The 144,179-nt window shown below is 39.1% G+C and overlaps 1 protein-coding gene across 2 annotated transcripts; it reads left to right on the top strand.

The window, feature by feature from the left end:
* The first annotated feature begins 29,641 nt into the window (after positions 1-29,641).
* On the top strand, positions 29,642-124,676 carry Ercc6l2 (ERCC excision repair 6 like 2). 2 transcript variants are annotated; one of them, XM_021180506.3, is made up of 19 exons: positions 29,645-29,859; positions 34,359-34,783; positions 39,552-39,671; positions 49,884-50,077; positions 56,662-56,823; positions 57,209-57,416; positions 59,852-59,992; positions 62,633-62,746; positions 64,031-64,150; positions 68,237-68,308; positions 68,911-69,056; positions 73,544-73,639; positions 84,087-84,186; positions 87,165-87,317; positions 88,816-88,896; positions 89,957-91,088; positions 101,708-101,862; positions 119,041-119,222; positions 122,919-124,676. In XM_021180506.3, the coding sequence occupies exons 1-19, from the start codon at positions 29,817-29,819 to the stop codon at positions 123,871-123,873; spliced, it is 4,599 nt and encodes a 1,532-aa protein (XP_021036165.2). In that variant the 5' UTR covers positions 29,645-29,816; the 3' UTR covers positions 123,874-124,676. The 2 variants fall into 2 exon arrangements, with proteins under 2 accessions (XP_029324190.2, XP_021036165.2); XM_029468330.2 differs by lacking the exons at positions 34,359-34,783; positions 73,544-73,639; positions 84,087-84,186; ... (4 more) ...; positions 119,041-119,222; positions 122,919-124,676 and having other exon boundaries at positions 29,642-29,859; positions 68,911-69,060.
* The last annotated feature ends 19,503 nt before the right edge of the window (positions 124,677-144,179 follow it).

The raw sequence follows: 144,179 nt of genomic DNA, 5'->3' as shown, positions 1-144,179 counted from the left end.
ATGGCAGCTAAAGCTGTCACCAAGATTTAGTGGTTCCCATAAATGTGTATTCATCACAGGCCTAGAAGACAGAGTTATCCTAAAGCTGTCAAGTAGTACAAAATTCCAGGACAGACCGATTTCTCCCTGCTCTTAGAGACCCAGGCTTATTTAACTGACAAATTGGACTTGGTTTCTTAGTTAACTGTATCTTTCAATGGCCAGTCATCATCCAACTCTCAAGTAAATGTTAGCTGATTAAAGTAGGAAAGGTTAAAACGTTTAAACCATATGCTGTAGATCTCAACAATCAAGTCAATATGTTTAAAGGGAAGAATTATTAGAGGGTTTATAAAGCCTGGCCTGAACAAATTAATTCATCAGTTTGCCAAGGGTCTGCCAATGAATTCAAGAACCCATTCAAAAAGAGAAACATCTGCTACAATTTAAGTTCCCATTTCTAAGTGCATGCTGCAGATTGTTCTTTCTGTACAAGGATACACATTTGCACGAATGTATTTGAGAGTTGATTTGAAATCATTCCAGCGTTTCTGAAGATCAGGAGGCAAATCTCTGAGTGATGTCAAAGATGACTGGCCTGCCCTCTTGTTCTTGGTGCTAGAAAAGAACCTGAACTTGCCTGGGACTGAAAGGTGTGCTAACAAACCGGAATGCAAACCCTCTACCTACCCATGCTGGACTTTCTGAGATCACATCCCTAGCGGGACAGTCAAAGGCACTTCTAAGCATATACATGCGCGTTTACCAGAGACATACATGCCTGCCTTACACCTGCATTAACTCCAACTTGGATTCAATCCCACTGTATCTTGAGTAGAACTGATAGCTGAGGAGACGGAAGCTCAGACTCATTGAATTCATTCAGGGCTCATTCCGAGTCTTGTGGCCAGAGAACATCTGTCTTGGGCTATGAGGTCATTGTTCTTTTGTTGCTAAGCATTGCCTTCCTTGCCATTTTCAGCTGTGTTTTCATCAAAAAAATGAGGCTCACAAAGACTCATGAGGCCTTGGTACTTGTTATATGATCTCTAGGTTGATCACCATGGCATTTCTTTTTTTTTTTCTTTTTGTTTAAAATTCAATTTTATTTATAATTCATTTTTACACTCCGTATTCCATTCCCTGCCCCTCCCCTCCCATCATCCAACTGCTCCACATTCCACACCTCCTCCCCACCACACTCAGTCTCCACATGGATGCCCCCATCCTCTACCCCATCTGACCTCTAAACTCCCTGGGGCCTCCAGTCTCCTGAGGTTTAGGTGCATCATCTCTGAATGAACACAGACCTGGAAGTCCTCTACTGTATGGGTGTTGGGGGCCTCATATCAGCTTGTGTATGCTGTCTGTTTTGTGGTTCAGTGTTTGAGAGATATCAGGGGTCCAGATTAATTAAGACTGCTGGTCCTCCTACAGGATCACCCTTCTCCTCAAAATCTTTCAGCCTTCCCTAATTCAACAACAGGGGTCAGCTGCTTCTGTCCATTGATTGGGTGTAAATATCCACATCTGACTCTTTCAGCTTCTTGTTGGTCTTTCAGAGGGTAGTCATAATAGATCCCCTTTTGTGAGCGCTCCATAACCTCAGTAATAGTGTCAGGCCTTGGACCTCCCCTTGAGCTGGATCCAACTTTGGGCCTGTCACTGGACCTTCTTTTCCTCAGGCTCCTCTCCATTTCCATCCCTGTAATTCTTTCAGACAGAAACAATTATGGGTCAGAGGTATGACTGTGGGATGGCAACCCCTTCCCTCACTTGATGTCCTGTCTTCCTGCTGGATGTGGGCTCTATAGGTTTCTTCTCCCTACTGTCTGGCATTTTATCAAAGGTCCCTCCATGAGCCCTGGGAGTCTATCACCGCTCAGGTCTCTGGTCCACTCTGGGGGGGTCCCCCAACCTAATATTTCCTGATATTGCTTGTTTACATTCTTTCTGTAGGCCCTCAGGGATTCAGTCATTTTCTCTCACCCAGTACTAGATCAGGTTTCCCTCTCCATCCCCTCTCTCCCTACCCCATCCATTTTCCCTTCCAAGTCCCTCCCTCCCTCCCCATTTATGATTGCTTTCTTCTCTCTCCCAAGTGGGACTGAGGCGTCCTCACTTGAGCACTTCAGCTTTTGAGCCTTTTGAATTCCGTGGACTATATCTTGTGTATTCTGTCTGGTTTTTGTTGTTGTTATTTCTAATATCCAATTATTAGTGAGTACATACCATGCATGACCTTTTGGGTCTGAGCTACCTCACTCAGGATGACATTTTCTAGTTCCATCCATTTGCCTACAAAAGTCAGGATGTCCTCATTCTTCTTTTTTTTTTTTTAATATTTTTTTAATTAGGTATTTTCTTCATTTACATTTCAAATGCTATCCCTAAAGTCCCCCATACCCTCCCCCCCCAACTCCCCTACCTACCCACTCCCACTTCTTGGCACTGGTGTTCCCCTGTACTGAAGCATATAAAATTTGCAAGACCAAGGAGTCTCTCTTCCCAATGATGGCCAACTAGGCCATCTTCTGATACATATGCAGTTAGAGACACGAGTTCTGGGGGTACTGGTTAGTTCATATTGTTGTTCCACCTATAGAGTTGCAGATCCCTTTAGCTCCTTGGGTACTTTCTCTAGCTCCTCCATTGGGGGCCCTGTGTTCCATCCAATAGCTGACTGTGAGCATCCACTTCTGTGTTTGCCAGGCACCTGCATAGCCTCACAAGAGACAGCTATATCAGGGTCCTTTCAGCAAAATCTTGCTGGTGTATGTGATGGTGCCTGCGTTTGGAGGCTGATTATGGGATGGATCCCCAGGTGTGGCAGTCTCTAGATGGTCCATCCTTTCAGCTCAGCTCCAAACTTTGTCTCTGTAACTCCTTCCATGGGTATTTTGTTCCCAATTCTAAGAAGAGGCAAAGTGACCAAACTTTGGTCTTTGTTCTTCTTGAGTTTCATGTATTTTGCAACTTGTAACTTGGGTATTCTAAGTTTCTGGGCTAATATCCACTTATCAGTGAGTACATATCATGTGAGTTCTTTTGTGATTGGGTTACCTCACTCAGGATGATACCCTCCAGATCCATCCATTTGCCTAGGAATTTCATAAATTCGTTCTTTTTAATAGCTGAATCGTACTCCATTGGGTAAATGTACCACATTTTCTGTATCCATTCCTCTGTTGAGGGACATCTGGGTTCTTTCCACCTTCTGGCTATTGTAAATAAGGCTGCTATGAACATAGTGGAGCATATGTCCTTATTACCAGTTGGAACATCTTCTGGATATGTGCCTAGGAGAGGTATTGAGGGATCCTCCGGTAGTACTATGCCCAATTTTCTGAGGAACCGCCAGACTGATTTCCAGAGTGGTTGTACAAGCTTGCAATCCCACCAACAATGGAGGAGTGTTCCTCTTTCTCCACATCCTCGCCAGCATCTGCTGTCACCTGAATTTTTGATCTTAGCCATTCTGACTGGTGTGAGGTGGAATCTCAGGGTTGTTTTGATTTGCATTTCCCTGATGATTAAGGATGCTGAACATTTTTTCAGGTGCTTCACAGCCCTTCCGCATTCCTCGGGTGAGAATTCTTTGTTTAGCTCTGAGCCCCATTTTTTAATGCGGTTATTTGATTCTGGAGTCCACCTTGTTGAGTTCTTTATATATATTGGATACTAGTCCCCTATCTGATTTAGGATAGGTAAAGATCCTTTCCCAATCTGTTGGTGGCCTTTTTGTCTTATTGACAGTGTCTTTTGCCTTACAGAAGCTTTGCAATTTTATGAGGTCCCATTTGTCGATTCTTGATCTTACAGCAACAAGCCATTACTGTTCTATTCAGGAATTTTTCCCCTGTGCCCATATCTTCAAGACTTTTCCCCACTTTCTCCTCTATAAGTTTCAGTGTCTCTAGTTTTAGGTGGAGTTCCTTGATCCACTTAGATTTGACCTTAGTACAAGGAGATAAGAATGGATCTATTCGCATTCTTCTACATGGTAACTGCCAGTTGTGCCAGCAGAATTTGTTGAAAATGCTGTCTTTTTTCCACTGGATGGTTTTAGCTGCTTTGTCAAAGATCAAGTGACCATAGGTGTGTGGGTTCATTTCTGGGTCTTCAATTCTATTGAATTCTGTTGCTATACCAGTACCATGCAGTTTTATCACAATTGCTCTGTAGTACAGCTTTAGGTCAGGCATGGTGATTCCACCAGAGGTTCTTTTATCATTGAGAAGAGTTTTTGCTATGCTAGGCTTTTTGTTATTCCCACAGTAGCATTTCTTAAGAGCTTATTGAGATTCAGAGTCTTGGGCCCCACTCTGATCTAATGAATCAGTCTGCTGCTGCTGCTTCTTCTCCTTCCTCTTCCCATATTCTCTCTTTCTCTTCTTCTTCTTCTTCTTCTTCTTCTTCTTCTTCTTCTTCTTCTTCTTCTTCTTCTTCTTCTTCTTCTTCTTCTTCTTCTTCTTCGACTTCCTTCTCTTCTTTTTCCTCTTCTTCCTCCTCTTCTTCTTCAGATAAACTCTCATATAGCCCAGGCTACCCTCAAAATTGCCACAAGATGGCCCAGTAGTTAAAAGCATTGGCTGTTCCTGCAAAGGACTCAGGTTCATTTCTCAGCAACCACATGGCATTCTACAACCATTTGTAACTCCAATATCAGGAGATCCAGCACCCTCTTTTGGTCTCCATAGGCACCAGGTAAGTAGTACATAGACATACATGTGGGCAAAGCACCCATACTCATAACTTAAACTTAAAAATTTTTAAAACTGTCATGTAGCCAAAGTTGGCCTTGGACTACTGACCCTCTTGCTTCTACTTCCAAAGTGCTGAAGTTCTGGGATTATAAGTATCCACCACTGTGCCCAGTCCCAGAATCTGTATTTTGATAAGACCCTCAGGTACCTGCTACTGCTTGAGAACCTCTGTTTCAAACCCATTTGAAAAACCAATGGTGAAATTGTCCTCTCAAATAGACGTTTCAAACCATTACAGCTTAACTATCTTTCAAAAAATAATTTTCATAATGACTGATTTCTGTGTGTATGAGGATTTTTGTTCCAGACTTAGTAAAAGCCAACTATTATGAATCTGAAACCAATTTTTAAATTTTTATCTAAGGACTCGTTCAATGCTTCATGAAAGATATTTGAGTTATTAATTACTTACTCCTCAGTCTCCAAATCAAGAATCAACCTTTTAGGCTTAAGTTCATAACTCGTAGTGCCCTCTTGCTTTTAACTTATATTTGATATACACTACCTGTTCTTGGTATTGTTTATAGTTTTTAACATAAATAACTGTGGCTATGTGTAGATTGTAGTTTTGTCAGGGGTGGGGAATCGCAATTGAATGGAGTGGCTAAATGTGTCCCTGGGTATAGCAACTGGAAACAGCTTTCTTATAAATCAAGTCAGGTCTTAGTATAGTAAGTTTTATCAACTTTATAAGTTATATTTAGACAAGTTCACACATTAGCATGTTAACTTCTGTGATCCAATGGCCTATATAAATCCTGTGGATTCATAATAATTAAATTAGCACCTGGAGTGAGAGGTTATTGAGAGTCAATAGCTAAATTTTGCTCAAGGGTCTTTGTGAAGTGACAATTTGAATTATCTTTCAATACATTTAAATTTAAAAATTTTTAATTATGTGTATGTGTGTGGGTATGTGCATCTGAGTGCAGGTACCCTAGGAAGTCAAAGGAGGGTGTCAGATTCCTTGAAGCTGGGGTTACAGGCAGTTGAGTGTTACCTGATGAGAGTTGTGGGAGCTGAACTTGAGTCATCTGCAAGACAAGTACATATTCTTAGTCACCACTGAACTATCTCTCCAGCCCCTGGATTAGCACACAGAAAAAGATATCTATATGACAAAGAAGAGTCAATTCCATTCCTTATATTTTCTACTTAATAAAAATCCAGAAATCAAATCCAAAATTCTTTCATTGTGGCTGTGATCTACTTGATGGCACCAGAGACCCCGAATAAAATGTGCTGCATTCACCATGCAACTTGGACATAATAGATGTGTCAAGGATCTAGCAAGGTGCCTTAAGGCCTATCTCCATTTAAGGTCAAGAAGTTCAGGGTGATCAAATGCTGGTATTTGGTTGTTTTTAACTGCCCTCCAAGGCAGTTGAAGCAAATGGACAGTCTTGAATTGCCCAGAGCTAGGACTTACTGGGCAAATCAGGCCAACATGACAGGCAGGAGAAAAAGAGGGATATAAGACAAATACTATAGAAATAACTTCAGAAAGAAGAGTCTCAGACCATTCTACACAAAGGACCTTAACTGTGAAATAGAGTACGGAATAAAAATGTGCTCAGCACCAGTGGTCCCTGGCATGATGCATGGTCACGACACAGATCACAGGAAGGCTGAAATGAAAGTAGTAGTTCTCAAAACTTCGGAGGCAATGCAAACGGGTATAGTTGAAAGATCTCAAATACAGGTTCAAGGGGAAACTGAGAAGGATTGTTGGGAGTAAGGGGTTTATTAGTGAAGTCGTTAATGCCACAGAAAGACAGACAGATGGTGATGGGGCTCTGGAGAAAGGAAATCAGGCCCCTTGTGGCAGAAATGGAATCTTTCTGAGGATGAGGTGGTTTCACAGTACAAGTCTGCAGCCAGGCTCTCTAGTTCCCAGGCAGAAAGTGGGAAGGCAATAGGAAGAAAGATGCTCCAGTACCCACTTCAATGTAAACTCAGTCTCCCAGGTGAGAAACCCCAGTACCCAAAAGTCTGTTAGCTAAAGAGTCATAAACAGTGTCTCGTGCCTCAGTAGGGTGCTGTCATATCTGCAAAGGAAGAAGGGTGGCTGCATGCACTGTGGCCTGAGCAACTGCTGTATTCTAACCTTATACCTTTACAATATACATCTTGAAAAAAATTCAGTAATGTAATACACACACACACAAAGTATGTCCCTTTACTGAAAACAAAAAGGACATGTTTCTTGTTCCCTGTGTTGGGAAGCTTGGAAGCCATTTTTTTTTTTTTGCCATCACTCTTTAAATAAGGAGAAAATGATAAAGTAAAAATTGAACATCTCACTCTATGTATACCACAAGTAAACTTGCCTCCTCACTCTGTGTTCTGTTTTCTTTGTCAACTTGACACCAGCTAATGTCATCTGAGAAGAGGGAACCCCAATTGAGAAAATGTCTCCATCAGATTGCCTGTGGTAAACAAGTCTGTGAGGCATTTTCTTGTTTAATGATTGGTGTGGGAGGGCCTGGCACACAGTGAGTGGTCCCATACCTGGAGAGGTGGCCCTGTGTTGCATAAGAAAGCAGACTGAGTAGACCAGTAAGTACTACTCCACAGCCTCTGCTTTAGTTCCTGCTTCCAAGTTCCAGCTCTGAGTTCTTGCCTTGGCTTCTTTCAATGGTAAGACTGTGATTGGGATATATAAACACATATTTTGACTTAGAACTTCCAAGATTGCTGTTGGTAATGGATCACCATTACCATAATGGTATTCCCATTATCATAGCACAGAAACCAAACTAAGACATCTTAAACAAGAAGACTTATATAGAGAGAACACAACCTATTAGATATAAGCAAAACTGCAACCCCCAGGGCTGAAGTAGGAAACCAGGCTCATAAACATGATAAATCCATCAGTATAGATGAGTCTGGGAATTATGTGCTCCAAGGGGTCAAGCACACTTGTGTGTGTTTTATGTCTTTAAGTCTTTACCAGAGAACCTTGGTTCTCACAGTGAGGCTGAAGGAAGTTCCTGTGTGCTTCAACAGAAAGCCTAAAATGAGTCAGAGCACTCATAAGGCCTGTCTCAAGAGAGCTAGTTTGCTAGAGCCCAGATGCAGGCTTGGTAGAACCTAACTGTCTAGGAGAAGGCATACATCCATTATTATACCTCTGTAGACATTCTGACCATCTAAGCATGGGGCTTTTCTGAAAAGTACTGTATGGTCACAGCCTGGGGGTGCACTGGCTCACCAGAAGACAGCACAGCACAGTGGACCACAGATAGCTTTTCCAATACCTTCATTACAATAAATGGGGAACATAAGAAAAAGAGAAAGGGAAAGAGGTGATGTTGGAAGCCAAAGGGACTGTTCTTTGCTTGTACACTGAGCATCTGCACATATAGTGACATTCTTGGAAACAAGAGGAAAACATAACCATCCTTTCTCAGATGTATCTCTGAGGAAAAGATGCTCTGCTTTCCCTGCCTGACTTATCAATTTATCATCAGCCTCTGGGCAATGTATTGACCATGGAGGGAAAGCTCCCCTCCTTACTCTACTGATCAAGCTTTGCAACTTCTGGAAAGTCCACCTTAGATGCTCCCTGTATGACTCAGTGTCATGCTCACTGCTGATAAATAATCTCATTATGACTCTCCACATTGACTTTTAGTAGAAGAAATGAGTTGCTATGTAGATGTTTCCTTCAGGTGATTTCTCCTCAATTATAATTAGTAAGTCTACTCTGAGAAAGTTTCCTTCTGAAAATTACAATGTTTGTCCATCAATGTCAAGTGCTTGTTTTTGCCAGTCTCTGTCCCTCAGAAGAGCAGAAGACACCAGTGACTATGACTTTCTATCTTAACAGGAGTTTTAAAAAGATGTCCTTTTTTAGTGATCCAGAGTTTATGTGTGTTTCCAATTTTATGAGGAGAAGGAAACTGAAAAGCTGCCATGTGCCTGGTGTGTCTGAGTGCAGTCGAATGAAAGACAGACTTTGATGTGCGATGTGGAAAGCGGCTTCTGTTGAAGGTAACTTGAAAGCCAGTAGTAATATAAATTGGGTTGTCATATGTCATTTAGCTCATGTAAAACCTTTTGTTAAAATTGAATCCCATTGTGAGGTAGTAAGAGAGTAGAAACAATCTGATTCTGTTGTTGGAGGTGGAGCTTTGGTGAAGTGATTAGAGTCAGATGAAGCCATTAGGGTGGAGACTCTGACCTAATGCTGGCAGCTTTATAGAAAGAGGGAGAGACTAGTTCTCTCTCTCTCTCTCTCTCTCTCTCTCTCTCTCTCTCACACACACACACACACACACACACACATACACACACACTCACACACATGTTTCTCAACATGTGCTACTCTGCACCATCTAGATGCTGCCAGCAAGAAAGCTTTCACCTGATACAGCTCCTTGACCTTGGACCAGAACTGTGAGCCACAGTAAGCATTTCCCCCTCCATTCCTCTCTTCTACTGTCCATCTCCCTTTCCCACTTCTCTTTTCAGACCAGATTCAACTGTACAGTCCAGGCTGGCCTTGTGATCCCTATACTTCAGTCTCCCAAATAATTGGGGTGCATCTCTGCCTAGTTCTCAACTTCTTTTTATTACTAACTTAACTATGGTATTTTATTATTAGCAATAGAAGAAAGATTAAAACATAGGTTTTCTATTCTCAGTTGCCTGGGGAACCTTGTATTTAATTCTGGTACATTTGCAAGCAGATATAGATCATCTGAGCACTTGGGGGAGTGCCAGAGAGTACAAGTATAAGATGAAGCTATGAGGGACTAGGACTGAGCATTAGCAGATGATCCTAGGGCTTGTTGGAAATTACAGTGAACTATGAGAGATTTTCAAAGCACATATTAAAAGATAAACATGGTGGTGCACATCTGTAATCCCAGCACTTGGGAGGCTGAGATTACAGGTTCAGGGCCAGCCTTGCCACATAGTGAGATCTTGTCTTTAAAACAAGGGTTGAAAGTAAGGGGCAGAGGAAAAAGAAACATACAAGGGGTAGTAGAATAAAAGGAAACACAAAGGAAGATGAACATGACTAAAAACAAAATAAGTGAGTGCTGAGTGTGAAATTAATAATAGCATTTTAACACAAATTACTTAGTTTTTAACATTTTGTGTTAAATTTAGGCCATAGCAGATAACTCAGTTGATGCACAAACCTTATTATAAAGGCGTATGACTGCCTTTTGCCAAATCCTCCACATAGGCAGCTTCTCCTCCATCACTCTATTAACTCCTAGGTGAACCAATGCCAACTGCAGCTGTAGAGAGAGCAGCACTGCCACCACCGTGACTCAACAGACAGATTCTTCAGCCCAGTGTTTTACCCTCACATTGAACAGGTAGAACATGCTGCTTGGGAGTCTATCTCAGCCTGGGCTATAAAAATACAGCAGTGGGAAGCATTCTGCACTCACCACAGTACTACAGAAATGCCCAGACACAAGTTCAACGTGACCCTCAACTACTCCGGTAAGTTCATCTACTTCTTTGCTATGTTACTGAAGCAGTACAGTGGTTACTCAAGACATTCCACTCATGAAACCTCTTAGCTGTCACTAGCTCAGAACTTCAACGCAATCTTCTTCTAAGGTTTTGTAAAGGCTCAAAACCTTTAACATTGAAAATAATTAAAAACATACTGACCTTCATGAACATAAGGGTATATGGTCCTCTAGAGTATTTGCACCCTCTTCATCCTGAGAATACAAGATATTTAGACATGCAGATAACTGGTATTTTAAGGCTAACTGCCTAAGGTTTAGGGATTTAGTTACTTTCATGGGCTTCTATTTAGAAGTGACTAACTTGCTTGTACAGGGTACTGGCTCATTGTTTTTATTCTGTATTAATTGTACAGAATGGCAGGCTTCCTCCTAGTATCCGACTCATGGAGAGCATTTTATTCCTCTTAACCCTCTCACCTCCTGGTCGTTGGCTATTCACCTTAGCTGGAGATCTGAGCTTAGCTCTGTATCTTTCATAAAGAGAATTTCTTCAGAGCTTTTTTAGACATTCTGGAACTATCTTATAAGAAATGATTTTATATTTTCCCCAGATTTTGACTGTAAACATTTTTTAAATTTTTTTTACTGTAAACATTTTTACTATGTCAAAAAATGGAAAGACAAAACAACAAACCACACCCAAAGGCTCGCATCATCACATCTCTACCATCTAAATTCAAACATTATATACTAAAAAATAAATATTTTTTCATGTGTGCCTGTGTGTGAACATGGATTCTTAGTGATGTTATGTGAAAATGAATTGCAGACTTTCTGACACTCTACCCTAAATTTCAGGAGCAGCTTCTAAAAATTGGGTGTTCTGCTGTGTAATTACTAATAGTTTTGTAATGTTATCTACTCCCCAGCCACAGTCAACTTTCCTCCAGTGTCTGTAATGCACTTTATAAAGTAAACAGTGTGATATTCCTTAAAAAGTCAAGTTTTAGATACTGGCTTCTATCTTTTTGTCTCAGTCTCTTTTAATTTAAAACAATGCTCTCTCCAGTTCTGAAGCACACAATGCTCTCTCACATATATTTTGTTTATGATACTGAATTTGTAAATCACGGCTTTATTTTGTATGATTCACATTCCAATGATTTGATTATTTTGTCATCACGTCATTGGATTGGTTTGCCTCTTGGGTATGTTTTGTATGAATTCTAAGCTGAGTCTTCTAGATCTGTCTTAAATACTTGCTTTTACTGACAGCCATTTTGATCGACTTTTTCTAAAAAAAAATCATTGCATGTAAATAAGACCCTTATCCAGCAAAAATCTTTATGTTTCTTAACATACAAGTGCAACATTACACATGGCTTCTTCCATGACTCATGATTTATTAGCAAAATATGTAGCAATAAGTCAAGTAGTGAGTTGCATTGTTTATATGCAAACTCTTTGTATTATTTTAAGACATCCTTTTTTCCCTTTTTATTGAAAATTTGGTATTCTACATTAAAATGATTCTTTACATTTTAAAAAATTATTTGTGTATGTGGTGGTGGTGGTGGTGGTGGTGGTGGTGGTGTGTGGCAGATAGAGGGCAGAGGGTAGTTTATGGATATTGGTTTGCCCTGTCCACTATGTGGGTTGTAGGAATCTCCTCAGGTTGTCAGGCTTGGTGTCAAAAGACTTTAATTCAGTGGATCATCTCACCAGCCTTCAAAAATGAATGATTCTTTTCCAGTTAGGAGGTCATCTTTTTACCTTATTATGTTTCTCTCTTGGGTTATCTATACTTAAATATAGTCTTCTGTAGGATAAGTGAGTAAAGTCTGAATATATATGGAGATAAGACTTAGTAATATCTAAATCATGAGGAATCCTTCATTGTGAGGAAAATACAGGCTATAAGCAGTGAACAACATAAAGTAAAATAATCTCTAAACAAATGTGAGCATCTTAATCAAGCCATTAGCAAATGCAAAAGCAACATTTTAAGGTTTCCAAGTGACTTCAAGTCAAGTCCATTACAGATAGACAGCTTAGTTCTCTGAACTTCCCCTGAGATGGTAGGTACATACTTATGACTGAATTGATTATTTATGGATAATATTTTTCTTTAGGACAACTGTTTACACTTTTCAAACTTCAGCCCTTAGCTGGATGGGGGTGTCAGATATAGGTGAACTGGCAAGAGACAGCACATATGTTTCCAGCCCAGGACAAAAATTCAGTAGCAAAGAGAAGCAATAGAATGTACAGCCTGTTACTCTGTATCACCTTGTGACTCAGAATTGTCACACATATTATACAGAGAAAGCCAGAAATAAAAGACTTTCATCCATATAATCACTCATTTGGAGACTTATGAAGAAAGCTGGTTAGCCCTTGAGGTGAGTGCTTATTTGGTAGAGATCAATTTTTTGTAAATTACTCTTTTAGAAGTTAATTTAATGTGAACAACTTGATAAAAATGATTGTAGCTGATATACTTTTTGTTTTGTTTTGTTTTGTTTTGTTTGATTTTTTTGTTGTTGTTTGTTTTTTGAGACAGGGTTTCTCTTTGTAGCTCTGGCTGTCCTGGGACTTACTCTGTAGGTCAGGCTGGCCTCAAACTCAGAAATCCACCTGCCTTTGCCTCCCAAGTGATGGGATTAAAGGTGTGTGCCACCACACCCAGCTCTGATATACTTCTTAAGTGTTGTCTAGTTTCTAGTATCTATTATCATGGATAAGTTTTTCCTATATGCAATCAATTATAGCAATTCTTTGACATACATGTATAAATTTACCATTTATTAAAGGCAGAAACAAATGTGTTCACTAACAAGATGTATATGCTCATTTATTTTTACATAAAGAAGTGAATCTTAGCCAGCTATTTGATAGGATGTAGAACTTCTTCAGAATTGATTACTATTTTAATTTAATTTGTCAGTGCTGAAGATGCCGATCTATATAATTACATTGTACAAAATTGCAGAATGTTTAGGGCCATTTTGGAAATTTGGAAATTCTATCCAAATCTCAAGCCAGACCCATTTGATATGAAACTCAAGTCAGGACGTCAAGCAAGTGCGCCAGAAGCTCTGTGGACTCTTACACCTCTGATTTTGAGCAACTTTTTGGTCATTCTGTGTTCAGAAACCTCCTGCTGATGGGCTAAATTGTTCACAACTATAACACTCAGTTATATGACTTCATATGGGGTTGTGAAATGGTATTAAGAAACTGGGCACTGGGACAAGAGAGATGACCCAGCAGATAAGAGTGCTACTCAGACAGAAGTTTGGTCTCCAACATCCATTTCAAGAGGCTCACACCACAAAGAACTCTAGTTCCCAAGGATATGATACCCTTTTCTCGCCTCCATGGACACCTATACTCACATGCACCTACATACATATGCACACACACACACACACACACACACACACACGCACACACACATAAACCCTTTAAAAACTGAAGCTGGACACTAGACCCCTTACATTCTCACTTGCTACAAAGTACATATCCTCTACAATCTCTCCATGAACACATGCATTTACTATATTAAAGAAGTTTTTTTTCTTAAAATACACTTTGGTAAATATGGTAATTTAGCAAACGAGTTACTAGATTCATTCTTTGTTCTGGCTACTTGATTCAGATTGTTCCTTCTACAGAGGAGACATTTAATTAGTTTGTATTGACAGAAGCCCAGTTGGGAAAAATGTTCACATGTTAACATGTAAAACAAAGCGCCAAGGACAACATTTCATTTCTGAGTACTGTTACCTACTAGAACCTACTTTGGGTTATCATGAACCACAAGGCTCTGTTCCTATATCCAGGCTCGTTCTAATTGTGGTGAAGCTGAGCTTACGATTGGCAGTAAGAGTTCCAGAGTTTTAACTGCAATGAGAGCCAAACTACAGAAAATCTTTAAAACAAACAAACAAAACAATCACAAAAACAAAGTCATCAAGGAAGGCATATTTAAATACAAGAGGTCAATTTCTAGGTAATTAGACAGGTAAGATTAAGGATTTTAGAGCTGTTCATGATAGAAAAGCTTTGCACAGAAAAAAGAAAAAACACTATGACATTCACACCTGACACCCAGAGAAGTTGGGACAACTGAGATGAACTCTTGGCATTCTGTCACTTGTTAAATTTTACGGCTAAAGTTAAATGACAATGAGATCAAGTTTACAGGTCAGAGCTCTCCAGCTTCTTCAGATTAGTCCCCTGCCTTTTGAGTGGTGGCACTCATCTGCCTCCAGGTTGCTCTGACTTGGGGCTAAGTGGTCCAGGGAACCTAGTGCTCATGTTTCACTCTTTAACATCTTTGTCCATGCACTGGCCAGATATAGCAGCTGTTCTGCTGGCCTTTGACCAGGTTCAAAGCTAGGTCTTCATACCTACTGTACAAATGCATGGTGAACTTGTAAAACTAAAGCCTAGTCTGAAGGCTAGAACATCTTAGCATGGAAATAGAAACAGAAACTTAATGAAGTTGCCAGAACAAAAACTCAGAATACCCAGAGCTTAATTTTAGGTTGTAGGGATTTCCCAAGACCTGTTTTCACTGTTTCTTGGAGGCAGCTTCAATCTCCTAAGGCTTTCACTAGTAGGCCAAATGAAAGTTCAAGAAGACATCAAAGAGCTCTGTTTGATCCCTAAAGTCATTGCTAATAATCAAATGGCCTTGGCAGCTCAGCTTAGTAGGCACACTGGGAGCATCATATGGCTTCGTCTGTCCTTGAGATGCCATTGATTTGATAGCAAATCCACACTGGCACTCTACTGCTCTTTGGGTCACTGGACTTTCAGCCTTGACTTTTAGATCCCCTGATGCTAATCTCCTGCAGACTGTAGATACTTCAAGGGGACGTAAATTTTGGTTTTTTGGTTTTTTTCTCCTATAGTTCCTAAAATCCTTTTCTAATTTCTGATTTTTCTGTATATTTTTTAATGGATAAAATTTGACCATACTGTATCAAATGTTAACTATTCTTCATTGCCATTTAAAAACTCCATCTCTTCCAGAATGCCAGTTTTCTTCTAAGTTTCCTGGTGGCACTTGCCTGGTTTTGTTCGTTCATTCGTTCATTCAAGTTTTCCAGAGCCTAGCATATTTTTACTATGTGGTTAAGTATATCTTGTGTCATCTTCCTCTATCATACTGTACATTTAGAGGTGAAGAGATCACATCTTATCAATCTTTCCAATTGATCCCAGGGCAGAAAATAGGGGTAATAGTATTCCTTGGTTCATAGTACACAGTCTTTAGGGTTCCAGAAGCAAATACTTCAGGCATTTATTCCTAATTTTATTCTCCATTACCATCCCCAATGTATCTGTTCTAATAAGTTTGGTATATATCATAAATGCAAAGCCATATGGTACATGACATTTTGGCAAGCACATTGCACATACGATGCTGTTCTTATAAGACTGCATCACCATGCTTTTGTTGTTCATGTAAATGAAATTTGTGATGTTCACATTATGACAAAATTGCCTAGCAATACATTCCTCAGAGCATGCCCCTATTAAACAATGCCTGGCTGCATTTTTTTCAAAATGTTTGGTTGTACTATATCTTAATAGACACAATACTATTTATTTACAGCATGTTTTAAAGATCTGTTATTATTGCTCTGTGGACATCTGTTAGTTCAAATTTCCAAAGGACGCTCATTATATGCATGGCATTTTCCTCACGTGTTCCTTCAGCGTACACCAATATTTCCTTTAATGTAGGGGTATTACAGCGTGCCACTGACTACCAAAGACATGATCTCTGTGTGTCAACGTGTGACACAGACCTAGTAAGAATGAGCTGGTTATCTTAGATTACTAATGCTGTGATAAACACCATAATCAAAAGCAATTTGGGAATAAAAGTGTTTACTTCAGCTTACACTTCCCAGGTCACAGTCCAAGAAAAGTCAGAGCAAGAACCTGGAAGCAGGAATTGAAGCAGAAACCATGGAGGAGGAATGCCGGTTTCTACCTTGCTCCCCTTTGCTTGCTTAGTTTGCTTGGCATTCTGGAAGAGATGGAGTTTTTAAATGGCAATGAAGAATAGTCAACATTTGATACAGTATGGTCAAATTTTATCCATTAAAAATATACAAAAAAGATTCCCTCTTCCCAAATATGCCTAGGTTTGTGTCATGTTATGCATTTAAGTTGATGAGCACTGAATCTGACTGGCTGATAGTTAAATCCTGCTTTCTCTAGCAGTGTATATAGGGTACTGTTTTACCATATGGTCTCACTTTTTTTTTTCAAGTGTTTGATTATCTCATGGATGGCTGCTAAATGGTTTTGCATAAGTTTGAGCATCTGTTAACATATTCTTTGTCCACCTAGATTTACATTTGTCTAAATTTGCCTCTATATATTCTTTGTCCATTTTGGGAGGGGGAGAGAATTTCATACATGAGTACAGTTTATTTTGATCATATTAACCCCTCATCATTCTAATTCCTCTGTATCCTCCCACACAAATTCATACCTTCTAGAAGACACTATCTAGCAACAGGTGCTCTGACTTCTGTTACAATCTTTCCACCCCCTCCCTTCCATGATGTTACTATGAGCCTTAGGTCTAGTGGTGAGACTGCATTGTAGATGTACTAACTGGGGCTGGGTATCCCATGGTCACTTACTCTCTACATTTTGACCAGTTTATGGATCTCTGTAGTAGCCTCCATGTACTGTTAAAAAATAAGAATAAGAATAAAAATAATGAAGAGGAAGAGGGAGAAAGCAGAGAAAGAACAGGACCTTGCTTGATGAGGGGTGAACGCAACATTACCTGGTTGGGCTGGTCCTAGACTTTGGAGTGTGGGGACAGCTGGGGGTCTCTTGTTCTTAATCTTTAAAAAAACACTTTCAACCTTTTATAAATGATATTTATTTATTGATTGATATGAAGTAGAAGTTATGGGCTATTCGTGTTCATGTTTAACTTTTCTTCTAGCTTTAGTTTGTTGTTGTTTTATCGAAAGTATTAAAATGTACCAAATGCTCTCTCTGCATCAGTTTAGGGGACTATGTCTACTTCTTTCATTGTTAATGTGGTATAGTGCGTTGATTTTTGGATGTTGAACCATTCTTGAATTCCATGAATAACACCCACTAGGACTTGGTGTATAATCCTTTTAATATCCTGCTAAGTTTGTTTGGTAAGTATTCCGTAGAGGGATATTGAGAGAAGTTTTCTTTTCTGATAGATTCTTTCTTGCTGTGGTAAAAGGTTGATGCAGAAAATGAGTTATGAAGGCTTTTCCTTTCTTTTTTGGTTTCTCCAGACAAGGTTTCTCTGTGTACCCCTGACTATCCTGGAGCTCGCTCTGTGACCAGACTGGCCTTAAACTCAAGAGATCCACCTACCTCTGCTTCCCTAGTGCTGGGATTAAAGGCATTCACCACCATGCCCAGCTATGCAAGCTTTTTAAATTGACTTTGGGAATAATAAGTATTAATTAGTCTTTGAGCACCTGATAGAATTTATCAGTGACTCTAGGTTCTTCATTGCTGGAAAGTTTTTGATTACTTATTCAATATCCTTATCAATTCATGGGTCTATCCAAGCTATTTCTTTATTATTTAGTCCTGATACATTATGGATTTTCAGAGAATTTCTACATTTCGTTCATGTTATCCAATTTTTAGTAACTGCTTATAGTTTGTTTACACCTCTGCTCTAATCTTTGTTTTTTCTTTTCTGTATTGCATTTCTTTATACCAATGGATTTGTGTATGAAAACAATTCACAAAATGTAACCTACATTATTCAACTCTAAGAGTCTGTATACCTCTCTTCTAGCTAATGTCTGAGACATGGTACAGACTTTCAGTTTGATGAAGCCAGAATCGTGACTTTTCTGTTCATGGTTTTATCTCCAGTGCTTAGCAGAGTTTCCAGCATATGGTAGACTTGCTAAATAAACATTTGTTGAATAAATGAATGAATGAATAAATGAATGAATGTCTAAATACTCAGGGAATTGCTAACTTTTCAGGCAGTTCTCTAATATTATTAATTCTTTTTATAACCTTGTCATTTGCTTGAACATTTTTATAGCAGAAAATAAGAAATAATCATTTAGTAGACTATAATATCAAAACAATTTCCATTAAATGGGCTATAGAATATATAAAACTTAAGAAAATATACAAAAAAAAGGTATGCAAATTATGACTGGCTTATATCCACACCGGTAGTCTGAATAACATACTAGTCCTAGTTGAAAAATTCTGCCTTCCTTTGTTCATGCCACTGTGTAAATACTGCACTGCACTTAGTCACAGACCCCTCTGCTCCATTATAGTGTAACCAGCTATCGCATATTTTTTCTAGGAACACTGTAGGTGTACTGTACTCCATTTGACTTGGGCTATATACCACTACAAAAATTACTAAGATATCTAGAATTGAGATGATTTCTTTACTTCCCTCAAAAATATCTACACATGTTAATGAATGCTAAGTGAACAAACTGAAGTGGAAGGCTTTGCTTAAGCGATCAGCATGATAATTATGTTATGTGTTATAATTCTAGGTGCTTGCTTAGTACAGAGACTTTTCTCTAGTGACAGTTGAGTGTGACCTCTTTCACCACCACACTAAACCATTGTCTATTATTTTAGAACTGTCTATGCTCAACAAACATATAAATCTTTAGAGTGCTACAGACTTAGTGACTGAAGCAGCTATCTTGAGGCAAAGCAACAAAGAAGTTGTGAGAGGAAGAAGAAAAGCTGTTTTTCCTATGGTTGTAAATATCCTGGACAATAAGAAGAGAGTAAGGAAATGTATTTTGGGTGGCAGCATTCCTGCAGGCCTTCAGATACTGGAAACCTATTTGTAAAACTGAGCTATATAAATAATTAGAAGAAAGAAAAACAAAGCTCATGTTTTTCTACAGAAATTGAATGAATTATCGAAATTTGAGAAGGTGTTAACAATCCTGAAAATATGAATTCTTGGGTTTTGCATTTCCACTGTGTATAAGTGGTGTGGGATATTTCAGCCATCCTGTCAAATAATCTATGCCTAAGTTGGAGAGAGGGAACAGTCCCCTGAATGAGTTGCTTTATGTTGAAAAAATAGTTTCCAGTTTAAAAATAAACTCACTTGCCTTTTACATATTTTTTCATATTTCTCACATCTTAGTTAATTCCTTAACTTCTAATCAAATGCAGTTGAAACCTACATCTTATTCAAAAATATGAGTTTAGGACAATGTGATCAAATTGATCTTAATCTTTCTATTTAGAACAAGCCCTTGAGGTCTGCACATCTTATGGCCACCACAGCACTCCTTTTACCCTTGTTTCATGACAACCATGGTGGTGCTCACTGGGGAACATTTTTGAAAAGTAAAACCAGCAACAATCTTTTACAAAGTATATAAGCACATTTTAAATTTTGAATTGAAAACTTAGAACTACACCTCTCTTTTTTTTTCAGTTTTCTTTTCTTAAAGAATTTAAGTGATACAAACTCCAAAGACAATCTTCAAAGATCAAGTGATGCTCCCTAAAATAACTCAGAGAAAAGCTATCTTAAAAAGAAATTACATGGACCAGAGGGCCAGGAAAATGAATGGAAATATTTGGCTGACAGAGGTGGGAGATGGGAGTGGAGGGACCTATATAGAAAGTCCCAGAGACCTGGAATGTGAGAAGCTCCCAGGACTCAATGTGGGTGACCTCCACTGAAATGCCCAACAGGAGATGGAACCAAAAGATACTATTTCTAGTTGTTAGACAGGGTTCCCAGTGGGAGCCAACCCACTTAATGATGGGGACACCAACCCAACTTAAAAAATTTGATCCAGAATTGTTCCTGTCAAAAAGAAATGCAGGAACAAAAATGGAGCAGAGACCGAAAGAATGGCCAACCAGTGACCAGCACAACTTCGGATCCATCCAATGGGTGGGCATCAAACCCTGACACTATTCCTGATGCTATGTTGTACTTACAGACAGGAGCCCAGCATGGCTGTCCTCTGAGGGACACTACCAGCAGCTCACTGAGACAGATGCATATACTCACAGCCAACCATTAGACTGAGGTTGGGTACCCCTTTGGAAGAGTTAGGGGAATGGTTGAAGGAACTGAAGGGGGTGGCAACCCCATAGGAAGACCAACAGTGTCAACTAACCTGGACCCCTGGGAGCTACTAAGTTACCAACCAAAGAGCATACATGGGCAGGTCTGAGGGCCTCAGCAGAGAACAGCCTTGTCTGGCCTCAGTGGGAGAGGATGCACCTAATCCTGTAGAGACCTGATGCCCCAGGGAAGGGAGATGGAAGGGGGGACCCTCTCAGAGGTGAAGGGGAGAGGAGGTAGGGGATGAAAAACTCTGGGAGAGGGCACTGGGAGGACATTTGGGATGTAATTTACCCATTTTTCTCTTATCTTGATGCCACTCAAATGTAATTCAAACTAATTTTTTTTCTGGTTTTTCAAGATAGGGTTTCACTGTGTAGATAGCCTATCTTGAAACTTGCTCTATAGACCAGGCTGGCCTCAAACTCATAGAAATCTGCTTGTCTCTGAATGCTAAGATTAAAGAGCCATCACCACCCAGAATGCTAAGATTAAAGAGCCATCACCACCCAGCATTAATTGAAAAATTCCAGGAAAAATTCTACTGTAAATATGCAGTGGATTTTTTAAAATTTAATTCCTTAAAAATACACATTGTTTAGGCTGAATGGACAGATGAGTGAGTAAAGTCACTTGCCATGCAACCTTGACGACCTGAGTTCAGTCTTCAGAAAGATATAAACGTGCAGAAAACCAACTCTTAAGTTGTCTTCTGACCTCCACATAGTCACACATATCATACACACATATATCATACAATAATAATAATAATTTAAAAATTAACAATAAGATGGCCTGCATGTTTAGTACAGGTCAAAACCACATTTTAATTCGTTTTTTCCTATTTGGGGAGGTTTTTCCACAGAACTTGTATTAGCTAACTTCCCATGCTACAATGCTTTTGATATACATGAGGGAAGACAAATAAAAACAAAGTTTAAATATTATTTATCAATCATATACAATACATTAAATTGTATTCAGTTTTCAAGTTAGCTTTCAAAATTTAGTTCTGGCATTTTAAAATAGTGTAATTAAGCCTACACTTATTTATGTATTTTGTGTATATGCATATATGTGAGGGCCCATGCATGCATGTGCATGCAGAGGCCAGAGGATACCTTAGGTGTCACTCTTAGAGGGCATCAGTTATTTGAAAATTTGACAGGGTGTGTTACAGCTTAGATGGAAAGGTATCCTAGCAGTTGGGTGCCAGGAAATTCTACAAAGTCACACTGTACAACAAACCTCACACAAGAGATTTATCGGGAGGGAAGAACCCTGGAGAGTGGCTGCCTCTGCTCAGGTGAGAAGTAGCAGAGGCCTGAGCAGAAACAGGGTTTATGCAGGATTTCTTGGGTGGAAGTAGCTTTCCAGGGTGCAGCTTTCCAGGGTGGAGATTTTCAGGGTGGGGATTGGTAGGATTCCAAGTCCAGAGGTTAAGGTTTTTACTCTGTAAAGGCCATTAGGGCAGTTAAAGAGTGTTCTGTGTGTGGGGCCTTGCTGTTGGAGGCCCTCAGGGGGGTTGCCTGGGTACTCATGTGCTTTGAGGGTCTTACACAGAGTCTCTTATTATCCTGGAATTCATCAAGTAAACTAGGCTGGCTGGCTGAGATCTACGTGTTTCTGCCATCTCAGTGCTGGATTACAGCTGCACATGATCATACCTGGATCCCTCCAAGCCCTCTCACATACCCCTCCTTGCTCTTCTTCAAATAACCACCGAGAAGGTGCCTAATCTCAACTGGCATTTTTTTACGTTGGTTCTGCAGACCCAACTCATGCTTGCAAAGCAAGAGCTTTACTGTCTAAGCTATCTGATGAGCCAGCATTTATTAGGCTTATTTAAATCTTTTTAATATATTGATTTACATTTTCATTTTAAACAATCTACCAGCAAAACTAGGCAGCATGTCCTTATATGGATATACAAGTGTTTTATTTTGATCATACTTGTAAGTTAATTACATATGATATTGAGCTTTTATAAATGTATCCCATTTATACATTTTTTTATTTTGTTGTTAAATTCTTACATTAAATAAAATGTAAGTATGCCAGAAGGAATGCTTTGAATATAACCACACAGGCTTCAACAACATGCAGATTTTGACATGAAAACAATAAAACACAGTCCTGCTCAAAGATCTAGAACAGGTGTAACCACACAAGGCCACGGCTTTGCATACATCCTTCCCATGCTTCCTTTGAGGCTTCAGTCATTGCTCTAGCACTTTGTCACTCATTTGGTATTTGATGGTTTACTGGGCTGACAAGAAAATCTGACCTAAAATTTTTTTGTTTCGCAAAATTTAAACTATAAATTTTTTTTTTTGCACTTCATACTTAGTTTCACAGTCAGTTCCAGTGCTATTTATTCAATGCCCCTTTGAAGTCTTTGAAGTCGTGTCAATGGTGCTCTTGCCATTCTTCACTTATGCTTTCACGTGAATCCTTACAATCTCATTGTTAAGGTGTGAGGGAAACTTAGTAATTTGGCAAATAACTGTTCTATAGATTTATCTTTAACATATTGGCTTTCTTCCCATGACAGGTCTCTCTTTATTGGAGATTTTCAAGTTTTAGTATTATCTTACAAACATCTTCCATACATTTAAACCTATTTACTATAAGTTTTGTTAATATGTGTAAAAATTATTTAAAGTTATATTATTAAATGTTTTGCTGCTGAGTAGGAATATAGTTGACTTGTGCTCCTCAATAATCCTCTTATTCTAAACATTTATCAACATCTTCTCATTTTATACATGGCTGAAAATCTTGTTTATGAACAACAATTTGTTTCTGGTATCTTATAACTTACATCCAACATTGGTTTATTAGAATGATTAGTACAACATTGACTAGAAGTAGCAGCAGACATCAGAGTCCTGGTTTTAAATGGAAACTACATCCTTTTAAGGATATAGACATCTAATAAACTCTGGCATAAAATCCTTTCTGGTAATCACTTGTATCTTCAGTATCTCTGAATACTCCTTGGTGCTTATCCTACTTTTTATTTCTAATATGTGTCTTTTTTTTCTTAGTGCACCTTATCAGTATTTTGTTTACATTATTAATCTTTTAAAAGAATTAATTTTAGGATTTGTGGATCATCTCAGTTAATTTAAAAAATATTCTTCCACTAATTTTGTTATTTTTGCTTTGATTCTATTCTTAGTTTCTTTTTTTGTTTCTTTTTCAATGTAAGCATTCCTTATCTTCCATGAATTATTACATACAAATTTTGATATGTAGTATTTTAATTAATCAGCCTTCATTGATTTTAAAACAGCAGGACTCGGGGGATGAACATGAATGAGTTCATTTACTCACATGATGCTCAATCAAACCCCACTTTGAGAGCCAATTTTTCTCCATACCCTTGAAAGGAAAGTAGAAAATTCCTTGATTCTTTTGGCCAGTATTCTTCACCACCACCACCACCACCACCACCACCTGTGGTCACTTCTAGCCACTAAGAAAGAGACAAATGGCCAAAAAGTTCAGTTTGGTAATTGCTAAGTATAAAAAATAAAGACCTCAATATTCATTTAGCCTTTTAGAGTCCAGACTTGCCCTAAGTTGTTTACAGTGAGTATGTGGGGGGTTATTGCTTCATTATATGACTTATGCTTTGTCTGTGCTCCTACTTCCCAGGCTGTTTCTAACTTCCTTAGGATTGGTTTGGGAGATAAAGGAGTAGCAATGATCTTCCATGAGGTTGTATAAATCTAACACATTCTTCATCCTGGACACTCTTTTATATTCTTCAGATTCACTACTTCCTCCCCAAGAAGCCAGTTGTCCAAGTTCTCACTGGGGTCATCTTGAAATGTCTGGCTTTCTTTTACCTATGACTCACATCTCTTCCAAAGGAAATGTGCATCTTGTCACTATAAACGCTGGGAGTGAGCCTGCCTCAAACACATGAATATACTAAACCTTACAACAAAACCTTTTCTTACTTAAATTGTTTTCATCTCTTTAAGGCTTTCTGCATTAAAGTTTACTTTGTCAGGTCTACTATCATTATGAGGTACTCAGCATTTCTTTATTCCCCTTGATTTTACTCTCAATCTTGCTTTTATTTTATTTACACCTGTCTTGTGACAAGCAGCTGGATTTCATTTTCATTGAATCTTTAGGCAAACTCAATCCAGCATGCCTGTTCTTTTTGAAACATGTGGGTTGACTTGTACTATTGGTGTTTTCCATTAATCATAGTTTTACTTATCTTTTCCTGTCTCTGCTGTGCTAGTCAGTTTTCTTGTCACTGTGACAGAATGCCCAATTGAAAAATGTGAAGCAGAAATTTTTTTTTTTTTTTTTTTTTTTACTTCAAGTTGCAGTTAGGTAGTCATTGGCTCTATTGTTTTCAGGGTCATGGTGAGGTTGAACTCACAGCAGTAGAAGCCTTCTTTTCTCTGTGGGATTTGTTTCATTTTATGAAGGACATAAGTAGAGAGAGTAAGGAGAGGACAGAAGACCAGACATAACCTTCAAAGGCAAGATCTCAGTGACCTACTTCCTGTAACAAAGCTCTACTCCCTAAAGTATCCAGAGCCTTCTAAACCAGGGCTGCCAGCTGTAAAATAATTCAGCTGCTCACTGTGGGGGAGACATTTCATATTTATTCTATAACTGCCTTATATTGAGGTAATGGAATTTTAGCTTTTCCTATTGAGAACGTGTATACCCCTTTAGTATCCCATTACATTAATTCTGACATTTAACGTGCATTCTTCATCAGAAGTTTACCAATTTCTGTTCCTCTTTCCAGTAAAAACCTCTTTTAATACTTCGAATGCTGTCACTGTCTGTGCAGCTTCGATTACTGTAACAACTATCTGAGATAACTTAAAAGGAGGGAATGTTTGGTTCAGTTTTGGAGGTTTCAGCCTTGATGATGCCTTGGCCCCATTGTTTCTGGGCCTGAAATGTCATAACAGGGGTGCATGGTACAATAAGCTACTTACCTCACAGTGTTCACAAAGCAAAGAGAGAAAGAGGAGAGACTGGGATCTCAGTACCTCCTTTAAGGGCATGCTCCCAGTGACCTGAGTCCTCCCACTAGCTTCTAGTTCTTTCTTACCTCCCAGTAGTGCCAGGTTGGGGAATAAGAATTTCCTACATGAGACTTTGGAGGGTATGTAACACCTAATCTATAGCACTGTAGTCATATTCTATATTATTATATAACATTCTTATTTTCCTTTACTTTTATATATTCAAATTGTTTCTATTATTGTGATTGTTGCTTTATAAGGCCAGTAATTGCTTTCCAATTTTTTAGGTTAATTATTCCTTTTTATTTGGTTTAATCCTTTAAGTTCAAAATCCTTTAAAAGACTCTCTAGTGAAAGCCCATTGGTCTTGTTTGATAATATTATTTGCTTTAATTAAAATCTAGGTTGGCAGTTATCTTCCTTTGGCACTTTGAAGTCACACTCCCATTGTCTCTTGGCTTCAGTGTTACTATGGAGATGGCTGCTTTTCTTGGTGTCATTCCATTGAGAGGTAATCTGACCTTTTTAAAGACTCTCGAGAATCTCTGCTACTTTATTCTGTAAATTTTACTTCTGTGTCTAGTGACACATTTTATTTACATGCACACTCTTCATATTTCCCTCTAGCTTTTTGAACTTTTGCACTTTATTTGGGGTCATTCCTTCAGATCTCTCAGTTCGTAATTTTCTGTTAAGATGTTTCATATGCTCTTTATCTCACTACTGCATTTTAGATGCCAGTAACTAAAATTTTCATTTCCAGAGTCTTTTTAAAATTTTATCTTGAAGGTAAGTGTCTTTTCTTTTCCTCCTTTTCCTTCCTTCTTTCTTCCTTTCTTTCTTTTTCTTTTTGAAAGTGATCTCACTGTGTAGCTCTGGTCAGCCTGGAACTCCCTATGTAGACCAGACTGGCCTAAAATTTAGAGATCCACATGCTCTGCCTCCTGAGTGCAGAAATTAAAGTATATATGCTACCATGTTTGACTATCTGGTACTTCTTGGTGTTTTATTTATCCTCATGCTTCCTGTTTAGTAATTTTAAAACATCAATAAATACTTTAGCTACAGTTTAAAAATACCTTTTACTCTAATAATGGAAACTACCAGCGTTCTACTTCTGTTGCATATTTTCTGTACTGGATCTTGTTCATGATGGCTTGTTTTTATTTATTTGCTTGAATTTTGGGATTGTAAACTGCTTGATAGGGCTTTATTTCTGAGGCCTGAGACATGATAAACATGGTTCTCTTTAAAGGATGTACCTGTGATTTCCAGCTACCTGGATGCAACTAATTTGGTAGTTATTGTTTGGAGATTTCTTAGATGGTATGAATCATGCAAATGCAAATCCTAAATGTAGCTTTAGATATAGAAAAGTATCATAGAAAATCAACAGCATTCATGAAAAAAGATGCTTAAATAGGCACATCCTTCTCTTTTTTTGTTGTCTAGGAAATCCCCATTTATATGTGTAGACATGTACATGCAAATATACATGCATACACTCATGGAGGTTGATAATACATATCTTCCTTGGTCATTCTCTACCTTATCCTTTGAGAGGCTGTCTGAAACCAGAGCTGACCGAATGACTAGCTAGTGAGCCTAAGGAATCTGTCTCTCTCCCTCCAAAACTAGAGTCAGGGTTATAGGTGCCAACACCCATACCTAGGCTTTGTGTGCAGATGTTGGCAATTTGACTTCAGGTCACTTTACTGACCAAACCATCTTCTGACACCAGTTCTTGTTTAGCTGTAGAATTTTCAGGCTTATTATATGACATGAGATGAAATACTATATCAAAGTAGTACAGCTTTAGTTTTTCAAATCTAAAAATCTCTTCTGAACACTATTTTATAGACATCATATGAGAGTAAGTCAGGAGGCTTGGGAACATAGCTCAGTGATAGAGCACATGTCTACCACACACAAGACCTTTTGTTTGAGACACAGCCCCATATATCTCAGGCTGCCCTCACACTTGCTATGTGGCTGAGGATGACTTTAAACTTTGATCCTTATGCCTCTATATCCCATGTGTTTGTCACCACTCTGTTTATGTGACTCTGGGGATTGAACACAAGGTTTTCATGCAGGGTAGACAAGTACTCTATCTACCAACAGCACCAACCCTTGATTTGTAAATGTTAAGATTTAATTTACTTATTGGCAAAGGATATAGATCTACTTCATTTCTTTTCTCTTACTATTACTTAACATCTTCTTCCATCTCCCTTATATCTAACAATATATCAAGAAAAGCTACAACCCAAACTCACCTAACATTCTTATGTTTTCATACCTATTGTTTTTCATGAGATTTTTGATAAATCCATTTTTTTTGTTGTTGGTATTTTCGAGACAGGGTTTCTCTGTATGGCCCTGGCTGTCCTGGAACTCAATTTGTAGACCAGGCTAGCCTCGAACTCAATAAATCCACTAAAGATTTATTTATCACATAATATATATTTGCCTTTTATGTTGTGAACATAAGTAGAAACCAATTTTAATGAAGTATTGCAGAGTTAATTATATTAAAAGTCTCTTTGGTATTCAAGTAAAATTCTTTTGAAATGCTTGTTATCATGACTGTTATTGGGTGCTAGATGTTGAGCCTAGGGTCTCATGCATATCAAACATGCTATACTACAGTCATATTTTTGTAGTCTAAATTTTGCTGTGTTATCAATTGTCAGTGGTTTTGCATGCAATATAGTCAATCCAACAACACTTATACTGACTTCAGAAATGTATCACAATTTCACCTTGAAGTAACTGGCATCCTAGTGTTGGAGGTTCACAACATCAGCATCCACACAAGAGGATGACAGGCAACTGACAAGAACAAAAGCTACCCTAAGGGCAGGATGCTTAACCTCATGAAGCATGTAGTTCTTTAAGACATGTTCATGTTATGACTGTTCCCACTTCATTAAACAGGACAATCATGGCAATGCAGTTACATAAGAGACACTCAAAGGTGAGGAGTCTTCTTGTTAGCTAGAAGGGTATTCCTTTAACAAGGTGATTTCTTTCATTTCAATCAATGTTTATTTTGGATTTATCAAATCACTTGTAGTTTCAGCCCTGTAAAGCCTTACATCTTAAACCAACAGGCAAAGGCCAGCCTGGTCTACAGAATGAGTTCTAGGATAGCTAGGGCTACGCAGTGAGAAGGCCTGTCTCAAAATCTCTGCCTCCCCCCAAAATTTATTTAACTCTTATTTTTTGCAGTTACTCCCCTTTACTCAGGTTGTTGTTACTAGCTTAATCAATATTCCTAAATGTTTCTCTTTAAAGTTTTTTTCCTACTGTTATGCAAACAAGTGACACTCTTCATATAGCACTCCTTTGAAAATAGTCTACTAGTCTTAGTAGTATCTGCAAAGAATGGAGATCTCCTTGTTGAATAGGCATATAGTATATACAAATAAGATCCTCCAGTAGGCAGAATAATGATCCCCAAGAGGAATTTGTGTCTCTAAATCCAGGAACCCATACATGTTATCTTACATGTCAAGGGGCCTTTTCTGATGTAGTTGAGTGTACACCTGAAAATAAGGTTATTCTGGTGAGCTCAAAAAAAAAAAAAAAAAAAATTGTGGAAGGCTCAGGAAAGGCACTATCCTTGGCTTTGGAGAAAGAGGTCAAGCCAAGGAGTGGAGATTCTTCCACTTTCTAGGAAGGAGTGCAATTTCTCTGACTTCTGGATTTTTAGCTCTACGAGACCCGTACATAGGCACTGTGGCCTAAAAAAAAATCACAAGAATACGACATGAAGAATACATATTTGGCTTCATGAGCTTGTTCGGGAGATGTCGGGACAGGCAAAATCCATTCAGCTCGTGCTCAGAACGCTGTGCTGGAGGAGGCAGCTGGCTGCGTGGTGTGCGCTTCTCTCTCAGGACGAGGCACAGTCGCTGCTCATCTCAGAAGGGGAAGAAAAAACGAACTCCAGGGATTGCCTTGTTTTGTGCACGAGTGAGTTACGATAGAAAACGCCCTCTTAAGGCTCGCCTCCTGAAGCTCCTAGACGACAAGGCCACCACAGTGTCAGCGGTCTGTGTAGGGCTCACACTGTCTTCTTCCTTCCTGAGACGATGTCGTCACACACCTCAGGTGGTGGACTCCCTCAGCGAAGAGGTTCGAGCTTGCCGACTAATGCCAAGTCTCGCGATATTTGGGGCGTTCGCGAACTGCGCGGGGCTGATCTCGTCTGGAGGGGAAGTCACTTCCGCCCGCTGAAAGGCTAACCCATCTTCTCGCGATATCTGGAGGGAGGCGAGCGATGGAGCGCTGAGGCGCTCGTTCTCGCGGGATTTACGGGCTCTGGCAAGCGTTGGCTGGTCGCTGAGGTGACGCCGCCGCGTCAGGCCCCACACAGCGCCCCCCGCTCCGGGCGGGCGATGCTGGGCAGCCGGCCCACGTGCCGTGCCCTCCTCGCCGCCGAGAGCGGCGGGGCTGCCGGGTGCCTGCCCCTAGCCCGATGGACATCTCCGCCCCGCAGTCCCGCGCGGACTCCCGCAAAGGTATGAGCTCCGAGCTCGCGCCTCTGCGCAGGCACACGTCTTCAGGGCACTTCCGGAAGCGGCTCCCGCGTGCTTCCTGTGATTGACAGCTGCGGGTTCGAACACTTGCCCGGCGGGAAGTCCTCGGCTTTGCGATTCAGCGGCCAGGACGAAAGAATTTAGTGCTGTCCCTCACAGTTACTCGCCGAGCAGTGGGAACAGACTCCTCATCTGTAAAACGAGGACTATTGCTTCTTGTGACTATTAGATGAGATGAGATGCAAGTGACTCCACTTTTGACCCATGGCGTTCAGTAAATGTCATTTTTGTCTTTATATATGCCAGTTATTAGTCAATAGCAGGGATCTGTTAGGTAGATGAGCAAAGGCCTATTTATTTAGTTCAGTTCACTTACATGGCGTATTGAAGCAGAATTTTGCCTCTAGTAGACCACCAAGAGCTTTTGAAAGTACAGTTATCTCACAAGCTATCAGGGATGCAGACTTGCCTCTAGCTTTTATTAATAAAATTGATTGATATAACAAACTTTGTGTATGTGTGTGCACCAGGCATGTGAAAGTCAAAGGATAGCTTGGGTGAGTCAGTTCTTCTGAATTCAGAGGCTGGAATCCAGGTCAGCAATATTAGCAGCAAGTTGGCTTACAGATGGAGTCAACCTTCAAGCCCTTACAGAACAGATTTACAACTGCGTGTTCTGTGCCCAGGAATCATTGGGTAAATCTTGCTCTTCCTTTGAGGAAGATATCTCATGAAAGTAAGCAGGGGCTCAGTGCTAATTTCAGGATAAGCAACAAACCTTGAACTCATAGGACTAAAAATTGGACATGTCATAATTAAGGGCCCATAAATAGAAATGCCGTTATGAATCTGACTGCTAAAGGCAAATGGTGGATCTTCTAAGTGACAGTGATGGGACCGGTATGTTTGTTCCTTGATGCTATTAGAAGATTTAGTCACTTGTGGTATTTTAGGGGGAAAATTGCTGATGGGAAGAACAGATCACTCAAGAGTCTCCAAGAAGGAAGTATGTTTCCTATGTTGGAAGCAAACAAAAAAAGACACTTTGGAATTGAGAGAGGCATCTCAATCATTAGGAGCAATACCCCCAGTCCTACCTTTCAGAGAAAATTCCTCCCTTGATCAGCAGTTCCAATCTCTGTAGTAACAGAATCATTATTCCTGACTCCAACTTCATCTATTTGGTTCTAGAAATAACCCAAACTCAGGTACAAAGGTGCCCATAAAAGATGTTGTCCTGGTGTTTTCCACATACATACAGGTCTACCTGAAAATTTTTTCTGAAATGTGTCTCCCAATACTTCTTTTCCATAGCACTCTGTTCTCTTCTTCCAAAGCACCTTTTGCCATAATGTTTATGACTATGAGTTTTTTAGGGTCTATCTCACTAGATCAATAATTTGTTTTCACTTAAAAATTCAGCTTATAGCCAGGCGTGGTGGCACATGCCTTTAATCCCAGTACTCGGGAGGCAGAGGCAGGTGGATTTCTGAATTCGAGGCCAGCCTGGTCTACAGAGTGAGTTCAGGACAGCCAGGGCTACACTGAGAAACCCTGTCTCGAAAAACCAAAAAGAAAAAAAAAAAAAAAAAAAAAAGAAAAGAAATTCAGCTTATGCTTGTTAACTGTTTTTTGTGTGTTAGTCTAAGATTTTCTCTTAACTAGATCTATTATTCCAATATGTATTATTCCTATAGATAAAGAATCAGACATTTAGAATAGTTTAAGTATATTTAAACTATTGATATACAGAGTTTTTTCAATAAGTCAAACTATAGGATATGGTATTAGAAAACAGTAGTACTAAATACATAGTCATGAATTGATGGTACAAGTTGGGGATATATGAGAGGAATAGAGAGAAGAAGGGTATAGAATAATATGTTTTATTCATTGATGTTTTAGGCATCTTTCATATGTACATTAATTTATTTATTAATTGACATATTCTTGAAAAGGAAGTTATCTCTAGTGGAAAACAAACAGACAAAATCAAATAAGCATATTTAAACATAGTGTAAATGCTATTGTGGTCATAAGATACTTGGAGAGAATAATGGGATATCTACTAAATAAGGTAGACTAGAGGTAGAGTGATTGGTTATGAGTGATTTAAGATAGAGTGATGGTGTCATGTACTAAGGACAAAGTCATCGAACTACTTACTAAATCAAATCTGATGTTGCCTTTTAAAATACAGGTTTATTAGAATACAGCCATGCTCATTTAGTTATTGTCTGTGACCACTTTTTGCTTTAAAGAGTAAGAGAATAAATGGTCTCTAAACTGTAATTTAACAAATAGCTAGTAGTTCCCTATAGAAAAAGTTTGCTAGCTCTTGCTTTCCAGAGATGTTGGCATAGAGAAAAATGATATTTTTGTTTCAGTTTCTTTGTTTTTTTGAGACAGGGTTTCTCTGTGTAGCCCTGGCTGTTCTGCTCTATAGTTCTTAGTCCAAACTAACCTCTCTGGCAGAGATATCAGAGTTCTGCCTGCCTCTGTCTCCTGAGTGCTTGGATTAAAGATTTGCACCACCATATCCAGCTGTGATTTGATTTTGAGGTAAAACCAGAAAAGAGATTGTAGTGGAATATGTGTAGGAGTAATAGAAAAAGAGGAAGAAGGGCTACCTTGAAAAGTTGTCTTTAAATAATGCTAGTTAATAAGATTCAGGGAAACTGCTCACTACTGTTTTTGACACTGTTCTTCATTTTATATCCATTATGTGGTACGGTGTCTAATGAACAATTGATGTTTGAAGCATATATGTTGAGCGTCAGATTAAGAAATTGTGTCTTTTAATTGAGAGGGAGATGCATGATTTAAAACAGAAATAATGTGTTAAGAATGACTGTAGTGGTATCATTAGCTTAGGCTCAGCCTGCACTGTTTTAGAAAGAAGATACTTGGACCTGCACAACTTTTTACCTCTGTAGTAAAGTAGGGTGTTATTTTCATAATAGTATAATAGTTTTCAGTTAGGATCTAAAAGAATTGAGTAGGAGAACTCGTTTTTTTCCATGTGTATTTAGGATAGCTATATGGTAAATACACCTCAGCAAAGTTAGTGGGAATAATGTTTTTGAGGAAAAATTGAAGAATGTCACAGTGAGCTGTTGTTGCTTAAGACAACGTACAGCCATCGTTGTATCCATGAATTAGTTAGGAAGCTCTAACTGGAGCCCCTCGGGAAGATCCCAGGAAGCCATTAATGGTCTTGTGGGGTTAGTGCAGTGTGTGTAAGAAAAACCATTTCCTTTATCCTTACAGTTATAGCTATCTATTTCTTGGATCCTTGCAATGAGGGATTCCACTTGAAAATTATTTTAGTGTCCTCTATTATTACCCTTTAAATGTTCTTAGTAGCATATTTTAGAAGACCTTTCCTCCATTCATAGTGGTGTGTCTTTAGGATAGAAAATAAAACAGAAGGCTGGACAGTTAATACAGAATAAGTTCATATGTATAGAGATCAGAATCTTCAGTGAATGACAGGCTCTTACAAAATTATTTTAGAATTCATCTCTTTTTAAAGGCTTATTTTATGTATCTTAGAATTCATCTCTTTTTAAAGGCTTATTTTATGTATGTGAGTGTTTTGCCTACATATATATGTGTACCACATGTCTGCCTGGAACACAGGGAAATCAGAAGAGAATGTTGAATAATCTAGAATTTGAGTTATGGATGGTTGTGAACCACCATGCGAATACTGGGAATTGAACTCTGGTCTTCTGCAAGAGCTTTAAATGCTCTTAACTTCAGAGCCATCTCTCTAGCTCCTAGAACTCATCATCTCTTACTAAACCCAAAAGGGATAATCTATGATGATTGTGACATCAATGTAGTTAAATAAGAGGTTCCCTACGTTAGTTAAATATCCCATGTTCAGGGAAGCATGGAGTAAATATAAAAAGCACATGCCACAAAAGCATTACTGTCCTGAACATTTTAGCTTACTCCTTACTGCATCTATTTCTTTTACTGCATCATATAAGGAGAATATGTACAATGTTCCTGAGCCAGCAAGACTATTTAAATCAGTGGCTTTCAGTTCTGGTTGTAACAACTAAACAAATTGTGAAAACAAATGTTCATGGCTTACATCTATTAATTGGAATCACCAGAGTTAGTCTCCTGGCAATTTATTTTTAAACCTAGCAAATATACTTTCAATGCTACACAGCTAGGATAAGAACTACAGAAAATAAATCAAACTGGTGATTATAGGAAACATCTGATATATATATATATATATATATATATATAGATATAGATATAGATATATAGATATATATATAGATAGATATATATACACATATATACATATATATACACACACACATATATATACATGCATATATATACATATATATGAAAATAAATATAAGCTATTTTGTTTCAGTTATTTGGAAAATATGTTAAATCTTTTTTCTCAATAAGTAAGGTATGACTTCCTAAGTTTTTCTTCCTTTTTATAGACAGGTGGTGTCCGGGAGAAAGATGTCTTGCTCCATCTTTGGATAACAAAAAGCTTTGTGAAGCAAGCATAAAATCTATTACTGTGGATGGAAATGGGAAACCTTTTGCAGTTGTCCTGTATCCAGACTTTCAAGAAAAGACAATACCTCTTCAAAGACTTCAAGAAGTAAAATCAACTAAAGATTACTCCAGAAGTCTTATATTTGATGATGAAGATTTAGAAAAACCTTATTTCCCAGATCGAAAAATTCCATCTTTGGCTAGTGCTTTTCAATTATCTGAAGATGGAGACTCAATTCCTTATACTATTAATAGGTACTTGCGAGATTACCAAAGGGAGGGCACTCAGTTTCTCTACAGACACTACATCGAGGGAAGAGGGTGTATTCTTGGTGATGACATGGGACTTGGAAAAACAATACAGGTATTTATATTAGTTACCTTATAATTAAAGATAAGCTCATATGTGTAAGAGTGAATACACTGCAAATCTCTGTAATAGCACCTGTTACCATAGGTTTTTGTTTGTGTTTATCTCACTAGTTGGATGGAAAGTTTTCAAGATTGAAGACAAGGACTCAATGTCTCATTGTTTTATGCTCAGTATTTTATTAGTATTTGGGGAATAACATTTTTTATTAATTTTTATTTTTAGAGAAAATGCTATATACAATGAGAAAAGTTAATTAACTTCTAGAGCCCCAAGCTCTTTAAGACAGAAATAATATAGCCCTTGCATTTTAAAGACAAATTGTGGTTTGGGTTTGGTGTGTCATTCATATTGTGGACAAGAGGTTTGTAAGGAGAAGTGTGCTAGATCTCCTTTCAAAATGGCATTTAATTTCATTTTTAAAAGATGTATAATATTTATAAATTATAAATTTATAATTTTCTTTCCCCTCTCCTAGCTCCTCTCAAATCTTCCCCTTTTCCCAACTTAATGTTCTTTTTTTCCTAATAAAAGAAAGAAAGAAACAAGCAACCCAAAATATCACCAACCACCACCAGCACACACACTCAAAAGAAAAACAAAGCAAAGAAAACCCATGGAATCCATCTTGTGTTAGTCTACAACTCCTGAGCATAAGGCCTGCCCTGGAATGTGGTTGATACATCCAATGTCACTCCACTGAAGTGACCCCCATTTTCCCTCTGTGATCAGCTGTGTGGAAATAGCTTTTTGGTTAGGAATGTGACTCTTCCCACTTCCATTGGCATGAACTTGTACAGGTCTTCTGTATGCTGTTGCAGTTTCTGAGTTGATGTATACATCAGCCCTGTTACAGCTAGAACATCTGTTTCCTTGGAGTTGTCCATTTCCTCTTCAGCATCAGTCTGAGGGCCTTGAGAGGTGGGGTGTGATGAAGACATCCATTTAGTGCAGTGCTCCAAAGTTCTTCCACTCTGCACTAGCACTTTTTTAAAAGTGTGATCCTGAAACACTCTTGTTTCTTTTTATGTCCTATGAGATGAAAAAAAAAAAAAAAGGAATGTGTTCATCTTTTTTTTTTTAATGATAAACTTTTGTGGGGGTTGTAGTGGAGAGACTAGGCCTTTTGTTTGAATGTTTGAGGTGCTGTTTCCCAGCCTCATATTTATTCTCTATCATGAAGTGACTGTATGTGAGGAAAGATGGCCTATAAAAGTGTTGCTTGCAGAGTTTAGAAAGGAATGTCTGAAAACAAAACTTTCCCTGACTGGTTTTTTCCACCCCTCTCTGAAATGTAGGTCATGACCTTTTATTATTCTAGATGTGACAGAATTAATTTTTTTTTCTGTAAGCAATTTTGTAAATATTCTACAATAAAGCACCTTCTGATTATTTTCTTTGAATTAGTTTTGTAAATCTTCATTCTAAATTTGTCATAGATCTGCAAATTCTAATTTTTATAGACCTGTACTGTGCCAATGGATTATGGTAGAGCAGGCCCAACCTTTTCCAAATATTCATGTTTTCTTTAGCCTGACTAAAGTGTTTCTCTAATCCATGAACCACCTGTATGATTCCTCACATCCTTCTTTTCCCTTTGGATATTAGCACATTATAGTTAGCATTACTTTAATTAACGTGTTAAGCTGAGAGATTTCCATGGTTTTAATTTCCCTGTTCACTTAGGGTGTATTCTCAACGAGTTGCCCTGGGTTGGAGCTGTTATATGTCTCCTTTGCTCTCACTAATCCCATTAATTTCTGCCTAGCTGGACACACACATATACACACACATTCATATATACACACACATACACATATTTATTTGTGTGTGTGTGTGTATGCATACTCATGCACATGTGCCACAGAGGATGGCTTGTGGCAGTTTTCCTATGTGGGTACCAGGGAATTGAGCTCAGGTCATCAGGCATGGTGACATGTGCCTTTGTCTACGGAAGCCATCTCCCTAGCCCTCCCTGGATTCTTTAACAATAACTATTTATTTTCTTGGTTTTCTCTGTCTTTTCCTTAACTGGATTTTCAGTCTGTCTCCTTGTCACTTCTGTCCTTCAAACCCCTGGGTTTCATGTTGCTGAGTGACCAAAGCAGTTACTGGAGGCTCTAGACTGTCTCAGCACCCAGCACAGTGCCTGTCTTGTCATGGGTAGTAGATGTGTGCTGTCTATGTGGTTGCTTCAGTTGTTGTTTTTTTTAAATCTAACATTAATGTAGCTGCATCAGTTTTTATTTGCTTTCTGTTTTTATATTCAGTCTTCAATTTATAATCATAATTTTCTCTGTCCTTGATTTTTTTATCTTTTACATAGCATACATATGTTGTGTCTGACAATCCTGATCTTTGAAATAAATTTACTATATTAAAAAAAAATAAGTGTGTATATGTGCTGTCTTCTGTGCACATACAAACACACTTGAAGGTCAGACATCTTTCTGGAGCTCTCTTCCCCAGTATGGGCATCAGATCTAACTTAGAAAGTCTGTCTTGGAGGCAAGCCTTTTCACCTGTTGAGCCATCTTGCTGGCCCAGGCTTTGCTTCTTATGTAGAGCATCCAGTTTATACATAGAGTGCTATTGGGCTATTATGTTAATATTTATTTTTTATTTATATGTCTTTTTTTTTTTTGCTGTCTTTTGGATAGATTGTGTTGCATTGCCTTGAACCCTGCTTGTTAAGTAGGTAGTTATCTTTTCTTAGTGATTACCCCAGAGCTCATGATAGATGCTTTCTGCTTATCAAATATAGCATGCACTTTTTTTTTTTCCTTTGTGGACATAATACGGGCCTTAGGAACTGTAGCTACCCCTACTCCTAACCCTGACTTAGATAAAAGAGTTGTAGCCTAACTTCTTGTCATTTAATGCCAACAAAAGGTTGTTTGGTTTTCTTTTCAGTCGGTATACCGCATCTTCCTGCCTGCTTGCTATTTTTCTTGCTCTTACATTTTGCTCTTGCTGCTGTACTGCTCTTTTGCCTAGAATCGTCTACTTGTGCTTAGATTTTTTTTTTTTACTTATACTACTTTTATATTTTATATTAATATTTTTATATTTACACATTACAAGAGTGTGGTTCTTTTTGTAATCAATTGGCTGCTTTTAGTTGTCTGAAAATATCTTCATTTTACATTCTTAAATATTGTTACTGAGTATAAAAACCTAGATTATATTATTCTCCTTATTACTTTACTTTGAAAGTATTGTATTGTATAGTGTCTTTATTGTTTTTTATTACTTTGTATTTAATTGTTGCTGTATTGTAGGTAATCTGATCTATTTAGCCTCTTTTAAATCAATTTTGTGTCTCAGTTTTATTTTATGAAGTACCTACTTGTGAATTTTTGTTAATTTTTAAAATTTTACCATGGTGAGTAATTAATATTCATCACTAATGAGCCTGTGGCTTAAGATACTATTTTATTTTACTTTTATTAGATATTTTCTTTATTTACATTTCAAATGTTATCCCCTTTCCTAGTTTTCCCTCTGAAAATCCCCTTCCCCCTCCTACCTCCCTCTGTTCCCCAACCCACCCACTCCTATTTCTGGCCCTGGCAGTCCCCTATACTGGGGCATAGAACCTTCACAGGACCTAGGGCCTCTCCTCCCATTGATGACCAACTAGGCCATCCTCTGCTACATATGCAGCTAGAGACACACGTTCCACCATGTGTTTTCTTTGATTGATGGTATAGTTCCAATTCTGGTACTGGTTAGTTCATATTGATGTTCCTTCTATGGGGCTTCAAATGATCAACCTTTATTTCTTCAAATAAATCTCATTACCATTTCCTTTATCATTTGGGATTTAGATTATAGATATCTGCATATTAAAAATTACTTTTCGTATAAGATGTGCACTGACAAGAAAATGTATGGAATTACAGTCACACCTGTATGTTATAAACAACCTGGTAAAGTTGAAGGATTGCTAAAGTTTGAGGCCACTTTGACAGGACCTTCTGTCAGCTCCCTTATTTAGCCCCAATACAGACTTTTCATTATAGTTTTTGTAAGTCTATAATTTATAATTTATGCTTAAAAGTAATGCTTTTCCTTCTATATAGATACCAACTCATATATATTTCCCACACATCTTTAAAATAACCCTACTGATATTATTGTTGTCATCTTTACAGGTAACTATGAGTTTAATTACCTTACTGAAGTTCACATAGTTGCCAAATAACCAGAGCTAACATTTGAACCAACAAGTATCTAATTGATTGAGTGTTCCTTGCCCTTGATTGTTGGAGTCTGCATCCTTTTCTTATTTTTATCCTTCTCAATTAATTTTTGGAGAAAGGTTGCTATTCAAATGGTATGTTTTGATGAGCGTATTAGCCTATCTTAAATTAGCCCCTGTCATTCATTAGATAAACATAGGTACAAAATTTTGAGGCAAATACTTTCTCCTTGGAGGAATTTATTTTCTACAAGAAAAGGAAAAAAAAAAGTGTATAGTTTATTCTAGAGGCTTTGAGAAGATAGCTTCCATGGATAGAAACAAATACTAAGGTACTATCTCAGATGATGGAATCACAAAAGAACTCACCTGGTGGGCAGAATTGTCCCGAGAGGAGATGCCAGTATGGAGTTTTATGTGTTGCTTGTTAAGTTAAAGAAAGTCCCAGTGTTTTTCTGTTTCCCCTAACATCTTTTTGCCTGTAGTGTGCTACTGATTAGATTGTCATGTGCACAGGAAAGTTATGCATAGTAATAGAAAAACACTTTTTATTTCCAGGTTATTTCATTTCTGGCTGCAGTTTTGCATAAAAAGGGAACTCGTGAAGATATTGAAAATAACATGCCAGAGTTTTTACTAAAAAGTATGAAAAAGAAGCCGCCTTCTACAGCTAAAAAGGTGAATAAAAGGGTTCAACTCATAAAGTTGACATTGCAAACATAGAAGCATTTAAACACAATGTAATGTATCTTACATTTTAATACAAGAGTTTGAACATAAAAATATTTATTTTATAAGACTATTTTTTAACAATTTTTTATTAGATATTTTCTTCATTTACAATTCAAATGCTATTCCAAAAGTCCCTTATACCCTCCCCCGACCCTGCTCTCCAACCCACCCACTCCCACTTCCTGGCCCTGGTATTCCTCTGTATTGGGGTATATAATCTTTGCAAGACCAAGGGCTTCTCCTCCCAATGATGGCCGATTAGGCCGTCTTCTGCTACATATGCAGCTAGATACATGACCTCTGGGGGTACTGGTTAGTTCATATTGCTGTTCCTCCTATAGGGTTACAAACCCCTTCAGCCTCTTCGGTACTTTCTCTAGCTCCTCCATTGGGGGCCATGTGTTCCATCCAGTAGATGACTGTGAGCATCCACTTCTGTATTGCCAGGCACTGGCATAGCCTCACAAGAGACAGCTATATCAGGGTCCTATCAGCAAAATCTTGCTGGCATATGCAATTGTGTCTGTGTTTAGTGGTTGATTATGGTATGGATCCCTGGATGGGGCATTCTCTTCATGGTCCGTCTCATCTCCAAACTTTGTAACTCCTTACATGGCTATTTTGTTCCCCATTCTAAGGAGGGACTAAGTATCCATACTTTGGTATTCCTTCTTCTTGAGTTTCATGTGTTTTTTCAAATTGTATTTTGGGTATTCTAAGTTTCTGGGCTAATATCCACTTATCAGTGAGTGAATATCATGTGAGTTCTTTTGTGACTGGGTTACCTCACTCAGGATGATACCCTCCAGATCCATCCATTTGCCTAAGAATTTCATAAATTCATTGTTTTTAATAGCTGAGTAGTACTCCATTGTATAAATGTACCACATTTTCTGTATCCATTCCTCTGTTGAGGGACATCTGGGTTCTTTCCACCTTCTGACTATTATAAATAAGGCTGCTATGAACATAGTGGAGCATGTGTCCTTATTACCTGTTGGAACATCTTCTGGATATATGCCCAGAAGAGGTATTGTGGGATCCTCCGGTAGTACTATGTTCAGTTTTCTGAGGAACCGCCAGACTGATTTCCAGAGTGGTTGTACAATCTTGCAATCCCACCAGCAATGGAGGAGTGTTCCTCTTTCTCCACATCCTCGCCAGTATCTGCTGTCACCTGAATTTTTGATCTTAGCCATTCTGACTGGTGTGAGGTGGAATCTCAGGGTTGTTTTGATTTGCATTTCCCTGATGATTAAGGATGCTGAACATTTTTTCAGGTGCTTCTCAGCCCTTCGGTATTCCTTAGTTGAGAATTCTTTGTTTAGTTCTGTACCCCATTTTTTAATGGGGTTATTTGATTTTCTGGAGTCCACCTTCTTGAGTTCTTTATATATATTGAATATTAGTCCCCTATTGGTTTTAGGATTGGTAAAAATCCTTTCCCAATCTGTTGGTGGCCTTTTTGTCTTATTGACAGTGTCTTTTGCCTTACAGAAGCTTTGCAACTTTATGAGGTCCCATTTGTCGATTCTCAATCTTACAGCACAAGCCATTAGTGTTCTGTTCAGGAATTTTCCCCCTGTGCCCATATCTTCGAGGCTTTTCCCTACTTTCTCCTCTATAAGTTTTAGTGTCTCTGGTTTTATTTTGAGTTCCTTGATCCACTTAGACTTGCGCTTAGTACAAGGAGATAAGAATGGATCAATTCGCATTCTTCTACATGATAACTGCCAGTTAAGCCAGTACCATTTGTTGAAAATGCTGTCTTTTTTCCACTGGATGGTGTTAGCTCCTTTGTCAAAGATCAAGTGACCATACGTGTGTGGATTCATTTATGAGTCTTCAGTTCTATTCCATTGATCTACCTGTCTGTCACTGTACCAGTACCATGCAGTTTTTTTATCATAATTGCTCTGTAGTACAGCTTGAGGTCAGACATGGTGATTCCCCCACTGGTTCTTTTATTGTTGAGAATAGTTTTTGCTATCCTAGGTTTTTTGTTATTCCAGATGAATTTGCAAATTGCTCTTTCTAACTCTGTGAAGAATTAAGTTGGAATTTTGATGGGGATTACATTGAATCTGTAGATTGCTTTTGGCAGGATAGCCATTTTTACTATATTAATCCATGAGCATGGGAGATCTTTCCATCTTCTGAGATCTTCTTCGATTTCTTTCTTCAGAGACTTGTTCTTCTCATACAGATCTTTTCCTTCCTTAGTTAGAGTCACACCAAGGTATTTGATATTATTTGTGACTATTGTGAAGGGTGTTGTTTCCCTAATTTCTTTCTCAGCCTGTTTATCCTTTGTGTAGAGAAAGGCCACTGATTTGTTTGAGTTGATTTTATATCCAGCTACAGCCCTGAAGCTGTTTATCAGGTTTAGGAGTTCTCTAGTGGAATTTTTAGGGTCACCTATATATACTATCATATCATCTGCAAGTAGTGATATTTTAACTTCTTCCTTTCCAATTTGTATACCCCTGATCTCCTTTTGTTGTCTTAATTTCTCTGGCCAGGACGTCAAGTACTATACTGAATAGGTAGGGAGAAAGTGGGCAGCCTTGTCTAGTCCCTGATTTTAGAGGGATTGCTTCAAGCTTCTCACCATTTACTTTGATGTTGGCTACTGGTTTGCTGTATATTGCTTTTATTATTTTTAGGTATGGGCCTTGAATTCCTGATCTTTCCAAGACTTTATCATGAATGGGTGTTGGATTTTGTCAATGCTTTCTCAGCATCTAACGAGATGATCATGTGGTTTTTGTCTTTGCATTTGTTTATATAGTGGATTACGTTGATGGATTTCCGCATATTGAACCATCCCTGCATCCCTGGAATGAAGCCTACTTGATCATGATGGATGATCATTTTGATGTGTTCTTAAATTCGGCTTGTGAGGGTTTTATTGTGTATTTTTGCATCAATGTTCATAAGGGACATTGGTCTGAAGTTCTCTTTCTTTGTTGGATCTTTATGTGGTTTAGGTATCAGAGTAATTGTAGCTTCATAGAATGAATTGGGTAGAGTACCTTCTCTTTCTATTTTGTGGAATAGTTTGAGGAGAATTGGAATTAGGTCTTCTTTTAAGGTCTGATAGAACTCTGCATTAAACCTATCTGGTCCTGGGCTTTTTTGGTGGGGGGGTAATATGGGACTATTTAGGTCATTAATCTGATCCTGATTTAACTTTGGTACCTGGTATCTGTCTAGAAAATTGTCCATATCATCCAGGTTTTCCAGTTTTGTTGAGTACAGCCTTTTGTAGTAGGATCTGATGATGTTTTGGATTTCCTCAGGTTCTTTGGGTTGGAAGTCGATTTTATTCAATATTAGAATGGCTACTCCAGCTTGTTTCTTCGGACCATTTGCTTCAAAAATTGTTTTCCAGCCTTTTACTCTGTTGTAGTGTCTGCCTTTTTCCCTGAGGTGTTTCCTGTATGCAGCAAAATGTTGGGTCTTGTTCACGTATCCAGTCTGTTAGTCTATGTCTTTTTATTGGGGAATTGAATCCATTAATATTAAGAGATATTAAGGAAAAGTAACTATTGCTTCCTGTCATTTTGCTTTGGGTTCAGTTCTGTGGTGTTAAATGGTTCTACAGATCTTATATATCCTATTATACGCCACTTACAACAACTAGACTAGGAAAAGAAAAAAGGAAGAAAAGTAATGTGATTTAAAACGTAAATACAGTTAAATGTATTCAGAATGTTCCAGCAAGTGTAAGAGTAGGAAAAGAGAAATGTATCCCCCATGTGGTTGACAAAGTTGACAATGGAGCCTTCCCTTGTTCTTCCCTTCCTTACTTTCTCTGTGTATGTATTTATATACAGAATTATGTGTGTGTGCACATATACTGAATTATGTTTGTATGTGCACACATATACTGGATTATGTATGTGTGCATATATACTAAATTATGTGTGTGTATATATATACTGAATTATGTGTGTGCACAAATACTGAATTATGTGTATGTGCACATATATTGAATTATGTGTGTGCATATATACTGAATTATATATAAGTATACATATACTGAATTATGTGTGTGTGCATATACACTGAATTATGTTGTGTGCCTATTTATTGAATTATGTATGTATGTATACATACTGAAATCCTTTGTCACAGTGTACATTGCCTTTATTAGATCTTCTGTAGCTAAAATATTATTAATTTGTGTTGTGTTATATTCTAATAATTTCCATTAATGTGTAAATGTTCCTTTGAGTACTACTTTAGCTCCTTTCTAATTTTGGAAAGTAGTACTGTTTTCATTATTCTTCTCTAAATTACCCACACTTCCAATTTTGTTCTCTTTACCCAAATACTATTTAAAAGACAATTCTTAATATTTCTACATGATTATAATATTTGGTACAGAGTGAACAGCAAAGCTCTGTGTCTTTTTCTTACAGAATAATATAACCATGATGTTTTCTATGTAAAGTATTTTTAGTGTTTTGATATTTATTGTTTGGAAATATTCACTTGTTTCTTTGTTACTATGGCTGCATAGTTCTGTATTTTCTATTTAACCAAGCTTCATTACTTTGTTAAAAGCCTTAATCCTTTAGTCAAGGCAAGTTAGAAATACAGTGATCCTTTTGCTTGATGAATGTCAAGAATTCCAGCACAATTAGCAGATTTACTATGAGAATTGCCTGTATACAAACGATAGGGGCATTCCAAATAAGAATACCAACATAATGGGTTTTGCCTAAGACCTAAGTTTAACAATTGTAAAAGACCTTTGAGTTTGCCTTACTCTTTTTTGAGATGCGGACTAGACTATAAACTTTGTTTATGGCAAAGCCTATGTGTTATGGGGAAACCTTGTGACCCAATATAGTAAGGATTCCTTCAACATTTGTCACCTGGGGGCTGGAGAGGTGACTAAGTGGTTAAGAGTACTGGCTACTCTTCCAAAGGACCTAGGTTCAATTCCCAGCACCCACATGGCGGTTCCCAACTGTCTGCAACTCCTTTTTCAGGGGATCCAGTGCCCTCACATAGACATACATGCAGGCAAGACACAAATGTACAATGTAAAAATTAATAAAAACAAAACAAAACATTTGTCACCTGTAAACCTGTCCAGTGTGTCTCAGGAAATACACTATAATATTGTTTACTGAGAACAGTTTGTGGGAGGATATTAGAAACTATTTAAAAAAGAAACCTCATATCCACCAAAATTATTTATATGGCTACTGTTAAGGCGCTCAACTCTTCTGAGAAGCTCATGTCCATATGTGGATATGTACTGTCCTTTTCCTAAATACCTTTTTTATGTTAAAATCTATTCTTGAACCTAAGCTAAAATCTTTTCTTAATAAACTGCAACTCTATTTCATACTTTCTCGTCCTGAAACTTTTCTGCAGGGTAGTGAAGAATCCTGACTTCTTGTGAGTGACAGTCTCTAAAAGAGAACTCAGACTTGGACAGGTGGCAGCTGTGTCTCCTCTTCTGATATGATTTTCTTGTTTATTTCAGCAACTGAGTTCTGAGAAATCTATATTAAATTTTCTGTTATGACTAAGGTTGTTCATTAATATTGTGTTTGTATTAGTTCTCATTAATCTCTTTAAGTTTGGTTTTATAAATTTCATTTGTATATTGGTTACTCAGTTGACAAATTATTTGTTGATTTGTGAGTTCAAAATTTTACCTTATAACTTGACCCAAATAATTATAAAAAAGATAAAAATTATTTTCTGTTGTACATTTAGATAATGGTTCAATGCTGAACTGATTTTTTTGTTCATTGAAGGGAATACCTAAGATTCCATCTTTGAAATCCCTCCACCCCACAAAGCTCTAATATGTACTGTAGAATTCTACCAAATAAGTTCACTTTTGAAAAATGTGCCCAGAGGCTAGATGGATGGCTCTACACTTAGGAGAATTTACTGCTCTTGCAGAGGACCAGAGTTTGGTTCCTAGTGTACATAGCTTACAATCATTTTAACCCCAGTTCTAGGGGAACTGATGCTCTGGTCTCTATGGCTCCTGCATGCATGTGGTGCACATATGTATACAAACAGAAATTTAGGAAATATTTTTTCTTAATTTAAAAATATCTAGAGTACATTTTTATAGGGGATTCTAAGTATTGGTGGCAGAGTAAACTTTTTTGACAAGAGACTGATTCCACTAATTTTTCTTAAAATCCCTGGGCATTGCTTTTATTGATCTGATCCTTCCACTGCTTCAGTCTGTTGGGTTCTGTTATTGTTTTTATGGCTGTTTGTTTCATGATTTCTTTCTCATAGGTACAATATGGCCTTCTCAGTTCTGTGAGGGGTGGGAGTGGTATACTCATTGCTGTCTTCCTGAGCTGTTTTACTCTGCTGGGACTCCTTTCCAGGTGTCACAGCTCTGTTACAGATTGGTTTCCATATTTGTTCTTCATTTGGTTGGCAGCAGTGCATATATGTTTTCAGAGAGTCCATTTGAAGTGTCATACATTTCTTAAGTTTTGTGGGTAAGAGAATAAGTAAAATAAAGATAAAGATAATGCCAGAATCAAAACAGAATCCTGAAAGACTGATTTCAATCTCCTTGAAAAATAAACAATGAATAAATTAAATATTACAAATTATGAGTTAATAGTTTGAACTAGGGCTGTATGTGTGTGTAAGAGAGATTATTTTATATGTATTCTAAAACTTTTCAGGTATGAATAAGTCTTTGAGGAATGCATGAAATATAAGTGCCAGTGAATTCCTAAAGGAAAAGATACAAATCATGCATTTTAAGTGCTGCTTCTTGGAACGATTCCTTAAATTTAAGCTAAGTTTATACTGTAGCTTGCTTGGTCTTTACAAAATAAATCATAGTAAGTTAATTAAAAATATCATCTTGTAAGATCAAACTTTGGAGATTCTAAGAAAAATGTATAATGAAAGGGAGGTCAGTGGAGAGATAGACCAGTGGGTAAAGTACTTGCTGTGATGATAACATGAGTTTGTCCCCAGAACCTGTGTAGAAAAGTAATGTCAGTGCTGGGAAAGAGACAGGCAGATCCCAGCTTGCCAGCCAGCCAGCTTAGCCAAAAACAGCTGCCTGCTTGCATGCATGCTTGCCTGCCTGCCTCCCTGCCTGCCTCCCTGCCTGCCTCCCTGCCTGCCTTCCTTCCTTCCTTCCTTCCTTCCTTCCTTCCTTCCTTCCTTCCTTTTTTTCTTTTTATTTATTATTCACCTTTTATCCTGCTTACCGCCCCCCTCCCAGTCACCCTGTCCCACAATCCTTCCCCCTTCCCTTCTCCCCTTCTCATCTAAGCAGCTGTCCCACCCTGATCCCCCCGGGTGTATTCACACACCCAGGCTTCATGTTTCTGTGAGGTTAGGTGCTTATTCTTCCATTGAAGCCAGACAAGGCAGCCCAGCTAGAAGAACATATCCCACATACAGGCAACACCTTTTGGGATAACCCCTGCTCCATTCATTCAGGATCCACATGACTACGGAGCTGCACATTTGTTTTATATGTTCAGGGAGGCCTAGGTCCAGCCGGTATATGTTTCATTGGTTTGTGGTTCAGTCTTTGAGAGCTCCAAGGGTCCAGGTTAGTTGATTCTGTTGGTCTTCCTCTAGGGAGCCAAACAGAAAGATATTCAAAGTCAATCTTTGCCCTACACATATGCACCACACACACAGAATATTAAAATTGAAAAATGAAAAGAATTTCCTAGAAGTTAGAATGCCAGTGTAAGAAAGACATTGTATGGTACTGACCAAAAGTGCTTTCCAGTTACTTTACCGTTTGCCACCTTTTAAGCTCTTGTTGTATAGCTGACACAGTTGGAAAGTTTGTGCCTTTCTGTTGCTGGATAAAAGACTCTGGTCAGATACAGCTTGGGAAGGAAAGGGTTTACTTGTCTTACACTTCCAGGTCATAGTCTAGTATTGAAGGCCAGGAACTCACAGTGGGAACCTTGTGGCATGAATTCAACCATGGAATAACTGCTTCCTGGCTCATTCTGTCACTCACTTGCAGGTTCGTGCTTAGCTAGCTATTTTATAACCCAGGATAGCTTGCCTAAGAATGGTACAGCCCACAGTAGGCTAGGACCATCTACATCAATTAATAAAGACAGTTCCCACAGACATCCCCATAGACCAGTTTGATCTAGAAAATTCCTCAATTAAGGCTTCTCTTCGTAGATGACTCTAGGCTATGTCAAACTGACAGTTAAGGCTAAACAAAACATAAACACGAGGAAGGAGAAATAAGGAGCCAAGCGGGTTTAAGAAGGATCATTCACCGGAGTTTGCATTGCAAATGGTGATGCTTCTGTGAAAATCCTTATGTATACATCTTATCAACTTCTGGAGTGACAAGTGTGGGTTAAATTCTTAGCACTGCAGTTGTAAGGGTAGAACTACTGGAACTGTAGAAAACTCCTGAGTACACAGATGGAGTTTGTACCCAGGATTTTCATCTTGTAATATACAAAATTTAACGAGAGGCATCATAATCAGACATAGCATTTTGAGCCTTGACTTTGTATTCGAAAGTGGGAGAAAAATTAAATTGTAAGGTAAACTACAATAGCAAAAGGTATGTGAAGTGAAGCCAGATGGGAAGGTGCTCCTGTGCTTAGTGAATGGGGTAAGGAGTTAGTTTCAGCTAGACTTTTGTTTTCTTCTTTCTCTTTACAAACACGGTCACATACTCTGTTTCTTTCAGGTCATAAGTGGCCTGATGAAACATTACACAAAACCTTTCATTTTATGCTGTTTTATTACTTCATCTCTTGAGAGTGGGCAAGTATAAACCTTTAGAAAAGTTTATCAATAATCCTCTTATACATAATAACCTAGGAGTATTGGTCATAAAGAAAAGTAAGAACATAAAAAAGTGTTAGTAGTTGATGAGAATGATATTCAGTGTTAGAAACAAAAAGTGGAGCCTCCAAGCACAACTGTGAAAACTAGATTGCTCTACTTGAAAGCTGAATTAATCCACTTTCTGTCACTGTGACAAATTACCAGATATAAGTAACTTAAAAGAATGAGAAGTTTATTTTGGCTCTTAGTTTTAGAGGTTTTGGTCCATGACCAGTTGTCTTGGCTTTATAGCCTGTGGCAAGGCAGTAAGTACATCATGATAGGAATATGTGGCAGAGGAAGCTGTTCTTTCATGGAGGACAAAGTGAAAAAGATAGGAGAGATGTTCTCCAAGGGCATTGAATCATGTCCCAATTCACAATAGTTCAATTTCTCTTCACAAGGCTCGCCATCTCCCTGAGAACCAAAAGCCTTTTCCACACATGCCTTTGGGGAACATTTCATATCCAGACTGTAGCTTATCTCTAAATAGCTAGAAGTTCAGTAGAGAACAGGGGATAGAGGTAATAAGTGTCAAGTCTTGAGACTTAGCTGTGAAGAAGAGCCTGGTAGCCAAAGATGTGCAGTGGAGAAAACATGCTCTATCTTGTTTCAGTTTGATTTTTGTTTTGTTTTGTTTTTTTTTTATAGAAGATATGCCAGTTGATAAAAGTTGTCCTTTATAAAAATAAAGCTGTCGTGTGGGGAAGGCTGGGGCCAAATTTACCGTGTTGATTCCAGACTGATAGAAAGACAGATGGGAGCTACTGAGTAGAATCAAACTGTGTTGTCTTTGAAGAACATAAACAGTTAACCTGTAGTCAAAGGTGGGAAGGCAGGGTATGTGGAAATAAACACAGGTAAAGTTACTAACAGAAAGCTAAGTAGAGGTCCTCTGCTTGCTCCAGTTTTCCAGTTTTTCGTGCCTTTGACTGATAGAGTCTGAGAAAAAGGGACTAGGGAAGAGAAGAAAGGGACCCAGAAGACGGTTCAGAGAAGGATGCTGCCCATTTGTTGGGATCCTAATGTTGCTGTTCTCTCTCTTAGAGAGTTAACTTTTCTCTTCTTCAGTGCCTTTAAGGATAGAAATGAAAAATAACTATTCCTTTCAGTGGGTTATCTTGTTTGTTCTAACAAAAAACTAATTAAGCAAAGAATATTTTTGAAGATTTTTTTGCCCACATTTAGCAAACCAATTAGTTGTATTAATTGCTTACTTATAGCATCAAAATCAAACAGTGGAACTATTGATACTGTGCCATTTCATGTTGGAGTTCTTATTAAAAATGTGGATGCTTTTCTTCCTGTTTTTAGATGTTCTTAATAGTCGCTCCTCTTTCTGTCCTCTACAACTGGAAGGATGAACTGGATACCTGGGGATATTTCAGAGTTACTGTTTTACACGGTAGCAAAAAAGACAATGAGCTGCTTCGTTTAAAGCAGAGGAAATGTGAAATTGCTCTGACGACCTATGAAACACTGCGCTTGTGTCTGGAGGAGCTTAACAGGTAAACTCATGAGAGCAGTGATGTCAGTGTGCTGCCAGCATCAGTCATGTGCATCTTTATATCGTGGCTCAAAACTCAAGCTCCTTTAGCCTGATTTCCATGTCAGGGTTGTAAACCATAGTGTGACAGCTGACTCCATCTGCACAGCTTCCCACCACTTCAGATTGTAATTCTTAAACTCAGAACAGGACTCCTTTCTAACAAGTGCATTTTAGAGAGTGGAAAGATTTGTCCCAAGTTCCATGTACAGCACTTTGCATAGGTCATGCCTACAACAACATTGAAAACCACTTAGAACATTTTGGTCTGCACCTTAGATCAGTAGCACACCCCTGATGAATTTCCAGCAGGTTATGGAGAAAAAAGCTCCTATTGGCATGTTGAGCCATGTCGATGGAAGAAAACCAATTAAGAGATTTTTTTTCTGACCTAGTTTTTGCCCAAATTCCCAGTTTAAGTGTATAGGTCCCAATGTTAGAATGTAATCAAGCTTAAAGATGTGATTAAGAAAAAACTGGGCTGTTTACATAGGATTATAAGTCAAAATGAGGTGTCCTTACTAGATAACAGACAAGTACCATGAGCATAAAAGCAGAGGGGACATGTGAGTTACCTAATAAGTCTTTTTAAGTTCTAAAATACCATGGTTTTAACTAGTATGAATTATAGTCAGTGAAAGAGAGAGTGGCAGAAAACTACCTTAAAAGTGATTCTTTCACATCAGCTAAAATGCCCTGGCATGAGATCACACAGATGTACTCATGAATAAAATATAGCGAGATGAGATGGTACATAGCCAAAACCTTACCTGCTCTGGAGCTGAGGTGAGAGGATCATGAATTTAAGGCCAGCATGAACAAACATAATGGGGCCTGTGCTCAAAAATAACAACAAAAAATATATACTAAAAAGCACATGCTACAAAGCTATGTAGATTTGGATAAGTCATCTCATCTAGAAAATGCCAGGATGAATTGGATCGCTTTTGGGCTATTCAAACATAGGTGGAAAGTTTCCATTAGAATTAACCTAATGAGGTACAGTAATCAAGAGTGATTTTTTACAGGTAGTTTTAGCTTCCATTTCTACAGATTCCACATGGCTAGAAAAATGTGTCTATAACAAATTGATGATTTTCCTAAACAACTCAGTATATTTTATATAGCATTTACACTGTGGAGGGTATTACACATTACATAGGTTATTTGAAGAATACAGGAAGATATATGTAGATTATCTGCTGATACTGTGTCATTTTATGTAAGAGACTGGAACTTCCACATACTTTGGTCCCTGAACCAATCCTCAGATACTAAGGGGTACCTTTTATAGTGCCGTGAATATTGACCTAACATACTTAGATTTTTCTGTAAAGGTCAAGTAGTAAATATTTTGAGGCTATATATAGTTTCTGTGGAATATTCTTTTTTATTTTTCAACTTACTAAAAATATGAAATTATTCTTAGTTTGTTGACCATGCAAAACTATTCACATTCTGGTTTTAGCCCAACAGCCACAGTTGCTGACACCTGTTTTGAAAAATGAATACCTGAGCTCAACCCCTATCCCAAGCAAGGGAGAACACATTTGTATGATCCCAGCTGTCCTCCTCCTTACAGGCCAACATTCTGCAGTTCTCACCATGAACACGCATCTTGACTCCTGTCACCACAGACTGTTTCAGGCTATCCCAGAGAATTCCATCAATGCAGTTCAGCTGAAAGTTTCCTCATTCATCTTTGCCCAACACGTTTTTAAGATTCCTCTGAACCATTCACCAAATCACTAATTATTTTTTTAGATGTTGAGTTGTATTCCATCTTATGAGTATGTTCCTCTTTTTGTTACCCATTCATTTGAAATTAGTTATTTAATTTGTTTCCTAGTTCATTATTAGTACAAGTAAAATGTCAAGAAATATGTTTATGGAAGCCCTTTTTGACATATGGTTTTTATTTTTGTTGGGTAGATAAATGAGAGTGTCTATTTTAGTTTAGAGTAAGTACAGGTTTAAATGGAAAAAACTGCAAACCTGTTTTCCATAGTGATTATGCCGCTGTACTTTAACGGAATTGTATAAGGGCTCTGTAGCTTCATAGTCTCACCTATATTAGCATTGTGAGTCTTTTCGTTTTTACTCAATTTAGGGAGATATAGTACATGACATCATGATAGGAATTATATCTTTATAATACATGTGCCCCTGAAAAGTTTACTCTACAGTTGCTAGGTAGTGTTCTCTAAGTGTCAAGAAGCCTAGATTGATCTGTGTAGTTTTGAATGTTTTCTGCTGATTTTCTTTGGGGTTGGATTATAATTTCTGAGATGAGATTTGAAATCACATAGTTATTTATATCTCCTCAGTTCTGTAACTTTAAGTACTATATTTTTAAGTTCTATTTCTAGGTTTACATGCAGTTTCAAATTTTAATTTTTTTCTGATGGGTTAATTTTTAAAAATACCTCTTAATTTTTATATCTTATAGTCATTTATGTAATATTAATAAACTTGCAACAGTCCTCTAATGCCTACTGTGTATTATAGTTTTTCCACCCTTTTATTGCAACATTTTCTTTATTTTTTTAGTGACTTTCTTTACAAGTAGAGTTTAGTTGAACTGTGATTTTTTTTTTAATGTCTATTCTGACAGTCTTTGCATTTGTGAGGTAGATATTTAGACCATTCATATTTAATGCAGCATGGGTAAACTTAAATTTTACTAGGTAGGCTTTGGTTGTGATTTTTTTACTGTTTTATGGATTCTGGCAAAAGACAATACTCTTGGTTTTGGAGAGATTATTAAGTAATCTGTCCAAGCTTACACAGTCAAGTCAGTGGTCGACATGAGGTTTTAACATTAATTACCAATTTAACTCCAGACCTCTGGGTTAAACCAGCATGTTATCTGAAAACTAGATGTTATGCAATAAGATAAATGTAATAAATTATCTTATAGCCACATTTTAATTGTTTACCTGTCCTTTTAGAGTGTGCTCCTTAACATAGATTTCATATTTAACTTCTATGTTTCAATGCTTATTGTATTTTAATATGTATTTGCTAAAGAAAGATTTAAGTGGTTATTTTATGTGACATAAGTATTAAGAGTTTCAAAAATTATATAATTGTAAACCATGTATTTATAAAAGTAGAGAAATGAGGACATTCCTTTTTTGTTACTAGTTCAAATGTCTTTGTTTTGATATACTTTAAATGTTTTATATTAGATCTGAGTGAGTACTATTTTGTGCATTTGATACTCTGTATATTTATAATAAATAATCCACAGAGTAGACAAATGCATAGCATACTGTCATTGAATAATATATAATTATTACTATTATATTCATTATATTTTATGAAGTATTAATAGATTTAAATATGTATAAAAAGCCAAATAAGGCTGCATTTTTTTGTGCACTCTTTCTAACCTGTACCTTGAGCTCTTAACAGATACTACTCAGTCAGGCTGTCTGTCTTGTCTGTCTCTCTGTCTCTCCTTTGCCCATCCTCCCCACTCCCCCACTTTGTTCAGTTTTGCTTAGTTTTCAAATAGTTTCTTCTTACCCAGGCTAGCTAGACTTTCTGTATACCTCAGGCAGGCCTTAAAATCATTTGGGGGGGGGGTACAATTTTTATAAAAAATTTTTATTGGTTATTTTATTTACATTTCAAATGTTATTCCCCTTCCTGGTTTTCCCTTCACAAACTCCCTAGCCCAACTTCCCTCTCCCCTACTTCTATGAGCGTGCTCCCCAACCACCCCTCCACTCCCTCACCGCCCTAGCATTCTCCCATGTTGGGGCATCAAGACTTCATAGGACCAAGGGCCTCCTCTCTCATTGATGCCAAATAAGACCATCCTCTGCTACATATGCAGCTGGAGCCTTTGGCCTTAAGTTCTTGATATTCCTACCTCCACTTCCCGAGTGGTGGGATTACAAGTGTAATCTAACTTTTATATCCACATCTCTAACAACATATTTATGCTACAATTTTTAAAGATTTTTGTGTATCATCTGTCATTTTCTTGGGGGAAAATTAAGATTTTGCCATACTTTGCCTTTTTATTTCTTTATATGAGAAATTTTTCACGTATGTATTGTAGAGTGAGAATCATTATTTTTGAACTTCTTAAACAAATGGTTGGGTATTTATGTGACTCTAGTTTCCTGAGTCATCCAGTATTCCCACTCCCTAACTTTTTAAGAACTACACAAGTGCATAAAAGTGCTCCTTGGCTTGCTCTGCTGCTGCTTACAGACCATTTTCTCTGTTTCTCTAAGTCATCTTGTCTATCTTCTTTCCATTTCTTCCTTTCTGTGTTCTAGAAAGGTTCTATCTTTTTGTACCTTTAAATTAAGGAATCTGTAGAAAAGTTGGACAAATGTGTACGAGAATTTATCTACTTAACAGTTAGAACCCATAGATCTTTTTATGTATGCATGTGTGTGCATTCATGCATGTGTGTCTGTGTGCGTGCATGTGTGTGTAAGCATGCATGTGTGTTCACATATTATACACATATAAATATACACATTGTCTAAGTACACTAGTAAGTGACTTCATTAAGTTTCACATAGCATGACAGCTTGAGCCCATATTTTAATTTTGTTATGTATCTAAATTAGTGTCCTTTATACCTCATTATTTTTATCTTATGGGTAGGTGACTTGGTAAAGTGCTTGCTATGAAGCATGAGGACCTAACTTTGATTCTGTAGAACCCACTGAAAATTGTGGCACACATCTGTAGGTTGAGAATCCCCTACCTAGCTCATCTCACCTAATTGGCCAACTCCAGACCAGGGAGAGAGCCTGTCTCCAAAAAAAACCCAATGTGGACAGGACCTAAGGTGTAATACCTTCTGAAGTTGACCTCTGTCCTTCACATGGCATGTGCACACATGTGTACCTATACAGATGGGTACTTATATACATACATACATTCACAAAGAAAAGGAGTAAAAAAAATTAAAAGATTAGGGGAAAACACAAAGCAATTAAAATTTCTTTAATTATCCTTAAGAAGCAGGATTCAGTAAAGGTTTGTATCATGACTTTAGTTATTAAGTCTTTTATACTCACCTGATGTTGAGTGACCCCATTTATAATTTGAATTTCAATAAAGCTTTGTTACATGCAGGTTGACATTGTTGTCAAGAATGCTTTATATGGCAGTGAACTTCACATTTGTCACTTTGGGGAGTTCCATGTTGTTCATTGTTAATGACACTAAATTTACCTATTGGGTAAGAAAGGAAGCATTCATATAATATCTTCAAAATACAGTCTTTTCTTGACCATAGCAAAGCTATAAAGCAACATTTTAAATATTTTGATCCTTGTGTCCATTATGTAGATGTTTTGGCATGTGAAATTTATCCTTAGTTGAATTCATTTATCTTATTGGGTCTTATAGCATAATCTGCTTTTGTAGTTTATCACTTTCTTTATCTTATTAATGGTATACTTCTATAAAGAGTCTCATTGGTTAGGAATTAGATACAACTTTAACTTAAAGCAAGGTAATAAATGTCGGATTGCATTGGAATAAGAAGTTAAACCAGTGAGCAAGTCTACAGTGATAGCGGTTGACCCTTCTTTCCTTTTCTCCTGAGCTGTAGACATGCTTATTTGCAATGTGTATGTTCTCAGAGTTGAACTGATTGCCTATCTTTTGATTAGGATGTTGAGCTGTAGTAGCATATAGTCCATATGCAGATGTTTTATCTGATTATATTTTGTAGATGTTTTCTCTCAGTCTCTTTCATTTTCTAAAAGGTGTCTTCAGAACGGCAAAAGTCTGTAACTTTGACAACATTCAATTTATCACAAAAACTTCTGAGAAGTTTGTGTCTGACTAGAATCAGGAAAATTGATCTGTTTTATAAATTTTATTGCTTTTTAAATATTTAGATTTGTAATATATCTTAGGTTCACTTTTATGTATGGTATCGGTTTTTTTCCCTTTAAGTTCTAAATGTTTATTTATTCAATATTTTGTACCCAATTGTAATTGTTATTTTTGATCTTTCAATATTCTAATTAGACTGGCTCCTGTTCTTGACATTTATCGTGGGTTGGGCTCTTAAGCATTTCTGCCATGTTCCTGAACAAACCATCCTCCATTGATGCACAGCAATCACTGCGAACCTTTTTTGTAAACAGTGTTTATAACAAGTTTCAAGAAGCACTGAGGTTTATATTGATGCTTTTCATTCCTATTTAATGTATAGTTTGTTTCTTTGATGTGTCTGTTTTTGGCTTTTTGCTTAAAGGAGGAATTGTCATTTAATGATGCTTAAATTTTTTCCAGCATTATCAAATATGCTCTCTAAAGCAGTTATAGTATCATATACATTTTATTGGGGCTTACAAAATGATGTCTTTTCTCATTTCTTATGTTTTCTATATTTTTATCAGTGATGTTCTGTGACTCAGGGCCACTTAGCCAGATGAGAGTTCAGTGGGATCAGCAAAGGATGAAGGGGTTAGGGATTTCTAAGAAATTGCTGTGTAAATGTCTAAAGTAAGGAAATTTTCTGTTTCTTCCTTCCACTCGTCCCCGTTTCTCTTATAGTTTGGAATGGTCAGCTATTATTGTAGATGAAGCTCATAGAATCAAGAATCCAAAAGCCCGAGTTACAGAAGTTATGAAGGCTGTGAAGTGTAAGGTCCGCATTGGCCTCACTGGTACTATCCTTCAGAACAACATGAAGGAGCTGTGGTGTGTCATGGACTGGTGAGTGTATGGACGTTTCAAGGATAGTGTTTAGATGAATGCTGCCTGTTTTCTGATTGTTGGTTCTTTAAATTACAGCCCTTCGTCCAGAAACGTGATCACTTAACTGTTTACAGAAATACCCATTCTCAACAGGTTTCAGGTTCAAAGTCCTGTGAGAAATCTTAGCACGCTATTGTTGATCCCAGGGTAATACATGCTGAATTACTAGTCCATCGTCTTCAATTATAAACAGTCTTAAAGAAGGAATGCTGTTTTCCTGAGTCTTGTTTTTAATTGTTATTAAGTAAGCCACTGAATATATCCCTTATAATCAATAGAATTTAATTCTTTTCTTTTTAGATAAATTAGTAACTCTTAAATTTTTCTTACTGCCTTTGTGAAGGGCTGTGCCAGGACTTTTAGGTAGCAGGATTCACTTCAAGAAGCAATTTTCTGACCCAGTGGAACATGGCCAGAGACACACAGCAACAAAAAGAGAACTTGCTACTGGTCGAAAAGCTATGCACAGGCTTGCAAAAAAGATGTCTGGCTGTTTTCTCAGGCGTACCAAGACTCTTATCAAGGGTCAGCTGCCTAAGAAAGAAGACCGGGTGAGAACTGTGTTTGCATATATTATTAATTCCTTGTCACATCTTGTTTTTTTTCTGAAAAGCATTGCATTTCTTTTTAGGGTTACTATTGTAGAATTAGTTTGTTATGTGTGGGATTTCAGAAAACATGAATTGAGCTCAGTTTTATTTTTTTCCTAATTTTACCAACCTGATCGCTAATAGACCTATTATTAGTACATGTGTTTGCTAGCTTTCTATTACCATGACATATTCTGGAGATAAATCACTATACAAAGAAGAAAGGTTTACCTTGGTTTTATAGGTTTTAGTCTATGGTTCCTTGTACCTGTGGCTCATGGGAAAACATGGTGAACAAGCTCTTACCTCACAATGTTGGGGAGGAAAAAAGAGACAGGAAGGGGTCAGGAACCCAGTGTCCCCTTCAGGGACACGGTCTCACTGAACTTGGTTCCTTGTGAAGGCTCCACCACCTCCCATTGGTGCCAAAGGCCATCAAGCTGGATTTTTGACTTGTGGACCTATGGGCAGCCTTTGGGATCCAAGCCATGACAGTATCATCTAACACACATCTTAAGCTAGGTATAGTGACTTACACTTTTAATCTCAGTACCAAAAGCAGAGGTAGGTGGATCTCTGAGTTCAGGCTAGCCAAGTCTACACAGTAAAACTCTTTCTCAGAAAACAAAACAAAACAAAACCAGACCAAATCTTTATGTCTTATCAAGGCTTTTGATTCATTTCTGCCTTAAGGAAGTAGGGAGAGCTTCCCTTTGTATTGAGTTTTTTCTTCACACACACAGTACTGCTCAGTGTGTTCTGACATCTTAATTCTAGTTATAGGACTAAAGTGGTTAAGACCTTTTTCTTCTACATTGGCTTTATGTGAAATGCTGTTTGTAGTTATGCTACTGACCCAATTTTTAACTGGTAAGAAAATAATATTGTTACTGTTTTGAGAAAATTGAAGTTGTCTAGGATTTTTTTTTAACATTTCCTTGATTGTTTAACCTTGTGATTCTTAATAGTTCTAGCAGTAGAATAAAGATTCTGTAAATTATTATGAGCCAAATCTAACTCGTGCTGTGGTGATAGTATCAAATGTACTCTAATCTTAGGATACCTTATAAAAATAGATTTGAAAATAAAGGCTGGTACTGGTGTGGAGGTGGAGAAAATTGATAATATGTGACTTGATATTTATCTAAAGCAAATATTATGCTAGAGTACTTTATGAACCTCTGTTTTTTAAAATGTTGCATGCAGAGGTGTGTGTGTATGTACAAGCATGTGTGTGCAATCTGTTAAGTAAGAATAATACAAATAAATACATCAAGCGAGAACTTTGCCTAAAGATTTAGAACTTGGGCTCTGACTCTTCCAGTTAAAGGTTTCCTCAGTTGAGCAGCCCACTGAGACCAGTGTTGTTTAAGTGAAACCAATGGTGTCAGATGGGCTTCACATGGTTGCTCTGAAATGCATGACACGTAAGAAATGCTTAGTAACTGTTAGTGTTGAGTACTAACATAGTAAATGCACTGTATATCTAGTCACTGACTGTTATCTTCTGTGTTCTTCTGCTGTTACGTACTTACGTACTTTTATATTCATGACTAAGCATCAAGGAGTAATTATATTTTGTAGACATGTTTTTTAAATTGTAGCATTGTTTTTAAAGACATTCCTATATTCACTGAATGCATACTTTTTTGTAATACTCTCCCATTGTATTTATATAAATATTTATTAGAAATACTTAAAAATAAGGAAATACTGTTCCTTATTGCTCACATTTTTATGGCCTGATATAAATAAATTTGATTTTGACACTGGTTACATACATGTCTAGAAGAATTTTATTAATTTTTAGTGCTGCCAGAAGTAAGAGGGAAATTGTGTTCTTTATAACTTGGCAGAATTGTTTTGTTATAATATTTTGTACTTGAATTTGGATATACAATAGAAAATTATGTTTGCTTTTGCATATATTTAATTATTTTCCTCACTAATTTTAGAATATATAGCAAGATACTCAAAGCAAGCAGCTAACATATTATGAAATTTTTAGCATTTTTGTCAGTTTTTCAGTATTCAGTAACGTTTATAATTTATACTAATGTTCTAAATCTTTTGTTTTACCTTATTGTGATTTGTTTCCATGATAAACTGATAGAAATGTCTAAGGAGACCCACAATATACTGAGAATGTATAAGGAAGCCACATTATTTGTTTTTCATGTAATTTTTTTCCTTTAAGAGCAAACAAGAACAAACGATAAGGTTTACTTATATGTACAGTATCAAGTGGGATGAGGAGGAAAGGTGACTGTCATAAACACAGAAGCAGGGGTAGTGTGGGTGATAGCACTGTTGCCCTTGTCAAATCCAGTGCCCGTTGTGATGATTTTTCTCATCACTACAGGAATCCTAATAATTGTCCTCTCCTTTGTGTACAGATGGTGTATTGTTCTTTGACAGACTTCCAGAAAGCTGTCTACCAAACAGTGTTAGAAACAGAAGATGTGGCTCTGATCCTCACATCCTCTCAGCCTTGTACCTGTGGCAGTGGCCAGAAGCGCAGAAAGTGTTGTTACAAGGCAAGCATTTCCATTCATCTCTACAGTTTGCTCTTGTGTCAGTGACACCACTTTTCTTCATTTCTTTAACTTCAGAAGTAGTGTTTTTAAAAAGTTATCCAGGGGCTAAGCCTGACAGCTTAGTCTGATCCCCAGAGCCCACCTGGGGTGCATTAAAAGGTTCTGTGATCCCACCACTCCCTCACAAGATCTGAGTGTGAATGGAGAATCCTGGGAGCTTATGGTTCAGTAAGAGAACCTGCTTCTAAACAGGTAGAAAGCAGGAACTGGCTCTTGAAAGTAACCCCCTGGGGCTGGAGAGATGGCTCAGCAGTTAAGACCACTGACTGCTCTTCTATTCCTGAGTTCAATTCCCAGCAACCACATGGTGGCTCATAACCATCTGTAATAGTATCTGATGCCCTCTTCCGGTGTGCCTGATGACAGAGACATGTACTCACATACATAAAATAAATAAATAAATCTTTTTTAAACAAGGTTATCCTCTGGCCTTCAGATGCATGCCATAGCACATACATGCCTGCATCACATACATACGCATTTGTAAACACAACTTACCAATAATGTTTTACAATGCTTAAGAACCACATACAAAATACAATATTCAAATAGCTATAAAACATAGTTTAGAAACTAAACTTCAAATTGGTATCTTCTTACTTCATATTAGTAAGTAGTCTACTTTTGTCTTAATTTTTCTTTTCTTTTCACAAATTTCCCACCACTGCTTGTAAGAATGATTCACTGCTTGCTGGGAAGATGTGACTACTAGTCACAGTGTCCATTTAGTAGAGATTTGGGTTAATAGAACAAAATGCTTTTTAAGGGATAGTCACTTGTTTTTCTATCTGCTCTTTATATTTCTTGCTCTTTTTTTTTTTAACCTCTTCTGTCACATATCTGTGATGATTACAGGGACCCTATGTATTTATTCAGATTGCTTTTTATTCTACCTAAGTGGTTTTGCTGTTTTCAATCATTTCCATTCCCAGTTAGTTTTGTTATCAGATTATGGGGCCATAACCTGTTCCACAAGTCAGGTCTGGCTACTCATCAGTAATACAATTTAAAAAGCAAAATTAAAAATGGAAAGCAGAAAAAGGAGATTTGTTCAGCTCAGATATGTTGGGAAGAGGGACAAGGGTCCAGCAGATTCCTCAAGCCCATCTTCAGGGTCCAGAAGGGAGATCAAGTTTAAATAGAAGGCAGAGGATGTACACATGTACGCAGTGTCAGTCAAAGTGAGTTCCCGCCCACCACTGATTCATCAGTGCCTGGGCTTCAGTCTGTGATGTGATTTGACAAGTTAGAACTGTGTGAGATTCCTGGGGGAATTCCCATTTTCTTGTATTCCATTGTTTCAATAGTCTGATAGATTGAGAGACAAGTATTTCTTTAGAATATGTTCATTTCTTCCAGGCTGTGACAACGTAAGTAGAGAGTAAAGTGTTCTTTAGAGCACTGTGACTTACCTAGTGTTGTTCCTAGTACCCCCTTAATGGGAACTTTTCTGTCACTGTCCCATCCAGAATGAAGACTTCCCTTTTATTTTATTTTTTTATTAGATAATTTCTTTATTTCCTTTTCAAATGCTATCCCGGAAGTTCCTTATACCCTCCCCCCACCCTGCTCTGCTACCCACCCACTCCCACTTCTTGGCCCTGGCATTCCCCTGTACTAGGGCATATAAAGTTTGCAAGACTAAGGGGCCTCTCTTCCCAATGATGGCCAACTAGGCCATCTTCTGCTGCATGTGCAGCTAGAGACACGAGTTCTGGGAGTACTGGTTAGTTCATATTGTTGTTCCACCTATAGGGTTGCAGACCCCTTCAGCTCCTTGGATACTTTCTCTAGCTTCTCCATTGGGGGCCCTGTGTTCCATCCTATAGATGACTGTAAGCATCCGCTTCTGTATTTGCCAGGCACTGGCATAGCCTCACAAGAGACAGCTATATCAGGGTCCTTTCAGCAAAATCTTGCTGACATATGCAATAGTGCCTGGGTTTGGTGGCTGATTATGGGATGGATCCCCAGGTGAGGTAGTCTCTGGATGGTCCATTCTTTCGTCTTAGCTCCAAACTTTGTCTCTGTAACTCCTTCCATGGGTGTTTTGTTCCCTAGTCTAAGGAGGAATGAAGTATCCACACTTTGGTATTCCTTCTTCTTGATTTTCTTGTGTTTTGCAAATTGTATCTTGGGTATTCTAAGTTTCTAGGCTAATATCCACTTATCAGTGAGTGCATATCAAGTGACTTCTTTTGTGATTGGGTTACCTTACTAAGGATGATATCCTCCAGATGCATCCATTTGCCCAAGAATTTCATAAATTCATTGTTTTTAATAGTGTAAATGTACCACATTTTCTGTATCCATTCCTGTTGAGGGACATCTGGGTTCTTTCCAGCTTTTGGCTATTATAAATAATGCTTCCCTTTTATTAAGTAAACATTACTACATTATAGTCACTACATCATCACAAGTGATTCCAGGTCAGCGAATCATGGATATCCTTCTAAGTACTTGGCCTTTACTGTCTTAGATAATTAGACAGTGAGTACTAAGTGATGCATCTTACAATTGGTCATATAGCTGTGTTATTAATGCTTTTCTTGTTTGTGTTTTCTGACCATTCTGTTACAGACCAACTCACGGGGTGACACAGTGAGGACCTTGTGCCTTAGTTACCTGACCGTGCTTCAGAAAGTAGCTAACCATGTTGCACTGCTGCAGGCTGCTAGCACCTCCAAACATCAGGTTGGACTTTACATGTCTTTGTGATACTATTTATATAAAACAGATACTATACAATATTATTGACACAAAAATCATAGTTCTCATCTAAAAGAGAGTAAGAGATATTTTATCCCAGAGCCATTTTAGTGGCCAGAGCCTGGGAACAGAGATTTAGATTACACCAAATCACTATTTTTAACATGGAAGTGGTTTTATGAAGTTTTTAGTTTGCTGAAGAAAGTCAGAAATAGAGGAGTTTTTAAAATATATTGGTAGGTACATCAGAGAGATGGGTACAACAAGATGGGGGAAGCTTTTCTGTATGTCCAGGATCCTGTCTGATAACATTCTTAGCTTTTGGATTGATAGAAATTATATTCCAAAGGATTATTCTGTTAGTCACAGGACATTAGTTCTGACACAGAGGTGGGCAAGGAATGGCTGTTAGCGATGTGGGTTAAAACTCCACCCAACATAAGATAATTAACTTCTGAACCTGTAATATTCCAATCTCTCCCCAATATTTCAGCTCTCATCAGTCAGTCAATCACAGCCAGACACAGCTTCTTTCCAGAGGCATCTGATTTGCTTATTTTAAAATTTAGTAGTTGAATTACACAGCCTTGTGCATGTGCAAGGTGCTGAGTTCAGTATTCAACATCAGTACTAATAATTTTTAAAGTAAAACTTAAGTATCGAGAAACGTGCACTTATATTTTTAATCAGGCAGAAAAAGCTTGACTTTAAAGTAATAGCTGTTTTATGTGTCTAATAGTGTTTATGTTTTGGTGTAATTACTTGGATAACCGATAAGTCAATTCTACTCTCCTAATATTGTGTTTAATTATATTTGTTTAATCTGTTTTCTAAGCTGTCAAAATCCAAGTTGAATTTTAAATAGCATTTGCTATGGTAACTGCAATTGTGTCTTATTCTAGAGCACAACGTTAGTAATAAGGGCTCATCTTCATTTAGCAATATTTTCTTGTGATGTAGCTAGTGTGTTTAATTTTGAAACCTATAAGAATCTGATTCAGTAGTTTTGGATAGTATTATTTATTTTTTAGGGAATGTTTGTCTCCTTATTTTTGAAATCTTGAGGAAGTAATGTTATAGTGTCTGTATTCATAATATCAAGAATTCATCAAAACCATACATGTTTAACGTATAGCTTTAGGAATTTCTGAATTCTTAATTTCACTTAAAGAAGGTAGATTACATTTCTGCTTCTCACAAATAGAAAATTTTTATAAAGTTTTATTTTTTGTAGGTTTAAATATGCATTGAAATTTCTTCTTTCTTAAGGAAACAATTATCAAGAGGATATGTGATCGGGTATTTTCCAGATTCCCAGATTTTGTGCAGAAAAGCAAAGATGCAGCCTTTGAAACACTTTCTGACCCTAAATATAGTGGGAAAATGAAGGTATGTATTCTTCATTCAGTGTGCATACAGATAGATCAGAGCACACTATGGGTTCTTAGTGGCAGTTGCATCAAACATGCATCAAGCTTTTCCTTACTAGTCTATTGGGCTGAAGAACATTTAAAGTGTATGTTGTTATCACATATGAACAGGGGCAAGGCCTCTATATATAAATTGAATCTTCTGCCTTAAAATTTTGTTTGCTGACCTAAATAGTAAAACTGCAAGGTAACAACATTTGTTCTGCGCATTGGAACTGACCTATGGCCATGTTGTTCTTGGTACTGCATTAGTGAAGGGGAAGGGTGTGGAAAGCAAGCCCAGGCTCTGTAGCCCTGACCTAGGTATCTGGGCATTACCTGTCATAGTAGTGTGAACTGGTAGTAGCTACCCTCTGGCCTCCTATAAGAAGTTTGTTTAATCCCTCAATAGCTATCAAAAATCCTCATTTATGGCTTCACAGTTCCCAACTTTAAACTATAATTAAGAATAAGGTAAGATTTTTTTGGCAAAGGTAAAAAAAACGGGAGTAATTCAAATTAGTCAATTATTGTTTTATCTAGAAATATTTTTAGCAGTTAATGTAGATAAGCTTAATGTGATTTAGTTGCTTAAAACCTAGATATTTAGTGAAACAAAATAGGTGGAAGTAGTAAAAAGGATTGAGTTAAAAATTATTTATAAAAATCAGTTAGTTTGTATTCATGAGAATATCATGATTTATTCCAAGTAATTAAAATATAATAACCTGCTCTTTATGAAATTTCAACATATAAAATCCAGATTCATTTAGAGTTCTATTTTTAGAAATTATACTGTATAGTTAAGATGATTAGATTTTATTTATTTATTTTTGGTTTTTTGAGACAGGGTTTCTCTTTATAGCCCTGGCTGTCCTGGAACTCACTTTGTAGACCAGGCTAGCCTCGAACTCAGAAATCCGCCTGCCTCTGCCTCCCGAGTGCTGGGATTAAAGGCGTGCACTACCACGCCTGGCTAAATTTTATTTTTATTCTGACTTTGTTTGTTGGAAGCTAGGTAGACATCTTGGTTTCTATGGAGAACAGCTGATTTGCAATTTCTAACTGATTGTCAGTCAAACAGATCTTGACAGTAATAGCTGGGGATATATATTGTAGGACTATTTTTACAACATTTGATTAACATCATTATCTGTGATTTATACTGATTTAGTGATATACAGCCTATATAGGCTTATTATAGACTTATTGCCTGTGAGGTTAAGACCTTTAAGTCCTTGACTTGTGTATAAGCTCTGGTTCTGCTTAGCTTGTAGCTCAGCCTGCAACTGCAGAGGCTCTGGGCACATAATGACTGTTTTAGCTGTCATCGCCTTAGAACTATAACAATGACTTTTTGATGCCAGTGGCATACTTACTTCACTTACCTGTCAATGGAATAATCACAAGTTGTACCCACTTAGTTTAGAATGTATTTTATCCATTAGGTGATATGTCACAAATTTATGATTATTTATTTAATTTATGATTATTTATGAAATTTATTATTATTCATTTAGTGAGGGTTTTTTCTTTAAATTAACCTAATGAAGACCTGCAATCAGAAAAAATTTTCCTTATTACTTACTTTTGCTTTCACTTTTAAATACCCCAAATTACAACAGATCTGAAGCTATAGCCAATGACAAGAGTAGATTTCTGTTCAGCCTATTGCTGGTTTAATACATTACCATCTTCTAAGGGAATAAAAAGACAAGCACAGACCAGAATATCTTCTGAAAATAATGAAGAATACCAGTATGCAAAGTATACAGAGTGTTCTTAAAGCTCAGTAGTAGAAAGTGGATGATCTAGCTTAAAAATGGGGAAGGGTCTGAACAGATAACTTACTACCAAAAGAAGTGCAGATGGCAAGTAAGTGCAGAGGAGATGCTGCCCACTGTTACACCTGCACAAATAAGACAGGGAACACTGCACGCCTGTTAAGGTGGCGTAGTCCAGACAACTGGCAGCACCAGGTGCTACTGTGGACCTTCTTTCAGCACAGGTGAAACTGCAGAGTGAGTTGGTCCCTCTGAATAGTGTAGTGATTTGTCAAAACTTTCACTTTCAGTAATGTCAGTTACATTGTTTTTAAAATGTGTTTGATATTTAAAATATGAAAATGAAATATTCTTACCATGTTATCCATTAGTCACATTCTTTGGTTATTTATGTAAGAAATAAATTTAGTGAATTTTACTAAACTTATGCCCTCATAAGTGCCCCATATAAATTTATTCATAATTTTCAAAACTTGGAAGTAATCAAGATGTCCTTCAAAAGGCAAATGGATAGACTGTGGTACAAAAATAGAATGGTTTTTAACAATAAAAATTGAGTAAGATGTAGTGGTGCATGCTTCTAATCCCATCACTCTGGAGGCAGAAGCAGGTGCATCTCGTTCAGTTACAAAGCAGCATGGTCTACATAGCAAGCTACAGGCCAGACACAGCTACACCATGAGACCTGCTCTCAAAAAAAAAAAAAAAAAAAAAAGTAGAGCACTTGGAGAACTCTTAAATGTATATTGCTAAATTAAAGAAGCTAGCCTGGAAAAGATACATGCTGTGTTGCTGTGTGATTCCATCTGTGACCCTCTGGAAAAGGAAAAACTACAGAGACAGATCAGGGGTTCTGGGAGAAGATAAAACATCGGATAATGAGTAAAACATCAGGGACTTTTAAGCAGTAACACTATTTTTTATGATGTTGTAATGTGAAAACGTCAAGATTCATTCATCAGAATTCGGAGCTGTAAACAAAATGACTGAACTCTAATACACACTGGACAATAACATAAGCTGTTAATAAAAGGTCAGTGTTCTTAATGAGTTGTATAGATACCTCATAAATAATAATGATAATCATATTTTTAGTAACATTAGCTTTATATAAACATTCATAGGAGGCATATGGGGATATAGTTCAGCAGTAGAGTGTTTATCTGGCATGCACAAAGCTATGGATTGATCCTCAGTATTGCAAAAAGAGAGATGAGGTGTGGTATGTGGGAGATTTCTACACTTATACTCAGTACTGAAAACCTAAAAAAAAAATTGATGTCTATCAATTAAAAGCAGTAGTCTTATATAATATAAAATTAAAATGTATGTTCTACATAAAGTCAGTTATTTCATTTAAAAATAAAACTAAATGTAAATAAAAGTTTATATGTTGTCCAGGTATTAAAATATTTCCTCAGACTATGGCAGTTTTACTCACCATCTGAGAAGATTTTTAAAAAACTTCCAAAGCATTTTTCCCCCCAAAGAGTGAGGTTAAGACTCAAATTTTGAAAGAAGTCTTTATTAGATAAACTATGAAGAGATTGTTGTATTGAGTATATTTTCTGTTTATACCTTTATTATCAAAGAAATTGTTTCCTTCAAAATATTATTTCTGTACCAAGTTTTACTGAACTTGGTACAGAAAATTCCCTTCCCTTCTGGGATTGCCTTTTCATGGTGCTCTGTCTTCCCAGTGTGGGAATGCTTCTGCTGCTGCTGTGCCATCTTTGGACTGTTGCTTCCTCTCTAAAGAACTGTGTATGAGGGCAGATTATTAAGCAATTTGAGGTCAAAATCATATCTGGAAATCAGGGCTGACTGTAAATAAACAGTGAAAAGAGATGTGTGTCTAAGAGGTGAGCATCAGGTCTCTCAGAAACTGCAGAGAAGCAACTGCAAGCATTGCATGTCGTCTGTCTAGAAAGCCATTAACTTGCTAAAAGGTAAGTTTTGCTAATTTAGTCTTAACATACTGTGGGTATAAAAGTGTATTCTGAAAATTAAATTAATCCAGCTTCTGAAATGCTTCTTTTTAGTACAACCAGATGAAAAGAAGCAGGCTTTGGGAACTTTACCACCTTACTGACAAACAGGATGATAAATAGCATTTGGTGTGGTAAACAGTGTACTTGTTAATTTTGAATATATAAACGGGAGTTAGCTGAGATGACTGTGGTTAGTGTTGTATAGAACATTTTCAGGAAATCTCCAATGTTTTCTGTATGTGTAATTTTGTAGTTGGCACTGACCTACTGATACCCTGTGTTCCTTCCCAGGTCCTCCAGCAGCTTTTGAATCATTTTAGGAAACAAAGAGATAAGGTTCTTCTCTTCTCCTTTTCTACCAAGGTGAGTTCCATCCACAGTGTTCTTGCTTGGTTGGCTTGGGTGTCTAGGCACTAAGCACAAGGAAGTAGCAGATTACTGTCTATTTCCTCATCCACATGGCATATTGTGGTGGGAGAATGACCTTTCCAGCACATTTAGTTATGTGCTATAGACAGGGATGGCCACCATCCTATGAAACTCAAAGGTAGAGCTGTATTTTCTGCTGATGTTCTTTTGAGATATTTAGGATTTTTAGAGTTTAGAAAATGACAAAAAATGGTTTAAATAAATTATTTGACCAATGATTTTCTTTTTATTTGGTTTCAGTTTGTTGTTTTTAAAGAAATGCTTGCTAAAAAGAAAAGATTGCTTGTTTTAGAATAACAGAAAGAAATACATGGGTTAAAGGGGAGGAAAAGTATTTTTTGGAACTGGAAATAGACCCTAGGCCTGGCACACATTAGGGAATCAGTCTCCCACAGAGTGGCAGCCAGGACTCCATAGTGATTGCTTATTAAGTAGAAGAAACAGTGAGTCCAGTGGTCAGTGCTCATCAGTCAACACACCGTGATTGGACAGAACCTGTGACCAGAACTTAGCTTCCCTGCCTTTCTTCCCTGCAGCTGCTGGATGTGCTGCAGCAGTACTGCATGGCCTCGGGCCTCGATTACCGACGACTCGATGGAAGCACAAAGTCCGAGGAAAGGCTCAAGATTGTGAAGGAGTTTAACAGTTCACAAGATGTGAACATTTGTCTTGTCTCCACAATGTAAGAAAAATAAATAAAACATGATAGATTGATTTCATCTGGTTGATTTCTAAACTATTTTGAGATTAATTTTCAATAAATAGGCTTATGTTGTTTTTTTTATTTGATTTTAAAGAAACAGTTAAAACACTGTCAGTTATATACAGAATAACAATTCTTTATTTTCTTATCATTCTGGAATTCCCCTTGTAAAGACAGGATTAAAAGATAAGAATAAAAGCAGCAATGTTGACTCCTAGAGTTCCTGGGTAGTGTGAGTGCCCTACCTTCAGAACAGTTGGATTTCTTACTCAGAGCTCGCCACTGCTGCCTTCTCTGCCTTGTCCCAGCTGGAGCTGCTGTTGGATTTCATAAGGAATAAATTTGTTCCAGCACCTACTTAATGAATCTCTAATTAGAATGGCTTAAAGAAAATTCACTCTTTTGAGAAAGAGGTCAGTTAGTAGAAACACCTAAGGAAGATATTTGGGTTATAATAAATACTTTATTTTTTGGCATTGTATGTGAAAATTTTATAGATTTGTTATCACTGTTTTCAAAAAGAGAACCAAAGGACTTTAGAAATAAACTGCAAAGAGCAAAAATAGAACTCAAAATGAGTGTGGGGATGAGGGGTGACGCTGCCGTGGTGTGATTGCCATGGGCTATTCTGTGGAGTCCCTGCAGCTGAGTAAAGGAGAGAAGCTCTCATTGCTGCGGATGAAATCCAGCATGCCCTCGCCCGAGTCCTTACATACACAGCACTGAGTGATCTTCGGTTAAGCTCCAGCATAAACCTTCTTAACTTCAGTCACGTGTAACACACTGGATGGAGGTCCCAGCACTGCAGAACTCATCATGACCACCTCAGGCCCAGCTGAAAACAGCCAGCAGCTCTGTTCTCACTGTGCCTGAAAAAGTTCTACATGCACAACACATTCCTAACGTTGACATAAAAATCTTTCATTTTTAAAAATCCTATTAGATATTTACAAATCTACCCTATCATCTTCTTTGCATATTGTTTGCTGTAATTTCTAGTCTAGTACCTAGTGTTGTTAAATACCACTCTGGCTCTTGATCCTCATTAGGTCTATTAAGAATCTTTCTCCCTCTGCAATCTACTGAAACTTAACAGTGATGTTTGAGTCTTACGCTGGGGGATGGCCGTGTGTTGTGCCGCAGCCTGAAAGCATGTCATCTCCATTTGGGGGAGATGCTTTTTTATACTTATTTTAAACAGCTTCCTTTCCTTCCACTTTCTGTGTGCTTTCTTTGGGATTTGACTCAGATGATTCTCACTTGATCTTTTTTATGGGGGATTACTCCCCTTATCGTCCACTTTCTTTGGTTGTTGTTTTGTTTTAGACCAGTGGTTCTCAACCTTCCCAATGCTATAACCTGCTGATAAAGTTCCTCATGTTGTGGTGAACCTCTACCATAATATTATTTTTTGTTACTTCATAACTGTGATTTTGCTATTACTATGAATTGTAATATAAATACTTGATACACAGGCTATCTGACATGCAATGTCCTCTGGGGTCACAAGCCACAAGTTGAAAACCACTGTTTTAGGTGATGCATGCATCACTGCTGGCCTTGAGCCTGCTGTCCTCTTGCTTTCTCAGTTTTGCAGTAAATGTTCATGTATTATTCTTTAAGTCAGATTTTTTACATTTTGTACTCCTTGTTCTGTAGTCTGTGAAAATGCCATTTTCTAATCTTGTAGATTATTTTGTTTGAAACAGTCATATTTTTACCCAAAATTTTTTGTGCTTTCTAATCTTATTTTTTTTTCTGGATTATCTTTCTTTCCTAGAATACTAGCACCTTAACTCTTAGATTTCCATTAATACTCTTAAAACATGTTTAAAGAAAATTCATCTGTCATTTTTCTTGGAATTCTTTTTTGGAGAATTTTATAGATGAGTACTATATTTACATATCTCTCCCACCTGGGATTACAAGTTTTTGTTGTTGTAAATTAAAATCTTTGAGTTTATAAGTGATCTTGAGGAAAGTTAGTATCTTTATGATATTTCCTTTCTACTCATTAGGTTTTTTGGATGCACTGTTAAGACAGATACTTAATTTGACCTATTATAATACTAAATACATAATAATAAAATGCAATTTGTTAAAGATATTTTTGTCTAACATTAAATGTAGTTAAAATTGATATGTTCACTTGGGACAAGAGTAGAGTGTGGAAGACATTCTTAGACACAGACAGTACGCATGGTCATGAGATTTCTGTCTCAAAAACTAGTCCTTAGCCTGAAGTGAACAATTATATTACATTGCTTTTAAATAAGTCCTTGTAATTAGCCACATGACTTACAAGTAGGCTTTAATTTGTATTATATCAGAATCATCGCATCAGAGATCTAGATTAACGATTTTCTTTGTTTCTAAAAGCCTTTGCCTCTGCTTTAACCAGCCAGGTGTCATTTGTACTTTCAGTCCCTTAGAAGATTGTTCCCCTAATTAGCAGAGGACTTTTTTGAGCTCCCTGGGGTGTCTGAGATGAGTCCATGCCTGGTTCCTCCATCAGGAGCCTACCTGGAACAGCTGGAAGGTTATTAATCAGGCGCTCCTATAACTTCTACTTTCTGGGCAGCTGAATCTCTCCCAGGTTCATTCTGACTTTTCCATACTGCGATTTTAGTGTTGTCTTCTTTTTCAAAGCTCTTTCCCTGTCTCACCTTTCTGCCTTTGGTTTAGGTCTCTCGGGAATCTTTTTGCTATCAACTCCGGAAAGTGATTTTAAGAAGAAAGAACTCAATTTATCTTGAGCACTAATATTTAAGAGTATGCTTCAGTTTGAATACAGACTCGGCCTATTTAAGGAGATCCTTTGTGCCTAACTGGAAAATGTTTGGTTCTTAAACTTACCTTGAAGAAAGCTAGGCCAATTGATGCACACCCTTAATCCCAGCAGTTGGAAGGCAGACACAGGCCAATCTGGTCTACATAGTGAGTTTCAGGACAGCAGAGCTACACAGTAAGATCCTGTGTCTGAGAAGAAAAAAAAGACCAGATGTATCTTGAGGATTGAAGATATGAAAATATCTAGCTCTGTGAAGAGGATGCATAGTCAATGTGAATTTCTTTCCATTTGGTACAAGTATTATCGAAGAGTATTATTACCAACTTTTGTCTTTAGACAATGAGCATCGGTGTGCCAATGGTCTGAGTGTAGGATGACATTAGTGGCAGAGTAGCAAACTGGTAAGCGAAAGGCTTAAGAGACAGAGTTAGGAAAAGAAAAGAAAAGCTCTTTTCCTCAGACTCAGTTTTGCTGTTCCTTTTGTTCAATGTCACACATCAAAATTAGCCATACCCAAAGTCTATAAAATGTAGTGAGCTGCTAGACAGAATAGGCATTCAGAACAGACGCTGTGGAGATTCACATTAAATTTTACACTTCATTGAACATATTTTATGCATTTATCCACCACCAAAACCCAATATCCACGACAGGCTTAGCACTAGAAGAATAATTATCTTTACATCATCTCTTATGACTCCTGTCCATCACCTCCTCATCTCTGTATCTGTAGCCTTTCTTGTTCTCCTTTTTTCATGTTTTACATTTGTTTACATATATTATTGGCTGGATTCCATGTATGAGAGAAAGAATATGTGAGATTTTTTTTTCCTTTCTGCGATTATGTGATCTTCCTTAATAGTCTAAGTGCATTTTAAATCTCTAAACTTCATTTTGCTTTACCTCTGAATAGTATTCTGCTTATATATGTATGTATGTATATATATATAAAATAATGTTCATTTTAAATTGTATATAATTTTATCACTATTGTAAATTAACTGTTAAAAAGGGAATGCAAAACTAAAAAATTCACAACTTGAAAAGGCCATAACCATTGTTACACAAGACAGACTCATGTGAGTATAATGCACTCATCAGTCCTGGCACTCAAGTGAGTGTATTGCACACACATTACTCCTGGTACTTGTGTGAGTGCAGTGCAATCACATCACTCCTGGATTGAGTTCTAAATTTATGTGGAACCAGTGTATTAGGTTTATTGGACAAACATTTCTATAACTTCTATTTGTTTCAGAAGATACTAAAATTATTTTTAATTGTATTTGATAATCTTATAGAAATGGTATTTGAGTATATAAAATTATGAAAACTAGCATATTAACCTATGTATATGGATTCAAATGGTCAATTTGTTAAAGGGTTTCTTGAATTGTAGAAAAAGAATATGCCATAAATATATAAGCATATTTCTGTTTGAAACATCAACTCTTATATAAAGATGGCAGTATAGTATTATATTGATTGCAGAAAATGGGTATCGTTGAGTTATAGCACCGTGGTTTGTTCTGTTGTGGATGGTTGGTTTGTTTGAGACAGGGTCTTACTGTATAGCCTAAACTGACCTGGAACTTTGACTCCTGCTTCTGCCTGGGTGCTGAGATTGCATGTGTACCACCATCCCTCACAACAGTTTATCCTGTTTTCTTTCCAGGGCTGGTGGACTAGGTCTCAATTTTGTTGGTGCCAACGTTGTTATATTATTTGATCCAACTTGGAATCCAGCCAACGATCTTCAAGCTGTTGACAGGTATGATACTGACAAAATATAAATGACCTGTGAATTCTTGCAATCTAAAACTTAGCCTTGAACTTTCTACATTGCTTATAGGACTAGTTAGAAAAGGTGGGTACTGGTGAAAATTTATATTAAAAATGACCCTAAACTTCTTAGTAGCCATTTGTTTCCAATCTCCAAATCCTACTAATGTGACATACGACCATAATAACAAATAAAGTAGAACCGTTTGTTACTGGTCATTCAGAAAATCTGAGAGACTCCTGAGAGAGACTCACCAGAGAAAAGCCAAGGTCGGAGTCTGCGGAACGGAACGGACACGGCCAGTTGACAGCTGTTGGCATGGAGTGACAACTTGTGGGGTGTGGGAAACTAAGAGTAGTGTGAGACTGATGTAGATTCCTCTCTACACTCCATGCTTTCACTAGGTTGTCTGGACTAGGTTCCTTAACCGTCTCACCAGTAGGACACTGAGACTAGAGAAGTTCCTGGTGTGTTAGACTCAGTGGAGCCAATCAAGTAATCCTAGATTTCCATAGAAAACAATACAGGAAGTAATTGAATAAACCTATGGCCTGCATTGAAATCCAGACCATCTTTCTAGTACAACTCACTTAACGTTTTGATTTTAATTACAAAAGAGAAAGTAAGAATTATGAGACATTTTCACAAAAAATAGAATAAAAGAGTCATGAGGAATTTCATAAATTCATTCTTTTTAATAGCAGAGTAGTACTGCATTGTGTAAATGTACCACATTTTCTGTATCCATTCCTCTGTTGAGGGACATCTGGGTTCTTTCCACTTCTGGCTATTATAAATAAGGCTGCTATAAACATAGTGGAGCATGTGTCCTTCTTACCGGTTGGAACATCTTCTGGATATATGCCCAGGAGAGGTATTGCTGGATCCTCCGGTAGTTCTATGTCCAATTTTCTAAGGAACCGCCAGACTGATTTCCAGAGTGGTTGTACAAGCTTGCAATCCCACCAACAATAGAGGAGTGTTCCTCTTTCTCCACATCCTCGCCAGCATCTGCTGTCACCTGAATTTTTGATCTTAGCCATTCTGACTGGTGTGAGGTGGAATCTCAGGGTTGTTTTGATTTGCATTTCCCTAATGATTAAGGATGTTGAACATCTTTTCAGGTGCTTCTCAGCCATTCGGTATTCCTCAGGTGAGAATTCTTTGTTCAGTTCTGAGCCCCATTTTTTAATGGGGTTATTTGACTTTCTGGAGTCCACCTTCTTGAGTTCTTTATATATATTGGATATTAGTCCCCTATCTGATTTAGGATAGGTAAAGATCCTTTCCCAATCTGTTGGTGGTCTTTTTGTCTTATTGACGGTGTCTTTTGCCTTGCAGAAGCTTTGCAGTTTCATGTGGTCCCATTTGTCAATTCTTGATCTTACCGTGCAAGCCATTGCTGTTCTGTTCAGGAATTTTTCCCCTGTACCCATATCTTCAAGGCTTTTCCCCACTTTCTCCTCTATAAGTTTCAGTGTCTCTGGTTTTATGTGAAGTTCCATGATCCACTTAGATTTGACCTTAGTACAAGGAGATAGGAATGGATCGATTCGAATTCTTCTACATGATAACAACCAGTTGTGCCAGCACCATTTGTTGAAAATGCTGTCTTTCTTCCACTGGATGGTTTTAGCTCCCTTGTCAAAGATCAAGTGACCGTAGCTGTGTGGGTTCATTTCTGGGTCTTCAATTCTATTCCATTGGTCTACCTGTCTGTCACTGTACTAGTACTATGCAGTTTTTATCACAATTGCTCTGTAGTAAAGCTTTAGGTCAGGCATGGTGATTCCACCAGAGGTTCTTTTATCCTTGAGAAGAGTTTTTGCTATCCTAGGTTTTTTGTTATTCCAGATGAATTTGCAGATTGCTCTTTCTAATTCGTTGAAGAATTGAGTTGGAATTTTGATGGGGATTGCATTGAATCTGTAGATAGCTTTTGGCAAGATAGCCATCTTTACAATGTTGATCCTGCCAATCCATGAGCATGGGAGATCTTTCCATCTTCTGAGATCTTCTTTAATTTCTTTCTTCAGAGACTTGAAGTTTTTATTATACAGATCTTTCACTTCCTTAGTTAGATTCACGCCAAGATATTTTATATTATTTGTGACTATTGAGAAGGGTGTTGTTTCCCTAATTTCTTTCTCAGCCTGTTTATTCTTTGTGTAGAGAAAGGCCATTGACTTGTTTGAGTTAATTTTATATCCAGCTACTTCACTAAAGCTGTTTATCAGGTTTAGGAGTTCTCTTGTGGAATTTTTAGGGTCACTTATATATACTATCATATCATCTGCAAAAAGTGATATTTTTGACTTCATCTTTTCCAATTTGTATCCCCTTGATCTCCTTTTGTTGTTGAATTGCTCTGAAAAGCAGGCATTAAAGGGACTAAAATGAGGAAAAGAAGTATGATATGATATGATGTCACATGGAAAAGTATGTATAGCTAGTAGAAATGTTCTCAGAAATTAAAGCCTTTGCTAAGATAAAACTTATTAGCAAGTCTGAATGATAATAGAGATACAGTAAAAGGATGTATATGTGAAACAAAGTGAAATCAAATAGATATAGAATATGAATAAAGAGAAAGGAAAGAAAGGTTCCCCTGCCCCCCCCAAAAAAACCCATCATTTGTTTGTTCAGAAATAAAGACAGCAGACTGAAGAAAGAGGAGAGAATTATCAATATTTCTTAAGAACATGATTAAATTTGAAGAGCTGCCAAATGCTCAGTAAAAATAATGATTATTCCAATTATTTGGGAAGATGGAATGTTTATCTTTGTTATATTTCCAATTCTGAAAATGAAGAGGACTAAAATGCCCCAGAGTGAGAAATAAGAGGATTTATAAAAACAAATTGCCCCAAAAATCAAGTTAGCAATAAATGGGAATCAGACTCATTTCTGCAGGTCAGGCTTCTCTTCTGTGGCTACAGTTAGGACCTCCTGAGAAAGCAAACTACTTTGACTTGTGATTGTGATCAGTGACTGACACATTAGTATGTGAGGCGAGATTAAAAGCAATCTGACTCCTGAGAACTCAGGAATATACTTTGGTGGCCTGAGCCCAGTGCTCAGAGAAGGTCAGATGAAGGGTGTAATGTGTATAGTTAGGGATAAAAATTATTGATAGCGTGGCTAGAAGCTTCCTGCAATTAATTATAAAGGAAAAATTCTCCCAAACAGTGAAGGATGATATAAAAATATCAATAGTTAAGAACTGGAGCTCAACATAATTATAGTGAAGCATCAGGATTGTGTTAGAAGAAACTATTAGAAGTTTTCTTTCCTTTCAGGAAACAATATCCTAATCAAGTCTCAAAAATTGGTAACAGTGCTATTTTTAAATGCTAGAAAAAATTAGCATTTTTTGTAAAAGTGAGGCACAGTGGTCATTTGGTCAACCTTTGAATATACAGTGACAAGTTCTACCCTCTATATGTTCTGCTTCTACAAATGCAGTGAGACTCTTCAGCAGTGGTTTTCTACATATAGGTCTTTCACAGTTTGCCTAAGATCACGGAAAAAACATATTTTATGTTATGATATATTAGAGTAGCAAAATTATTATTATGAAGTAGCAACAAAAATAAATTTTTGATTGGGGGTACTACCATATGAAATAGAATTGTATTAAAGGGTCACAGTGTTAGGAAGGTTGAGAGCCACTGCTCTGTGGTTTCATTATTTTATTTCATAAGTGTGTATATCTCTGTGAGTGTATGCACATGTGATTGTGCGTGTGCATTTGAATAGGTTAGAACTCTGTAAGAAGGAACAGCAGAATGGTGATAAAATGGAAAAGTTAAATTCGGACATACACTTATTATGAAACGTATAAAATAAGAAAGAAGCAAAAGACTAAAAAAAATTTATGAAATATAAGGGTCCAGAGAGAATGGCTTTATGGTTAAGGGCATGTACTGCTATTGCAGGAGACCCAGATTCTCTTCCCAGCACCCATATTGGGCAGCTCACAACCTCCGATGTATCTGGCTTCTTAGGGCACTGCAGTTCTGTGCACAGATTGATACATTCAGATTCATACACAGAAACATATATACATGATATAAAAATATATAAGATACTACTATAAAGATGGTAATCAACTTAATAAAGAATGGCAATATTAGTATTAAGTAAATTCTTAATAGAATTTAACAGAAACATTGCGAAGCAAAGAAGAGATGATGCATCAGAATGGTGTAATAGTTACTTCAACTCCAAGCCCAGAGTCTTATGATAAGAAGTAAGAAGAAAGAGAGCAGAGAAAAAAGGAGAACAGAGAAAGAAAATGCAGTGGCAAGAACAAGGAAGAGTCCAGAGAAAAGAAGAGAACCTAGAAAAGGAAGTTGGACAGAGGAGAACAATCTGGAAAAGAGAAGAGAAGAAAAGAGACCAAGAAGAGGGAAGAAAACAGCAGAGAAAAGAAGCGAAGATTGTCTGCAAAGATTGGGAAAAATAGCTGTTTTTTCAAATGACAGATTTTCAACAGAAGGCCTTTTTATCTTTCATCTAGAGACATGTAATGTGATTTCTACTACAAATTATGATCTTTTTATTTTATTTTATTTCCCCAGTTGTTGGCATGGCAGGACTGTGCACATGCTAGGCAAGTGCTCTGCCACTAAGCTGTATCCCAACCCCTATGGTTGTTTTTATATACTTTGTAAGTGTTTGGAAGTATTGGGAGTATTTTATGTTGTTCTGAAATTATAACAGGAAAGTATGGTCTTTTCAGAGTAACAACAAATCAGTCTCTCAAACGTCCTTAAAGATAGACAGCACACATACAAGACAGACGTTAAAATAAACATCTAAAAATTGGAAGAATACACAGAGAAAGAACTAAAGAATACTAGAAAAATACTGGTGGCAAAGTGAGAGTATCAACAGAAATAAAATTTATGAGAACAAAAATACAAATATTCTGGATCTGCCATTCAGTTCTGGAATTTAAAAATTCACTAGATTTAGCATGGACTTAAACAGAAAGAAGAAAGGGAATCTGTAAACTTCAACTTATCAAGCCTGAAAAGAAATCTTTTAAAAGAAGGAAAAATAAATTTCACCAAAAAGACATATTTTTCTATATTGGTTCTTTCTTCTCACCAAATAGTCCACTTTGTACGTTATGGAGTTTTCAGCAGCAGAAAAAAAAAGCAGACATAATTATTGAAAAGCTTCCTCGGTTTGAGGGAAAATACAAGAAAGAAAAAATTCCATGCTGAGATATTTCCAAAGAGATCTACACCAAGACTTTTTCAGGCTGACAGCAGATAAAAACAGAGAGAAAGGCCTGAAGTGGCAGGATTAAGCTGCATATTGTGTAAAACTGATCTCTAAAAGGCTTAGTTGCAATTAGCTCAGCATAAACCTAGCAGATCAGAAAGCAGTGTGCTAATGGATTTAAAGTAATAGTATATATATATACATATACATACATACATACATATATGTGTATATATATCACTGAGATAATTCCAATATATATTATATATACTTATTTACTAAATATATTAGTATCCAATATATTACTACTTTGAATATATATTTAATAATATACAACATATAATAATTAACATGTATATTAACATGTCAACTGGAAACAGAAAAATACATTAATTTAGAATTTACTATTGAACAGGACAGTCATTCACAAAAAAAGGAGAACTTAGGTCATTCTTACACAAACAAAAGCTGAACAAATCTTTGACTACTAGTGCTTCCTCCAAAATACTTCTGAAGGGAAAACTTAAGTTGAAATGTAAAGACAGCAAACAGTAACTCAAATCCTTATGGAAATAGAATTCACCAGTATAGGCAAATACAAACACCAATAGAGTTGTTACTTTTGTTTTCAACAGAAATCAAAAGGAAAATTCATAACATGTTTATGAATCTATCTGTACATTTATAATATATAATTTGTAACATATATACATGTATATTTATTTTGTGTATATATGTAAACAACAGAGGAAAGGATTCATAATGTGTCATTGAAAAAAAATTAACTAAAAACACAAAGGAAAATCAGTAATGGAGGAAGTGTAACAACAGTTAAAAACCTCAGAGATGGCTGAGCATAAAGGTGCCCATCTTTAATCTCAGCACCCACTAGGCTGAAGCAGGCATGTTTCTGTGCATTTGAGGCCAGCCTGGTCTGCATAGTGAATTCCAGAACATTTAGGGAGCGACCCTATCTCAAGAATCAAATAAACCAGCAAAAGCAAGACCTCCTTTGTTTTCTTGTTTAAACATAGATTAAACTCCAAGATCAAAAGACATAGATGTAAGAGCAGATTTAAAAGGAGAGATGTAAGAGCAGATTTAAAAGGAGTATCCGACTACATGATATCTATAAAAGTCTCAGTGTAGATTTAAGGATATGTGTAAGTTGGAAGTGAAGGGATGAAAAAAGACATTCCACAAAGATACTAAAACAACAACAAAAGAACAGAGGTATTGTATTAATAGAAGGCAAAATTGATTTTTAAGTCAAAACCTGCTATAAGAGTAAAAGAGAGACATTGTGCAATGATTTTTTTAAAAAGTCAGTGTACCAACAATTATAACAGTTACAAACAAAAGTATACAAACACTGAAGCTCCAGACACTCCGAAGCCAACTGACAGAATAAAAGGGGAAACCAACAGCTCTGCAGCAGTAGAGAGAGACTATCTTACCTCAGAATCATCCTGGACGGATGGTACAAGTCGCAGCAGATAGGACCAAGCAGCACCTCAGAGTAGAGGTGGCAGATGCTCTCTTCCAACAGAGCATCAGCAAACTGTGCTTTCCTTCAGTACACATGAAATGTTCTCTAGAGTAGCATTCACATATTAATCAGCAAAAAAGCCTTAATACTCTTAAAAATAAATTGTTCAGTATTTTATTTTTTATTGGCAGTAGACAAGACAGTAGAAGTCAGCAGCAGAAGGAAAAACTCAAATATTTACAAATACAGCACACACTCAAAACCCTTAACTGGTCAAAGAAGAAATAGCAGAGGAATTTTGAAATACCTTTGAAACATGAACACATAACTTGAAAATTTATGGGATATAGTGAAAGTGGAAATAAGAGGGAAATCCTTAATAAGAAGGTTTTAGATCCATAATCTTACTTCAAAGAGAAAAGAAAAAAATAATCCCTAAGTTAGAAAAAAGGAAGAAAATAACATAGCTTAGAAAAGAAAAAAATAGTAAAATATTTTTTTAAGAAATATGAGATTGGGTCTTTGAAAATATTGAAATATTAACTCAGAGAAAAGAGGAAGGCTCAAACACAGAAATCATGAAAAAGAGCATTACTACCTAAGTTACAGAAATCTGATTATCAGAGTACTGTGAACAAGTTTATACCAACACATTGAATGGCCTAGGAGAAATGGACACTTTTCCTAGAAACATACAACCTGGCAAGGCTGACTAAGAAATAGAAAACTATGATACATGTGTATGTAAAGAGATGAACTCACAGTCACAATCCATCAAAGAGAAGCCAAAAACCAGAGGATGTTATTTAGAGTCCTACAGATAATCAACACTACTGCAAAATTTTCCAAAACATTGATGATAAGGAATCACTTGAGTTGTATTTTGTGAGACCTGCCTTATGTAACCTAATCCCAATAATTCACTCTACTAGAGAATGCCAGACCAGTATCCTTGTACATAGTACGATAGTTAATTATTCAATAGTTAAGTGTTCAAGCAAAACTAAGAAGCAGGTTGAACAGATGATACAGAGAAGGATTAATTTTGGTGTGCAAAAGACTGGTCAGACACTATACACAAATCACCGTGATGTACCACCCTGACAAATAAGGAAAGAAACGTGCTCAGTTATCTCAGTTGATGCAGCAAAGTTGTTTGACAAATTTAACCATGATTTAGAGATCACATCAAATTAAGAATGGAAGAAAATTATCTTCATGTAAAAACCATTTATAAAAAAATTAAACTAGTGCCGTAGTCAGTGGTAAAGAGCTGAATGTTTTATTCTAGATTATCAGCCACAAGGAAAGTCTGCATTTTTCTGCCTAAAAAAAAAAAGACACACGCTGTATGGTTTCACTATTCCACTGTATAGTTTCATACTGCATCCACAGACAATGATCATATCAGTAGAGAAAGTAGCATAGTAGTGGGAGGGAGACACCGCAGTTTGTAAGGTGCTTAAGACATGACTCTGGTCCCTCACAACCAGTGTAAAGAATAAACAAGCAAAACACAGCACGGGGCATTGGGGAGTTTGCCTATAATCTCAGTACTGGGAACTTTGAAACAGGTAGATAGATGCCCTGGGGCTTGCTGGTTAGACAGCCCAGCCAAATTTGTACAACAGGCCAGTGAAAGACTGTCTCTGAAAAAGAATGGTGTCTAGGGAATGCCAACAAGATGTTCTTACCTCTACCTGTATTCTTACATGTATGGTGACCACACCAAGCAGAATGGTGGCTCCTGGGTACTGCTGAGCAGGGGTGGGGAACTGCTGTTTGGTCAGTAAAGAATTCAATTTGAAATGAGGAAAATCTGTATATCATATTGATTCCAAAGCACTGAATCTACTTTCTGTGTTTCATCTGTAAACTCAAAATGATTAAGTTTGATGTTGTATGTATTTTATCATCTTGAAAATAAAATCAAAAGAGATGTGTTTTATTTTGTTTAGAAATAAATACTAGTGAAATCACTGTGGACCACTTAGTTCTCACATTAATTTATATTTTGGTTTCTTCTTTTGAGATTTTATTTGTATTTTAAGTGTATTAAGTATGTATGTATGTACACTATGTGCATGCAGTGTCCACTGAGGCTAAAAGGGGACTTTGTATCACCTGAACTGTAGTTGCAGATGGTTATAAGCCAGCTCACTGGGTACTAGGAGTCAAGCCCTCTGAAAGAGCGGCAACTACCTTTAATCACTGAGTCGTCTCTCCAGCCTCTATTTTTAAATTAATTTCTGAGAAAAGACTGAAAGTGAATGAAAAGGATGGTATAACTTAGAAAACGAGCAAGCAAACAAAGAAGCAAAGAAATTATAGAAGAAATTACTATTTTTAACATGACATAAAAATTAAATCATTAATTGAGAATACATTACAGTTTTGAAAATGGCAATACACAGAAAGCCTAAGAGGCAGAAAGGGGACTGGTATGCTAGCACACACCTTTAGTCTCAGCACTCTGGAGGTAGAGGCCACCCTGGTCTATGTAGTAACAGTTCCAGGACAGCAGAGCTAGATAAGGAAACCCTGTCCTTATTTATTTATTTATTTATTTATTTATTTATTTATTTATTTAAGGCAGAAAGGCTTACTAACTAATAATATTTTCTTTTAGTTTTGAACCTTTTACATAAAACTGTGAAGATGCATTTAGAAGGACAGAAGACAACAATTGCACTTATGTTTATTATGAGCCAGGTACTCCATGGCCTCCATGAATTCTCTCATTTAACTTGATGCTAGTGCCTGTCCTGTCTTACTTTGCAGGAAGCTGAGGCAAAGTGGCCTTAGTTAGCTACTTACTTAGGTTCATAGAATGGCAGTTTCAGGTTCTGATTCCATGCAGTCAAGTAAAATCCAGAGTGAAACAGAAACCACTGTCCCTCCCTCCCTCCCTTTCCCTCTTTCTTTCTCTCTGTTTCTTCCTTTCTTTCTTTGGTCTTGGAACATTTGGTGTGACTTTGTACTTTCTATTTGTGTAATTTGTTTTTTGTGTATATGTGTGTGGTATGAGTACTTGTTCTTCAGGAGTGACACCTTGTTTCTTGAGATAGGATCTATCACTGACCTGAATCGTGCCAAAGCGGCTAGGCTTGCTGCCCAGCCAGCCCCAGGGATCCTACTGTCTCCACACTCTTGCTATCACACCTGGTTTTTACGTAGGGACCAGGATCAAACTCAGGTCGTCATGTTTGCATGGCAAAAACTTTACTGGTGTTTAGGGATGTGACTTCATTCACAGCATCCAATAAAGCCTGTTTGAGAAGTCACAGGGAACAGACCCGTAGGTCTGTGGGGAGTCAGCATAGAGTAGTAACTTGTGTCATGGTCTGTAACACAACCTGGGGTACTAGGGTACTAGGCAGCTGAGTGATTCACTCAGACCCAGGAGATGGGTATCAGCTCTTAAACCTGCATGTCATAGACATTTCCAATTAATTAGTTTTAACAAGATTGAGTTTTAGTTTGGTATTTAAGAGGGTACTTTTTTAATGTTTTTGTTTTTAGCTCACTTTATTAAGATATAATTGGCATATATACGGTAAACTTGACTTACTTTATGTTTACAGTTGGTAAGTTTTGATGACTATGTGAAACCATAGCCACAATTAAGATAATGGATGCATCCCCTCTGCCACAGGTTTCCTTGTACCTTTTGTAGTCTGTTTCAGTTGACTTAGTGTTTTTAATTTTCAGAGCGTATAGGATTGGACAGTGTAGAGACGTTAAAGTGCTTAGGCTAATATCCTTGGGGACAGTGGAGGAGATCATGTACTTACGCCAGGTCTACAAGCAGGTAAGGATATCTCCCATTCTATGTAAGAAGGTACATCTGTCTATTTTTAGAAATTAGGAACAAATATATAAAGAAGTTTTAAATTTTACCCTAGTGTGGAATTTACTAAAATTATCAAATATACTCTTAAATATATTTCTGTGACATAGAGTAAATTGTTAAGTTTATAGTATTTTACTCCTGAAAGTTTCTTAAGGCCATATTTCCCTTTTTTAAAATTTATTTTTCTAATTTCATGTGTACTGATGTTTTGCCTGCGCATGTGTCTGTTTAAGGGTGTTGGATCCCCTGGAACTGGAGTTACAAACAGTTGTGATCTGCCATGTGGTTGTTGGGAATTGAACCAAGATCCTCTGGAAGAGCAGCCAGTGCTCTTAACCGATGAGTCGTCTCTTCAGCCCCTTAAGCAATATTTCTTAAACATTAATGTGCATTTAAATCACCTAGTGATTTTGTTAATTAAGCAGGTCTGAGGTACAGCCCAAGAATGCACTTTTAACTAGCTCCCAGGAATGCCAGTTCTTAGTCTACTGATCACAATTTAAATAATAAGGCACAGCTCCCCAAATGGTGAGCCAAGGTGTGGTATGTGTGCCATAGCTGAGTTCCAGGTACACCGAGGCATTGATCTCAAACTCATGGCAACAAGAATGTCTAAGCTACCTTACAGCCTTAACAAACCTCCTCTTTTCACTTCAGGCTGTTGTTCCTATGTCATCCTCTTCTGTATGTGCATAAACAGGAAAAAGATTAAGAAAGATTAGAGCTAGGAGAGATACACCATAGGGACACTAACTGCAGAGCACCGCCTTAGAGACATGAGGAGCACCATAGGAAAACTGACTGAATGGACGCCCAATAAATAAGATTGTGCAGCTTGAGCTTCAGCTGTTGCTGCTTGGTGCTCTCTATGTTTATCTGAAATCTCATTGGCTCTTTAATAATGTGTAGGATATTAATTTATGTTCCTTTTATACCTATAAATAAACATTTATTCATTTAGAACTGCTCATTTGAGAAGCTCTGGAATGAGGTTCAAGTTTAATTACAAGTATTAAATTTGAATTGCTCCCTGTATATTTGGCTGGCATCTATTTAAGAACAAACATCTGTCACATGTGGTGGTCGTTACTAAAAATGATCCAATCTTAAAACTCATGCTAACTTCTTCATTCTAAAAATAGGATTTACACAGCAGTCTGTGTATTTTCTTAAATCATTTAGGTCTGAAGGAAACAATTTGGTTTCTGGTCTTTGATATGACACAATTACTTGAACTAATTCCTATTCTAGCTTAACCACTCGAGAAAAACATGAGGCTGCTCCTTAGGACCTGTTGTTTTGTGTACTTAGACTAGTCCTCATTACTGTTTCCTTAATCATGTAAGTGTTTTTTCAACCTATTATTACATGCATTTTACTTCTACCCAAAATGGCTTATTATGTACTGTATAATAATATGTAACAAAAATTTCAGGAGACAGTGTAATTTAGTGTTTAGAACTTTATATGATATATACAAAGATAAGGTAGTGATTATATAAGGAAAAGGTGTAACACATGCTTTGAAGATAGCCTAGAACTTGAAACAAGGATACATATCAACATACATATATTGAGCCTCACATTCTTTGGAGAAAAGAATAAAAAGTAAGAAAAAAACCAACTATAAATACGTTAGAACATAGAATGTTTCTCAAGGGTCCAGAAATTGTTTAGGAAACCCTTAAGGACAGAAAAGACAGAGACCCAGAGAGACTCAACCAGGGGGAAACTACCAGAAAGTCAGACACAACTTACACATTCTCATTGCAGTGTCAGCCACTAACACAAGAAAGGACTCCTTAGAGTATTAAATGATAGTCTTGATAGATGCCTTAGCATGTACTCTTCTCTGCTGCACACAATGAATGCAGTCAACAGTTGTCTATTCCAGAGTGAAAGCAACAAATAGAAACACTGAAAGTAAACAAGAAAGACAGCTCACGCTTTTTACTGGTATGCACAAGAAAGTCACTCTCAAAGCCCAGAAGTACATAACAAGCCATTTTAGGTAAAAGTACTTAGATTTTGGTAAAAGGACTTGGATTTGAATGTGTTGTGCTTATGTGCACTGACTCAGTTAGTCTGTGGTTTAAAATAACATTTATCCAGACCTCTGCTCCTTCATTTGGAACACCATATACAACCAAGTTTGGCATTTTGAAATTGTCTCATATACCTGGATTACATATGTACACACATACATACCATTTTATGTAGAAAATTTTACAGAAAAACAGCTCACGGAACTTCAAACTTGCCCAAATTTTCTGTTTGTTAACACATTCCATGTTTGCCTTCTCCTTCCTAAAGCTATTATTTTTCTTCTTTTTCTGGGCCATTTGAACTCATGCATCACAGGGTTTCTCAGAGATCATGTTTACATTTTACATGTTTACATTACATTATGAAATAGCAGTAGAGAGTACATCCATGTGGTGATGCTAAAGTGGCATACATCCTTAATGGCTCCATGGTTGGTAGTCTTAAAACTCTTGAGGATGGCAGTTCTAGGGTTTTACAGTAGTTGTCACTGTTATTAAATATACAGTTAGCTTGGTATCCACATGTTTATTATATACTTTAGATTGTAACACAAGGAATATAATAATTCTGCCAATATTAGTTTTTAATGTAATAATTTTAAAGAAGAAATGTGTATTCAGATGTCAACGTACATTATTAAACATTTATAATAATGTAATCTTGATTCAATGATAAAATAGAAAATGTAATATGCGTGCTCCAATGAGGTGGCCAGATTATCATTATTTCACCATAATGGCAACATCTGCAGGGAAATTAAAACAAAATCTCCTCCCTAAGGCTATCCAGCCAGCCCCAGCTAAAGTTGTGTGTATACAGGGAGTGCCAGGAAATTCTGACATACTGTTGGAGCAAACACTTCAAAAATATCTTGTGTTTTTCTGTTATAGCAACTTCACTGTGTGGTGGTTGGAAGTGAAAATGCCAAGCGATACTTTGAAGCAGTACAAGGATCAAAAGAACATCGAGGAGAGCTCTTTGGTGTCCACAACCTCTTCAAACTAAGGTCCCAAGGGTCATGTCTTACGAGAGACATCCTGGAGGTGTGAAGTTGTTCTGTGACCTCTTCAATAATGTTTTAAGTACAGTTTTGTCACTCAGGGAGTTTGAAATACAATTGGTATTTCCTTTTCAGAGAAATTTTTGGTATTCCTTCTCAAAAATACATGTTTAGAATTTCTACATTTAAAGAAGTGGGAAATGAATTGTACCTCAAAGCCAAAACTTACTCATGGATACTTATAGATAATACACATGCATTATGAGTCCAATCTGCATATGAGATAATATGACCTCCATGGCCATTTTCAGACAGACAGAGTTGAGAGGGATTTATTAGTTTGAAAACAGCTGTTGAAATTGAGAACTAAAAAAAATTAAGATTTTTTTTCCTAAATAAACAAAACTGTAAAATATGTTTTGATTAGAAGTTACAAAATACTCCCTGCGATGTACTCTCATGTCTCTGAGAGATTTTTTATTTTCTGTTCCCAATAAAAATTCCACACCAATATTTCAAACTCTCCACTATGTTCATGTTCAATACAGATGTTTCTTATTCTTCAAATGAGACACTTACATGGCTTTAAAAATTCCTTTAGTTCATTAATTTACCAGAACACTGAGAATATTGACCTGTTTTCCAGCTGATATTAGTGTGGAGATCATACAGCCCTGGAATATCACTCTTTTTCATCTCCTTACTACATAGATGATGAGCCAGCCAAGGAGAGCTCCAGATTATTTCCCTTGGCTTCTGGGACTTTGTAGTAAAATCTTAATTGTACTTCATTTAGTAAGCATCATAAATAAAGTTCAAGAAAAATTATTCCCTGTCTTTGAGCAATGGCAGTCTAGATGGAGGCGGAGGACATTCACACACGGGACATGTACTGTCAGTGTTACATGTTGCTCCAATAGTCATTCATGATGAGCACTGGCAAAGGTGGAGGACATTCCCGTAATGGACATGTGCTGTGAGTGTCATATATAATGTCAACATCTCTGATCCTTAAGGACGAGCATCTGTGGATGGAGAGAAGACAGGTACTGTCTGTGTCCTGCTCAGTAGTGTCTAGTGTTCTACATCACTAATGACTCCAAGTAGTTGAATTGCCCAATACTGTTATGTAGAAGATACGAATAGCACATGCACAAGTGACACAAGCTGGAGCATCATGCTTTGCACACTCAGCATTGAGATGCTTGGATGGGGCAGTATTATTGTGTATTCTTTAATTATGTAAGAGCAGCTGATGCAGGCAGAATTCTTAGGCAAATGTTTGACACTTGTGTGCCTTCCAACAGTGCTTTTAGTAAAATTGAACACAGGCACTAGTTTTGTATTCTGTGAAACTGAAAGAGTTTCTTACCTGGCAAATGAGAAAGTATTGTTACGAATGCAAACCCTCTTACACTTAGCCTGCCTTTGCTGGTTTTTGTTTGTTTGGTTGGTTGGTTTTGTTTTGTTTCTGTTTTCTTTTTTGGTTGTTTTCACCCTGTATTTACAGCTGTGTATATTCTTCCTTGTGGAAATTACAGAGGGAAGGCCAAGTGGAAGCTGGCATCATGACAGCCACAACATGGTTGAAAGGGGAACCTTCAGCACAAGAACTAGAAACAGTGAGTAACCAGAAAATATTGACTGTGACATCTTTTTCCTTTACTCTTTTCCTTCATTTTTCAGTATGAAAAAAGAGAAACTTCTAAAAACTCAGGGATACAAAGTGAATGAAAATAATTATTACAGTGATTAATATTTATAAAAACAAATTCAGGAGCAGTCAACCCCAAATTCAACATCCTGTGTTAGTGAACACACCAGCTTTATTATTTATTATTATTGTTATTGTTATTATTATTTTATTAAAGGACAAGCTAAATAGAGAAATGACCATTAGTGTGTATCAAAACCATTCCGTAAATCAGAGCGAGTATTGTATTCTTTAAGTCTGTGACCTTAAGATCTCATTATCATTTCTGAGACCCTATGCTGTCACCAGAGACCCTTTTAGGTGTAAGGTACAGGAAACATGAAGAAGATTTTTACATTGCTATTCTTGCTGGATAATTTGTTGGTTCTTGTTTTTTGGGGTTGTTTTGTTTTGTTTTTGAGATTTAAATTTATGTGAATTGAGTGGCCTTAACTTTTTTTTTTTTTTTCTTTTTTTTTTCTGTGTTGCAGAGTGGCCTTAACTTAAGAAACTCATTTTTATTCACCTATTTTTGTATGCATACCAAGTTGGTTCCTGGGGATCAGGTTCAGTTTGTTAGGCTTGGTGAAAGGTGCCTTTCCCTCTGAGTCATCTTGCTGGCCCAGGTTGATTGTTTTGTTTTGTTTTTAATTTAGATAAACACAAAAGTCAAATATTGGTAGAAGTTTTAGATAACTTTCCCAAAATCTCAACAAGTTAAGCCTCAATTTTAGGGAACTGAAGCTTTTCCTTAACTTGGGTTATCTGAAAAGGGAATTGGATATAATTTTGTAGCAAATTTTCTTCTTGAGACAGGGTCTCATATAGTCACGACTGGCCTTTAATTCCAGGTAAAGCAGAGGATAGTCTTGAACCCCTGATCTTCCTGTCTGTTTTTCAAATCCTTTGCTTTTCTTACTAAAAACATGCACCACTGCGTACAACTCTTCCCTTGTGTTTTCTAATGTTTCTATCTGCTTTTCATGTAGCCTAGAGACCCTGACTGTCAAGAGCCCACAGATGTTTGTGAGCTCTACAGCGACATCAGTGATGAGGAGTCGGTGGGCCATTCCCTGGGAAAGACTGATCAACACAAAGTCTCTGACACCAGTAGAACTCCAGGCTTCCCAGCACAGCTCACTTTGCTACAGTGTGGATTCTCTAAGTTGTTTGAGGCAAAGTATAAGTCAGGCCAGGATGGCGATGGAAACCCTGTCTCCAGTGACGGAAGTTCTGATGAGCAACCCATGTGTCTTTCTGCAGAAGCCAGACAGGCTGCTCGTCAAAAGACTTGGGACTCTGTTTGTACTTCAGAACATCAGAAATCAGATAACATCCAAACTCCAGATGAAAAATGTGTTTCTGATAAAAGTGAGAAGACTTTAGAACAGAATGTTTCTTCAGAATCTGATGATGAGACAAAGGATCACTGCACAGCTGGACATCATTGCATGGGACAGGGAGACACAGAGTCAGAAGACAGTGATGTCATCTTTCCTACACAGTATCCCACTCAGAGAACCACCAAGAACCATAGACGCTTTAAGCTGCTGTTAGGTGAATCTGAAGATTCTGAAACAGAAAACCCTGTGAAAGTAAATCATGGTGATGGCAGACAGAACAGTGGCAGAGGAAATGGACCAGTTTCATATCTCTTGTGTCTCAAGAACATGACCTCAAAATCTGTTAGGAAAAGAAAAGGTACAGATGATATTAGCGATGAGTCTGATGACATTGACATGTTCCCCAAGTCAAGAATAAGAAAGCAAAGAGCCACTACTTCCTTGAAATTTAAGAGAAAAAAGGAAAACAAAAGGAAACTTGATAATTCTCCTGTAACAGCAAAGGAAGCAAATCAAGTGTGTGCAGCAGATGGAGACCGTAGCTCTCAGGTTATTGAGGATTTTTCATCCTCAGATGACAATTTATCTGTCAGCCACTTGAGTTTCACTAAACTAAGTCACAGAACAGAAACTGTAAAAGATAAAATCAGCTTGTCCCCCAAGCTGCCTGGCCCAGATAAGAAAAATAACACTTTTATGTCAAGAAAACCACCAAGTTTTCTAAATGAAGGATTTGTCAGTCAAGAGCAAATATGCAACTCAATGGATAAAATATTAGGTAAATAAACATTCTGAAAACATTTCTCTAAATAACTGTTTTTTAAAGGTACATATTCTATGAGAGATTGTTCAGTTAGCCATTAAAACAGCTCTAAAATCAAGATGCTGCTTTGAAGCAGAAGTAATGAAGTGGCAGGATACAGGGCTGGCTACCTACAGGATAGAGAGTTGCTGTTTCCCTGTAATGCCCTTCCATGTGACCCACCCACACTCACCACAGCCTCTGTGTGCCAGACAACCAATTATTCTGATATGTATAGTCAGTCATTCCTTACATATATTGCCAAGGTTTTGTTACATGGATGTATATTCTGTGATGGTATAGTTTAGCCTTGTCCACTTCATTCATTTCATGTAGTCTGCAGTCTGTAAGAATCCTCCTCCATCCTCTCACTACCATAGAATTTACTTATAGTTTCTCTCAATGTGCATTTTGCTCACCGTTCTCAGCAGTCAGTCATGCTTGATGTCTTTATTACCTGTGAATGAGTAGGATTTCTGAAACTTCAGTGGTCATATATTATTTGTATGTATGTCTTTGTATTTTATGTATATACATATTACTTGTAATTACATATCTTAATATATGTTATACACTTATACATGTATGAATATATGTATACATATATTTATCCATAGTTGTACACGATGATGAATATACGTCATGAATTATTTATATTTTCATATTTATATTGGTAATTACAAAGTTCTCTTTCTTGTCTATATACAGAAATTGATTTAGTTATAATAGTCCATAACTGCTTATTTGTTTTGTCCCATACTACACAATAGTTAAAGGATGAGTTGACATGGTACCACAGTAAAGGCTGAAGGTGTGTCCATAAGAGAGCATTTGCTCAGTGTTATTACTACAAGAGCATCACTAGACACATTCTTTTAGGGTTTTTTTTTAAACATACCATTCTATTTCTTTCCATTTTTACAATGGATACATTGTGTCTAACCTGCCAGAGACATTGATATGTCTATACATTCTTGCTTTACTGCTTTGGTTTCACTCCCTCCTGGTGTATAGGTGACTAGAAATACTACAGTTGCTTTCCTTCCTGTGTAAATGTCTATATAGCATGTGGATCATCTGGACCTTGTTTTCTAGTAAATTTTTTTTATTTTAATATATTTTTTATTAGGTATTTTCCTCGTTTACATTTTCAATGCTATCCCAAAAGTCCCCCATACCCACCCCCCCAATCCCCTACCCACCCACTCCCCCTTTTTGGCCCTGGGGTTCCCCTGTACTGGGGCATATAAAGTTTGCAAGTCCAATGGGCCTCTCTTTGCAGTGATGGCCGACTAGGCCATCTTTTGATACATATGCAGCTAGAGACAAGAGCTCCGGGGTACTGGTTAGTTCATATTGTTGTTCCACCTATAGGGTTGCAGTTCCCTTTAGCTCCTTGGGTAAATTCTCTAGCTCCTCCATTGGGGGCCGTGTGATCCATCCAATAGCTGACTGTGATCATCCACTTCTGTATTTGCCAGGCCCCGGCATAGTCTCACAAGAGACAGCTATATCTGGGTCCTTTCAACAAAATCTTGCTAGTGTATACAATGGTGTCAGCGTTTGGAAGCTGATTATGGGATGGATCCCTGCATATGGCAATCACTAGATGGTCCATCCTTTCGTCACAGCTCCAAATTTTGTCTCTGTAACTCCTTCCATGGGTGCTTTGTTCCCATTTCGAAAAAGGGGCAAAGTGTCCACACTTTGGTCTTCGTTCTTCTTGAACTTCATGCGTTTAGCAAATTGTATCTTATATCTTGGGTATCCTAAGTTTCTGGGCTAATATCCACTTATCAGTGAGTACATATTGTGCGAGTTCCTTTGTGATTGGGTTACCTCACTCAGGATGATGCCCTCCAGGTCCATCCATTTGCCTAGGAATTTCATAAATTCATTTTTTTTAATAGCTGAGTAGTACTACATTGTGTAAATGTACCACATTTTCTGTATCCATTCCTCTGTTGAGGGGCATCTGGGTTCTTTCCAGCTTCTGGCTATTATAAATAAGGCTGCTGTGAACATAGTGGAGCATGTGTCCTTCTTACCGGTTGGGACATGTTCTGGATATATGCCCAGGAGAGGTATTGCGGGATCCTCCGGTAGTACTATGTCCAATTTTCTGAGGAACCGCCAGACTGATTTCCAGAGTGGTTGTACAAGCTTGCAATCCCACCAACAATGGAGGAGTGTTCCTCTTTCTCCACATCCTCGCCAGCATCTGCTGTCACCTGAATTTTTGATCTTAGCCATTCTGACTGGAGTGAAGTGGAATCTCAGGGTTGTTTTGATTTGCATTTCCCTGATGATTAAGGATGTTGAACATTTTTTCAGGTGCTTCTCAGCCATTCGGTATTCCTCAGGTGAGAATTCTTTGTTCATCTCTGAGCCCCATTTTTTAATGGGGTTATTTGATTTTCTGGAGTCCACCTTCTTGAATTCTTTATATATATTGGATATTAGTCCCCTATCCGACTTGGGATAGGTAAAGATCCTTTCCCAATCTGTTGGTGGCCTTTTTGTCTTATTGACGGTATCTTTTGCCTTGCAGAAGCTTTGCAATTTTTTGAGGTCCCATTTATCGATTCTCGATCTTACAGCACAAGCCATTGCTGTTCTATTCAGGAATTTTCCCCCTGTACCCATATCTGCGAGCTTTTCCCTACTTTCTCCTCTATAAGTTTCAGTGTCTCTGGTTTTATGTGGAGTTCCTTAATCCACTTAGATGACCTTAGTACAAGGAGATAGAAATGGATCAATTCGCATTTTTCTACATGATAACCGCCAGTTGTGCCAGCACCATTTGTTGAAAATGCTGTCTTTTTTTCCACTGGATGGTTTTAGCTCTCTTGTCAAAGATCAAGTGACCATAGGTGTGTGGGTTCGTGACCATAGGTGTGTGGGTTCATCTCTGGGTCTTCAATTTTGTTCCATTGGTCTACTTGTCTGTCACTATACCAATACCAGGCAGTTTTTATCACAATTGCTCTGTAGTACAGCTTTAGGTCCGGCATGGTGATTCCACCAGAGGTTCTTTTATCCTTGAGAAGAGTTTTTGCTATCCTAGGTTTTTTGTTATTCCAGATGAATCTGCTGATTGCTCTTTCTAATTCGTTGAAGAATTGAGTTGAATTTTGATGGGGATTGCATTAAATCTGTAGATTGCTTTTGGCAAGATAGCCATTTTTACAATGTTGATCCTGCCAATCCATGAGCATGGGAGATCTTTCCATCTTCTGAGATCTTCTTTAATTTCATTCTTCAGAGACTTGAAGTTCTTATCATACAGATCTTTCACTTCCTTAGTTAGATTCACGCCAAGGTATTTTATATTATTTGTGACTATTGAGAAGAGTGCTGTTTCCCTAATTTCTTTCTCAGCCTGTTTATCCTTTGTGTACAGAAAGGCCATTGACTTGTTTGAGTTAATTTTATATCCAGCTACTTCACTGAAGCTGTTTATCAGGCTTAGGAGTTCTCTGGTGGAATTTTTAGGGTCACTTATATATACTATCATATCATCTGCAAAAAGTGATATTTTTACTTCTTCCTTTCCAATTTGTATCCCCTTGATCTCCTTTTGTTGTCTAATTGCTCTGGCTAGGACTTCAAGTACAATGTTGAATAGGTAGGGCGAGAGTGGACAGCCTTGTCTAGTCCCTGATTTTAGTGGGATTGCTTCCAGCTTCTCACCATTTACTTTGATATTGGCTACTGGTTTGCTGTAGATTGCTTTTATCATGTTTATGTATGGGCCTTGAATTCCTGATCTTTCCAAGACTTTTATCATGAATGGGTGTTGGATTTTGTCAAATGCTTTCTCAGCATCTAACGGGATGATCATGTGATTTTTGTCTTGAGTTCGTTTATATACTGGATTACGTTGATGGATTTCCGGATATTGAACCATCCTTGCATCCCTGGGATGAAACCTACTTGGTCAGGGTGGATGATTGTTTTGATGTGTTCTTGGATTCGGTTAAAAGAACTTTATTGAGGATTTTTGCATCAATATTCATAAGGGAAATTGGTCTGAAGTTCTCTATCTTTGTTGGGTCTTTTTGTGGTTTAGGTATCAGAGCAATTGTGGCTTCATAGAATGAGTTGGGTAGAGTTCCTTCCATTTCTATTTTGTGGAATAGTTTGTGAAGAACTGGAATTGGGTCTTCTTTGAAGGTCTGATAGAACTCTGCACTAAACCCATCTGGTCCTGGGCTTTTTTTTTGGTTGGGAGACTATTAATGACTGCTTCTATTTCTTTAGGGGATATAGGACTGTTTAGATCATTAACCTGATCTTGATTTAGCTTTGGTACCTGGTATCTGTCTAGAAACTTGTCCGTTTCATCCAGGTTTTCCAGTTTTGTTGAGTATATCCTTTTGTAGAAGGATCTGATGGTGTTTTGGATTTCTTCAGGATCTGTTGTTATGTTTCCCTTTTCATTTATGATTTTGTTAATTAGGATGCTTTCCCTGTGCCCTCTAGTGAGTCTGGCTAAGGGTTTATCTATCTTGTTGATTTTCTCAAAGAACCAGCTCCTTGATTGGTTGATTCTTTGAATAGTTCTTCTTGCTTCCACTTGGTTGATTTCACCCCTGAGTTTGATTATTTCCTGCCTTCTACTCCTCTTGGGTGAATTTGCTTCCTTTTGTTCTAGAGCTTTTAGGTGTGTTGTCAAGCTGCTAATGTGTGCTCTCTCTAGTTTCTTTTTGGAAGCACTCAGAGCTATGAGTTTTCCTCTTAGGAATGCTTTCATTGTGTCCCATAAGCTTGGGTATGATGTGGCTTCATTTTCATTAAACTCCAAAAAGTCCTTAATTTCATTCTTTATTCCTTCTTTGACCAAGTTATCATTGAGAAGAGTGTTGTTCAGTTTCCACGTGAATGTTGGCTTTCTATTAGTTATTTTGCTATTGAAGATCAGCCTTAGTCCATGGTGATCTGATAGGATGCATGGGACAATTTCAATATTTTTGTATATGTTGAGGCTTGTTTTGTGACCAATTATGTGGTCAATTTTGGAGAAGGTGCCATGGGGTGCTGAGAAGAAGGTATATCCTTTTGTTTTAGGATAGAATGTTCTGTAGATATCTGTTAAGTCCATTTGTTTCATCACTTCTGTTAGTTTCACTGTGTCCCTGTTTAGTTTGTTTCCATGATCTGTCCATTGGTGAAAGTGGTGTGTTGAAGTCTCCCACTATTATTGTGTGAGGTGCAATGTGTGCTTTGAGCTTTACTAAAGTTTCTTTAATGAATGTGGCTGCCCTTGTATTTGGAGCATATATATTCAGGATTGAGAGTTCCTCTTGGAGGATTTTACCTTTGATGAGTATGAAGTGCCCCTCCTTGTCTTTTATGATTATTTTGGGTTGGAAGTTGATTTTGTTAGATATTAAAATGGCTACTCCAGCTTGTTTCTTCATACCATTTGCTTGGAAAATTGTTTTCCAGCCTTTCATTCTGAGGTAGTGTCTATCTTTTTTTCTGAGATGAGTTTCCTGTAAGCAGCAAAATGTTGGGTATTGTTTGTGTAGCCAGTTTGTTAGTCTGTGTCTTTTTATTGGGGAGTTGAGTCCATTGATATTAAGGAAAAGTAATTGTTGCTTCCTGTTATTTTTGTTGTTAAAGTTGGCATTCTGTTCTTGTGGCTGTCTTCTTTTAGGTTTGTTGAGGGATTACCTTCTTGTTGTTTCTAGGGTGTGGTTCCAGTCCTTGTATTGGTTTTTTTTCTGTTATTATCCTTTGAAGGGCTGGATTCATGGAGAGATAATGGGTGAATTTGGTTTTGTCGTGGAATACTTTGGTTTCTCCATCTATGGTAATTGAGAGTTTGGCTGGGTATAGTAGCCTGGGCTGGAATTTGTGTTCTCTTAGTGTCTGTATAACATCTGTCCAGGCTCTTCTGGCTTTCATAGTCTCTGGTGAAAAATCTGGTGTAATTCTGATAGGCTTGCCTTTATATGTTACTTGACCTTTTTCCCTTACTGCTTTTAGTATTCTATCTTTATTAATGCATTTGTTGTTCTGATTATTATGTGTCGGGAGGAATTTCTTTTCTGGTCCAGTCTATTTGGAGTTCTGTAGGCTTCTTGTATGTTCATGGGCATCTCTTTCTTTAGATTTGGGAAGTTTTCTTCAATAATTTTGTTGAAGATATTTGCTGGTCCTTTGAGTTGAAAATCTTCATTCTCATCCACTCCTATTATCCGTAGGTTTGGTCTTCTCATTGTGTCCTGGATTTCCTGGATGTTTTGAGTTAGGATCTTTTTGCATTTTCCATTTTCTTTGATTGTTGTGCCGATGTTCTCTATGGAATCTTCTGCACCTGAGATTCTCTCTTCCATCTCTTGTATTCTGTTGCTGATGCTCGCATCTATGGTTCCAGATTTCTTTCCTAGGGTTTCTATCTCCAGCGTTGCCTCACTTTGGGTTTTCTTTATTGTGTCTACTTCCCTTTTTAGGTCTTGGATGGTTTTATTCAATTCCATCACCTGTTTGGTTGTGTTTTCCTGCAATTCTTTAAGGGATTTTTGTGTTTCCTCTTTAATGTCTTCTACTTGTTTAGCAGTGTTCTCCTGTATTTCTTTAAGTGAGTTATTTAGGTCCTTCTTAATGTCCTCTACTATCATCATGAGATATGCTTTTAAATCCAGGTCTAGCTTTTCAGGTGTGTTGGGGTGCCCTGGACTGGTCGAAGTGGGAGTGCTGGGTTCTGATGATGGTGAGTTGTCCTGGTTTCTGTTAGTAAGATTCTTACCTTTACCTTTCGCCATCTGGTAATCTCTGGAGTTAGTTGTTATAGTTGTCTCTGTTTAGAGATTGTTCCTCTGGTGATTTTGTTACCCTCTATGAGCAGACCTGGGAGACTAGCTCTCTCCTCTGAGTTTCAGTGGTCAGAGCAGTCTCTGCAGGCAAGGTCTCCTCTTTCAGGGAAGGTGCACAGTTATCTGGTGTTTGGACCTCCTCCTGGCCGAAGATGAAGGCCCAAAACAGGATCTTTCCCAGAAGCAGAAGCCGTTGTTTCAGTAGTCCACACTCTCACCTGTGTAGACTACTTTTCTCGGAGTCCCAGAACCAAGCTGGCTCCCGAGGAACCTGAGGCAGAAGCCTCTCGGGCCGGGCGGACATCTGTGCTCTGACCAGGAAGTTGGCTGGTTGTCTGGAGCCGAAAATGGCGCCGCCTCAGAGGCTCTCCCTGTCCCAGAGACTGCTGGCCTCTGTATTCCACACTGTCACCTGTGCAGACTGCCCTCCGCGGAGTCCCGGAACCAAGCTGGCTCCCGCGGAACCTGTGGCAGAAGCCTCTCAGGCTGGGCGGACACCTGTGCTCTCTCTTAGTAAATTTTTTAAGACAGTATTACTGGTTTGTTTTTTTTTTTTCACTGCCACTCTTGTGATAATGTTTTGTGAATCCTTGACTGGCACTTTGTTGAGTATTCAGTACATAGCTTCATTTTCATTCCTTCCAATACCGTTGCTGTCCAATGGTTTTACCAGATTGTGTTTGTCTGCATTCCAAGTTCGTATTCTCATGTGCAATTGTAGTTTCCTCTTGGTCTCTCAGGAACATCTGTGCTGTTGTTAGTTACTTGTTCACATCTTTCAGTTGTTCAGATGTTCTGTCTTTGTTGCCTGTCTTGAGAATTCATCACTCTAAAATTAATTTTAATTTTTCATTTGTCTGGATTTTTTTGTCATTATCGTATTTCTTCTTCATGTTTCTTCTAGATTAGTCTTCATTTGCAAAGAACATTTTCTTAATGTCTAAGTCTTTTTGAGACATTCTATCACTCATTTCTAAGTTACTCTAATTATGATTTATATTGTTAATTTGTGTCTTCTTTCATGTTCTTACCTTATTTAAGATCCACTGTGGCTTTCATCTCTTTTTGAACCCGTCATTTCTGGCAAGGATGTCTCTGCTGCTTGGTCCTTTATTTCCTGCTTATTATTGAACCCTACTATTCTGCCCACTCTGATTACTCCCCTCCCCTCCCCCCCCACCACCACCACATTGCTTCTCTTTGTTTGGGCACTGGTTAGTGGGCCAGTGTGAGAATTTATATAGTAAGCTTACTAACTACAGTGCCTCCTGAGGCCTTCTTATGATCCCCTCAACTCTGGAGAGCAGAAGCCTTCCCAGAAGCTGCTTACCTCTGAGTGGCCCTTTGTGCCTTCTAATTCTCTCGGAATGTTGCTATCCTAGGGTCTCCTGTTCTTAGATCTGCCATATGCCACACCCTGTAGCTTTCCTCTTCCATAACACAGATGTGGATACTATATCGCAGGGTTCTTAACCTTCCTAGTGCTATAGCTCTTTTTTTTTCTTCTTCCTTTTTTTTTTTTTTTTGGTTTTTTGAGACAGGGTTTCTCTGTATAGCCCTGGCTGTCCTGGAACTCACTTTGTAGACCAGGCTGGCCTCGAACTCAGAAATCCGCCTGTCTCTGCCTCCCAAGTGCTGGGATTAAAGGTGTGCGCCACCACTGCCCAGTTCTGTAGCACCTTATTTCATAGTTCTCCACTGTAGCTCTTTAATACAGTTCCTCGTGTTTTGGTGACCCCCAACCATAAGATTATTTTCATTGCTACTTCAAAACTGTAATTTTGCTCTGTTATGAGTTATAAGTATCTGTTTTCCAGTGGTCTTTGTTGACCCCTGTGAAAGAGTCATTTGACACCCCCTAAGGGTTGTCAACCCACAAGTTGAGAACTGATGTTTTATAGTTTCTATTGGCAGACTGCCTCCACTGATGGTAATTTGGTAATTTAGGGCTCATGGGGTGTCTTGCCATCTAATTTTGTTTTCATGTGGTCCATAGATGTCTACTTGTATTGTCTAGTCACTATTTGAGTTCACTTGAAGATTCTGAGGGAATGAACAGCCCCTATTCAGACTGCTTAGTGATCATTTTGGCATTGCTTTACAAGTGTCTTACTTACTTCCCATAAATCATGTGGAGAACTATGAAATAAGGTGCTACAGAACTGGGCAGTGGTGGCGCACACCTTTAATCCCAGCACTTGGGAAGCAGAGGCAGGCAGATTTCTGAGTTCGAGGCCAACCTGGTCTACAGAGTGAGTTCTAGGACAGCCAGGGCTACACAGAGAAACCCAGTCTCCAAAAAAAAAAAAGTGCTACAGGCACCTTAATTGTTAAACTTTATTTATTTACACATTAGGCTTTCTATTATGGTTAAGACTCATTTAAATTTTCCCTATGATATATATGTATATTTTGGTACCAGTATTGACCCAATACAGGATTATCAACTGGTTTGTTTACTAGAGCGAAATTAGAAGCTTAAGGAATTATTACAGTGCTTTTAAAAATAATCACTTGAGCTTTGTAGCTGCAGGTGTCAGCAGTTGGAAGTAGTGGAATTTTATGTAGCAAGTAGATGTTTTCCTAACTACATGATGTAGCAGTATCTTGTGTTTTGTGCTTGGTGATTGCTGGGCAATTTAGGGCTAAAACAGCAGAGTGTTGAGGGCATTGCCAGGGCTGTTTGAGGGATATTTTACAGTCCTCAGTTCTAGCCTCCTCTTTTATGACCACAATTTCAAAATAAATTATTAGAGCCTAGAAGCAAAGCAGTAAAAAAAAATACAGCTTTTAAAATCTCTTTTAGATAAAAGCTATGAGTTAATTTTTTTTTTCATTTCCTAAAAAGCTCTCATCTTGACATTCTTTGGGCAGGTGTACAAAAAGGACAAAATACAAACAAAAAAACAAAGTCCCACCGATCAGACACAGTTCCCTGGTCATAAACCCATGATCCCTTCCATCAGTGCCATCAAGTACTCTTTTAGAGGAGCAGATAAACCTCCTTACATGCCCAAACATTTTGAAATTAACAAAGAAAAAAAAATCTATGGAAGACCATTAACCATGATTTTCACAGACAAATATCTCTATTTCAGATTTCAATTTAAAGTTTATTACTTAAATTTAACTCAGCAGCTCTTATATTGTTGAAAGTAGAAAGTCCTTTCTAAGTTGGCCTGGACCAATATATTTGAACTTCTTTTCCATTTACTTTTGAAAACATTGTGATAATAACATAAATTTTTTTTAAAGTTTCAGAATAAAGCAAGCAGTTAAGCATAGTGGTTTATACCTGTAATTTAAACAATACTCGGGAGACTGAGATAGAATTAGCATAAATTGTAGGCCATCCTGGGCTACAGAGTTAGCCTTTGTCTCGAGAAAACAAAAAAGATAATAATTTTAAAATAAATCAAGCATACCCAGGTGTCATGATGAACAGCTTTAACCCCAGCACTGCAGATTCAAGAGGAGGTGGATTTCTATGAATTCAAGACCATCCTGGTGAGCCCCAGGCCAGCCAGGGCGACAAAGTAAGGCACTGTGTGGAATTCGGAAAAGTGGAGCAGGAAGGCATACATGCACACATAGCTAGGAGACTGAAGCAGAAGAATCACAGGTTTGAAACTAGCCTGGCTACATAGCAAGACTGTCTCAAACAATAGAGGAAATAACAGAGAAGTATTTCCTATTCTTAGTGTGCCGTTGATAATAGAACCATATTGCTTCATAGTGATGAATTACGTGATAAATATTGTTGCCTCCTAGATGGTGTTCAGGAAGTGGCATATATCCACTCAAATCAGAATGTGATCGGCTCAAGCAGAGCTGAGAACCACATGAGCCGATGGGCAACACGTGATGTGTTTGAGTTGAAGCAGTTTTCCCAGCTCCCTGCTAATGTCGCTGTTTGCAGTTCTAAGGTAAGAAACGTTTAGTTTTTAATCTCATTTCTCACAAAAGTTTATCAATAGGGTCCTCTTTACGCCCTCAAAATAGCTGTTAAATCTGTTAAGAGACACACAGCTAAGTGTTGAAAAGCCATATAACATAATAGTTGTAATCACAAATGTTCGGAATTTGTGGTGATTTGAATGAGAATGGTCCCCGGGCCTCATATGTTTGAATGCCAGGTCCCCAGTTGTTGAAACTGTCTGGAAGGATTAGGAGGTGTGAGTAGCCTTGTTGAAGGAGGTGTGTCACTGTGGGCAGGTTCTGAGGTTTCAAATGATTCTAACCATCTTCAGAGTTCTTTCTCTGCCTCTGAATTATGGATCAAGTTGTGAGTCCTTAGCCTCTGCCTACCTTAGTTAGCACCTCTGCCTACCCTATCACTAGTCTGCCTGCCTGCCTGCCTGCTAGCAGCCTCCCTGCAGTGATGGTCATGGACTCCAACCCTCTGAAACTCTAAGCACCACATAAACCTTTTTTCTTTCATATGTTGCCTTCATTGTGGCATTTTATCACAGCAAAGAAAAGCAACTAAGACAAATTAAATGACAAACCTAAACTAAAATGCCCAATAATACGGAGCTGACTAGTAGTTTCACTTTTTTAAAATGAGCCTATGTCCCCAAATTCAAAGCAACCTCTAAGGGTTGTACATATTAAATCATAACCCCAAACTACTTCTCCTATGAAAGAAGAGAAGTATATAATTCAGTCTCTTCCGGGTTTTTTGTTTGTTTGTATTGTTTTGTTTTGTTTGAATCTGAAAGATACATACACAAAATTCTAGGCTTTCCTATTATCTTTTATGAAGGATTTTCATAATATTAAAGTAATAAATTCTGTAGATTTCTCCTATTTAAGATTGCTGTTACATAAATATAATTTTTTGTTTATATGTGGTCATTTTCATCAGAGGCTTTTAAATATGTATCCATTGGTGTATTCATCTAAAAGTTTATTGTTGTATGGGTAGGGGCTAAAAGTACATGTTGCATATAACAGTGATAAAATGTAATGTTGCTTTTAAGGATGAAGAAGGGGAAAATCCCTCTAAACTTTCCAGCTGTCTTCATTAGGATTCAGAATGTCTTAACAATAAAACCAGAGTGCAAAGTAAAACTCATGACTACAGAAATATGAGTTTAAAAGTTGAGGATTGAGAGAAAGATAGACTATGGATGGATAGAGCAATATATTCTACTTAGATATCTCTTTTTCCTAAGTTTTAAGATTTATTTATTTTATGTATATGAGTACACCATAGCTGTCTTCAGACACACCAAAAGAGGGCATTGGATCCCATTCATTGTTGTTCTAAAATGAAAACAGCCTAACTGTCCTTGAGCAGATAAATGGGTAGTGAAAATGTGGTACATACTCACTATGGAATACTACTGAACCATAACAAAAAATGAAATTGATACTCTGATATTTCAAAACCATCTTTGTAAAGAGCTCCTTTTAAAAGTTAGGATATCTGGAATGAAAACCCATATGTCTTGTGTTTCAGTTCATATCAGAAAGAAAGGTTTTAAATGTCTAAAGGAATGATAATGCCTTTATTAGAATCACTGTGTTCTTTTATTACGCAGACTGTATCACCAAACTTTACCATATCTGTGGTGCTATGTCAGACTCTCCTGTTTCTGTGGTGTGTGTGTCACAGAACTCTACCTGTGGTGACGTGTGTCAAGGACTTCACTGGGACTGTGGTGTGTGTCATACACTTTAACTGCACCTGTGGTGATGCAGTGCCTCCTTTCTCAATCAGCTGCATGTCCTCAACTTAAGTTTACTTAAAGTTTTCTGAAAAGAATGTACAAAGACAGCATTCAATTAAGGATTAATCACTATGGCAACAGAGATATGGTGACTAAAGGAGGAGGATGTATTCTCTCCTGAGTTTCCTGCCAGCTGTCATAGTCAACCTCTGCTGCCTGAATCCAAGCCAAAATATAGACTGTGACCAACTCTAAGAAACTATATCTGTATTTTTATAAATTGGTACAAGTATCAGACTATAAAAGAAGACTTAATCCCCTGAATTGGATGACAGACACTTGGCACTCCTGCCAGCTTTTGACAGAAAAATAATGGGTTGCTTTGTAGTAAAACCTGGATTAATAGTAAAGCCTTCTTTATATTATTGCAGTGTTCTGTAAATGAGAGAACTAAGCAAGTTGTCAGGCTGTGGTGGAAGTGTCTCTTTTATAACCAATGCAGATTTAAGTATTGTTGAGAATACTGTAAACTCAGAATGTTGTGTTAGCAGAAACTTTTCTGGTATATGTGTTAGACTGACATTTTGGAGATTACTTAAAGCAAGGATTTGTGAGCTTTGGTGGGTTTGATTGCAGTGTGTTTATACAGCTTGGATAAGGAGGGATGGACTGTTTAGTATGAGCACACTGTAGGGGAAGGAGCACATGCTGTAGTTCTGCGTTTCGGGATACTGAGTTGTCAATGGTATAAAGTAATTTTTACCAGCTTATGAGGTAGTCCAGGAGGGAAAGTTTATGGTTGCAGCATGTTAACAGAATTAACTCTTAGTAGGATTTTTCCTTAAGTCTATTTATTTTATCTCAATATTAACTTTATGTAGTTTTATCAGGTTTTTTTTCCCCAAGTATCAAATAGGATTAAGGTTTCTAAGATTGCTATGTATATGCATGAGGTTATTATGGTACTATTGGCATGAGAGGAGAAATATTGTAGGTAACATTCAGTTCCACAAAAACAGTGTGTCATCTAAGGGAAGAGTACTCACTTGTTAAGCAGGAGAAGGGCAAGCCAGTGCTATCTGTACACATAGCCTGTTCCTTCTTACAACCAGGGTCAGGGACAACCTGCAGCGTTCTTCCTCTTAATGTCCAAAACATATACACCTCCTTGCAAAAAAGGTGCTGAAATTACTCAGAACAGAACATATACTTTTATTATTGTAGTTGTGATAATTGCTTAACAGTTACATGATGGGAAACTCTTCTTTGGGTCTGTATAATTATCTGTTATTACTTTTTGCTCATTGTACCAATAAAGCTTTTAGAATACTTTATAAGATACCAGGCAGCTGGGCGTGGTGGCGCACGCCTTTAATCCCAGCACTCGGGAGGCAGAGGCAGGCGGATTTCTGAGTTCAAGGCCAGCCTGGTCTACAGAGTGAGTTCCAGGACAGCCAAGGCTACACAGAGAAACCCTGTCTCGAAAAAAAAAGAAAAAAGGAAAAAGATACCTGGCTAATTTTATTAAGAACCTGCCCTGAACTATGGCTCGTTTCCCATGAAAAGGGATAGAAAAAACATACATATGTATATACATGCATACATACATACATATATTTTTTAAGAAGCTACACCCTTAGCTAAGGTTGGATTAGATTAACAAAAGTAGTTTCTCTTATTAGGAAGTGTTACAATTCTAACATTTTTCCTAGCTGGTGATATTACTATTGTAGAGAAAAATTGACTTTGAGCAACTTCTTGGTTTAGACAGTTGTAAGGTTGTAATAATTTGCAAAGTGTCATTTCTTCAGAAAATGCCTTCTGGTAATAGGTTAGACGTTCAGAGGTAAAAAGCTTCATTGAACTCTTAATGATTCTACCTAGTGAATTCAGAGATGATAATAAACAATCTGCAGTGCCTTTTCAGGCTATATTTTATCTCTGTGAAAAACATGGTATCCATCAGACAGACACTTAATAGAAACACCTACTGCCTTGTCATCTAAGAACATTGCCTCTGCACACGAAATTCCAAGTTGTTATATAAACATAAAATTTGGGAAATAATCATTACATTTCAGTTTGAAGAGTTTGGGGGAAGTATATCCACACATTGTACTTATTTTTAAAATGAGAAGCTAAGGGTCTCCTTCAGGCCCCAGAAATGGCTGTCAGCTTCCATACTGTGGCCTCTCTCACTGTCTTTTCTTGTGTTTTTTCTTACTTCCTTTGGACTCTGCTTGAAGCTTTCAGATTTGATTTCTAATGTTTGACATATTAATCTTATTTTTCTAATATATCTAATTTTTGAAAAATTTATTCTAATTGGACCTATTAAAAAAACAAGCCAACAACTAGATTGAATTCATACTTTTTTTTTTTTAATATTTATTTCAAGAAATTAAACTCTGTCTGGACTCAAGAAGTTAACCAAGGATTGGAGATGTAGCTTGGTGGAGAAAGTAGTGATTGGTGCATGCGCATGAGACCTGAATTTGAATCCCCAGAGCTCATAGAAAGTCTACTGTAGTAGCAAATGTCTAATCTCGGTGCTCCCATAGAGAGATGGGAAGTGGAGATCAAAGAGTTCCTGGAAGCTCATGGCCAGTTATCCTGGGCTTAGGCATATCCATGAGCTAACAACAAAGAAACCATGCCTAGAGGTAAAAAGGTTGTCCTGTGACCTCCAGATACCACACACATACAAGAAGCATGACCAGACTATAAAGAGTATCAACTCTACCAAAGCTATTTTGACAAAGGCATGATTTTACTTTCTCTAAACCTTGTGATGGTTAGCATTAGTTACCAGCATGACTAGATTAAGAGATGCTAAGAAAATTAGTAGTCAGCCTCTGGTGTGTCTTTGATGGTATTTCTAGACAATTGATATGGAGATTGGTAACGTGGAGGGGAAGATCTGCCCTCAACATGACCTGAACTCTGGCTAGATGAGAACGCTCCCTCATGTCCTGACTTGATCCTTCCTGTTGGGTACACTGCTGTTGCCATTGCCAGTGGCCATCAGATATTGGCAATTCTTTAGCCTTTGAATGCCAGCTCCCATCAACAACTCTCAAAGGGGCTTCCAGACCTTCAGCCCCTGATTGGAGCTGCTTCATTGGTCCCTCCTGTTCTAAGGTTTCTAGCTTCTTAGACTAAGCAACTACTGTACTCTAGTTCCTCACTTAGGGATGGCCATTGTAGGATTATTTAACCTTTGTTTAATTAAGCCAGTGTAATAAATCCCTTCGTGGTGTGTGTGTGTGTGTGTGTGTGTGTGTGTGTGTGTATGTGTGTGTGTGCGTGCACGCACGTGTCTTAGTCTTTTCCTTTGGAGAACCTGATTTATATGTGTACTTTTCCTTTACCTAGAATACTATTCAGCTTTGCATTTATATCTTCCAAATCTCTCTGCCTTCCAAAATATACCACCACAAATGTATCATCTCTTCCCTCGGTCTCCACTAGTTTCTCCCCTACCTGGAAATAAACTGCCCTTCCTTTTATGCTTTTCCTTCTTCACTCAGTGGAAGAACTTTGTGTGGCCAGTTTTTGCTTTAAAATATGTCTTTGAGAGTAATGATATAGTTGGGTTAAGATTTATCTCTTCTTTTTAAAAATTAAAATTAATTATTTCCCCCTTTTCTTTCCTCCTTCTAATATCCCCCATGTACTGTTTCTTCCTTGCTCCCTCTCAAAATCATTGCCTTTTTCTTTACTTGTTACTGCTATACACACACACACACACACACACACACACGCCTACAAATATAAACACATCCTCATTCTGTGTAATATTCATCATATATATATGGTTTCAAAGTAGTAGCTTGGTTTGAGATAACCCCTGAGGGGTTATCCGTAAGACCACATTTTTTCCTACTTTCAGCATTCTTTAGGTGCCTATAAGAAATAACCTTCAAATAAGCTTAGATTTTCTAAGTAGCATGTATCTGACTCAGTTTTAATAACCTAAAATGACATATTACATATAGTTCATATCTGAATAAATACTTTTTCAAAAAAATTGTTTAGTTTTGTCAAGGTCTAGTGGCTTCAGACCCTGTTTTGGTCTTGAGGTGTCTGTCTTGCAATTGGTTTGGTTTTCAGTAAGGGAGATAAATGCAGGCCATTTGTACTTGCTGAGCAGGCACACCCACCAAGTCTTACCCCTACCTGTGTTCTAAACACTTTAGGTGGTTTGAATCATTTTTCTATAAACAATTTTATAATTTTCCCGGAAATTGCCTTAGTCAATGATAACACTGAGTGTATACAGACCAGGGCCTTCTATATGGATGAGAAATTGTGATATTCTGACAAACGTGTTTTGGTTTTGGTCACTGTTTGGCTCATAATGCCCTCTCCAAAGTGGGTTCTAGTTACCCATCTTCCACCAACACTTTTTTGTCTTAGGGCCAACTTACAGAAATTCCCTGACTTGAAACCCTCATTCTGGAAGGGTCCTGTCCCACTCCTAGAGGAAGAGGCTGTGAAGAACAGTGGGGTTGATAGGCCTCGTTGGTGTCCCCATTCAGCCTGCTAGTAATTATGCCTGTGCAGTCAAACACCCATAAAACCAAGGAGAGTGGGTTTTGATCTTCTGAATAGCTGAGCATGTGGAGGTTAGTGTAGTGTGGCACACCCAGAGTAGGCATGGGTGTGCCATACCACACCCCCCACAAATTTGCCTCTGCATATTGCTTCAGTGTGTGGAATATTCTCAGTAATAAACTAGTGAGCAGAAGTGAGTGCTTTCAAGTTTTGTGAGCTGCTCTAACAAGCACAGCTGTGCTAAAGTGAGGCTTACAATTGGCATCTGGAGTCAGGGAATTGCTACTCTTGGAGAGATGGTGCCAGAATTAAATTAGAGGATACCAACGGTATGCTTACTGCTGCTTTCTAGTGCAGAAATCCTTACACACTGAGAACAGAAGCCTTAGTGTGGACTGTAGTGTAAGACAAGAGGGAAAACACTTTGCTTTGCTTAAACATAGAAATACTCTCAGATTTGTGTGTAACCCCATGCCTCCAACCAGACCTAATCTTCCAATTCACATTTCTCAATGCAGGTCATCATTGCTGATGTGATGTGAATTTCCTGTAACTTGACCTCATGTGTGTCTGTTCTTTATGAATGTTACAAGACTTGAAGATAAAGACCATAATATACACTTCTAAACATGGCCACCACCACTTAGCAACAGCAACAGAGAGTGGGCATTCAACACATGCTTGTTACTTAATCCCACATTAAAATACAGCATAAAGCAGATCCCTACTACCATTTTTACAGTAAAACTCCTTCAATTCAGCTGCTCAAATTAAAGTGGCCATAGTGGCAGGTAATGCAGAACAATTAGTCAGGTTTGAGCAGCATGCATGCTTATTGTACATCATTGTTGGTCATAGTGCTGGCAAAGGAAGCCTGCTTAATAAAGGAGCAGGTAGAGAATTGAGTAAGGAAGATGGCCTGCCTATGTATGGAGCTACAGTGACTTCATCCTCTGTCTCCCACAGTTCTGTGAAATTTCTTCTTCTCCTCCTCTTCCTCCTCCTCCTCTTCCTCCTCCTCCTTCTTATTCTTCCCCTTCCCCTTCTCCTTTTCGTTCTCCTTCTTCTTTTACATTTGTTTAGTGTATGTGTTTTACCATGTATCCCTCCCCCCCATGTGTGTGTGTCTATGTGTGTCTGTATCTGTGTGTGTGTGTGTGTGTGTGTGTATGTGTGTGTGTGTGTGTGTGTGTGCACGTGCACATGTGCTACATGCACATGGAGCTTGAAGGATTCGGTTTTCTACTTCCACTGTGTGGGGTTTGGGGATTGAACTCAGGTCATTGGGTTTAGTAGCAAGCACCTATGTCTTCTGAGCCGTCTGCCAGGCAAGTTTTGTGAAGTTTCTTACTACAGACTGGGTATGGAGATGCACATCTGTATAATACCAGCACTCCAGAGTCTCAAGCAGAATTGTAAGTTCAGTACCATTCTATGCTGGGTGATAAGTTTTAGGCTAGCCTAGGATCCTGCCTTAAAGCCAACACACAAAATAAAGTTGCTTTAGATTGCAGCTATTGTACCTTCTGGAAGGAAAGGAGCTAGAGTTTCCAACTTCAGTCCCCTCTTCCTCTCACAACATGTTTGTGTTTTCAGGCCTGATTGTCAGTTTTGAACATGTGCAGAAAATGTGGCTTTGGTTCAATCCACTAACCAGTTGGTTTTTTCCTAGACAGTGGTTTAAGGTTCAGGAGTAGGTTTTAGCGTTAGGTTTTTGTTGAATACAGAGACCCTACTTTATGATAACCCTGCATAATTAATTTGAGTATTTTTCACTATTGCCCAAAGATCGTTAAACAGTTTTATCACTTTAGATCCAGCTGCCATTTGCATGGATTTTCTTTCACTGTTCTGTCTGTTTTGATAGCTCTCTCAGTTCCTTGCATTGCAAAGATAAGCGAATTTATGCCTTTGTGTGTGCTTACAGTTTGGCCCTTAACCAAAGAGATCTCTTTTTAAGTCTTTTGTTTGAACAGATGTGTAAACAAAACATTGCTGCTTCAGACTTCACAGTTTAAGGCTTGATGAAAACAGAAACTGAAAGAACACTTGATTTGTATTCTTCGTGGCATACTTGGTGTGATCAGGATGATGGAGAGGCAGGGCCACACATGATGGTGACCTTAGTGTGCTTAGAACTGTTTAGCTTTGGGAACAAGTTGTAGGCCCCAGACTTTTCTGGCATAGGCTGGCCCTCAGTTCATCTTAGAACCAGCTTTCTGAGTTTAGCCTTCTACCATCATGACTTTCCACTGCCTTTGAAAATCTCCACTTAGTTCCAGTTTCCCATTACTGATCAAACCTAACCACCTGGCTTTAGGACATCAGTATGACTGATATCCACTTTTCTTGTGTGCCCTAAAAGGAACCAGCTCTGTAGCCAGATCCATTCCTCATCTGCCTAGTCAAAGATTCCACTAGTTCCTGGTAACCTGCCACAGACAGGCTATCCTGTCTGTGCACCACTGTGAGCAGCCTTCCTCTGCAATGTGTAGGATGAGGTGAGCTGGGGAGATTCTGTGTGCTGGTTATGGATGTGGTTCCAGAATTAGTCCCAAGAGAGATTATCCATAATACCTTTTCTGTAAAATAGAAACTAGAGGCTTGTCTTAGATTTGGGTTTTATTGCTGTGAGGAGACACCATGACCACAGCAACACTTACAAGGGAAAACATTTAATTAGGGCTGGCTTACAGTTCAGAGGTTTAGTCCACTATTGTCACAGTAGGTAGCATGGCAGCATTCAGCATTCAAGAGTGCTCTATATCTGGATCTGCAGGCAGCAGGAAGAGAGAAACCCCAAAGCCTAGTGACACTTCCTCAAACAAGGCCACACCTCCCAGTAGTACCCATCCCTATGGGCCTATAGGGGCCATTTTCATTTAAACCACAAGGCTCTTCATGATTATCTTCAAAAGTTAGCCTCATGGTGCCAAGCCACAAGGCCGAAGCAAAAGTACCCAAGTTCAAGGCCAGCTTGGACTGCATCATTAGCTCTAAGGCCTCCTGCAACTATACTGAAAACCCTTGTGTTTAAAAAGCAAAGAAGAAAACGGGGGGGGGGGGGGAACCACAGTTCTTTACTCTCCTGGATTTTAAACTCTTTTGATCTGTTTGTTACAGGATATGGTTATGAGAGGGCTTTTCCCTGTCAAATTCTCATTTCTATGTAAGAACCTTTCTTTAGCAGTTTACCTTCAAATTTATATTACATTTTAATTAATGTTAATAAAAGGAGGTTTTGGGGTTTTTTTTTATAAATATTCCATGAACTATACAGTGCTGTTTTCTAATATACACATTCCATATGTGGCCGAATAAACAGAAAAATGGAAATGTGATCATAGAGCTGTAAGGTAGAAGGATTCCTTCCTTTGAAAGTATACTGACATTAAAGATTGCTATCTACAGTTTTCTTAAGCTTTTCATATTGAAAAATCTGTAGCTTTTTTTTCTCTAGTTGAGTCTGCACTGAAAAACTGTTGCTTGAGTAAAAGTAAGGCCCTTGACTTAGGTCTATTGCTTTGAATTACAGATCATGTACTTTACTAAAGGAATGATGGCTAGTGAGACAGCTTAGCAAGCAGGTCAAAGCCAGTAACCCTGGGACCTTGTGATAGAAAAACAGAACTGACTCTGAAAGTTGTCCTTTGACCTCCACACACATGCCTTGGCATGTGAGTACAAAATAAATAAATGAATGTAAAAAGTATATTAAAAAGATAAGATCCAGATTATCCAAGGACATTTGACTGTTTCATACTGTTACAGGATGATAAATAACTTCCATGGTATATAACCAATGTAAGCCTAAAACTATAGTAAGAAGTGAGTTGTTCAGAATTATGACTGATAAGACCTAGTGTGGACTCATTTATTTTCTCAAGTTTTGCTTTGGACATTTTATTTGTGTGTGTGGTTTTGTTTGTTTTGTTTTGTTTTGTTTTTTCTTCCTAAGTGGGAAAGGGTTGATTTGAGTTTCGGATTTGTAGACTGTACAACATGCATAAGATTCAACTGGGCATGTTCTTATGTAACGTGAGAGAGAAGGGCAGGTGCACAGTGAACACATCCCTACACAAGTGCCTTCTTAGTTCCTATCCTCATGTGTCTTTTATAATTTAAAAATCACAAGTCATGAATATATGCATTAGCCAGCTTTAAATAGTTTTATATTTTGAAGCACATTTTTAGGTAAATCTGAAAAATCAACAATAATTCAATAGCCTTATCAAAGCTATTGCAAAGTAATTATTTATGGAGGTTTTGAAGTAAACAATTTCCAAATTTAGTGTTTGATTATTGGTAGATAGGAAGACTGGTTTGGCCAACCTACGTCAGAGCAATTGTCCTTTGTAGAAGAGTTTTATATAGATTAACTTTTATATACTGAAGTTTAATTTTAATGGCAATCATTTTTGTAAAGACAATACACTGTATTTAAAGTTTTAGTGATATAACTAAGACTATGGTCCACATAATTAGCTTAGCCTACTGTCTACCTTTTTGTTTTAATCTAAAAGTCTAAAGGGACAGGAGTTTTCCCTTATTTTCCCACTTCCAACTGACTGCTCCATGTAGACTCCACAGTCCAAAGAAGGACGAGATGTTCCTCAGTGCTTATTAATTAGAATTATTACTTTACTGTCCTCTGGTAAGTTCACCTTTATGAGTAGCCTCCTGGTTTTTATTCAGTACATCTTTTCATCGGTTTTATTTAACTTCGTGTTTATATTGAGGAATGATTGCTGCATTTCCTAAATTTGTGTAGGAAGTTTTATTTTTTAACAAAGATTCTAAAAGTTAGATTTGTTCTTTTTAATACAAATAGTATAGTGAACATACCTAACAGTGTTGCATAATTTATGGGATTGGTCCTCAACTAGAAATTATCAAGTGATTGGCTGTTGGAAGTGTGATGTTCTCTAAAGTAAGAGTTTAACAGGAATTCTCTCACTCAATCAACAGTAAACAAGGGTCTTATTTTCATAGTTCCTTTCTCGTTTTTACTATAACCATACTTAGAACTCAGAATTTTATTATATGTAATAGCAGCTTCCAAACCAACCTTGAGAAAGTACTTCAATAATGAAAATGTTTTTTATTAATTTTTCTTTTGAGATTATTTAATTTTCTTTATCTTTTGAGCCAGGGTTTTGTTGCATAGCTCAGGCTGGCCGCAGATTCACAACCCTCCTACCTCTACTCCTGAGTGCTAGAACTATAAGTGTGCACCACCATGCCCAGCTTCAAGTCAAGATGATGCTGCTGCTGCTGCTGCTGCTTCTTCCTCCTCCTCCTCCTCCTCTTCCTCATCATCGTCATCATCATCATCATCAACTCATGTGTATGTTTTGCGTGCATATCTGGTGCACACACAGGTCAGAAGATGGTATTAAATCTCCTAGAACTGGAGTTATGGATGGTTGTGAGCCACGTTGTGGGTGCTGGGAATCAGAGCCAAGTCCTCTTCAAGAGCAGCGACTACTCTTGACTACTGAGCCATCTCTCCAGTCCCCTACTCTTGATATTTTTAAGCAGCTGCATTAGTTACTTTTATTGTCACTGTAACAAAATACATGACAGAAGCAACTTAACAGGAGACATATTTTGGCTCAGAGCCTCAGTTGTCATGATGGGAAGGCATGTCAGAGTTCGTGGGAGCAGAAACGTGGGGCAAGTCAGGAAGAGGGGGATCAAAAACAGGGCCAGGCTCTAACCCTTAAGGCAAACCCTAATAGTCTATGTCTGTCAGCAAAGCCTGCATTCCAAAGCTTCCACAGCTTCCTCAGACAGTGTCACCAGCTGGGGACCAAATGTTCAAACTCATACCCCTGTAGGAGGATTTCATATATAAACTGTAAAAAAAATTTAGAGAAAATATTAGAGATGCCAGGTTTGTGTCTGTAATTCTAGCACACAGGAAACAGGCAAGAAAATGTGAACTTAAGACCAGTATGGGACTTTCATAATGAGTTCAAGGCCAGCCTGGGCTACATTTTGAAACAATGTCCCAACTAATTCACTAATCAGTAGAAAGGGGGATAATTATGGCTGTGCAGAAACAGGCTTTTGCTTTTATCCTTTACCTTTTAATTGCAAAGTTTTCCATCCAGTTTTAACACAGTGATCCAGTTGTTTGCCTGTCCTACTCTCCCAGAGAAGAAAAGTGCTTTTTAATCTACTTTGTTTTAGGGGCTTAGTGTTATCTCATTGTCAGAACTCCATACTTTCAGGTCACGTGATCTGGAATTGTTCTGTTCTGGCCGCACAGTATCAGTGCAGCTGAAGCTTCACGGGCATTATTTGCCCATCTCAGCTTTTATGAAGAGTTCATTATACTACTTTATGATAAAACAGTGAAGCCACCTCTATAACAAGAGCGCCAAGATTTTTATAAATTAAAACTGACTTTTCTTTTCAAAAGTAATATGAATTTTTAAGACTATATAAATGGAGCTGTGTAAACCAGCAGTTCATAATTCTTTCTGCTTACATATACTTTAAGACAACAACAAAATGTCCTAGGCTCTTCTGTCTGAGAGATGTGTGGATACTCACATATAATACACCTTACAAATGGAGCTTCAACAGGCTCAAGAGTACCTTTCTCTGTGGTCCCAGAACCTTCATAGGATCAGTGGATGCTGGCAAAGGCCCCTTAGTCAGGAAAAGTCCCCTAATCCCTAAAACCCCTGCCATGGCCAAACTCTGGAGCCCATTAATGTTTCCTTACCTGCTGACAGAGAATTAAGGTTGCAAGTGCAATTCAGGTTGACTCAAGCTGACCGTGTTGAGTTAACTAGATGGATACTATTAAGGACACTAGCTAACTGGCCAGAATCCTTTGCTGTGAGTATCTCGCTGGGCTTAGAAGGTTCTCAGAAGAAGAATCTTCCCTGGATGTACTCAGCAACGCTGAGAGAAGTGTTAGAGGAGGACAAGGACTGTGGTCTGCATCTGGAGTTAGGAAAGTATGGAAATGAATTGTCCCACAGAGCCTCAGAAGGAGGGACATAACTCTGCCAGCACTTTGACTTTAGCCCAGGGAGACCCATGTCAGACACACCTACAGAAATGTAAGGTCAGAAGTTTATGTTGTTGTTTCAAGCCAGTAATGCCATGGTAACTTGTTAAACAGCAATCAGAATATAATTCACTACCTTCATTCCATACTTATAATTCAGTGTAACAGTGACAGCACATATATTCCTGAACTCTTAATACAGTTGGGCTAAATACAAATTTATGTTCTATAACCTAATTTCAATAAAAGTTTATCTACTAAGTAGCAATCTGAAATGATGTCTTTTTAAAATAATAAAAGATTGGATGTAAAATTCATATGAGGGAAAATGATTTTTCTCCTTTTAAGAATCTTGTTTTAAATTGTGGAATATGTCACACAAATCTAATGACCCATATGTCCAGCATCTGTGTTTGTGAAGGCTGAATTCCTGAAGGATGTATAAAACTGGTTCTTTAGATGTGTATAAAATGTGAGCTTTGTGATGTCAGAAAGAGCAATTGGATAAACAATTGAAAAGAGGCATTGCCAGGCGCCATCTCTGCATGGCTTCAGAGATCTCAGCGTAAGAGGAAGGAAGAGATATTGGTTGGCTCAGCTGCTCTTTCTAATTGCTTTCTTTATACTCATATTAACATTCTTGTCTCTTAAAATAATGAATAATCATTTCTATGGATCAGAAGCTGTCAGTAACTTGTAGCCCTCATCTTGTTTCTAATGGAAATAAATACATAACATCTCTTTTGGATTTACCTTAAAGATCAGTATTTTCCTCTCTTTATTGATGTTTTCAGACAATTTAAAAACCTGATGTTAAAAATCAGATGACCTTAGCAAAACAGCCTTCAGTATTACTGACTGACATCAGCTGTCTGCCTAGCACTGTTTGTCCATGTGCATCATTGTTGCTTCTGAAGAATTCTGTTTATCTTCAGTAGAAATGGTTTGTATACAAGTTGCTTTAAGGAGTTGGAGAGGGCATGAATATAAGTTAAGTAATAAGTGCTATACAAGAGAAAGAAGGGGCTAAATGTACAGTTTCTATATGGTCTTCTATCTCTGGAAAATATGGCTTCAATGTATACCTTAGTGTTTTTGTAGCAGCTGCATATTGCCCTTGAGATCACAATCCTGCTTCAGCTTCTCAAGTAGCTGGGCGTACAGGCATGTACTACAGGGCCTGGCGTCAGCAGTGCCAAGCTGAAGTTGGACTGCTATGTGGTTATAGGTGATGGTGCCTTGTGTGCCTTGTGTGCTGTTGCAATGTATGCTGGATACAGTGTCCTGTTCTGTCAGGTAGCACCAGGTAGAAGTCTTACTTTGGCTGATTCTTTTTCACTCTCTCTCCCTCCAGTAGGTTTTAGAATGTTTCCTTATCTGTAATCTAAAAGAGGACAATCATTTTCATTTTTCCTAGTAAAGATCCTCTCTCCTTTTTTTTAATTGGAAGTTTTCTTTACATTTTTTGCCCTATGGATGCATTATCTCCCATTTTCTCTGTTCTCTCCTTGAATTTCAAAGTATGTTTTCTATCTCTTCTCCCTCCAATCCTGTACTACATTCTAAGTCTCTTTATTCTCCTAGTTTATCAACTATCATTGCAGATCTGTTTATTGACTGTCAAACCCATATATTGTTTCTATTTTGTTTTAAATTTTTTCTTAAAGTTTATGTTTGGTCTGTCTCAAGTATACTTGTACAATGCCTTGCTGGATTTTTTGTTTGTTTGCTTGCTTGGTTGGTTGGTTGTTTTTGTTTGGTTGTTTAATTTTTCCAGCTAAGTTCTTTGAAAGTGTCCTTCAGATCATTCTGCAATAGAGTTCTCATATTGGCTGCACCTGTGGCTTAACAGTGGTGGGTTTTTAGTGTTCTATGAGTTTCTGAATTCTTTCCCCTACTAAATCACAAGCTTTCCTATACTGTTCCGGTATTTATACCTCCTTGGACTCTGGTTTTCAATGGTTCTTAGCCAGTTTTTTATGTGATTTTCAGCATAGCTTTTCTTACCACACAGATGTACAAAATCAGATTTTCCAGTTGTCACCCACTGGCCATTCTCTTGTCTCTAGTCATTCTTTATGTCTAGAGAAAGAAGGTAGCCCCTGCTTCTGTTCTGTATACCTGTTTAGGTTTGCCTAGCTTTAAAATTTTAAATCAGCAGTCCTTCTTGCGGAGAGAGGAGTGCTGGGTATAGAACCTAAGGCCTTGCATGTTTTGGGCCAGCATTTTACTATTGTGCTACATCTTCAGCATTGCTGCTGTTACTGCTCCGTGTATATTTCTCGGTATATGTGCACATAAGTGTCTTGTTGTCCTTGGGACAGTGAGCCCGAGGATCTTCCTGCTTCCTCCCCAGCATCCGGATTACAAGTATGCACCACAGTACCCAGCTTTGATGAGTTCTGTGGATCACACTTGGATCTTTTATTATTAGTAGAAGTATTAATACTTTTTATTTAGTTAGGAATCATGTGTGCATATGTGCTAGTGCCACAGTGGTCAGAGAGCAGTTTTCAGAAATTAGTTCTCTCCATCCACAAGTGATTTCTGGGAATCAAAATTAGGTCATCAGACTTTACAGCAAGTACCTCACCCCTCCAAGCCATCTAGCCAGCTCCCAGTACAGAGCTCATTGCTTGTGCAGTAAACATTTTGCCAGTGAAGCTGTCTTCCCAGCCTGTTTCTTTGGTTTTTTTATTTCAGGGCATTAAGTCATATCCACCCCCAGCTCCATTACAGGCCCTCAGGCTGTGTTCTGGATGCTAACCTGGGGCTGCTGGGCTTACATTCATTGCTCTGTCATTTCTTTGGTTTTGGTACCCAGAAGGCTTGATTTTTCTCACTTTTAGGCTTAAATATATTTTTGTTGTTGTAAGTTTGTATCTTTATTTTTATTTTTGTAATGGAATAGAACTTTCTACCTGGTCACACTTATCATTTAGATTAAATGCATATAACATTTTTTTCCTTATCCACTATTTTATGTCAATTCACAAACAAACAGCTATAAAATTATTGTAAAGTAAGTTTGGTTTTCTTTATTCCTTACAAACTGTAGACAATATTTTTAAAATATTAAATATGCTGTAGCCTAACAGAGGTTGACAAGTAGGACTTTAAAAACTGGTTTTCCTTTTTGTTACATAATAATTTTTTTCTAGTTTGTGTGCTTGTGTAAAATTAAATACAGATGGCATGATAATTTTTAGAAAAACACAATTTTAAAAATTAGGTGAACTATTTTTGGTTTTATTTTTTAAATTTTATTTATAGAGCATGCATGTGTGCTATAACATACATATGTAGGTCAGAGGACAAGTCTCTGGTATTGGTTCTCTCCTGCCTTGTGGGATCTAATTAATAGCCTTATGCAAGAATCTCTTCCTACTGAGCTGTCTCTTTAGTCCTGTCTTATTTGTTGAGATTGGATCTCAGGTAGTTCATGTTGGCCTAGTAGCCCTATATTGTTCAGAGTAACCTTCAGTGCCTGATCCACTTACCTCTGCCTCCAAATTGCTGAGATTGCAGGTCTGCACAACCACACCTGACCTAGGCAGACCAATTCTGAACCTCATTCATTTAATCATTGGTATTATCCTTAGGGTCGTAGCAATCAGCCTGTGTGTCAGTGCAACTATAGCCTTGACCGTAGACAATACCACATCTTTCTGTATTCTGTCCTTTTAATGGCCTATACCAACATCCTCCAATAGTTGCTTCAGTTGGTAATGTGCTCTGCTTCACTATAAAAAGTGTCTGGAAAATAACTGTCACATTCTTTGTCATATCAATCCAAAACTGGTTTTTTTTTTCAGGCTTAGGTTGTACTTCCTCTTTTTTTTCAGACATACAAAAATCAGGTGAAGGCAAACATAGTGTCACCTACAGAGAAAGATCAACCACCAAGTGATGGAGGCATTTCCTCTCCTCTGTACGTATCCCACCCTGTAATCCAGAAAAAGAAAGATGTATATCGTACTAACCACACTACCTTCATCATTGGAGAAACACCAAGAGGAATCCGCAGGTATGTTTGTCTGTGTCTAGACTTCAGGCCAATTCTCAAAAGAAGTACAGATTCATAAGAAGATATGTAATGTATAATTATACCTCACATCCAAACTTCAGAAAACTGGAACTTTTATATTTAAAAAAATAAAAGCAAATGCTTTTGAGTCAGTATTTCACTAAATAGCTCAGATTGGCCTGGGATTTGGTGGAATAGTCCAGGCTGGTAATATGAATTACCAGAGCTTAACTCCTAAGCTCTGGGATCAAACACGGTATTGAGGCAGTCCCCAGGGGCCAGCTGAAAAAATGAGTGAGGCACTGGGATCTCCACACACAGTTATTAACATTTCAAGAATAATGTCAAGAGATGGTGGGGTGGCACAGCTAGCCTGGTTCTCATGGCCTCTGTGGGCATCTCACTTACAGTTGGTACCTGAGCTGCCTGGAAAAGGAGTATTGAGCCCCACAGTAACCCATAGAGCTGGCACGAGGCAGCACCTTATCCTGCCTGGCAGGCTTGCCTGGCAGCAGCGACTTCTGCAGGGTATACTTTTTTATTGTTATCAGTGATTCTTCTAGAAGACTCACTTTACTTCCCCAGTCTTTAAAGACACATGGGTCTTGGTCCCTATAGTGATGTCTGTTCAAAAGGATGCAAGTATAGCACTGATGACCCTGGAGTTGTACTTCCTTCCTTTCATTGTTTTCTCATCCCTTCCTGCTGCCGTCACAGTCAGTCAGAGTCGAAGCTGTACCTTGTAGTAACTGAGTGATAAACTTCTAGGGTTTTCAATACATCTAGGCTCAGAAAGCAAGGTAGTGACGTGGTGGTGTCAGATATAGTCCAGCTCCTTCCCACTCGGGGCAGTGCTTTGAAATTTAATCATCATGACTTCTGCTAGACATGCTAATGGATTCCTAACTTGGTTTTTATTTCCCCTTTTCTTAAAGCTACTCTACCATCTTTTTTTTATAAAAGTGGTTAGCTTATATTTCTGTTATACTTTTCATTTCCTTGAATTCTTAAAGAAAATTCTATTGAAGTCCCAGAATTAGGAAAATTAGTGGGAAGGCCAGAAATCATTCTGTAAAGGGCAGCCATAAGCATAACTCACTCAAAGGCTCCTTGGGTTAAGTAGCCTTGAAGCATCAGCCTCCCAGGGGACCTGCCCCAGGGTCACAGGTGAGGCTATGTGTTTGTTGTCCTAGCACAAAAGAGATAAAATTACTTGGCATCTGCTGAGACATCACCAAGTCTTGGATAAATTAAAGACGTTACCTAACACCCCACTGGTTACTAAATCTTTGTAAATAAGTACAAACACTTACTGGGTCCTAGAAATGGATTTGACGATGAGTAAGGGCAGAATAGTAGCATCCTCTTACTTCATTTGACATTACAATGGAACCATTTAAGGACACGCTGCGTTCCAACAAGAACACTGGCAGTTTCTGGGGTAGAATTGGGGTGGGGGTGGGGTTACTGGTGGAATGAAATACATTGTTGTAGGTGGGTATGACTGTTGATCAGGTGTGGATCATATGATAAGACATGAATGAACTCCAGAAGCCATAGCACACCTCTCAGCCACAAAAGACTGTGGGCACTCATCTTAGGCTGCCACTACAACCACAGGAGACTGTTACCTGGCCTGGGAGGCAGAGACAAATGAACAGGAAATCACAAAAAGCAGTGGTGTTAATGCTCCTACAAACATACATTTAAAGCAACATTGTTTTACCCTAAGAATGTTATATGTAGGAGAAAATTAAGCCTTAAAATCCACCAGTGAAGACCCGTGATTGATTGCTAGCCAGTTCTGCTTTTTCACCTGTTCTGGTATGTTCTAGATCCCATGAGAACTAGTTCTTGAGTGGTTCTTGGCTCATCCTTACCTGACAGGTTGAGATGACAGCAGAGAACCTCTCCCTACCCTCCTTGCCTAGCAGCAAGTACTCAGGTACCCACTGTGAGCCTGTAGAGCTGAATTTACCCTGCATCATGAGACTACATTGACTGCATTGCTTCCACTCCCTTAGCAAGGCGGAACTTTGTGAGGCAGGGGACTGGGTCTCTCTTGCTATTGTGTAGTTTATACAGTGGTGCTTGGACACAACAGGACTCTATAAAAACTGGTAGACCTGTTGTATAAAATGAGTGGTACCTTTAACATGTGCTGCAGCACTGGCTTTGGTTTTTATCTAAAGACAATTCAATGGACACTGACCTCTCACAACTTAAAGCCCAAACAGAGCATCAGAAAAAAACAAACAAACAAAAAACCACGTGTGATCTGCCAAGCCTGGCTCAAAACTCGGATTTAAAATACCATTGTACCATTGTGCTAGTTCTTTCTCTCACCCTAGGAAGACTTAACGCTGGGGGATTCCATGCTCTCTCCCCATGACCTTACATTAATCATATAGGTACTTTTGCCAGTACTCTAACATTGGACTTCAGTGTGGTTTAAGGAGTAGGTACAATTCAGAGTTCAAATCCTTCCCTGTGAAAAGCAGCAGTCTGTGGCTCAAGGAACCTAAATTTTCTACCTCCACTTTACCTGGTTTCCAGGAGGCTCATTTGTGTGTGTGCATATTGAAGTGTTTGTTGGTATCTTATTCAAGAATGGCAATTCACTTCTTCAAATAACATCTTACTCTTTTTGCTTATTTGCTTTCTTTGCTTTTGCAATAGGGGCACCCTGTATAAACCATACTTCCTTAAACTTTTCATCCTCTAGATTTGCAACTGTGCACCACCATGCTTAGAAAGTAGTATCTGGCTTCCAAGATTAGCTGTCTGCACTAAAGGTGAATCAATAGGAAAAAAGAACTACACTTACAGAGCTTTCTTTTAAGCTCAACAAAGTGTCATGAAATTCTATACTGTGAAAAAAAGGAAAGAGGAAATTTTAATTTTTCTAGAATTTTCTGTTTACCAAAGCCATTCTATTTTTAATTTGTTATTTATTTACTTAGATGTTTGTTTATTATATATTTACATGATTATTTAAGGAGAGCTTGGGAGACATTTCCAAAGCAACGATTTAATTTAAAAAAGCAAAAAGGAAACAATGAGATCCTACCTGGGGATTCTGGGTATGTGCTCATACAGGTTTGCTTGCTCCTAAGTCTGCTCAGCTAAAACCAAAGCCATTCTTTAACAATGTTATTCTACGGGACTTGATTGCTATATAGATTCTTAAATATAGATTGTATAAATGATGATTCTCATGTTAGTCATAAATTGGCTGACTGGAAGAGTAACCTGATGGGCTCTCATAATTCCCAGGAAATATACAATAGTATAAATCAGAGTTACGTAAAAAGGTGATGACTTAATGAGCTCAAAGACCATTTCCTGTAGCACTGGGGAAGAGAATGAAGTTAAGCTGATGTTGTGGAGGATGAGGCACATTTCGTGGCCTTTGCTTACCTTTGTGTTTCCTGTCACTGCTGAGGAGCACATTAAACATTCTTAAACCCATTGCAGTAAGTGCAGGCACATGTGCCACAAAATGTGTGTAGAGGCCAGAGGACAACTTTGTGGAGTTGACCTCTTTCCTCCATTACATAGGCTCTAGGGACTGAACGCAGCTTGTCACTTGTACCTTGTTAAAGCATCTCAACAGCTTCCTAATAAACTCTTTAAAAATAAAATGTAAATGTAATTTTAAAAAATGACCACTGGCTTTGTCTGTCCTGTCTTTAGAAAGCAGTTTGAAGAAATGGCCTCTTACTATAAGCTGCCTGTAAAGGAGTTTGCTGAACAAGTTACTAGGGCCACATCTGAAGAGCGACAGAAAATGCTCAGAGACTTCTACAGTCTTCAACACCCAGAGGTAAAGGAATTCTTTGTGGATTCTGCTTCAGAATTGATAAAATCTGTCCACAAGAAAGAAGAGAAGGTGAGAAATAAATCTAAAGAAAAAGAATCTCTCTTAAAAGAAAACCCCTCAAATGATAGTACTTTATCATGTTATGATTCCACCGACAAGATATCTCAAGTTCACAACCGAAAAATATGTGAAGGGAAATCAGTCAGGCCTCAGAGTCATGGTTTCCATAGAGAGGACACATTTCCTAGTGATGCAGAGATTAACAAATCACCTGTCAGCTTTACTGAAGAGATTCACAGTGAGAGAAAGGACCACACACCCAAGGGTACCATGACAGTCTTCTGTCCAAACAGCATCTCTGAAGCCCTGGAGTCAGAGCTAGAAAAGTCCCCAGGACATCAGTGGGACCTCACAGGAGCAAGCAGTTCAAGAAACAGACCACCTTCCAAGTTGAGAAACAAAAGGGTAGAAAACACTCCTGTGGATGGCTTACTTGGTGACACCTCTGTTCTTAACGACCTCTTTAAAAGCCACGGGGAAGGTCCCACACAGCTGCCAAAGAATGTTCTTTCAGGGCCTGTGGCAAAAGCAAAGCAGAAACCAAAAGATTTCTGGGACATCTTGAATGAACAGAATGATGACAGTCTCAGCAAACTCACTGACTTGGCAGTGATAGAGACACTGTGTACCAAAGCACCCCGCACCTCAGCCTCCAAAAGGAAAGATGAGCTGGAAGCTTCCCTTTGGAAAGCAAACGAGAAGTTTTTGTGGAAGACATTTAGCTCAGATGTTGACGATGAAAGCATAAGCAATACAGAGCGAGAGTAGGACGTGGACGTACCATTAACCTAGATATTGATGAGCTGCTGGCCCTGACTATGGATGTTCATATATGGGGCACACTGAACATTTGTTTACAAACTTGTGTATTAAATTATTGCTTTAGTATAATCTAAACAGCCTAGCATGTTATCATGGGTTCTTTCCCTAATACCTGTTTTAATCATTAACGCTCATGTATGTAGTTTATGTAGTCCTGGAGGTCAAGCCCAGGACTTTATGCAAGCACTCTGGGCAACTGAGCTACATCTCCTGCCCCAGATTTGGTCTTCAGAACAAATGTAATCATATCATATTGTAACTTGTCATAATATAACTATTATTAACTGGGCATCTTCCCTCCTGTGTGATTCCGTGGCCTTACATGAGTGACTTGCCCATTCATTATCTGAAAGATAACTGACACACAGCCTTCCACTTTTAAACTCCAGAATGCCCCAAAGTCAAGTGGCAGCCACTGCCCTCGCCTCATTGGTATTGGGAACTTACTGTTTTCCTTCTTCCTTGGAATTATGTTCTATTACTATTAAATTATTTTAGATAAAAGTTATAATGAGGACTCAATAATTAGGACTCAATGTATGGCATTATGTTAAAAGTGCTAATTTTTATAACCACTCGGAGTTTGTATGCTGTGGTGCTAAAGAAATGGGATTTTTATCTTTGGCCAGGACACCGATGCCTTAACTTTTCACATTACTATGATTTAGCAAATATAAAGAAAGATTTATAGCCTAACTTTGTATTTCTTAAGTAAAAGGAAATGAATAAACATTTGATTTTAATTGCAACCTCTTTCATCGAATTTAATATATATGGTTTACACACTCTGATTTATTCATTTAGTACCCCTTTCCCAGCTTATCTGGTCTGTGATAGGTACAGCTATGTAGGTGACAGTGATAAGAGCAGCAGTGTAGGTGACAGTGTGTTAAGTGACAGCTATATGTAAAGGCAAGGAGGTCCTATCTGTAAAGTTTCGTGTCTGTATAGCTCCTGGCATTGAGAGTGGCACATTGAAGTGTCTGGCTAGTACCTGCCCACATTCAGCTGAGCTCACAGGACCATATAGGAACTATCCATTCAGAAAACAGCAGGCTCTCCAGGTCTGTCTCTCTCTCTCTCTCTCTCTCTCTCTCTCTGTCTCTGTCTCTCGCTCTCTCTGTCTCTCTCTGTCTCTCTCTGTCTCTCTCTCTCTCTCTCTCTCTCTCTCTGTCTGTCTCTCTCTCTCTCTCTCACACACACACACACAGAGGAATACTTTATTACTTTATTTATTCTGTTACTTTAAGAAACTTATGAACCTCTTACCATGTTGGAACACAGCATTTGAGGTAACTTGAATCTGTGTTCCAGGGCCATGGTCACTCACACTTGGCAGCTGGGGCATATAGGGGAGGGAGAGCTGTGTTTGCATGGGCAGAAATCAGTGCCCCGCCCCCAGTAAAGCACTCCCACTGATGGAAACAAGAAGAAATGGGCTCCCAAGGGCTTCTCCAGTCTTTGGAGATCTCTAGCCCCACACCACTCCCCAGGGAGCAGGAAGGGGCCCTTTTAGTAGGGGAGCAGGCTTTGGATTAGCCAAACTAAGAACTGTTGACAGATTAACCTCTTGGGTATTTGGGGGTACACCCAGGTTGCGGAGTAAGTCAGAATCAGTCCAGAGATAGGTTTGACACTCAGTAGGCAGCTGACCATCCGAGGTTAGGCAAGGTGCAACTCCTGGGCTTTTCCTTTTCCGCCTGCAACAAGATGGACCACTGCCAGATGAGCTTGGCCGTACCCTGCGGACAAACTGCAGATACTGTGAGCCCCAAATGAGGACTTCTCTGTACTTCCGGTGGCTGGCAACTCCCGGAAAGGCACCACAAAACCTAGCGCTGCTCTCCCTCCCTCTTGGCAGAACAGAGCATCTACCCTAAAAGAGAAGAATGGCTAATGGAATTATGCTCTGGCAGTAGCGACGGAAAACTCCTGAGCTCAAGCCAGTGGGGGGCGCGTTATCTGCCACCAGCCGAAAGCTAGGCGGCTTCCCCCATCCCTCACAGCATGAAGCGGTGGGTGGTCCAGTTTTGGTGGTGCAGGAGCTAAAGAACCGAAGCCCTAAACCAAGCCGTCAGCGATCCTGTGGAGTCCCTATAGTATCCTGGCAGGAGGGTGGGGATGGTCACCTAGTGCTGGGTCAGTCAAGAGACCAAGCGGGTATATGGACAGTCAATAGGCAGGAGCAGGTGGGGACCCCCACGGGGCACAGCTTGGCACAGTTGACTGGGCGAGTGCACCCCAGGCTTAAATGTTCTGAATCCTGGAGGCCAGAGGCGCCGGTTTCTGCTGTCTAAATCACTTTCAACTGATCCCCAACGCGTAGTCTTGGGAAGCTGCCAGGCGAAGGCTCCCTCCTTCCCGCAAGCACCTAGACAGAACTGCAAAGCAGAGCTAGGAAGGAAGTGGGAAACTGGCAGGGTGGAACTCCTGGCCGGTTCCAGGCGCAGTGTTAGCGAGGGCCCTGGGGACTCAGCCAGGCAAGCCTCACAAACACACAGCAGGCCGGCCCAGGAGGAAATCCGACTTAGCACCTTGGCGAACTCCACCTAAGATTCCCCGGCCAGCTGCCCCGGGAAGCGGCCCCCCACGTCCAGAAGCACTCCCCCAAGCCGGTGCACGTCTTGCCCTTGTGCTTGTTGGACCTGCTGGCTGGGCCCTCCAGTCCTCGGCCACACACCCTCTAGGACAGGCCCTGCGGTTGCCTTCACTGCCCTCCCACCTTCAAGCTTCCCTCAAAGCCAACGCCTTCTGCCAAGCCTCCATTCCCAACCTGTTATCACGTCCTGGAGAGAATGTCTCTGAAATATTTCCTGAATCCCACTGCCAAGAGCCTGAGTTTCTGTCCCTCCACCTCCCATCTGGATGCCTGCAGACTTCTCCCTGGGTTCCCAGGCTTCAGCCTCCTCCCTCTCTAATCCATTTTCCACACTGCATCCCCAAAGCCTGTTGAAACATAGGGACCTCCGCTGTAGTAAACCTCTCATTTCCTCTGTTAGGGAGGGTAGAGGGGATCGGGCTGGGGAATAACTACATCAGTTCACATTTATTGAGCATTTACTTAGTCGTTTGTTTAACATTTCAAGTGCTTTTCACATTTAATCTGCCCTAGAGCTCTCCCGGGCAGGTGTTATCTGTTTTATTGAGGAAGAAACTTAGGCAGAGAGGCCACACAGCCCTGTATTGGCAATAGCTGCTCCGACTGTTTCTCTTCTACCTGAGAATCTCCCAGAAGCACCACCATCCCTGCAGCAGTAAGCTGTTCCCGGGAGCAGATGAACACCAGGTTCTAGTTAGTAAGTAGACCAGGCTATTAAGTCAAACTAGCACAGCCCCCCACATTTGGCTTCTGAACACTGGAAGCCCAGGTCATTACATTATTCTTGACTAGCACTGCCCAGGAGATACCTCATGACTGACTGAGGCACTCTTCTGTCCCTCCTTCCAACACAAGCTCTTTAGAGCCCTCAACCCTCCTACCTGCTCCCCCACCCACCATGTTTTTGCATCCCAGCCTGACAATCTCTGGCCATGTCCTCTGCTTGTAAAAGAGTCCTGGTTCCTATTGTTCGGGGAGGAGTGGGATTCCAGTCTTTAATTCGTGGCTGGGAAATCTAGAATCAACAGTGGGCCTTTTCCAGTCCTCCTCCCACCCACCCTAAAAAAAATGGTATCACTGAGTCCCTAGCCCTATTTTTCCCACCTAGGAGTTAACAAAGGCTCTATACCTTGCCTGACCCTCACTGCTCTCTCTGTCCTGAAACAGAGACTCGGGATAGCAGTGAGTAGGAGACCTTGATTTGGTAGCTAATGTATGCCTCTGCTTCTGGTCACCTACATGTAATAGTGCTTGAGTTTGTTTCTTCTGGCATATGTGCCTATTAGCAGCTTTCCAATAAAAATTTTATTCCTTTTCTTATATAGATCCATAATAGGACAAAGATTTGGTTCCCTTCAGGGTGCAAGTACTACCATCCTGTCGTTCCTCACCAGCTTCTGGTAGTTTTTAAATTTGTTTACTTATTTTGAGAGGATCTCATGTATCCTAGCTGGTCCCATGGTCACTGTGAGCAAATGATCTTGAACTCTTGGTCCTCCTGCCATTAGAGGTTACAGGACTGTGTCACTATGTCTAGCTAATCAGCAGGGTCTCTTAGGCGTGGGCCTCAGGATTATAAACCTGCTTCTTAGCAACTGTATTTTCAGTGCTTTCTGAACTAAACCTCAGCTATATACCAAGAAATATGATGCTGTTTCTCCGAATGGAGCACTGAGCCCCCATCCCATCTCTGGTTCTGTTATCTTTTTCTACTTGCTTAACTAAAAAGGCACTGCTGGGAACTAACTATAACTCAAGGCTGCCTTGGATCTGGGCAATCCTGGGAGGAGAGGCAGGCCAGTAGTCTTGATGGGGAAAGAGAACTCAACTTTGAAAGTTACAAGGTTGCAGGATTCCTGGTTACAATTCTGTCCAGCGAAAAGAGTCTCCAGGGCTATGTGCCTGGCAAAGAGAGAACTGCTAAAAGGTTTGTGATCTAACAGGTCTATGGATTTTCCTGTCCACTGATATTTTGTATCAGCATATGCCTGTGGCAAATAGTTTGAATCTCAGGACCTCTTAGTAGCTTCACCTTAGTCCCTTGGCTGATCTCAGGATGCCTCATAGTCTGTGTCTGGAGCAGATGTCTTCATCATCAAGTCAGCAACTCCTTCTCCTCCCGTCCTTAACTCCTGACTCAGTGACAGCAGAATCTGCTGGTGTATTCCTTTTTCTCCCCAAAGATTCCTCTCAGAAAGCCAATCAATCCTTGGACTTTCTCTGCTTAAGTATCTTTTAATCTGACCCTTGCTTGTTCAAAGTTCTACCACCATCACTGTCCATTGAAGATCTTCCTTTTTTAGGCTTCCTAGAGAAACCTATTCTTTTGGTTTTGGTTTTCTTTTAAATTTTTTATCTATTCTGTGGTGATCCCACACATAAATACAATGTATTTAGATCACAACTTCCACCCCACCCCCCAACTCTTCCTGTAGCTTCTTCTTTCCCATTCCAACAGAAATCTATTATTTCTAAAATTTGTCCAAAAACATCACAAGATGGTCGCTGGTGTTACTGCTTAAGGTGGGGCTTGATAAAGTAGAGACCATCAGGCCTGAGGTCTGCAGCACTTGCAAGCAGCATTGCCCCATTTCCAAAGGCTGACTTAATTTCTCTATGCTAAAACATTTGAAGTCTTCTTTTGTAGTTATGTGGTTTAGATAGGGTCTGGTGAACCATAGATTGAACTCTAACCCTGTGTAGCTGAGGATGGCCTCGAACTGATACCACTCCCAATTTATAACTTAAATGGGCATGGAACCCAGGTTGCAAACTATGCAAGTACCTTATGTGGTGCATGTCTGACTAGTATCTGAAATATCCAGCTAGGTTATGTGTGTTTTAGTTTTGGTGGCAGAGGCTGAGAGAATGCAGAGGCTTCTGGCCTTCATCTCTGACAACTTTTCTTTTTCCTCTTTGCAGTTACTGTGGAGTAAGCCTTCTGATTTCACTCTCTAGCTCACTCTCTTGCCTTGTCTCCTTCTGTCTAAACTCTAAAGATTTATTTATTTGTATATGTATGAGTGCTTGACTGCATGTCTGTGTGTACCCCTCGTCCTTTCAGAGACTAGGGGATGACATCTGACCCCCTTTGAGGTAGAGTTACAGATGATTGTGAACTGCCACGTGTGTGCTGGGTCATCTTGCAAAAGCAGCCAGTTCTCTAGACGGTTGAGCCATCTCTCCATCCCTACTCCTGCCTAACTTTCCTTTGTACCCACTGCCCCTGTTCTTCCCTTTTCTCTCAACTTGATATGAGCTTTTCAGCTTACACCTCAAAGAGCAAAGAGGGAGCACACAGGCACACAGTGCCTGCTCTTCTGTACTTGACTTATCCCACTCAGCATAGCTCCTCTGGGCTAATCCACATTGCCACGGTGAGTGAGAGACACTTACTGATTGCCCAGATTTGATGGTTACAGAGCATCCCTTTGGTCAGTTCATTTGCACAATTACAAGTCAGTTCTTTAAACCAAGTGCAGCCCATCTCACCTGACCCATACTGCCCCTTGCAGAAAATGTCTCAGGACAAATTTTGCCAATTGAGATTTTATTAGGATGATTTTTATTCTTCAGTAAATATGCAATTTTCCTACGTTGAGGTTTTGTTTGCATTGATATTTCTATCGATAAAGTTTAGGAAGAATAACGTTTCAAAAATATTACTATAGTTGTAAAGTTGTCAGAGAACAACTTTCAGGAGTTACTCTGAGAGGTGGCAGTCCTGTGGTTAAGAGTCTAGTGGGAAGGCCTGGATTGGTGGTGAAATACTTTTAATCCCAGCACTTGGGAGGCAGAAGTAAGCAGATCTCTTTGAGTTTAAGGCCAGCCTGATCTATATAGCAAGTTCCAGGCAGCCAGAGTTACATAGTAAGACCCTGTCCAAAGAAGAAGAGGAGGAGGAGGAGGAAGGAGTGAGGGGAGGGGGAAGAGTCTAGTGGAGAAGACAGGCTTCAGCAGAGGGACCACATGAGAACACAGCACAGCAAAGGGATTCAGATATGGTACTCTGCAGTGACAACCACCATGGCCAAGGAGCAGCCACTCAAAGCAATTGCAAGTAAGTAACCACAGGGTCTCCCTGGTCCCGCCAGGCAGTTTATGCTGGTTTTTTGAAGCAGCTTTGGGAGATTCGGAAACAAATAAGCATCAGAAGTTACCTGTAGTGCGGGTTGTTCCTGGGGAAGCAGCAACAACTGTGTGGAGCAAGTTCCTTCCTGCCACCTGCTCAGCCAACAGCTCCCAAGGCCCAGTTGGCAAAGCCTCTGCCCGGGAGCAAGTCTGGGTTTGGTGCCAACTGCACAGTGCAGAGCACAAGGTGAAGCCTCCTTAACTGGCATAGGACACATGGAGGAGAAGGGAGAGTGCAGCAAGAGAGTGCATTGCGCAAGGGCCAGTCTGTGGGCTAGCTGCTCTGGGTGACCTCTGCACAGAAGTACACCCACCAGCAGCAGCAAGTGGCTAGCTGCTGTTCAGCCTCAACTACCTCCTTGACACCTGCAACTGTGCTTTCGTGTGCTGTTAGCACACACAGCACACATCAGACACCAGGTGCACACGTACTACTTGCCTTTCACCATACCTGTCATATACACCATACACCATGTATACATAGCATACACCAGCTATACATATCAATAACAATCGGTACATACTCAATATAACAGGTACACACATCACATATCAAGTATAAACACCAGCTGACCATACCGCACACCAGGTACACACACCAAGTATACATATCATATACCAGCTAAACGCACCACATACCAAGTGTACAAACCACACTACCAGGTACATACACCACACACCAGGTACACACACCATACGCTAAGTACATATACTATATACTAGGTGGACACATACTATATGCCCTTAACCATGCCATATACACTTGACAGCTGCCACACACAGTCTACACAAGTGTAGGGCACCTAGGAAGCCTTGAGTGAATGAATGTATATTGTTTGCATGGTGCAGCCATGCCAGGGACCCGATGTAACAGACTAATGGAAATGACAAAGCTTTCCCCATTCAGGTCAGGCTTGCAAAGCCTTCCTTTGCTCTGAGTGTTAAAAAGTTAACAACTGTAGCTTTCCCTTCTGGGATGACCACAGCCTGAGACGGATGGCCTACAGAGACCCCCACCCCCACCACCTAGGCTGGCTGACTCTTCCCCTGTGCTTGGATTGTTGTGGTAGTGGGTGCAGCGCCCTCAGAGCACACAGAGCCCACCCAATCCTAGCTTTTCTTTACCTGTGTCTGTTCTTTTTCCACTCCCTTGCCACCTGTGATGGCATCAACTCTAGGACATCAACTTGAGTACTTCTGGAATTAACTAAAACCCAAGCCAACCAGACACACCTATGAGAATCATTCAGCATGGGAAGACCAACTTTTAAAATCCCGATCTTTGAAGTGGGAGGACCTCATCTTTAACCTGAGCTGCAGCTTCAGGAAATCGCTAAGATAGATTAAGGGCATGCTTCATAGTCTGTAGCACCAGGACGAATGTGCCCCTGCGTACAACAGCGTGAGCAGCACTGTTGCCTGCTGAGGTTTAAACAGCCGTTGTCTGCTTGTTTGGGCTTTGGGTGGTTTATTTGCTTGTTTTTGTTGTGGATGTTTTACTGAGCTATTACGGGAGCAGGCCAGAGACACTTTTATGGATTCTGGGGATGAAGTGTGCTATAATTCTTTCATTAGGACAGTGGACACTCTAGCCAAGGCTTTAAAAATAAAGAGAATACAGAAATACAAGACAAAGGTGAATGGAACTTCTCTGCCTCAGCAACATCTCGTTGCTCAGATGAGAATGAGTCCACTCTGCTTCGATGCAGCTTTGTTCTGTCCCCCAGGTCACATTTGACACTGAGATTCAAACAAACAAACAAACAAACAAACAACAACAAACAAACAAACAAAACGACTGCCTTGGAAGTGAGGAGATGTCGGAGGCCTCCTGTAACTGAGGCCATGGACCCCTTGTTCCAGGTTTGTGTTTCCTGAGTGTGTTCAGTTTGTGAACATCATGAAATTTTCTGAGTAAATGTTTTTCTAGTAAAGAGTGTGGAGAGGTCATCAGAGACAATTATCCCCAGTGCAGAGACCATCGGAAAAGCTACCCAAAGGGAGAATCCGATTTCAAGATCAGCAGAAACGGGCCACACCCTGACTCCCACCCCAACCCTGACCTTCACCCCCATACTGACCCTCACGCCTACTCTGATCCCCATCCCTACCCTGACCCCACCCCACCCCCACTCTGACCTTCACCCCCCAACCTCCACCCCAAATCCTACCCCCACCCTACCCTCAACACCAACCCTGCCCCTGTCCCTGCCCCTGCCCATTCCCCTGTCTCTGCCCCTGCCCATGCCCCTGTCCCTGCCCCTGCCCATTCCCCTGTCCCTGCCCCTGCCCATGCCCCTGTTCCTGCCCCTGCCCATGCCCATGTCCCTGCCCATGTCCCTGCCCCTGCCCATGCCCATGCCCATGTCCCTGTCCCTGCCCATGCCCTTGTCCCTGTCCCTGCCCATGCCCATGCCCTCTAGTTCTTAGCTCACTTCAAGTACTACTTGTCTCTACTTTGGAAACACTTGCACCACCATTTCTGCCCCTCAGGGAGAATTCACCAGCAACCATGGTTTGGTTTGGTTTGGTTTGGTTTGGTTTGGTTTGTTTTTTTTCACAGATTTTATAATGCTTCGAATTGGAGGCCTTGTAGGAACTGCCCGCTTCAGTGTTAGCCAGTTCCCACAGACAGACAGTACGTCGCCTAAGAGTGTCTTAAGCAGACTAACCAGTCCAGAGCACACACTACATCACTGTGTGGTGCTCACACTTCCTCTACCCTAACAAGCAGGTTCTGAACAACTAGGGACCACGGTGCAGCCCAGAGCTCTCCACATCATTACTCATTTGGAAGCCTGCTGAGCTGTGGTATCCATTCCTTCCCATGAAATCATAGTTATGTTTTTGTTTTTTAAATCTAACTTGTGTATATGTTATGCACATGCATGTGTGGTATGTGAGTGGTGTGTGAGTGGTGTGTGTGTGTGTGTGTGTGTGTGTGTGTGTGTGTAGCAGTAGTACTGGGTTTGAACCAGGGCCTTACACATGCTGAGCAGGGTCTACCACTGGGCTATATTTTGGGTCTTGGTTCTTTTGAGTCAAGGACTCACTGTGTTAACTCAGGCTGGTCTAAAGTCATTGAATAGTTTAGGCTGGCCTCAAATTCTTGATCTTTCTGCCTCCATCTCCCAAATGCTGGTATCACAGGCATGTGCCACTATGCCTGGTGAATTCTATCTTCTTTTTTTTTTTTTAAATTTTTAATATTTTTATTACATATTTTCCTCAATTACATTTCCAATGCTATCCCAAAAGTCCCCCATAGCGCCCCCCACTTCCCTACCCACCCATTCCCATTCTTTTGGCTCTGGCATTCCCCTATATTGGGGCATATAAAGTTTGCAAGTCCAATGGGCCTCTCTTTCCAATGATGGCCGACTAGGCCATCTTTCGATACATATGCAGCTAGAGACAAGAGCTCCGGGGTTCTGGTTAGTACATCATGTTGTTCCAACAATAGGGTTGCAGATCCCTTTAGCTCCTTGGGTACTTTCTCTAGCTTCTCGATTGGGAGCCCTGTGATACATCCAATAGCTGACTGTGAGCATCCACTCCTGTGTTTGCTAGGCCCCTGCATAGTCTCACAAGAGACAGCTATCTTTGGGTCCTTTCAGCAAAATCTTGCTAGTGTATGCAATCTATCTTCTTTTTTGTTACATTTGATATTTGCTTATATATTTTTCTGTTTATTTAATTATTTATTCATTGGGGTGGGTGCAGCACATGTGGCAATCAGAAGACAACCTTGGGTGTCATTCTTCAGGTGCCTACCGCCTTTTGGGTTGAGACAGGATGTCTCACTAGCCTGGATATTTGCCAGCTATGCTAGACTAGCTAGACTACCTAGTGAGCTTCCAGAGATCTGTCTGTCTCTGCCTTCCACTGCTCATGGCTGGGATTACAAATGTACATTTACCAGATGTACATAAGGAGATGGTGTAAACCTCCTGAGTGTCGGGATTGCAAGCCTGCACCACCATGCATCGTATCTGTGGTATTACAGATGGAGCCACGGCTTCAGGCTAGGTAAACATTCTATCAACTGAGCTACGGCCCTAGCCCTAGGCATAGTTTTAAATACCAGAGACAGAACAGTGATCACTCAAACAAGGCCCCTGAGCTCACAGAGTTGACAGAGACCATTCACAAGCAAAAGGACAGATACGGCATGTCCAGATAGAGTTACATAGTCTGAGTGCCCTAGACTGAGGCAGGAAGCATTGCTGTTCACAAACCAAGGCACCCAGATGTCTGCACTGAGTGCCTGGCAGCTTCGAGGGGAAGCAAAATGTTTTATCTGCTGTTGATGCTCAGCCAGGATAAATGCTGTCTCTTTCCCAATAAGCAAATGAGGGCTTGAATCCAGGAGAAAATAATTTCCCAGCATCAACATCAGCCTTCTCCAATCAAGTGGCTTTCCAAATGCCATAAAGCTGAGACGCCCAAGCTCAAGGATCTAAGAGATGGGCAGGCCTCATGCCAGACCCCAAGCCCCAGCCCAGCTTGCTTGAGTGTTTACAATTTGTTTGTAAATAAAAAGTCACTGTGAAGATCTCTGGATGCTTTTGTTTCCATATTCCCTGTAGACCTACTGCCTATCACCATTTCAGAATGGTACCAGCCAGGCCAGATGTAGGAGCCCTTCTGTGATGGCTCATACCCTAAAAGGAAGACAGACCACCTTCAGTCAAGTCTCTCTGTTTCTCTGTCTCTCTCTACCTCTCTGTCTTTCTCTTTGTCTCTCTGTCTGTCTGTCTCTCTCTCTCTCTCTCATCTCTCCTTCCCCATTTTTTTCTTCTCCCCCTTCCTCCTTCTCTACAGGGTCTCATGTATCCCAATCTGTCCTAGAACTCACTATGACTCCCCTAGCTATGATCTTGAACTTCCTGAGTGCTGGGATTTACAGGCCTGTGTTACCATGCCAGGTGCTGAGGATAAAACCAGGATTTTGTCCATGTTAGGCAAGCATACAACCAACCGAGCTACACCCCTAGCATTCTCTCATAAAATTAAATCTTACTATTTTGGGGAACTATTAGAATACATACATTATGAGTAGAAAAGTTGACATCACAGGTTCCTGACCCATCAGTGACTGGGAACTTGCACACATACACACACACACACACACACACACACACACACACACACACACACGGCAGGGGGTGGGGGAGGGACTCCTGGCCAGCACTCTACATAGCTAGCTTTCCTTGCCAAGAAAAGTCCAGGGCCCCCAGATCTGCAGATCACTTGAGGCAGTGGGAGTTGAGGGCTTACAGAGCTTGAGTGACTATAACTAAAGCTGCTGCTTGTGCCTCAGCCCTGGCCCCTGTCTGCAGCCTCATCTCTCCTTATAGCTTCAATGCCAGTAGCAGCCCTGCTTCAGACATCTCCTTGTGAACTCTGGGAAGACCTGGCTGTGTCAAGGCTTCTTTATCTTTGCCTGGAATTCTAGGAGTTTATCTCCCACCATTGATCTCCCTGGTAGGTTTGTGTATTTATACAAACACAGCTCATCTGCTTTTGATAGTTGTCCTCTGGGAGTCTTTGTCTGTCACTCATGTCATACTCTAGAGCTAGCCAAGCACAGAAGGACTGGTCCTTGCAGCAACTTAAAACCAGCAGGCCTACCCCCAGGAGCTTGTGACTGGCAGAGCTAGAGGGAGCCTCTGTGTGGCCAGAACACAGTTCTGCTCATCTCCAACATGCTAGTGTCTTCCCCTAACTCTGGGTCTCTCCTACTCTGCCATTCAGTTAATAGCCTGGGAATAGCTCCATTCCTCTGTATAAGTGTCTTAGTCAGGGTTTCTATCCCTGCACAAACATCATGACCAAAAAACAAGTTGGGAAGGAAAGGGTTTATTCAGCTTATACTTCCCTACTGCTGTTCATCACCAAAGGAAATCAGAACTGGAACTCAAGCAGGTCAGGATACAGGAACTGATGCAGAGGCTGTGGAGGGATGTTTCTTACTGGCTTGCTTCCCCTGGCTTGCTCAGCTTGCTTTCTTATAGAACCCAGGACTACCAGCCCAGAGATGGCAACACCCACAATGGGGCAGCTCTCCCCCATTGATCACCAACTGAGAAAAATGCCCCACAGCTGGACTTCATGGATGCATGTCCCCAGATGAAGCTCCTTTCTCTGTGATAACTCCAGCCCATGTCAAGTTGACACACACAACCAGCCAGTACAACAGAGCTTCAGTTCTCAAGGCTCCCAACTGGCTTAAGGATGTCAACAGAGAATCTTTCTATTTGTCAAGCATGTTCAGTTTATGTGTGGTGGTACGGGGGACAGAGGTGTGCTGTGTTGTGCATGTTTATGTGTGTGTTTACATGTACAAGCAGGTACACATGTGCATATGTGCATATGGGTGTGGAGGTCAGAGGTCAGTGGTCAGTAGCAAGTGTCTTCCTTTAATAAGCTCCACCATATTTTTTTTCTGAGACAGATCTCTCACTGAAGCTTCAGTTCACTGTCTGGCCTGGGAGTTCCATGATGTCTTAAGTTAACACATTCTGTTCCAGGTGAGATGTAGGCAGGCATTGATTATTTCAGGTGAAAAAAGATCGTTTAATAATGCCGACTGCTACCACAGGGATTCAGTTCTGAATCTCAACTAAAAGAGCAACCTGGGCAGCAAAGTGGATCCTTTTTGTAGCTTCTAGAAGAGGTGAGTGTTCTAAGGGATTGCCTGTCATTGCTACAGACTTGTACATGGCTTGGGTGGCTACATGCCAGAGGTCAACATCAGCACGGAGGGGTGGGCGGAACTCGACATGGCCACCTTCAGCAGACAAAGCTTCTAGAGATCTCAACTCAGACACACCAGGGCTTGCAGCTTTCATGCTGAGTTTCAAGACTCACTGGCACAGTGAAGCCGAGTTGGAGATTTTATTAATAGTTGCTGGTAGGTTGGTTTTATGCTCCTGTGGATGGCCCCACACCATACCCATATGCACATAACAACACTAATAGAACTGGACCTAGTGAGTTATTTTTTTTTAAAGGAAGCATGATGTTAGAAAGGATTGTGAGGGGAAATATGAAGGAATTGGAAGGGAAAATGGAGGGCGGGTGTGATCATATGGAGGGGAAATGGAGGGCAGGTGTGATTGATTATATGGATGAGAAACAGGGGATAGATGTGATCATATGGAGTGTCAGCTAATATTTCTGGAAACACTCTTATAGAGGAGTGTCTTGGGGGTGACTAAATCTAGTAAAGTTGACAAGGAAGCTTAGCCATAATATCTTTTTTCCCTTTTATTGAAAATAGATTATTTTCTCACATAGTATTTCCTGATTGCACTTTTCCATCCTTTTATTCCTCCCATTCTCTGTCCACATCTTCCATCCACATCCACCCCCTTTCTGGCTCTCATCAGAAAACAAACAGGCTTCTAAGAGGTAATAATAGACTAGAATAATATGATACAATATAGTAAGATAGAACAAAACTATCACACCACAATAGGACAAAACAAACAGAAGGAAATGAACCCCCCAAAAAGGCACATGATACAGATGCAGAGACCCACTTGTTTACACACTTAGGAATCCTTTTAAAAAACTAAACTGGAAGCCATAAGGTATATAAAAAGGACCTGTGTAGTAAAAAGAGAAGGGATAGACAGACAGATAGATAGATAGATATTGGTGATAGATATACATAGATATTGATGATAGATATAAATAGGTATTTAGATATAAATGGGTATTTAAGATAGATGATAGATATTGATAGATATACATAGATATTAATAATAGATATTAATGATAAATAGAAAAATAGGAAGAAAGATAGATATTGGTGATAGATATATGTAGATATTGATGATATATATAGATAGATATTTAAGATAGATAGATAAATAGATAGATATTGGTGATAGATATACGTAGATATTGATGATATATATAGATAGATATTTAAGATAGATAGATAAATAGATATTGGTGATAGATATACATAGAAAGAGAAAGATACATATGGGTGATAGATATAAAAACTTTAAAAGAACAAATTTTAAAGGAAGGAAGAAAAAAGGAAGGAAGGAAGGAAGGAAGGAAGGAAGGAAGGAAGGAAGGAAGGAAGGAAGAAAGAAAGAAAGAAAGAAAGAAAGAAAGAAAGAAAGAAAGAAAGAAAGAAAGAAAGAAAGAAAGAGAAAAAAAAGAAAGGAAGGAAGGAAAGAAAGAAGGAAAGGAAAGGGGGCCAAGGAGGTCACAGCAGAGTTCAAGTGGCTGTGTGAAGGCTAAAGTGGAAGGCTGGTTAAAATGAAGACTCCTGGCAGTGGTAAGAGATTAATGAACCAGGTGCTGGTTACAGAGTCACAGCAGGTGACCAGTTTAGCTGAGTGTTTTGTCCTAAAAAGTCCCGGTACCTCTTTGGTGTGTACCAGTTACCTGTACCTGGAACTGAAACATTCCTGGGGGAAGGCTGGTTACCACTCAAAAAGGAAACAACTTGAGTGTCAGGAAGGTCCTGAGCAGTGGTCCCGCACCCCAAGCCATGCGTGCACGAGTGTGTGTGTGTGTGTGTGTGTGTGTGTGTGTGTGTGTGTGTGTATACGTACGCGCGCATACCAAGAGGAACAAACACCTCTGCAAAGCTTGAGACCCTCCAAACGCGGTCTGTCGTGCCCTCGGACCTCAGCTTCAGCCCTCTGCCCCTCCGTTGTTTAATGTTGAGACAAGTCAACTTGAAGCTGGATAATAAATGAATTCCAGCTTGAGTCTTGGCAGGATTTGTTTTGCTTGAGGGAAGTTGTTTATGCTAACGGGTCCCCCCTCTGCATAGTTAGATTTATATTAAACAGAGTCTTGTCCATCATCTGGATACTGCTGTAAACAAGATAATCTTTGTCTACCAGGAAAGAGCCTGATGCCAATAACTTTAAATAAACACAAGCACCAGTTTTGTATTTACATTGTCTGAGGTAACCACTGGCAAGAGCTGTTAATGGCGCCATCAGCCTTTCTCTGGCTAAGGTAGTGTCGCCTTTCCGGCTGACCTTGCTCATACTGGACTAGCTCTGGGGGGGGATAGGGGCGGAGATCTCCCTCCTTAGCATATGGGTGCTACACCCAGGCCTGCATTCTTTTGTGTGCTTTTGGCATTTTAAAATTCCACTTAAATATCATGACCTCCTTTTGTGCAGGGTAAAATGGGGGTATGGATTGATGCAGGGGGCGAGTTATTAGTCAGGAAATCAAGTCTTAAACTTGAGCTATGAAGCCTCCCAGGGCCAGGCTTATGGGTACAAGTGGGCTCCAAGGGTTATATTATTAATGAGGCCATGACTCAGCTCTGTGGAAAGGATCAGTATACTGATTTACATTCCAGTTGGAGAATAACTGAAAATTTGCAGAGGTCTGGGTATCTTTTCAACTCTGGATCAACAGAGAGGCCACAAGACACTAACTGCTCATCATACAGGGATAACCGATCTCTGTGAAAGAATGAAGACAAAGCCTTTCTTCTTTCCTTCCTGGCCTATCTTCCTTGCAAGGAAAGTAAGAGCTAGCTAGGCTGAGTGTAAAAGTCACACTCTACTACTAGAGTAGTCTACTGGAATGTTGTTTTGTGACAGCATGTGGCCAGGTAACCAGGCTGGCTTTGAAAACCTGCCTTTGTCTCCTGGGTGATGGGATTTCACTACCTTGCCTGGCTTAAAATGTCTTCTGTGGTAGTAAACGTGCTGTTAACAGTCCAGGCTTCTAGTACACGGTGCTAGACACAAGTGTCCTTTTTATTTGCTTGATTTTGGAGCTTTCCATGGGTCTCACATAGCCCAGGCTGGCATCCAGACTCTATGTAGCCAAGTGTGTGTCCCTCCCCAGTGCCAGGATTACAGGTGCGCCCTTTAACCCCTCATTTTAAAAGAGCGAAACAAGCCACTTGTAGTGGAATATCATCAAGATGATGTTGGTAGGAGGTGCAATGCCTGAGGTAGGAAGCGGAGCCTGTGAATTCCATGAAGAAAGTCAGAATGTTCCAGGTCCAGTGAGACCCTATCTCACGCGCACACACACACACACACACACACACACACACACACACACACACACGACACTCTACAATGTTCCTAGGTGACAGGAACCTTGGGGAACCATTGGTATATGAGTTGTCTGCCTCTGAGAAGACATGATTGTGTGGATTGTGTGGCACGTGTCTAGAGTTAGCACACAAGTCAGCTGAGGAGTACACTGACTGGCGCACTTTTTCCATGGCTCCATCTTGCTTACTACAATGTATACTGACAGATGTTCAATATCCAACATCAACTGATAGGACAGCTGTGTTCAAGCAGACTACCCTGCAGAGAAAGAACCCCCTTGCACTGGATTCCCTAAGCTGAATCCCCCCCCCCCGCCCCCCTCCGCCCCCCTCCCCCCCCCCACGCGCCCAGGACCTCAAGGTGGCAGATTTTTAGGTTCCAAGGGAAATGCCTTCTGGGAGCAATGATAGGAAATCCTGTCTCCTCTTGTTCCTCTCCTTTACTAGCTGGGCTGTGGCTGCGATATGATTGGACTCTGTCAAACATTGCCACCACGATACCTTCCCTCCCACAGGCCCAAAGAACTGGGCTAAGTTTATCGTTGTCCAGAGCCTTAAAGCTGTAAGTCAAGAGAAACCTTTGTCTTTTATAAGTTGAACATCCTGAGTGTTTGCTACAGTGGCAAAAAGCTGATTCACACAACAAAAATGTGCGAGCCGACTTCTTTAATCAGAAGCTGCCCTGCCACAGCTCAACGGGCCAGGGCTGCTCCGAGGTGGCTGTGCTCCAGGCTCTGCTGCCCAGAGCTGGCCTCTCATGCCAAGTCCTGCCTCATTTCGTCTCAGCAGTGCCATAAATACTTCTTGAATTTAACTGCTTCATTCTTTCTGCACACACTGGAGCTCACACTGAAATAAAAGAAGCTCAACATCTTTCCAAGTTCCCACAGGGCTCCAGTTGGATCCAGCTTACTCCTGTTTGAAGTCTGCAGTCAAGGATGGGTACTCGTGAGGAGAAAGTACAGAGTCTTGCTGGTGTTTCCTAAAAGAAGTTCACACCCAGTCACCTCCTCCTCCAGCCCTGGTCTCCTGTGCCCAACAGGTCCTTATTTGATAAATGCAAATACTATATCCAGCCAAGTCAAAGGACTCCTCCAACTGTGCTGGGGAGATAATTAATGTCTCAGGGCAGTGTGGGAGGGGGGCAGCTGGTGGGTGGGGCCCAAACCAGCCCTATTCTTGAAGAGAGTGTATTTCTTTCTGTAACCCGCCCCCTCCACACACACACACACAAAGTGATTTTAATAATTCTGTTTGGCTCCCGTGTCTCATAAAAGATGTTTTGGGGGTGGCCCCAGCTTTGTGTGTGTGTGTGCTCTCTTTAGTTATAGGGGCACACACTTTGGTAGTCCATTTTTTTATTCATCTCCTGGATACCAAAGGGCCCTCTAAGCCCTGGAAGCCCCCCTCTGACTTCTATTATGGATTTTTCTGGTTGCCAGTCATGGCCAGTTTGTTAGAATGAGGGCAGAGAGGGAGGGGGAAGAGAGAGGAGGGGGTTGAGAAAGGGAGGAAGGGGGAGGGAAAAGAGAGGGGGGAGTGGAGTGATGGAGAGAGAGAGAGAGAGAAAGAGAGAGAGAGAGAGAGAGAGAGAGAGAGAGAGAGAGAGAGAGAGAGAGAGCCAGCGCAGGGGAGCGAGCCAGCTTGGGCAGGGAGGAGGAAGCAGAACAGCCTTTGTGTGTGGTCCCAGGCTGGTTCTCCCTTCACGAAATCCCGGGCTTCATTCCTGGCTCTGGTAAACTTGAGCGTCAGTGAATGAGTACCTTATCCGTTTTCTAAACACTGAAGAGGTTTGAAAGGGCTCTGTGGGCAGACTGTTACTATCGGCAAAAGAAAACAAGCCAGCGTATTTAGCTAAGCATTTTTAATATTTAAACATCATAACCTTCAGCTATGCAGGAGCAGTGGCTGGCAGCCAGGAAAGCTGGCCGAGGGGACGGGAGCTGCAAGTGTTCCTTCAGGTGGGTCTGCTGTCCCTTCGAGGGGCCAACAGGGCCTCCAGGCTTCCCACTGGCTCCGGGCCTGTGTGCCTCATAGTGGCAGCTTGCAAGGGGAGTCATCCAGTCTTTTCATGAGCTTTGTGGTTTGATCCTAACTCATTGCTTCCCTATTCAAAAAGCAAGTCTCAGCAGACCTCCAGGAGAAAAGGAAACTGGGATAGCGATGCAGGAACGTGACAGGGAAGCTGTGGCCTCAGCATCAGGACCAGGTACAGCAAATATTATCCCTGTGGATGTGGCCTGTGCTCCCCACTCCAGAACTGAGGCCATAAAAACCTGCCTGGCCAGGGGCTGTGACAGACCACAGCTCCTCCACGGCGCTGGGGACCCCTCCCAGCCGGGACAGGATGGCACCAGACACCCGCCCACCAGACTCCATCCCACCAGCTGGAAGTGGCTTTCTGGTTTATGGAGCAAGACGGACCTGTAAAGTCAGTAATTCTCGGCGGCCAGAAGAAAGTCAGCGCCCCGCCCCCACTGGAGCCTGGGGAAGCTTCTGGAACCCCGCAGGCCACTGAGCCTGCCGGAGCTCAGCCAGGGCCTCCCAGGCCAGACACCCCCGGTGCCACCCGAGGGGCTGAATGGACTCCCTGTCTGCCAGAGCAAACAAGACCCCTGGGTGGGGCGCTGGGGCACAGCCTGGCGCAGACCAGGCCGGAGGTTACACAGGCCACAGGGGAGGACAGGGGACGTTTTCTCTCTGGACATTCCACTGGGGAAGGCCTGCCAAGGGCTTTGCCAAGGAGCTCAGTCGGCCCCACCATTACGGATACACCAGTAAATGGCTCCATTCACAGAGGACAAGGCCCAAAGGGCCTTTCTAGTGCAATGCCTGCCCATTCCCCAGCCAGAGCTACCTCTTGCCAACCATAGGCTGCCACCCAAGGTTCCTGCTCTGGTTCAAGCTCACCCAGCTGCTCTGGGCTCTGAGATACATTTCCTGGCACAAAATTCTGGTTTCCTATTTATACAATATAAGTGTGGATCTGACCTGAAGGGCTGCTGCTGTGGGGATTAGTGATGGGCCAAAGTCGTTCCTGGTCTAGAGACTGCCTGCATATGGCTGTGATTGTTCTGACTTAAACTTTGGAATGGTTTTGCAGGGTCTCTAGATTTGCTGACATCCCTAGGGCTGGCTAGAAATAGGAGGTAGGGGGAGCTCCCACTGGCAGGATGCTGGTGTGTGTGGGAAGGGGCAGAGGAAGGCATGACTATTTCCTATTTTTCAGCCTCCCCAGCTTGCCCTGGATGTGAAATCGTTTCCCGACACCCATGGAAGATGTTCTCTGTGACACACACCTCCCCCTTTCAGGAGACCAAAAAATTGGTGAGGGGGTGTTCAAACTCCTCAGGTAAAACAGTGTGGTGTTCACATGTAACCACCTCCCATTTGTTTATCATCTCTAGACTAACTGTTAGCCAAATGTATACGCTGTGTAGTGAATAATTCAGTGAA

The sequence above is a fragment of the Mus caroli genome, unplaced genomic scaffold (genome assembly GCF_978045245.1).
Source record: "Mus caroli unplaced genomic scaffold, Mus_caroli_1 scaffold_15, whole genome shotgun sequence".
Taxonomy (NCBI): domain Eukaryota; kingdom Metazoa; phylum Chordata; class Mammalia; order Rodentia; family Muridae; genus Mus; species Mus caroli.
The sequence above is the reverse complement of the archived record's forward strand: the minus strand, read 5'-3'. Positions and strand labels throughout refer to the sequence as shown.

What these genes read in the sequence shown, in the direction of transcription:
- Ercc6l2 (XM_021180506.3), top strand. Translation starts at nt 29,817, where the DNA reads ATGGACATCTCCGCCCCGCAGTCCCGCGCGGACTCCCGCAAAG. An exon ending in GCAGAAAGTGTTGTTACAAG is followed by an intron (nt 59,993 to 62,632) that starts GCAAGCATTTCC and finishes ATTCTGTTACAG; the next exon opens with ACCAACTCACGGGGTGACAC. An exon ending in ATTTGTCTTGTCTCCACAAT is followed by an intron (nt 69,057 to 73,543) that starts GTAAGAAAAATA and finishes TTTTCTTTCCAG; the next exon opens with GGCTGGTGGACTAGGTCTCA.